This window comes from Hakea prostrata, chromosome 2 (genome assembly GCF_041222555.1).
Source record: "Hakea prostrata isolate BN-2017 chromosome 2, UWA_Hpros_2, whole genome shotgun sequence".
In the NCBI taxonomy this organism is placed as follows: Eukaryota; Viridiplantae; Streptophyta; class Magnoliopsida; order Proteales; family Proteaceae; genus Hakea; species Hakea prostrata.
This window is the reverse complement of record NC_142601.1, coordinates 18,834,730-18,937,106: the sequence shown is the minus strand read 5'-3', so window position 1 is coordinate 18,937,106 and position 102,377 is coordinate 18,834,730. Positions and strand designations below refer to the sequence as shown.

The window sequence follows — 102,377 nt, the reverse complement described above, 5'->3', positions numbered from 1 at the left end:
TTTTTTTTTTTTTTGGTAAACAAGTAAAAGCAATTTCAAGGAATCAAATATGAGGGTATCTCTTAATAATTAGTATAGATGCTAGAACATTGATCCCATAAAAATAAAATAAGCGCTAACTTGTGTAGGCAGCTTACATGTACTTATGCAAATTGCCACTCTTTTGCTTTCTTCCAAATATTTGCATCTTTCTACCAAGACCTACATGCATAGTCCCATTGACAGCAAAGGTAGCTTCACTGAATTAAGAACAGCCATATAAAACGAAATAAACCAACTCAATTTTAATTAGATGAAATGCTAGAAGCTGCTAGCTACTACCCCGCTTCTACAAGATGAATGTCAATGTACCCACAAGGCATTGGCAAGAGAGTGCAGTTACTCTTGCTTGAAGATAAATTTTAGTGATCACTACACTTGGAGAAGATAAAAGAGCGAATTTAGCAATAACTCATTGGGAGAGACAGATAATAACATAAAAAACAGCTCTCAGATGCAAGATAGGAAAGATTAACTCACAAACCATCATGGCAGCAATTCTTCTACTCCCTAATGGTGCTATCACCATTTAAAAAGTTGTAACAACAATGGAGGAAATAGTGATCTCAATATTCGTACCTGCCAACATTCACAGGAATAGTGGGTCAAAACCCTTAGATTTCCAATGAAATCCAAACCACAAGAATAGAGATATCTTAGCCAACAATGTTTCGAACCTCACCAACATTGCAGATTGGGCTGATTAATGACATCGACTGCTTATCTATTGCAATTGCAGAGACTGCTTGAAAGATCAAAACAAAGTGATGAAAGACAATTGCCCGCCCGCTCTCGCTACAAATCACTGGATGCTTCACAAATTTCTGATCACAGACATGACGAACTACTTGAACTACAGCTGCAGCATATTCTTCAAGTCTATAACCCACTGAGAGATTCACATGATATGTGCCATGTCTTCGCTTCTTGAGAGGAGGAGATGGAGAGAGATCCAAAGAGATTGAGAGATATTGAGAGAAATCGACAGAAATTAAATCTTCCCAATTTGTCGTGAGAGGAGATTGAGAGAGACTAAAACACGATCAACATAGGTATATTATATTCTAGGTAAAGAAAACAATAAATATCTTTTACTTCCTTTTCTAAGAATTGATTAGTGGTTTAAAATGATGGTTTTCTTTTCTTTTTTTTTGGAAAAAGGTAGCTTGTATTAAGACAAAAAAGTAAAATGATGGTTATTACTTCAATTGTCAAAATTTCTTTCTTGATTGACATTGAAAAAATATATCTTTTCTTTTTTAAGAAATTTTTTTCTTGATTTGATTATATGTATTTAAATAAAAAGAAAAATATAAAGGGTACCAACGGGAAAAGAAAGATTGAGAGAGAAATTAAGAGAGATCGAGAGGGATTCAGAGAGAGATTTAGAGAGAGTTCGAGAGGGAGAGGGATATAGAGAGCGACAGACTTTGAGAGAGATTGAGAGAGAGGTCGTCAAAGAGATTTAGAGAGAGTGGTGATTTAGAGAGAGATTCAGAGAGAGTTCGAGAGGGAGAGGATACAGAGAGCGACAGACTTTGAGAGAGATTGAAAAAGGTCGAGAGATAAATCGAGAGAGAAATTAAAGAGGGATTAAAATTAATGATAAATTAATAATAATTTATGACTAAAATGTCTAAATTATCCTTATAAAAATAAGTAAAGAAATAAAAAATAGTACAACATTATTGGTTTTTAGAAAAATTCTAAGGATAGAAAAGGACAGAAAAGGATTTGCGAAAAAAGTAGAGTACATGCTTTTATTATAGTAGTATGATATATATATATATATATATATATATATATATATATCCTATTCTTTGACTACTTGTGAGCCCATACATTTTTTCAATTACAAAAAAGTAAAATAAAATAAAAATCCTAACTAATCTCAATCATAGATCAAAATTGGATTATTTATTTCTAAGATATTTTAGAGTTGGCCTATAATCGCATCTCTAGCCCATCATGCTTCAAATCAGGCCCATTTTCGCACTTGAGAATTTGAACGGACCTCTTGATGCGTAAAATTGCTTGTTTCATACCCAAAACTCCAACTATTTGCTCAAATCCTGAAAAATCTTAAAATCTGCAAAAACAACATAAAACCCAAGGTAACTCCACTCTAAGTGTGTGTTTGTTTTATGCCCTAAGATTTCACACATAAATGTTTCAACAAAATCCTCGCATATTTCATCTCTATGGCAGCCATGACTCTCCTTGTGCACCATTTCCGCCTCTTCTAGTGCATCACATCTGTTATCCTCATGATCCACCATCCCACAATAAACACAGTAGGATGGTAATCGTTCTTCCCTTAGGCGTATAGTAGTGTTGCTCTAGGTCCTTTGTAGGTTCGTTTGAGATTTGAGTGGTTGTCGAACAGGTAGAGAAACTCAGACTTGAAATCAGACCTACTCACCAAATTGGATGCCCAACATATTCATGGCTTATGGGATTCCTAGATTTTTTCCCCCAACTGTAATGCAAGTTCTTGTTTTTCTATGTCTTAAGGCACATCATGAAGCTGCTCCCTTATATCGAAATAGGAGAAGTTCCATTTTTCTTCTCTATTCCATCACTCCAGAATGAGTAAGTTTCCTCCCACTGTCCATGGGCTCTCCTCAAGGACGTTCTTCAAGTCTTTCTCATGGTGGAAGTAGAAAAGATATATATTCTCAACATAGGGGCTAACTTTGACTCTGCCTTTGGTATTCCATCTATTATACAATCCTTTTAGAACAACTTGAACACGATGACGTTTACCTTCAAGGATCTTTCTAGCTAAAGTTTTTTAGGAGTGAAGATAATCTGCTTCTCTAATTCTTCACCAACAACGAATGTATCCATGCTCGGTCTTTGGATATTTGAGGAAGAGGCCATTTCAATGTTGACAAAGGTTTGTGACTAGAGATGTCCAAAAATTGCAGGACTGCCAAATGGTGGTTTGAAATTTGTGAGACACAGGAATAGGGAAATGTAACTGGTTGCCAAAGGTAGATTGGGTAAGGGTTGCGGTGTTTGGCAAGGGTTATGATGATGGATGGTGGGTGTGGGGAGTAGGTTTTGGGGAGTTGGTTCAGGGAAGGTGTGAGATGTAAGGAATGGTAGAGTGGGTTTTGGTTATAGGTATTCTGGTGAAATGCAAGGTATAACGGAGATGAACACTCAGTAAGAGAAGAGAAACACTCTCAAAGAGAGAAAGCGTGCAACATATTTGTATTTAGTTGGGCTAATTCATAACCTTGGGAATAGCATCCCCTATCTTGGGTTCTCCTAGTCACCCAATGCACAATGGAGAGGATCCCAGTCCATCTTGGATTTGGCTTCCTCTTCTATGATTGAGCGATGTGTGGTGCCGGATGCTAAGGGTGTCAAATGAGATGGTTCGTACACATTTTGGTCCTAAAGGACTCAAGACCAAGACCATCCCATTGACTAATGGTCCCAAAACAAGGATTAACTCCTGTTTATTAGTGGATGGCCAGAATCCGATTCTTTAAAAGTTTTAAGTACTCAATATCTAAGAATATCAACTATATATAATATGAAATACTTTTTTTTTGGGGTAGGAACTATATATGAAATACCAAAGTATAAAAATATAAAAATAACTTATGTTAGGATAAAATATGTTGATCCCTAGTCTGACTAGTGAACCGGTGTATGAACCATTCACTTGGGGGCTCAATTTAAGCAGTACCCATGGGCCAACCATGAGTGAAGGCACTGAAGACATCGTGACCATAGACTATGTTCAGGCTGGTTGCTTATCTAGCCACTAACGAACCTGTGTGCCCAAGGACGTGGGTGACTATCGGCGTCTTTGCATCGCATCAGTTTTGCTATCTAACAACCCACACTATCAATCCCCTAAAACACATATTTGGTGCAAGTGCCATCATGTCACATCCATCACTCCACTCGTGAAATCTCATTTAGTGTGACCAATCCGATGGAGAATTGGTGACAATTAGGATGCATTAAATGCGTTTGCCCTTAGTTTGGGTATAAATTCCCCAACCAATTTTATGCAGCAGTGCACATTTCTCACTCTCAAATTCCTTTTGACTCTCCATTTGACTTTGCTTGCATCTAACTTCCTAAGAGCCGTTTTGCAACCAACCTTTTTCTGAGGGTCGATAGGACATGGGAGCCTCAGCTCATGCATTAGTTTATCGAAATCACCCCTATTATCTGTCACACCCCACCTGCCGGTATCAGTTACGCCCAACAATTCGCGGGATCGATCAGTCGCAGGATCCACGGTCTTACCATCAATAATAATAAATGCAAGAAATAGATAATCAATAGCAAAAGCAAGTTCAAATAATTAATTAAAAATGGACTACAGGAGTCCAAATACTCCAAAGAATGAATCAAATAAATTAAGTTTAAAAAATTATCGAGTTCAGCGGAAGCAAAATAAACAACTAAATCAGTTTATTTCCAGTAGCTTTTTATAAAGCTAAAATCTGCTTTTCTAAATTAGCCAAAAAGGGAGTTCTCCAGTTCTTCTCCAAGGACTACTCAAAATGTTTGGCAATTTGCCTTCTTCTGCCGTCAATGGGTGCTGTAAGCGCACTCCAAGCATCCACAAGAGGCTTCATGGAATACATCTCTGTCTCCCACTGACGGTACCACGTCTTCTTCAAAGATGATGTTGAACTCATGCGGAACTTCTCCTGATTCCGTCGCACTACCAACTGTGCAATATATAGTAACATGCAAAGAAAGGAATGAGTTATGATGAACTCAGTAAGGATAACACATTTCGCATACATCTGACAACATATACAGATAAACATAAATGAAATGAATGGTATGTAAGAATATGAATGCAAGTCTTTAGACAGTTGACATGCTTTAAGATATAAAACCTGCCCTCCTCTGGGTAGGTCTAGTCACTCTGATCCCTCACAGACTAGTTACCTCTTTTGGGATCCTGGGTAAAGGGGTTTAGTCCTCATCAATCAACTATGGCTGAGGGTTAAGTCAACACTCTCTTACTACAACCATTGGCATAAGTACTGGCGTATGTTGGGGTTTCTAATCCAATTCAAAGTCATACAATAACATACTACATGAAGTCCAGATACTTCCCCTATGGCACCAACCAACTTGGTTCCGTATCCTTCTCTACCTAGGAATGAGAACCCTCACAGACTGGCTACCGTTGTTGGACTCCATTCCCTAACCCTATGGTCATCCACATATTGTTGGGGCAGATGCTCTTATGACCCCTCATGACTCCATGGCCGCTCCTTGGATGTCCATGAGCCCAAACGCTAACATATGCAACCCTACCATTGTATGATCAACAGTGGACCACTGAGTCTCCGCACGGACTGATTACCGCTATAGGATGAAACGGAGTCACATCACTATTATCACGAGTCATTTGGTTTCAATTCCCCTACCGAAAGAGTAGTAGCATGTAAGGGTACCTAGCCATGCAATCTAGACTCCCTAGATATGTCATCCAGTAGTCATAATAGTGCTAGGAGAATCAGTGAGCATGTGTCCCATACCACAGCCCTCTAATATCCCAAGCAATGGATACCCTTCCATCACAACTACATCACATCATCCATCATTATATCATAACCATTCAATCTATATCACAATGTAATAAAGTATATAAAAACATCATATACAACATACATTCAACATTAAGTCAATGACTTATACTACTACAGCATGTTACATGAACAATGGTGAGTGTAAGAAATATACCATTTATCATATGGTATGTCATTATATATAAATAAGAAAGTGTGTCCTTACTCATAAATATGTAAAAGCTTACTAGAACGTAATTAAACTTCACCCACAACACTTCCAGCAAACTCAAAGAACACCTAAACATAAGGTTGCAAGAATATATAGAAGACATGAGTCAAAACAGAGCAAAAACAAACTTCACAGAGCTACTATGACCCAACCGGTTGCTTGGGCTAGTCGGTTGGGTCGACTGGCCCAAGCGACCGCCCATGTTACTGACAGTCTGTAAGTCCAAAATTTTGACTTTCAATCATCCAATTTTAATCCGATTTCGGGATGATTTAAGTCCAAATTTCATTCTTAAGAAGTCTATAATAAATGTGCGAATCAGCAACCTAAAATTCTAAAGATTCATAATTCAATTCATCTCCTTTGATTAGATCCTCCTTTATTCAAATGCAAAGATCTATTTTTGAATAGGATCTTCTCAAAATCATTGATAGGGAATAGAACTAATACAATTTAGTCACTACCAACAAAAAGGAAATAGATTTACACTATTCCAAAAGATGAGGGAAGAGAATGGAGTGAGTGAAGATCACTTACCTCTTCAAGATTCGCAAAACAGACGGGGGATTGGTTCTACTTCGCAATCCACGCTTCTCACACCTTCCAGCACGTGTTCTCTGCCTCCTAACCGTCCAAAACAGCAATCCTGAGTAAAATAATGAGTAAAAAGGTCGGGGTTTGCAATATATAGGGAACAGGGGGGAAATTAGGGCAAAACCACGCAAGCTAACTTGGTGGTCGCTTGGGGCGATTGATTGGCCAATCAACCGCCTTAAGCAACAGCCCCCTAGTACTTTTCAGTACTTGGGTGCTTTGCTCAAGGGGTTGATCCCCAATTCCAACGTAACCCTATACAACATGCGGGGGAGGTCTTACCTTCAATCCAGACATCCTCAAACACCTCTTAACTCTGACTAAAAATTCACTTTCCTAGTAAGGTAGGTTCTTCATCAAGAGAATCCAAATCCATGGCTCAGGATATGGATCATGGACTTCAATCCGGATATTCCACAACTTATTCTGACTTGAACTTCGGGTTATCGGTCCTACAATACGGATTCCGGGTTAGAAATACAGGGGTTGTTACACTATCCCACTTCCATCTATTCAAAAGGCAAGCAACCCTTAAAAAAAATTTTAAAAAAAAGAGGCAAAATTCGAGCTCTTCAACTATATTTATGCTGCCCTAAAGTAGATAGCCCTGAGAGCCTCACTCATAAGTCGCCAAGTGTTGGGAATAAACCCATATACGCAGCGGATTAAACACAAAACAACACACAACACACAGTGTTTACTTGGTTCGGTCAAATGACCTACATCCAAGGGTGAGTCCAGCGGACTCGAATAAATACACAACTAATATCAGTGTTAAGTTGGGTACAACAAGGAACTCTCTACAGCTAATACAACAACTCAGAGATGAAACTCTCAAGAGATCCAAGAGAACTCATGGCATAACAAGAACATAAGCCATAAAACGATCTCACTTGATTCCTACACCATCGACGAGTCAACGAGCACTAGAAGGCCCAGCTGGTACCCTATCTGGCATACCCGAGTGTGTGATCCACAGCCCAAAGATCAGTATCGAGGAGATCAACCTCCCACATTTACAATAATATAATCAATAACAAGATTAAATCAATGTTAAACTACATTAAGTGAAAGATCAAGATAAGATTCAAAAGAATAAATAATATAATCAGAATGCGGAAAAATGATACCAATAGAATAATCAAATGTAGAGTGTTGTAGCAGAAAATCACTCTACAGTTACAGCGGAAAAGTAGATCGAAACTAAAAAAGAAAGATTACAATCGATTCCCAAAATAAAAGGAATAGAAAAGAAGTAATCAAAACTAAACTAATGTTTCTTCAAGTCTGTAGAGAACACTTCTAAAAGTAAAGGCCTCCATATCCAGATACCGTTGCACCAGCACATGAGTACGACTAATCTTGGTACAATATTCCGTCACCATGATATTCTTCACCGTCGTAGTCACCGTAGCCAGCACCTTAGGTGTAGTATGAGTCATCTGGGGCAAACTTATATGCTACACCGTCATAGTCATCAACACCTATAGATAGATCTAACAAAAATGTTTGCAAAAAAGAGTGAGTTGAAAAGAACTCAGCAAGGCAGTTTATTCCATAATAACACAGTAAAGCATGATAGCAGAATATAAAGGATGCAAGATGATATGAAACAGACAATGCATGTATGATTCTAACTTTATGTATGGTGGTCTCTATTGGCAGACATGCTTTAAGTCATAACACCATACTCCTCTGGGTAGGTCTCAAATCACTCTCCCTCAACCATCTCGGTATCTTGGGTTCTCCGGTGGTAATTGGGTCATGCATCCCTCTCGGACATTCCATGGTTGGGGTTTAGGTCACCGCTCTCTCAGATCACCATTGGTCTGAGTATTGGTGCATGTCAAGGTTAAACTTAGCCCAATGCAAGTCTTCTACTTAGTTATATCAAGTCAAAGTTAAATACTTCCATTCCTCGCCTCTCGCGATCCTGTCCGGTATCCTTCTCACTAGAGTCAGCGTATCCTATGGCTACAACCAACTCAGACTACGGACTCATCAACCCTATTGGTCATCCACAAATAGTAAACGAGAAGCTCTCATGTCCTCTTACGGGTTGGTTACCGGTCTTGAGTGCCTATGAGCCCAAGTTTACTACTACAACCCTATCAATGAATGACCCCCACGATGTGATTCATGTCCTCTCACGGGTTGGTTACCGGTCTTGAGCGCCCACAAATCCCCATTGCTGCCACTGGTTACTCGGTCTCAATACCCTTCCGAATCAGGTCTGATATAACATGGACATCCTACACACACTGCTAGACAAGCCCTAGGTATGTCAACCAATAATCCAGGAAAGAGTCAAGGGGCGCCATAGGAAATGTCTCATACCACTTCCACTGATGTCCAAAAGGACATTCCCCTTTCCCAAATTATACTTAAGCAATCACATTCCCAAATCAATTATTCACATACACAACTGATAATTCAATACATAGAAAGATAATCACTCATACATGATTAATTTAATAAAAGAATTACATGAACAAGACCTACTGTAATTACAGTACTTACAATAGTAATGAAATTATAAAGAATTATAAAAATAGTAGTAAGATCATGCAAATACGATCATAAACAATAGATCATGCATCTCAGGTTATTAGGGAATTAACCATCCTTACCTTAATTAATCTCGAAGAATTTTAGAGGAACAAAGATGATAGGTCCAAGGTTAGCAAATAAACCCTAAACAATCATAGTTCAATCATTAGGAACAAACCCTTGAAGATTGGAAGTCAAACGGATCGAAACAGACCAACAAAACAACTATTGTCAACTTGGGTCGATTGGTCCAGTCGACCCAATGAACAGTACAAAGCAGAAATCTGAATTTTGATCGAAAACTCATCTTCTGGGATTCAAAACACTCTGAAATTTAAGGGAACTTCTAGAACAGTAATCTAAGATTAACTAGCATATATTAGACATCAACATTGATCAAGAGAATGGAATTCTAAATTAATCAAAAGCTAGGTTTTCAGAGAAAACAGTCTGTGAATTTTACGAAGAGGCTAGAGAGAATGAGAATTCACTCTAGAAGAATAACAACAGTAGATCATAGTTAGAAACTAACATAAGAATGGATATAACATACTTTAGAAAACAAAACACTAGAATGATCACACATCCATGAAGATTTCACAAGATCTCTTCTTAAAATCAATTGTGTAGATCATAGAAGCATTGGAGTGAATGGAGATTCACTCACAACTACTGAGATTGAAGAAGAGGTGTTTGCAAGAGTACAAAACCATATTCATAATCACAAAGATGAGAAGCAATCAATAGAAGAGTAGATCAATGCATATTACGAGTGATTACAATACCTTAATGAAGAATGATCGCCTAAAGACTTGAGAATTCACAAAGGATCTTCTACAATACCAAAGAGAGGGCTTGAGAGAGGTTTCCCATGTTCTTCAGAGGCTTTAGAATCAAGTGTGGCTGAAAACCACGTAGTCCCATTAAATAGATCATCAAAACCCTAAAATCAGGCTTTTCACAATTAAGCCCCTGTGATTGTGGGTCGATTGGCCCATCTGATAGCAAGCAGTTGACCCAGTCTGATAGCAAGCCCAGATCAGGGAATTGAAGCACCAAACCTTAAGATTTTCAATGGGGCTTCTCCCAACTCAACAAGTAACTGACCTAGCATTGAGGGATGCCTTCAAGCCATGTCCAACTAGGCTTCAAGTCCATCAACCAAGCTCTTCATCTTCAAGGTGCAGTTTCTTCTTCACTCTGACAAGGTTTCCAAGTATGGAACTCCATCATCAATCTCCATGGGTTCTGGATCAAACACCATGTCATCCATTGAGATGGCCCATAATTGCCTTCTACCTTCACTTCGGGTCTTCAGACCTACAAACAAATGGGTTTTCCAAGTTTGGGTTAGGGCTGGATTTCACACCAGCCGAAGAGCAAGAAGCCTTCAAACAACCGAGATATTCACCATGAGAATACCTCAAACCAGAGGCAACAACAAGAGAGAAGAATCGCACCATGTAGAGAGTAGAGCATGAACCCAAGAGAGATCAAACAATATGAAACCCTAAACCCTCTTTTGGGGGCTCATTATTACAGCAAATGAAAAGACTAAAAATCCCCTCAAGACATGCTAAACATAACTGTTGAAAACATGACATTACAACAATAACACATATCTCTAATAAGAGAAAATAACATAAATGCCCCTGCTCTAGAGATACTCCAACATCCTCCACCTTGACAATGATTTTGGATGTGCATAATTACCTGAATCACAATGAACTCAAAATATATATATATATATATATATATATATATATATATATAAACAACAAGCACCTTTAACATGTTCAATGCAGTTTTGAGTTGTTAACAGGTACTACTTTAGTCAAAATATCAGCAAAATGGATAGCTAAATCAATCTTAACAATCTTGACTAAACCTTTGGAGATAATATCCCTAATAAAGTGCAACCTCACATTCACATGTTTAGTATGTTCATGAAACATGTTATTCTTGGAGATACAAATAGCACTTTGAGAATCACAATGTATACATGAACATTTATCACCAAAATCAAGTTCTTCAAGGATACCCTTAAGCCAAATAGCTTCCTTAACAGCTTCACACAAGGCAATATACTCAGCCTCAGTGGTAGAAAAAGCAACCACATGTTGAAGAGAAGACTTCCAACGAATCAAGTTTCCACCAATGGTAAACACATAACCAGTTAAAGACCTTATTTTATCAAGATCAGCAACAAAATCAGAGTCACAATATCCAACAATATTCAGCTTATCACCACAAGCATTATCATATAAAAGTTTGTAACTAACTGAACTTTGCAAGTATATTAAAATCTACAAAACAACAGTCCAATGAGCATCACTAGGACGACTCATAAACCTACAAACCAGCCCAACAACATAGGCTAAATCAGGTCTAGAACAGACCATAGCTACACAAGTGAACCAACACAAGTTTGATAAGGCATTTCAGTTACAACAACATCAAGACAACATTTCAACTTGAAATGTGCACCCAAAGGAGTATCAACAACTCACAATTTGCACTTCCAAAGTTAGTAGTCAATTTATGCAAGTAACCTACTTGAGACAAAGTAAGTAAGCCATTAAATCTATCTCTAAATATGTCAATACCAAGAATCTTCCTTGCAGCCCTTAAATCCTTCATTTCAAACTCAGATTTAAGAACATTCTTCAACTTACAAATCTGAAATTTATCTTTGCAAGTAATAAGCATATCATTAACATATAACAAGAGATAAATAAAAGCATGACTTTGAATTCACAATAGTACACACAATGATCATAGTAGTTTCTTTTTAACTTATTCTTAAGCATAAAAGCATCAAATCTCTTGTACCATTGTCATGGAGACTATTTCAACCCTTACAAAGATCTCAACAACAAACAAACCTTTCCTTCATCTCCTTTTCTTACAAAACCCTTAGGTTGGCTTATGAAAATTTGTTCCTCAAGTCTACCATTCAAGAACGCAATCTTGACATCCATGTGTTCCAACTCAAGATCAAATATAGCAACAAGAGACAAGAGAACCCGAATTAAGGTATTTCTAACTACAGGTGAAAACACCCCATTATAATCAATACCTTAAGTTTGGGAATAACCTTTAGCTACTAACCTAGTCTTAAACCTAGGTTTTTCAATTCTAGGAATTCCAAACTTAAGCTTATAAACCCACTTACAGCCAATGACTTTATTACCCTTGGGTCTATCTACAAGCTTCCAAGTCTCATTCTTAGCTAAAGAGTCCATCTCTTCTTCCATGGTAGCTAACCACTTATTTCTATCAGGGCTATATGGGGCTTCTTTAAAGGTTCTTGGTTCACTTATTTCTAACTGATCAACAACACTAAAGGCAAAAGAAACCAAGTTTGAACCTGAAACTATACTTTCACTCATATTAGCAAACCTAGAAGGCTTTCTAATCTCTCTAGCCCTATCCCTAGCCAAGAGATAATTATCTAGAGGTCCTTCTTCACCAACATCTTGTTTAACATCCAAAGACCCACTAGGAGAATCCAAATCAATAGGAATCAATAAGATCAGGGGTATCAAGATCCACACTAGGCCTATTCTCAAACTCCACCTCAATAAGATTTCCATCAAGGTCTTGGGTAATAGGTTCTCTATTAGAGGTCCTAGGTTTAATAAACTCTAGTTCATTAAACCTGACATCTCTACTCACAATCACTTTCTTGCTTTCAAGACACCACAACCTATAACCCTTAACTCCATGAGGATAACCTAAAAACAAACACTTTCTACCCTTAGGCTCCAACTTTCCCTTACTTTGGTAGACATAAGCTACACACCAAAAGGTTTTAAAACACTACAATCCCAACCAACTTTAGACCACTTACTTTTAGGAGTTTCAAAGTCTATAGAAGAACTTGGAGATCTATTAATGACAAAACAGGTTGTACTAGCAATCTCGGCCCAAAACCTCATACCTAGGATAGACTCAATGAGCATACACCTCACTTTATCCATGATGGTTCTATTCATTCTTTCAGCTACTCCATTTTGTTGGGGATTATAGGTGCAAGTTCTATGTCTAGTAATGCCATATACTTTACAAAAATTAAGAAACTTTCATTACAAAACTCAAGTTCATTATCAATTCTAAGTTTCTTTACTTTTTTATCAGTTTGATTTTCAATCATCACTTTCCATTCAAGAAACTTATCAAATACAACAAATTTATCTTTGGGGAAATATAACCACACTTTCCAAGAGTAATCATCAATAATAGACAAGAAGTATTGTGCACCTGAGAGGGATGGGGGAACATTGGCAGAGCCCCACAAATCAGAATGTATATATTCAAGCACATGAGAGGTCTTATAAGTTATAAGTAGAATGTAAAAACTTAGTTTTATGAAGCATACCCATGGCCCATATGTCACAAAACTTTAAATTTCAGATTTATTTAGTTTCAAGTGATCATTTCTACAAAAATAACCTAGGCCTTTGCTACTTATATGATCTAGTCTTTTATGCCACAACTCCACCTCACTTAGCTCTTTACTAGCAATAGAGGCAGCACAAAAAATCTCATTCCTATTGAGAAAATAAAGTCCATTCCTCAATTCAACAGTCAAGATCACATCATTTCCCCTCAAAACTCTAAGGCAATCATCCCTAAAATAGTAATGACACCCCTTTGAGTCAAATGGACTTAAAGATAACAAAGTCCTTCTTAAACCAGGGACAAGTCTAACTTGCTCTAGGTCCCTCACTTTCCCATCATCTAACTTAAGCCTTATAGAACCTATTCCCTCAACTTCACATGCTTGGTCATTTCCCATAAGGACCTTACCACCCTTGATGGACCTAAAGGTCACAAACACTCTCTTCTAGGAGTCATGGAAATTACACCCCGAGTCAAGGATACAATTCTCTAGGTTAGAATTAAGGGAAACAACTAGTGCATCGCTAGTAACATTAGCCACATTAGTAGCTTCACTTCTCTCATCACTACTCTCCTTTTGTTTTCTCAATCTTTTCCAATAGTTATTCCTAATATGCCCCTCTTTCTTACAATAATAACACACTTTGCCTTTTGCTTTATTGTTATTATTCTGATTATTGTTATTGAGGTGGTTATTAATATTATTACTCTTACCCACAAACTTCTTCTTTTCTCATTTAAGAACTTCTTATTTTCAAAGTTATTCTTAATTTCAGAATTCCCAAATAACTCCTCACCATTAGCCTTACCTTTCTTTTCAGATTTCACTTCTATATTCCTAATCTTAAGAGCTTCCATCACATCACCAAGAGTCACAAATTCTCTACCATATTTAATAGCATTCTTTACACTAGCATGAGATTCAAGTAAAGAATTTAATAACAGGACAGCAAGAGTGTTATCAGATAGTTCTTCATTAAGATCAACTAAATCACATGAAATTTTATAAAAGTCTTCCATATTATCAAATAAAGAGAAGGATCCGTTTTGAAACTAAACAGTTATTCCTTTAATAAGGTGATGCTAGGTAAGGATGGGGTCATGTACAATTCCTCAAGTTTAGTCCATACCTAATCAGCTTCAGTACAATCCCTTATTCTTCTTATAACATTATTTCACAAATGTAAAATCAAGGTACTATAGCACAACTCCATCATATCATCCTTTTCATCATTAGTCATAGAAGATGGGAGTTTACCAATATCTTTCAAAGCCTTATGGTAGTGCTTTTGCACTAAAATTGCATGCATTCTATTTCTCCAAACAACAAAGTCACATTTTCCTTCATATTTATCAAGCTTATATCAGGCAGAAGCCATGACAAAGAAATAAAACAAAGAAACAAATAAGAATGCAATTTCAGTGACAATTAGAGCAAGTAATTTTAATATCAAGTACTGAGTCAGCTTAAGAATAACAGCTCAGAAGTTTCTTTATACACAAAGTACTATTATATGTAACAACAGGCCAACACAATATCATAATCAAGTGAAACATGTTTTAAAATACCTGAATTTATAAACAGAAGCTATAAATAACAAAAACCCCCAAATTATATAAGCAATCCTTAATAGCCGAATATGGGTAGCCACAAGAACAGATAGGTTTGATTAGATTCAAACCAAGAAATACAAGAATGATGCAACAATCAAGCAACACAAGCTATTTTGTCAAGGTTTTAATGTCAAAACCTAAATGAAGCATCAATTTCAGAAAACCCTAACCGAATTAGGTAAGCAAGAATTGGAGATTTTTCATAGCATCATATAAATAAGATATGGGGAGGATAATAGAGACAATAGATACATAAACTTAACCAAGAACATATCAATTGGGAAAACAAACCATATTAGTTGTAGTCAGCCAAGGACCGAGACAGCTTTGATACCAATATGTTGGGAATAAACCCAAATGCTCAGAGGATAAAACACAAAACAACACACAACACACAGAGTTTACTTGGTTCAGTCAAATGACCTTCATCCAAGGGTAAGTCCAAAGGACTCGAGATAAATGCACAACTAATATCAACATTAAGTTGGGTACAACAAGGAACTCTCTACAACTAATACAACAACTCAGAGATGAAACTCTCAAGAGATCCAAGAGAACTCATGGCATAACAAGAACAAAAGCCATGAAATGATCTCAACTGATTTGTACACTACCGATGAGTCAACGAGCACTAGAAGGCCCAACCGAAGACCAAGAAGCCTTCAAACAACCGAGAGATTCACCACAAGACTACCTCAAACCAGAGGCAGCAGCAAAAGAGAAGAATCACAGCACGTAGAGAGCAGAGCACGAACCCAAGAGAGATCAAACAATAAGAAACCTTAAACCCTCTTTTGGGGGTTTATTATTATAGCAAATGAAAAGACTAAAGAGCCCCTCAAGACACGCTAAACATTACACATATCTCCAATAAAAGAAAATAACATAAATGCCCCTGCTCTAGAGATGAATAACACTAGGGTGCGGAGTCACACGAATGAGGAAAAGTCGTTATTTGCTGGAATAGAGATGTGAACTAATTTAGCATCAGAGGAAGCACATTGATCCTAGTGGTCAGTTCCCTTTTCTTGTTTCTTGACTCAGATAAAAACCTACTCAAGGTCAGGTTTGCTTACGATTCAACTGATTGGATTTGGTAGCAACAACTTCCTCGATTAAAACCTAATATTTATCATACAAATTCAAATATCTAATTATCCAAATAAATATCTACCATATCTCAAATGAAGTTTAAAACTCTAATTATAAGCAACTCCATGTTTGTGTCAGTCCATGTGCTACACAATTAGGTGTATTAGCTTGATTGCTGCCATCCAAATTTAAACTTGTTAACAAGGCTCACCATCTATATAGTACTTACTAGATATCAGTGGTGGAGCCACATTGTGGCCGGGGGCGGATTTTTAAAAAATTTGATTAATGATATAATTTTTCCTTATTTCTCTCACTTCACATGTGAAATACCACTATTTGCCCTCCCCCCAAATTAAAAATAAAAGTTTAAGATAAAGCTGATGGGTATAGATGTCATTCTTAATCATTATCTGATGGTTACCATCAAACCCTAGTTTTAAGGAATAAAAGTTAAATCTTAATTAAAAACTAACTCACGATTCATGAATTTCTTCATTTTTTTTGTGTTTGACCCGCGTACCTGGCTGTGGTGGGTGAGTCTCCCAGCGGGGATTTTTTGCATCCACAAAGATTCGATACGGGAACCTTACTTAAGCGAACCAAGCTGCTTACCACTTGGACCAACCCCCGTTGGTGAATTTCTTCATATTTATTCTCTCATATTTTCATTCCTATTTATTCTCTCCTGAATCTCCTTTTATTTCCTATTTTTTCTCTTCTTTTTTTCTCCTTTTTTTTTTTTTTTTTTTTTATTTTTTATTATCTCACTTGTCTCACAAAACATTAGAGTAGTTAGTAAGCATTGGAGTTTTCCTAAATCTTCTCCATAGTTATCAGGTATTCACTCTCTCATTCTCAAATTATTCCTCTCTCTCTCTCTCTTAGGATTTTTCTAGTATTATCTTCAAAAAACATAATTGAATTTTTTTTAATTTTTTTTTATTTCGTTGTTCTTTCTTTCTTATAAAATTTCGATTATACTAATAGTCATTTAAATCTCGTTAGAATTCAGCCATTGATTTTATCAGATCTAATCATAATTATTTGATTTTTTTATTCTCTTAAACTCTTTCCTAAAATTTCAATTTCTATTAATAGAAATTTAAATCTTGTTTAGAATTTCAGCCATCAATTTTATTAGATCTATTTGTAATCATTTACTTTTGTTTTTGAATCCCCAAACATTCAATTCCTACTAATAGCAATTTAAATTCTAAATTTCATTAGTTCAATGTTTAGAATTTCAACCATTAATATTATTAGATTTAATTATAATCATTGAATTTTTACTTTTTTTTACTTAATTTACGGAAATTGACTGTTTATCTCATATTTAGTAAATAGATTTCATTACCAAAAATAAATAATAGACTTCAAATCTATATTTTTTTTTTTCCAACAATTTCTCCCACAATTTCTTTCCCACCTTTTTCTTTCATGATTTTTTAAAAGTTTTTTCCCACAATTTTAGCCCCTATGCATTATTTCAATATATTTTTTATAATTTACTTATAATTGGTGTTATCTATATTTTAGTCCTCTTATTTATTTACCTAAATTTTTAATGTGGACCCCACATCCAAATGTAATTTAGGGCTCCTAAGGTTATTGTGGGCCCCCCCCCTTCTTGAGTCTCAGAGATTTCAAAAATTTAGAGATTTCAAATCTACAGACTTCAAATCTCTAGAGTTATGGTTCGTAAAATTAACTGTTTGGTTAGTTTGAATTTTTGAAATGAAATTTCTAGATTTATCCTAAAAAAATATTTATTGAATTATGGTTCAAATCTTTAACTCTTTGATAGTATGGGTGAAATCTCTGGATTTCACCTCATAGCCATAAATCTACAGATTCACGTTTTTAGTGTAAAAATGTGAATCTCTAAATTTCATGAATCTAGGGATTCACACAACCAAACAGGTAAAAATCTCCCATTTGTGAATCCAGAGATTTGAAATCTCTGGATTCGCTTAACCAAACAGGCCCTAAAATAATTCAGAGGGTGGCATGCAGAATGGGTCCCACATTGGCCCACATAATATGTATGGTGAAAAGACATTAGTGCTTGTCCGATGGAGAGGTGATCCAAACTCACTATTCAACCCCCCCCCCCCAATATTCATCCTGGCTCCGCCCCTTCTAGATATGTTTCTAGCACAATGAACTTCCATTCCCTTGCACCTTCAATGTGTTAAAGATACTATGTCTAAGGAAGTCTTGGGTTCGAACCTCCATATCTCCCCACCTTCCCCTCTCTCTCCCCATCCCTAAGGCCTTGAGTTCTTGTGATTGGTTTGATGATGACAAAAAATTTAAGTGTAATTTTCATCTCCACCCCCTGAGGTTTGGTGTATACTATTTTTAGTCCATAAAAACTGAAACTTTGGATCTGTCTCCCTTGCGGTATGAAAAAAAACCAATTTAAAGACAAATTATCACTTTTATAATTGTCCTTATTCCTATTTTAAATTTGAGTTTTTTACATAATACACACCCCCACTCATGACACCCCTTTTTGTCCAAAATTTATAGATAGGTCCTAGAATTCAAATAAAATTTTGAAATATAACCAAAATGCCCTTATATGTTAAAATGACTCATATGCCCCTTAGTGTAAGCCCTATTTTCAAAGTTGAATCTTTGACAAAGATGGGTGAAGGAATTTCCCTTTCACCTATTTTCTTCATCGGTTAAGCTAAGCAAATGGGAGAGGACCTCACGGGGAATCACCCACCATCGCCACTGGGGAAAGAAAAGAAAAGAGAAGCCTACCTTCACTTCACTGAGGTTCTGTTTAATCTGAATTTCACAAGGTGGCTATTCCTAAGCAAGAAATAGCTCTTTTGCTGTTCTTTTAAGATCCAACCACTCGGCATGGTTTTGATAACCTGATATCTTGCAAATGTTCTGAATCTTAACTTGACATTAAGAGAGAGAACAGGGATGCATTGTAATTAGAAACTCTAGATTTCAAGAGGGTTTTCGAATTAGGGGTTCCCTAAAGTTGCGACTTTATCTTTTGGTTTCTAGTCTGATCCTCAAAGTCTCAAGTGACCTCTAATGAGTTTTCCCATGATATTTTTCCTAGGAAAAATGTCCTCCCAAGTATTTCTTGCCCCTAACCACCGCCAAAGCACCTCATTGCTTCCTAAGCTGTTAAGAAATCTATACCTTATAGCAGCGGAATAAACAAGAAGATACAATCAAAATTAAAGACACAAGGATTTTACTTGGTTCGGTCTGAAAGACTTACATCCAAGGATGAGTACAGAGACTTAGCAAGCATTGCACTAATCAGATATCAAAGAAGGTTACAGATCTATTTGCTACCCAACGTGTGCTCACAAGACACGAACCAAGAGAGAGACAACACAGTATTAGAACAACCACACTTGGTAAACAATATACAATATCTCCTCTCTTCAAGGCAAACCAAACAACAACAACAACAACAACAACAACAACAACAACAACAATAAGCCTTGTCCCAACTAAATGGGGTCGGCTAAATGGATTCTTGCCCTCCAATCAGTTCTGTTCGAGGCCATGCTAGATACAAGGCCTAAGGTATACATATCCTTTCTCACCACTTCTCCTAAGGTTATTTTAGGTCTACCCCTAGCTCCTCTAATTCCTTCAATATAGATTAAATCTGTAACAACCCCCGTATTTCTAACCTGAGATCCGTATTTCAGGTCTGAGAACCCGAAGGTCTAGTCAGGTAAGCTTGTGGAGTGTCTTGATAGCAGTCCATGATCCATACCCTGAACCCATGGATCTGGATCCTTTGTCTGAAGAGCTTGCCTTGCTTGGTAGTTGGTCTTCTGGAAGACAAGTGTTGTTCGAAGATGTCCGGAATGAAGGTAAGATCTCCCCCCATCTCTTCTTTAGGGCTAGGTTGTAATTGGATATCAACCCCCGAGCAAAAGCACCCTTGTATTGAAAATTACATGGAGGCGGTTGCTAGTGGCGGTCGATCAAACCAAGCGACCGCTTGGAGCGACCGCCCGGTCTGTTTTCGGAGTTTTTGCCCTATTTTGCCCCCTGACTTCTATAAAAGGTAACCCTCGTCAAAGTAACGAATATTTTATTCATGGTTGCTAATTTTGGAGGTTAGACGACTATGGGGAAGTTCCGAAAGTGGATCTGAAGTGCTAGCAGTGATCTGGAGACCAGTCCTTCCCTTTTTCTGGCTTTCTAAAGTGAGGTAATGGATTCACCCTTCATCCTTTATCTCCTTTGTCTTTTAATTTTGTGTTAACCCATCCCCTCATCATGTTGGTTTCTCTTTTTGATCAATTGTAACTCTCTTTCCAATCTACTTGAGGTGATTCATCCGAAAACGAAACCCTGCTTTCGTGAAAGGGATAATCCAGTCAAGGGGAGAGTTCTGGGTAACCCAATGATGGTAATTGTTAGGATTTCCCTCACCCTTTGGCTTTGGGAGTATTAGATTTGAGACTTAGGCCATGATCACTCGAAATCCGGATTGAAAACGGGTGATCAGAAGCCTGAGTTTCAGATTGAAACTCTCTGTTTTGGGGGAATCACTAGTGGCGGTCGCTCAACTTAAGCGACCAGCTGGTAAACAGTGACCAAATGACTTTTGGTTATGATTCACTTTGATTCAATTAACTCATATAATATTGTAACACTGTGTTTAGGTATACTCTGTTTGAAAAGAAAGTCTTGTAATAGTTAACGGATCTCTTTTTACGGACAAATTACTTATATGTAGGTAAGGACATTCAATCCTATCTTTTGAATAGACTTGAACATGCTAGTCCAGTGTCAGTTAGAATTAGTATTTCTTTATATATATTGTTGTAGTCATGTTTTATATACTAATCTTGTTATACTACTGCTGTTTGTCTTGATTACATATATACTTTGTTGATTATGAATGTTATGTATTGTTAACGATTAGTATATGGTTCTGATAGATGAGGTATTCCTTTGGGATATCTTAGCTTGGGATATCAGAAGGCTGTGGAATGGGACACATGCCTATTGATGTCTCCAGCACTGTCATGACTGTTTGATGACATTCTTAGGTAGAGTCTAGAAGTGCATGGCTAGGTACCCCACATGCTACTACCCTTTCGGTAGGGGGATTGAAACCGAGTGACCCGTGATGATGTGATGTGACATTGGTCCACTGTTAGTCATGTAAATGGTAGGGTTGCATATGTTAGGGTTGGGCTCATGGACGTCCAAGGAACGGACCGGGTGTCGTGAGGAGTCATGAGAGCATCCGCCCTAATAATATGTGGATGACCATAGGGTTAAGGAGTGGAGTCCAACAGCGGTAGCCAGTCCGTGAGGATTCTCTCTCCTAGGTTGCGAAGGATACTAAACCGAGTTGGTTGGTGCCATAGGGGATGTATCTGGACTTCATGTAACCAGTATGACCTTGCATTGGATTAGAAACCCCGACATGCGCCAGTACTCATTACCAATGGTCGTGGTAAGAGAGTGTTGGCATAACCCCAGCCATGGAAATGAGAGCCAGGTGAGGACTTTCCCTTTTTCCCAGGATCCCTACAGAGGTAACTAGTCCTTGCCAGATCAGAGCAACTAGACCTACCCAGAGGAGGGCTGGTGTATATCTTAAAGCATGTCAACTATTAGAGACCTGCATAGTTAGAAATCATAGTATCATTCATACTTTGCATTCATTCATATTATTTGTGCATTTTGGCATTGTTGGATAATTGATGGGAATTATGATTGTTTCTTACTGAGTTCTCTAGAACTCACTCCTTTATTTTGTATATGTTTATTAGCCTGCACAGAAGAAGGAATTGTACAGGAAGATGGACTGGTTTCCTATGAAGGAACCATCCCGTATGAAGAGGATGTGGCACCGTCAGTGGGAAATGGAGATAGCCTGTGCGGGAGCTCCTGTGGGTGCATGGAGTGCGCTTATCGCACCTATTGATGGTCAGAGACGAAAAGTGGTTAGACAGTTCGCCCAGCGAAGGGAGAAGAAATGGAGGACACCCTATCTTGAGATTCATGAAAAACACTATTTAACCTTAGAAAAGGAAACTGGAAAGAAATTGATATAACTCTTTTGTTTACTTCCGCTGAACTCGTATTCATTTTTATTTATTATTGTTATTGGAGTATTTGGACTCTTGTAATTCTTTAATTCATTTATTGAACATTTATTGCTCTTGATTATCTTTATTTGTATTTAATATTGTTGATAGACTAAAACCGTGGATCCAATGATGGATCACTCCCACGAGTTGTATTTAATATTGTTGATAGACTAAAACCGTGGATCCTATGAGACAAAGCTTTACATAATTTGGAGCGTACTCTACGCTTTACAAAATGATAGGAAATGAACATGTGTTGAATAAAAACTACAATAAACATATCTAAACCCTAAGTCAGTATTGAATCAAAATGGATCAAAGTCTAAGTCTATCTACTGTTGTGGTGGAGGTGGTGGTGCTAGTCTCATCTGGCGGAGCATATCAAGGCACTCTACTATCTGGCCCCTCATCTCTACCTGCCCCTGCTCGAACTGGTCCATCTGAGTGAACAAACCTCTAGCCCAAGGTGGTGCGACCTCCGAAGTATCCTGAGCCCCGGATGTGCCTCCTATCTCGAACTGAGAAGGTGGTGGCGAGTCTGCATGATCCTCATCATCAGCCTCTACATCCATGTCCTCCGGCTCAGCTGGCATCTCTAGTGAGTTTGATCCGCCCAGTAAGTGCATCTGAGCGACCAATCTGTGACCTATCATGTAGCCATGCCCAACCGGAATAGCCTCCTCGCCCTCTAGGTCAACCCCGAAGTGCTCGAAGATCCGTGTCAGAAGTCGCCCGTATACAAGGTTCGCTCCCCTCGGATATGCCACTCGATAGATCATGGCATTCTGGACTATGTAAGCCAAGTCTATCTGGTAGCGGGTGTACACAGAGAAGGTCATCATAGCTTGCATGAGTGAAATCTCACTCTGATGACCTACCTTAGGCAGCAGGTTCCGTCCTATGATCCTGCATGAGGGAAGCAGCTCGATCACTAACTCTACCCCGCTGCACTCCCGCGGGAAAATGCTCGAGTAGACGAGAGCTCTCTCCTCCCAGTGGATGACATCGTCTGACTCAGCCCCCGGCTCAAACCATCTCCTGTCGTTGTGGATGTATGGCACGTCAAGGATGTGAGCCAGCTCCTCTATGGTGAAGTGAATGTCTGTAGTCTTCACCCGGCTCTCTATCACCAGCCTAGTGTCATGCTCTCCCACCCTCTCTCTGTGGAAGGTCAGGTTGCTGTAGAATAACCTAACTAGCTTCGGATAGGCATCCTTGTTTAAGAACAAGGTAACTCTCCAGCCCACTGCTGCAAATCTACTCTCGATCTAGAACTGCTCGACCTCTGAAGTCACTACCGGTCGACCATACTCGATCTGGCGCTGACTGAAGTGGACGAAGTACAGCTTCTATGCCTCCGGTGACCTGAAGTAGTCTGGATGGACTGGGTCATGTGAGTCACCTCTACCTGGACCACAACCTCGGCCGCGAATCGGTACTCTCCTACCTCCGAGGGCAGCCATCTAGTGAGAAAATCTGTTTTTAGGCGAAAAAAGATGCAAAATGAGAGTCATGAGATGTCCAATAATTAACTGTTAGCGTAAAAATGCATAGTGAACAGTAAATCTATGCCTAGACATGTTATGGGAAGTAAAAAAAACATTTTGCACCAAAGAAAACCTAGAAATAGTTGCACATTGTAGTTTCTTACATGCAAACCACGAAAATGAAGGGTTTTGTGAGAAGATTACCTGTGTAGTGTTGAGATACCTGTCGTAAACACTAGAACTGAGCCTCCCCATGTTGAAATTCCTTCTACTGGCTGAAAATCCTCCGCGTGCACCACAAGTAGTCTCTATTCAGGATGTGATGAATATTTTGGGAAACATGATGCATCAGCAACAGGATCAGACTACCACTATGATGCAAGGTTTTGCGACTACTCAACAGAATGCCCAGGCAGATCTTAACCCTAATGGAGCTAGTACTTCTACAGCTAGTACTTTTTTGGACGGTTTTGCCCCTGGTTCGCATGCAAGGTTGATGGAGCATTTCTTGAAGCTTTAGATTCCTGCTTTTACTGGTTTTTCGTCGGATACATTGTTTCCTAACAAGTGGATCCGAGAGATGGAAAAAGCTTTTCTCAACCTCCGTTGCAATGAAGCTCAGAAGATTCTATGTGCAGAACAAAGACTGCAGCATGAAGCTGATGCATGGTGGAATGCTACCAGACCTATTTTGGAAGCTTCGCACCCGGTTCTTACTTGGGAAACTTTCAAGGATGCATTTTTCAAGAATTAGTTTCCTGAGTCTGATAGAGATGCTAAAGAAGCTAAGTTTATGGCACTCACACAAGGACCTAGTACTGGTTCGGAGTACCAGAAGAAGTTTGAAGAATTGTTTTACTTTGCCCTGGCCATTTTCAAAGGTGATCGTGAGAAGGCAAAGAAGTTCTTCAAAGGTTTGAGGCCGTCACTGAAGACTTACCTGGCGATTCATCCGATTGTGGATTATGATTAAGATGGTACAGAATGCAAAGAAGGTAGAAGATAATGAGAGAGAGAATTATCTGCTCTAGCGTTCTGTTGCGAACAGGAATCATTTGGTGGACCGTAACCGGAGATTCTCTTGGCCTGGTCCTTATTCTGCCCCTTCGTTTCAACCTAGAGGAGCTAGTTCCAATTTTAGCTCTGCCTCAAGCTATGGTTCTAGTAGTGCGCCGGTTTGTCCTATTGCAGGTAGTCAGGGTACTGGACCGATCTATGCTAACCCCCGTCCAGTGGTTGATAACCAGAGACTTGCATATCCTTCTTCAGCAGCTCCTGTGAGTGGTAGGGATTTGATCTGCCTTAACTGTGGAAAGCCGGGTCATTATTCTCGTAACTGCACTCAGAAGCCGAATCCTCAGGTGTCAGCTTTGAAGTCTACTTCGAATGTTCCCTCTGGAAAAGTGTTCAATGTGGTTGGTTCAGAATCTGAGACAGATCATGATGTTGTGACAAGTATTATTTTGCTTATCATCTACCTCTACTTTCGTATTATTTGATACTAGTGCATCTCATTCATTCATAGCATCTTCTTTTGTGAGTCGTATTCCTGTTACACTTGCGAAGTTGGAAAGAGGACTAGTTATTAGTACTCCTACCAGATCTATTGTTAGATTAGATGAAGTGGTTGAATCTTGTTCCGTTGTTATTGCTGGTAGAACCCTAGAAGCCCATTTGATCAAGTTGGATATGTCTGATTTTGATGTGATACTTGGAATGGATTGGTTATCTAAGTACGGCGCAGTTATCCTTTGCTCGGAAAGGAAGGTACTATTTCATCCTAAGGATGATAGTCCGTTTGAGTATCAAGGTAGTCAAGGGAAGTTGAGCAAGAAGATTGTGGCTGCGACTGTGAAAGTCAGGTAGTGGACTAAGGATGTTGGACTTCTTTCCTCTTCTGTGGATGTCTCGGAAGGTGTGAAACAGTTGTCTGATATCGAAGTTGTCAGGGACTTTCCTAATGTTTACCCTAATGATTTATCTGGTTTGCCTCCAGAGAGGGAGTTAGAGTTTTCAATTGATCTAATTCCTGGAGCAGCTTCCATGTCTAAAGCTCCGTATCGGATGGCTCCGACTGAGTTGAAGGAACTCCAAACTCAGTTAAATGATTTGTCAAGCAAAGGGTTTATTCAATCCAGTGTTTCGCCTTGGGGAGCCCCGGTGTTGTTCGTGAAGAAGAAGGACGGTAGTATGCGAATGTGCATAGACTATCGAGAATTGAACAAGTTGACGATTAAAAATAAATATCCTCTTCCTAGGATCGACGACTTTTTTGATCAGTTGAAAGGTGCCTCTGTGTTCTCGAAGATCGATCTAAGATCTGGGTATCATCAGTTAAGAGTGAAGTCCAGTGATGTCTGCAGGACCACATTTAGGACTAGATATGGGCATTATGAATTTCGAGTTATGCCTTTTGGTCTTACTAATGCACCGGCATCATTCATAGATCTGATGAACCGAGTATTTCAGGATGTCTTAGATAAGTTTATCATTGTATTTATTGATGACATTCTGATTTATTCAAAGAGTGAAGAAGAACATGTTGTGCATTTGAGTTTTGCTCTGCAGCGTTTGAGAGAGAAGAAGTTGTTTGCCAAGTTCAGTAAATGTGACTTTTGGTTACCTAAAGTTATGTTCTTAGGTCACATTGTTTCAGTTGACGGTATTAAGGTTGACCCTGCAAAGGTTCAAGCTGTTGCCGATTGGGACCAACCTAAGTCAATCACTGAGATTCGAAGTTTTCTTGGTATGGCGGGATATTATAGGCGCTTCATTGAGAATTTCTCTAGACTCTCAGCACCTATGACGAAGCTTACTAGAAAAGGAATCAAGTTTGAGTGGAATGAAGCTTGTGAAAAGAGTTTCCAAGAACTCAAGAAAAGGTTGACTAACGCTCCTGTGTTGACAATACCAGATGACTCTGGAGGTTTGATAGTGTATACCGATGCCTCTAAAGTTGGTTTGGGTTGTGTTCTGATGCAACATGGGAAGGTTGTAGCTTATGCTTCTAAGCAGTTGAAGAACTACGAGCATAAATATCCTACTCATGACTTGGAATTGGCAGCTGTGGTTTTTGCTCTGAAGATCTGGCGTCACTATCTTTATGGTGAAAAGATATCGATTTTCACTGACCACAAGAGTCTCAAGTATTTCTTTACTCAAAAGGAGTTGAATATGAGACAGAGAAGATGGCTAGAACTGGTGAAGGATTATGATTGTGATATTCAATATCATCCAGGAAAAGCTAATGTGGTTGCTGATGCTTTGAGTAGAAAGAGTAATCGAGGAAGTGTAGTGCTGACATCTCTCAGTAAGCCCTTATTGTTCTCCATTGTTAGATTTGGACTTGAGATTTTGTTAGATGGTTCCGGTGCTATTTTGGCAGCTGTGTCGGTTCGACCAAGTTTGAGAGACCGAATTGTTGCTCTGCAGTTGACTGATCCGGAATTGAAGAAGAAGATTGACTTGATCATTTCGAAGACTAAGGACGTGGAAGATTTCTCCCTAGCCTTTGATGGTGCTCTTGTTTTTACAGAAAGAGTTTGTGTTCCTGCTGTTGAAGACCTCAGAAATGAAATCTTGACTGATGCTCATCAGTCCATCTTTACTATTAACCCGGAAGTGTGAAGATGTACCATGATATGAAATGATACTTTTGGTGGACTGGCATGAAGAATGATGTGGAAGACTTCATTGCTAAGTGTGGAACTTGTCAACGTGTGAAAGCTGTCCGGCAGCCTTCGTCCGGCCTTTTGCAACCTCTTCCAGTACCTAGTTGGAAGTGGGAAGATATTGCTATGGACTTTGTCACAGGTCTACCCCGATCTAGCAAAGGGAATGACTCAGTGTGGGTGGTAGTGGATCGATTAACCAAATCCGCACACTTCACTTCGATGAAGATCGCCTATTCTATGGACAAGTTGGCCCGACTTTATGTTGATAATGTGGTGAGACTACATGGTGTTCCTGTTAGCATTGTGTCAGATAGAGACCCGAGGTTTACTTCGCGTTTCTGGAATAGTCTGCAAAAAGCTCTGGGTACTCAGCTGAATTTGAGTACTGCTCATCATCCTCAAACCGATGGCCAATCGGAAAGGACCATACAAATTTTGGAAGATATGCTTAGAGCATGTGTCATAGATATGAGTGGTAATTGGGATGACCACCTAGCTTTGGTGGAGTTTTCTTACAATAACAGTTATCAGTCTACTATTGGAATGGCCTCGTTTAAAGCTCTGTATGGAAAGACTTGTAGAACTCCTCTGTATTGGGATGAAGTTGGGGAAAGGTGTGTTCTTGGCCCTGATCTAATCGAAACCACCGGTACCATGGTGGATATGATTAGAGAAAGGATCAAAACTGCTCAGTCTCGACAGAAGTCTTATGCGGATAAAAGAAGGTCTGACCTTGAGTTTCAAGTTGGAGAGCGTGCGTTTTTGAAAGTTTCGCCGATGAAGGGAGTCATGCGTTTTAATATCAAAGGAAAGCTCAGCCCTAGGTATATTGGTCCCTTTGACATTATTGAAAAAGTTGGACCAGTAGCTTATCGGTTGGCTCAGCCTCCGTCTCTTGCTGGTGTGCATGATGTTTTCCATGTGTCTATGCTAAGGCAATGCTTGGCAAGCGCAGAGCAGTTGCTCCAGCACGAATCGGAAGGTTTGAGTGCGGATTTGACGTATGATGAAGAACCGGATGAGATTTTGGATCGGAAGGATAAGCAGTTGAGAAATCAGACTATACCTTTGGTGAAGATCAAATGGAAGAATCATTCATTTGAGGAAGCATCTTGGGAGAAAGAAGATGAGATGCGGTCCAAGTATCCTCACCTTTTGGGACCTTCAGGTACGTTGTAATTTCGGGGACGAAATTTCTTTTAAGGAGGGAGGGATGTAACAACCCCCGTATTTCTAACCCGAGATCTGTATTTCAAGTCCGAGAACCCGAAGGTCTAGTCGGGTAAGCTTGTGGAGTGTCCAGATAGAAGTCCATGATCCATACCCTGAACCCATGGATCTGGATCCTTTGTCTGAAGAGCCTGCCTTGCTTGGTAGTTGATCTTCTAGAGGACAAGTGTTGTTCGGAGATGTCCGGAATGAAGGTAAAATCTCCCCCATCTCTTCTTTAGGGCTAGGTTGTACTTGGATATCAACCCCCTAGCAAAAGCACCCTTGTATGGAAAATTACATGGAGGCGGTTGCTAGTGGCGGTCAATCAAACCAAGCGACCGCCTGGAGCGACCGCCCGGTCTGTTTTCGGAGTTTTTGCCCTATTTTGCCCCCTGACTTCTATAAAAGGTAACCCTCGTCCAAGTAACAAATATTTTATTCATGGTTGCTAATTTTGGAGGTTAGACGGATACGGGGAAGTTCCAAAAGTGGATCTGAAGTGCTGGCAGTGATCTGGAGATCAGTCCTTCCCTTTTTCTGGCTTTCTGAAGTGAGGTAATGGATTCACCCTTCATCCTTTATCTCCTTTGTCTTTTAATTTTGTGTTAACCCATCCCCTCATCATGGTGGTTACCCTTTTTGATCAATTGTAACTCTCTTTCCAATCTACTTGAGGTGATTCATCCAAAAACGAAACCCTGCTTTCATGAAAGGGATAATCCAGTCAAGGGGAGAGTTCTGGGTAACCCAATGGTGGTAATTGTTAGGATTTCCCTCACCCTTTGGCTTTGGGAGTATTAGATTTGAGACTTAGGCCATGATCACTCGAAATCCGGATTGAAAACGGGTGATCAGAAGCCTGAGTTTCGGATTGAAACTCTCTGTTTTTGGGGAATCACTAGTGGCGGTCGCTCAACTTAAGCGACCAGCACGAGCGACCGGCTGGTAAACAGTGACCAAATGACTTTTGGTTCTGATTCACTTTGATTCAATTAACTCATATAATATTGTAACACTGTGTTTAGGTATACTCTATTTGAAAAGAAAGTCTTGTAATAGTTAACGGATCTCTTTTTACAGACAGTTTACTTATATGCAGGTAAGGACATTCAATCCTATCTTTTGAATAGACTTGAACATGCTAGTCCAGTGTCTGTTAGAATTAGTATTTCTTTATATATATTGTTGTAGTCATGTTTTATATACTAATCTTGTTGTACTGTTGTTGTTTGTCTTGATTACATATATACTTTGTTGATTATGAATGTTATGTATTGTTAACGATTAGTATATGGTTCTGATAGATGAGGTATTCCTTTGGGATATCTTAGCTTGGGATATCAGAAGGCTGTGGAATGGGACACATGCCTATTGATGTCTCCAGCACTATCATGACTGTTTGATGACATTCTTAGGTAGAGTCTAGAAGTGCATGGCTAGGTACCCCACATGCTACTACCCTTTCGGTAGGGGGATTGAAACCGAGTGACCCGTGATGATAGTGATGTGACGTTGGTCCACTGTTAGTCATGTAAATGGTAGGGTTGCATATGTTAGGGTTGGGCTCATGGACGTCCAAGGAACGGACCGGGTGTCATGAGGAGTCATGAGAGCATCCGCCCTAATAATATGTGGATGACCATAGGGTTAAGGAGTGGAGTCCAACAGCGGTAGCCAGTCCGTGAGGATTCTCTCTCCTAGGTTGCGAAGGATACTAAACCGAGTTGGTTGGTGCCATAGGGGATGTATCTGGACTTCATGTAACCAGTATGACCTTGCATTGGATTAGAAACCCCGACATGCGCCAGTACTCATTACCAATGGTTGTGGTAAGAGAGTGTTGACATAACCCCAGCCATGGAAATGAGAGCCAGGTGTGGACTTTCCCTTTTTCCCAAGATCCCTACAGAGGTAACTAGTCCTTGTCGGATCAGAGCGACTAGACCTACCCAGAGGAGGGCTAGTGTATATCTTAAAGCATGTCAACTGTTTGAGACCTGCCTAGTTAGAAATCATAGTATCATTCATACTTTGCATTCATTCATATTATTTGTGCATTTTGGCATTGTTGGATAATTGATGGGAATTATGATTGTTTCTTACTGAGTTCTCTAGAACTCACTCCTTTATTTTGTATATGTTTATTAGCCTGCACAGAAGAAGGAATTGTACAGGAAGATGGACTGGTTTCCTATGAAGGAACCATCCCGTATGAAGACTATGTGGCACCGTCAGTGGGAAATGGAGATAGCCTGTGCGGGAGCTCCTGCGGGTGCATGGAGTGCGCTTATCGCACCTATTGATGGTCAGAGAGGAAAAGTGGTTAGACAGTTCGCCCAGCGAAGGGAGAAGAACTAGAGGACACCCTATCTTGAGATTCATGAAAAACACTATTTAACCTTAGAAAAGGAAACTGGAAAGAAATTGATATAACTCTTTTGTTTACTTCCGCTGAACTCGTATTCATTTTTATTTATTATTGTTAGTGGAGTATTTGGACTCCTATAATTCTTTAATTCATTTATTGAACATTTATTGCTCTTGATTATCTTTATTTGTATTTAATATTGTTGATAGACTAAAACCGTGGATCCTTTGACGGATCACTCCCTCAGGTTGTCGGGCGGTTAACCGAGACCGGCGAGTGGGGTGTGACAATATCACTTCTCCATATAGATTCATTTATATGTCTCCGTTGAACATGGCCATGCCACCTCAAATGACTTTCTCTAAGCTTATCACTTATGGGAGCAACTCCCAGACCAACTCTAATATGATCATTTATTTTCTTATCCATCCTAGTTTTACCACGCACTCATCCATCTTAGCATCCTCATTATTGCTACACCTTGAGTTTATCTATATGATTCTTTTTAACAACCCAACACTCTGCACCGTACATCATAGCTGGTCGAACAACGGTCCTATAAAATTTTCCTTTAAGCTTTAATGGAATACGCTGATCACGTAAGACCCCAAACGCACCTCTCCACTTCCTCCACCCTATTTTAATTCCTCGGGAAACCTCATCCTCTAAATCACCTCTTTTACTTATGATTGAACCTAGGTATCTAAAACAATTACTTTGAGAAATCTCTTTATCGTTAAGTATCACCACCTCATCATCTACCCGATCATGACTAAAGTTACAAACTAGATATTCTGTCTTTGATCTACTAAGTTTAAAGCCTTTTGATTCCAAAGTTACTCTCCATGATTCTAATTTGGTATTAATCCCACTTGGGTCTCATCATTCAACACAATATCATCCGCAAAAAGCATACACCAGGGGACCTCATCTTGAATGTCCTTGGTTGATTCATCCATTACCAGTGCAAATAGATATGGGCTTAAAGTTGACACTTGATGTAGTCCAACTGTTATCGGGAATTTATTACTTTGTCCCCCCACTGTTCTAACACTAGTCACCGAACCATCATACATATCCTTAACTATATCTATATATTTACTTGCAACACTTCTTTTCTCTAGTACTTGCCAATTTAACGCTCTAGGGACTCTATCATAAGCTTTTTCTAGGTCAATAAATACCATATGAAGGTCTTTCCTACATTCTCTATACCTTTCCATAAGTCTCCTAATTAGGTAAATACCCTCCGTTGTAGATCTTCCCGGCATAAACCCAAATTGGTTATCCGTAATTGTAGTTAAGTGTCTCAAACGAGTTTCAATGATTCTCTCCCATAATTTCATCGTATGGCTCATCAATTTAATGCCCCTATAGTTATTACAACTTTGAATATCTCCTTTATTTTTGTAAATTGGAACCACGACGCTTTTCCTCCATTCATCTGACATTTTCCCTGTGCTCATAATCTTATTAAACAACTTTGTCAACCAAACTAGTCCATGGGTTCCTAAGCTCTTCCATACTTCAATTGGGATTTCATCGGGACCTTGTGTCTTGCCGAATTTCATCCTCCTTAAAGCTTCTTTTACTTCGGACATCGAAATTCTACATATATAAGTTCGGACATTGGTGCCTTGGTGAAAGGTTTAATCGTCCGAATCATAAGTGCTTGAAGAATGCTTATTTAGTAAACTAGAGAAATAGGTTTCCCATCTTTTCTTAATGTCCTCCTCACAAACTAATATTTTACCATCTCCATTTTGAATACATCTAACATGGTTAAGATCTCTACTCTTCCTATCCCTCATCTTAGCTATCTTATAAATAGATTTTTCCCCTTCCTTTGTGCCCAACTTATTGTATAACTCTTCATACTTCTTTTCCCTTGCTTTTCCCGCAATTTTCTTAGCTTCATTTCTATCCAACATATACCTTTGAAGATCCTCAACATCCTTAGTTCTTTCCCATGTCTTAAAACTAGCTTTTTTATTCCTAATGGAAGCTTGAACCTCCCTATCCCACCACCATATATCTCTATAAGAATGGAACTTTCCTTTTGATTCACTTAGGACATCTTTAGCCACCTTCTTAATACACATACCCATCTCATTCCACATTGCATTGGTATCCCCTTTAAAATTCCATTTTCCTTGTTTGACTACTTCATTAACGAAGGATTTTGAGCATTTTCCTTTCAAATTCCACCATCTTATGCTGGGATAGTTTACCTTGGACATTTTATGTATTATTGGGACTAAGCACATATCCAAGACCACAAGTCTATGTTATGCATTTAAGCTTTCCCCCGGTATCACCTTGCAATCCTTGCTCAACAATATATCAGTCCTTCTAGTTAGGAAGAAATATATTTGGCTTCTATGCTATCCACTTTTGAAGGTAAATGCTCATCTCTCTTTTTAAAGTAAGTATTTATAATAGATAGATCAAAAACAGTAGCAAAATCTAAAATTGAAATCCCCTCCTCATTCCTTTCTCCAAAACCATATCCTCCATGTACACTTTCATATCCTCTTTAATCTTTTCCAATATGTCCATTTAAATCGCCTCCTATGATAATCTTTTCTCCTTGACGAATTCCTTGCATTAATCCATCCATATTTTCCCAAAATTCTAGCTTTAGACTTTCATCTAATCCTACTTAAGGTGCATATGCACAAATTATATTTACGAACTCTTTCTCCATTACAAGCTTGATAGCAATAATCCTATCACCCACTCTTTTAACATCCACCACATCATTTTTTAAATCTTTATCCACTATTATACCCACTCCATTTTTATTTGTTTTATCCCCAGTATACCAAAGTTTGAAGTCATCCAACTCTTTGGCTTTTTTACCCTTCCATCTAGTCTTTTGAATGCAAGCTACATTAATCCTTCTTCTCCTCATAACATCTATTAATTCTAAGCTCCTACTAGTTAAAGATCCTATGTTCCAAGATGCCAAACTAATCCTACGTTTATGGACTAGCTTCTTTACCTGCACTCGTCCACGGCGCGGGAACTCTTGCCTATCTATCACCGCGTCCAAGCGCCAATGTGACGCGTCGCTTACAGGGGACGCCCTAGCTAACCCTTGCCCACTTATCACTACACCCGGGCCATAGTGTAGCGTGTCGCTTCTTTTGTCGGGGAACGCCTTAGCATAGCTTTTATCATATAAGGTCGAATCCATGAAAAAAGGTTTGGCTACAGTTTTTCCGATGCCAGCTGCCGACCTGACGCACCAACCCTCCTCCTTTACCCAGGCTTGGGACCAGCAGCAAGACACTGGCGGAGTTTCTCTTCAAGGCAAATCGAGACCACCAAAACCAGCAGTAACTCCACGCCTTAGAAGCTCTTAAGCTTCATCAACATCACGCTAGAACACCTCATGAAGCAGCAGCAGCAACAGAGCACCTTCACCAGAGCTGAACCAGCTCTAACTCATGAATAGTAGAGGGAATGAGAATGATCGAATATCTGAAACCCTAAGGCCCAAAAAAACAATATATACAAGCCACCTAAATGACCTTAACCTTACATTAAAATACATAAGACTCTCATATCCCTTACATGTGTGAAAAGACCATAAAGACCCTAAACACATTACAACATAAGCTTTACTGGATTTTCTACTATTGTTGTTTTATTAATCTTAAAATTCCACTCTTCCAATTGAATATTTCTATAGGTTTTTGCTAGTCATGGTTATAACATTATGGTCCCTACTGGTTTAAGCATGACATAATTGCGGCAATGTAGTGATCCACACAATTTTCTCTGTTCTAGAGATAGAGAGTGAGCAAGAAAAATGGATGGAATTTCATACCAATGATTTCTGAAGGTGAAGATACGGGGATTCGAGCTTTGGAAGATGGAAGCTAGCATTGCAAATGCCCTTTGCCATGTGATGATAACAGAGGTTCCCACAATCGCAATCGACCTGGTTGAGATCGACTAGAACTCATCAACGCTTAATGATGAGTTCATTGCCACTGTCTTGGTTTCATTTCTCTTACTAGTGGTCGTGCCATGGGCATGCAATTCTCTTGTGATTGAGAAATCTGTGATGGTGACGATCAATGTGAATATTGCTCGGTTGAGTTCCATCTCCATGCTTGCTATGACTTAGACCAAACCCTCCATGTAACCAGCCCTGAGCATTTTTTTCCCCGAGTGGTGGTGGTGGTGAGTGATTTGCGGCAAGGTGCTAAATCTTCCATTTGCTCAACTCAAGGTGGGTGACAGGGAAATACCTTCACCTATGTTTGTCTAAGGTTCAATTTTAAAAATAAGATTTAAATTAAAGAGTATTTAGATCATTTTAACATATAAGGGTATTTTGGTCGTATAATAAAATTTATTTGAATTTTAAGACTGATACGGAGAAATTATGATCGACCGGGTTCATACCTGGTCCGACCCTCGACCCCGGTCGAGACAGAGGGAACCGACTTGCTCCCAGCGAACCGGATCCAGAAGATGGCTTGCTGAAGAAGAAAGCTTATTCAGCTACAAGCGTGCCCTAATCCTACTTATGGATTAGGGTAATTACCCTAATGATGGCAGACTCGAATTAATGGCTGCGGATAATCATTATCGAAGGGATAATCATCACATAACCTAAAGGTTATCTCAGGAGTCCTCTACTAGTCCAAACTAGTAGAAGTCTATTGCTCAACGGATCTAACTGTTAAGATCCAACGACTACCCGAAGAAGGCTCAAGTGCATCCAATGAAGGAGATTCGAAGGTACACTCTATATAAACCTCACTACCATACGAGGTGAGGAGATCGAAAAGACACAATCTAAGACTCAGGTTCAGATACATACTGATAGACTTAAACTATCAGCGCTCTGCTATCTAGATCACCTTTCCCAGTTCTTCATTCCTTAGCTCTGTGCCTTCTAGCAGAGCCGTTTGTGATTAAGTTCATCAACCGACTTAGCCTTCGGAGGTGGACTCCCGACCCCGGTCGGGCCACATCCGACACTTTCGTTTTGCGAGGTCATCACGAGGAGATCTAAGGGCTAAGCAGATTTTGGACGCATCATTTGGCGCCGTCTGTGGGAAACGACTTGAAAAGCCATGGTGACTAGATCAGCAGCCGCTGCACAGCGCAATTCCGGTGTTCAGATCCCTGGAGCGAATAATCCAGATATTCCCCAGGGAAGCCAAAATCCTATCGAAGGTAGATGGTGGCCGGGGAGGACGTAATCCTCCTCTCCGATACACTCCAAGATCAATTGGATCAGGTAAAGATTCAACTCTTGGAGGTGAGCCAAGCACTCCGCATGCTCACCAGACGAGTGGTTTTACCACAAGAACCTGATCAACGCGATTTAGGGAGACGTGCATTGCCACGTGATCAGAGATTGGTTGAAGACCGGAATATCGGTCAGAATTTTCGTGAAGGAGACCGAGGACCTAGGAGGATTGATGATCAACCTAGGCGAGACGATTGGTTCGACAGACCGCAAGAGAGTACAACTGATTCAAATACAAGGTTGGATACAGGGGTAAGTAAGAACTCACTCACCCACTGTCAAAAGAACCGTTCGTGATGATCGAGCAGTTCGCGACGAGCGGAATGCTCGGGAAGGACGGGCTGTTCGTGATGATCGAGTAGCACGGGATGATCGTGTTAATCGAGGTCATGATCATATTGCTGAAGATCACCCGACCCAGATTGGTCAGGAATTGGCCAACATCAATGAGAAATTAGGGCAGTTGGCTAAGGGAAGAATAACTGAGGATATTTACTCAGTCATTCGGAAGACTCCCTTTGCCGATCCAATTGCGGGATATCCGTTTCCCCATAACTTCCGTTTGCCTACCTTTTCAACATTCGATGGCTCCGGAGATCCAACAGCTCACATCGGCTATTACCAACAGACCATGGCAGTTTCAGGTAATTATGATGAAATTTTATGCGGGGTTTTTGGTTCATCTCTAACTAGGAGCAGCACAAAGTGGTTTTCAAACCTCCCCTCGTGAAGGATCGTAAACTTTGATGAATTGGCGCGCAAATTCATAGGGCGATTCCGCAGTGGAATACGAGTCAAGAAAACGGAAGAAACCTTGTTTACTGTCAGACAAGGAAAGAACGAATCAATCAGAGAGTTTCTGAAAAGATTCAACAAAGTAATGATGGAGATAGAAAATTTGGATGAGCAAGTTGCCAAAACTGCTCTATTCACGGGACTCACTAATCGGAAACTCCTGGAGTTATTACTACGGGATATGCCTGCGACTTATGCTTTGAGTTGGTACGAGAGATGCCGAAGCAAGGCTGAAGTCATGGAGATTCTAGACGCGCGCCAAGGAGATAATAAAGTCTCCAATAAGGAACAGAAGGCTCTGAGAGCGAAAGCGAAGCCAAAGAAAAATGTCCGTGATCGGGTTGGAAAATCTCAGGCTTGGCGCCAAAGGTCCCCCGGTAAAAGTGACTACACTCCATTGAATGTTCCTCGGGCTGATATTTTAAATATCATCAAAAGAAAAAATATTTTGAAGTGGCCGCCTAAAATTCTTTTGAAACCCGGAGAGCGGCGGGATCGAGAAAAGTATTGCCGATTCCACAAGGACTATGGTCATTATACTAATGACTGTCGTCATCCGAAAGCTGATATTGAGAGATTAATATCTCGGGGACATCTGTCCGGTTTTGTTAGCAGAAGGAGGGAGGAGCCACGTGAGCCACTTGAGCCACGTACGGCTGCTCCTAAAAGGGATCGTTCGGTTAGTTCGGAACGATCAAGGGAGGCCCCGAAGTCTAAGAAGGGCAAGGAGGTGATTGAAGCTACTCGGTCACCGATCCTTACCATCTTCGGGGGACCAGAGCCCGAATCACTCCGGAGTCCGAAAACAAAATCCAAATTTGTTGGAACCGGAGAGACGCGAAGCAGAAGAAGCTGAATGGTGAAGATTCTATCACCTTTAGCGAGGAGGACGAAAGAGATGTTTGTTTACCTCATGATGATGCCATAGTCATCAAGGTAGAGATTGCACATCGGGAAGTGCATAGAGTCTTGGTTGATACGAGTCTGCAGGTGACCTAATTTCTTAAAAAGTGTATCAAAAATTGAAGGTGGATCGGGACTTGATGAAACCTTCATCCACACATCTATATGGTTTTGCGGGGTCATCTGCGGTGGCGGAAGGATCGGTCCGGTTGGACTTATCTATTGGAAGTTTTCCTAAGGAAACAACCGTCCGAATCAATTTTTTGGTGGTTCGGGAACTGCCAGCTTATAATATGATCCTCGGGCGACCATCTTTATCCAAGATAGGTGCTATTGTTTCGACAAAGCACCTGAAGATAAAATTCCCGACTGATATGGGAATTGGTCAAGTCTCCTCGACCAGGAAGATCTCTCGGCAGTGTTATGTTGCCTATTTAAAAGACAAGGAGGGCCCGAGGAAGGTAACAGCCCTACCTATAGAAGTTTGAGACGATCGGGAAGAGGCAGAGATGCAAAGACCCGAACCAGTGGAGAAGCTGGAACAAATCCAGCTGTGTACCGAGGATGAGAAAAAGATTACTTATATCGGTTCTGAACAGCTGGAGGAATTTAAAGATAAGTTGAAGTTATTTCTTCAACAGAATAAAGATGTATTTGCATGGTTTGCTGAGGACATGCCAGGAATCGATCGGGCCGTCGCAGAGCACAAACTCTGGATAGATCCTAAGGCGAAACCAGTGATACAGAAAAGGAGAAATTTCTCCATTGAAAAATATGAAGCCGTTCGTAGCGAAGTTGAAAAACTCAAGAATTCTGGTTTCATAGAACCAATTGAATGCCCAACTTGGTTGGCCAACGTGGTAATGGTAAAAAAGGCGAATGGGAAGTGGAGGATGTGTACAGACTACACAGATCTTAACAAGGCTTGCCCTAAAGATTGCTATCCGTTGCCTCGGATTGACCTCTTGATAGATGCGACTGCAGGATATGAAACTTTAAGTTTCATGGATGCCTACTCAGGGTATAATCAGATCCTTATGAATAAGGAGGATGAGAAGTTTACGGCTTTCATGACTGATCGTGAAAGCTATTATTATAAGGTCATGCCTTTTGGCCTGAAGAACGCAGGAGCAACATATCAGAGGGCCGTCAACAAGATCTTCAAAGAGCTGATAGGAAAGAATGTTGAAGCTTATGTTGACGACATGCTAGTGAAAAGCTTTACAAAAGCAAATCATATTGCGGATTTGACTGAGGTATTCTCAGTACTGCGACAATATCAAATGAAGCTAAACCCAGAAAAGTGTGCCTTTGGAGTCTCCTCGGGCAAATTTTTGGGCTTCATGGTATCACAGAGGGGAATTGAGGCTAATCCTGCCAAAATACAAGCTCTGGTTGATATGGAGGCTCCCAAAACTGTTCGTGATGTGCAATGTTTAACAGGGAGAGTTGCTGCTTTGAATCGATTCATCTCCAAGTCTGGAGAAAAATGTTTGCCTTTCTTCAAGGCACTTAAAGACTTGAAGGGCAGCAAGGAAGCAAAATGGATTGAAGAGTGCCAGAAAGCTTTCGAGGAGTTAAAAGAAGCACTTGGACAACCACCGATCTTGTCCAGACCAGAGAAGGGGGAAATATTACAGCTATATCTAGCGACGTCCCTTTCAGCGGTCAATGCGGTACTTGTTCGTGAAAAAGATAAAAAACAGTGGCCGATTTATTATGTAAGCCACGTGCTGCTAGATGCGGAGACAAGATATTCGCAGATTGAGAAGCAGGCTCTGGCTCTCATGATGGCCGCCAGAAAACTAAGGCCATATTTTCAGGCTCACCCAATTGAGGTATTTACAACTTTTCCTCTTAGTAAAGTTCTTAATAAACCTGATTTGTCTGGAAGGATGGTGGCCTGGTCAATTGAACTCAGTGAGTTCCAAGTGAGCTTTAAGCCCAAAACTGCAATCAAGGCTCAGGCATTAGCCGATTTTGTAGTAGAAACTACTGCACCGGTAGAACCCACTATCGAGGATCCCATTATACCAACCACTTGGGAGGTATATGTGGATGGTTCGAGTAATAAAGATGGAGCAGGAGCTGGAATTCTATTAAAAAGTCCAGCAGGATTTATTATTCGATATGCTTTGAGATTTGCATTTGAAGCAAGTAATAACGAAGCGGAATATGAGGCTCTGATAGCTGGACTTCGGTTGTCAAAAGCATTGTCTATTGCAGATGTTACTATTTATAGTGACTCTCAACTTATAGTCAACCAAGTCCAGGGGGAGTATGGTATTAAAGAACCACGCTTGCGAAATATCAAGAGATAGTGCGGGCATTTCAAAACCAATTTCGAAATTTGAAGATATCTCGGATTTCGAGGAATGAAAATTCGATGGCGATGAGCTATCCCGACTAGCCAATGCCAAAGAAAAGAATCTAGACCCTTCGGTCTATATTGAAGAGATAACTTTTCCAAGTTATCATGAGAAAGAAATTTCTTATATTGAAGCGAACGTTCTTTGGATGGATCCGATAATCGAGTATCTGAGAGATGATAAATTACTTGAGGATCCGAAAGAGGCAAAGTTGATCAAGATTCGATCAGCTAGATTTGTCATTCAAAATGGGAGACTATACAAAAGATCTTATTCTGGACCCCTTATGAGATGTATAGGCCCCAAAGGAGCAAAATCAGCTTTGGCTGAAGTTCATGAAGGAATTTGTGGAGCTCACATGGGTGGACGAGCCCTGGCTCACAAAATTCTGAGACTTGGGTTATATTGGCCTAAGGTCCAAGAGGCTGCTATGGAATATGTTCGTCGGTGTGGTAACTGTCAAATTCACGCTACAGTATCGAAGCGCCCGGCGGAAACCATGACTTCAATTCTAGATCCCATTCCCTTTGCGATGTGGGGAATTGATATCATGGGCAAATTCACCAAGGCGTCAGGCGGACGGGAATATCTGATAGTAGCAATTGATTACTTCACAAAATGGGTTGAAGCCAGTGCACTGGCAGCAATTACTGAGAAAAAAGTGGAGAAATTCGTGCTTGAATCAATCATATATCACTTTGGGATTCCAAAGATTATCGTCATTGACCATGGTACTCAGTTCGACTATCCGCAATTTGAGCAATTTTGCGGAACATATATGATCGAGCATCGTATGTCCTCAGTGGCATACCCCCAGAGCAATGGACAGGTAGAGGTTACTAACCGAACGCTCTTTGGAAGGAATAAAGAGAAGACTCGAAGGCGACAAAGCTTCTTGGGTCGAAGAACTTCATAATGTACTGTGGGCCTATAGAACTACGGTTCGAACACCCACAGGAGAAACTCCATTCAGGTTGGCATATGGATCCAAAGCATTGGCACCAATGGAGATAACGGCGGGGACATTACGGGATCGTGAGTTCGAGGAAAAAGCAAATGAACAAGGACTGCTTGATAGTCTTGATCTGTTGGATGAAGTTCGGGCAAAAGCAATAGCACGAACTCAACATTATCAAAGAAGGATAGCGTCTCATTATAATACTCGAGTGAAGAATCGTCGGTACTTAGCCGGAGATTTGGTGTTGAGAAACACCCTAGCTTCCGACCCACGTCACCAAAGAAAATTGGACCCTTCCTGGGAAGGACCTTATATGGTTGTAAAACCGGTCGGTTCAGGAGCTTACAGGCTGAAGAACATCAACACCAAGAAAGAGTTGGATCGTTCGTGGAATGCTAGGCATCTCAAAAAGTTTTATCCTTGATGATGATTTCAATTTTGTTCGCGATGTAATCATTTTCAACTCAATCAATGCAATTTTTGGCTTTCAACAAACTATCTTTTGATTGGGGGGCATCATACACCACATTCAAGAACAAGATCCAACTATAAGGCATCGAATGAAAATTCGTGTGGGTCCTTCAACACTTATGGAATTTTTTCGAACTTTCTTAAGTCGAGGCATCGGATGAAAATCCGAGTGAGTTCCTTTTGCAAGGCGTCGGTTTAAAACCCGAGTAAGTTCCTTCAAGACTTATTGAATTTTTGAATTATCCTTAAGTAAAGGCATCGGTTTAAAACCCGAGTGAGTTCCTTCTCAGACTTATTGTATTTCTCCGGAAATCCTTAAGTAAAGGCATCGGTTTAAAACCCGAGTGAGTTCCTTCTCAGACTTATTGTATTTCTCCGGAAATCCTTAAGTAAAGGCATCGGTTTAAAACCCGAGTGAGTTCCTTCTCAGACTTGTTGTATTTCTCCGGAAATCTTTAAGTACAGGCATTGTTTCAAACAACTAAGACCTAATTCAACAGCGATTCAAATGGCTAGCAAAGTTCAAGATGAAGTTAATTTCTTATTTCTTCAAAAGATCGAAAGAGGCTAGTATCAAAACAATTACAAGAGCTGGATACAATCTTCGGTCAAAAAAGAAAGTCATCATCAGTGACTGTTAAGAAGTTATACAAGATCGACACGACTTTGCTAGAATAAACATATGAGTCAACCATTGGTGTGGATTCAAGGAAAAGAAGAGGAGAAATGAGGATTACGGGAAATGTTTCGGTATGCATAAAATCCTCCGCAATTTCATACTCTTTGTCCAGCTTGTCCAGGAGAAGTATGGTCCTCGACCAAACTTGCATTCAAGACGAGCTCGTCATAATTGACTTCTTCCAGGGGAGAATAAACGGAGAATCTTCCGGATAATGCATAATATTTGGATCGGAAGGTGGAGGATCAATCTTATCTTTGGTCCGATCGGGAGGAGGAATACCCAGGTCGGTAAATACTTCAGGATGGCAAACAGCACTGTAGGGAGTCGTATCAAAATGAGGATCCTTCCTTAATATTGATTCCCATACTTCGTTCTCACCATCCCGGAACGCCTACAAGTTATAAGCATTTAGCATATCAACAAAGGGCTTACTGTGTAAATACTTGAAGACGCAGGCTCTGCGAACATTAGTTGGAAGGGATTCGGGCAAAGGAACGACAGCTTGCCTTTGAGGTAATGTCTCAAATCCTTTGGCTCCTGACTTTCCAATTGTTCGCTCCAGTCACCGGATCTTCTCCCTGGCATCATCCAAGTCCGACTGAAGATGACCGATCATCGAATTCTTTTCTCCTGCCACCTCCCAAGCTAGTTTCCGAAGGCGAGCAATCTCAGCATCTTTAGCTTCAGAGATTTCCCGAAGCCTAGAAACTTCATTGCTCAACCTACTGAGCCTAGAAACTGCTTCCACTTGGTTGTGGAAGTTACCAGTAAGACTCCAGCAAACAACTTCCGAGTTAAAAAGGAGTAGAAGAGTAATTTTTCAGAATCGAAAGATAATGAAGAAAGACTTACATCACCGGTGACTTCGTAAAGACTTCATCCGGAAGTTTGGAAAGAAGCTGCGCTCTCAGAAGTCATTCGAGCAGCAGTACACCATTCCAACGCTCTGTCAAACTCGTTTGACACTAATTCAAGCGAAGGATGAGAAGGATGAGCTACATCAAGAGAAGGATGAGCTGCATCACTTGTCACCCGACGGCGCTTCCTGGTGGCAAAATCCTCCAACTCGGAAGGAGAGGAGGAGGATGCCAAACAAGCACTAGAATTGGAAATAGGAGCAGCGCCTGCTGGGACCACACCTTCATCAGACGCCAACATAGTTGCCTCAGATGCCCGAAGAGTCTCCTTCGGGGGTGCACCAACAGTCTCACCAGCAGGGGCGTCGGCAGCGCCATCAACAACGGAGTGATCAAGATCTTCCTCGGAAAAGACGAGCGATCACTTCGGGCAAAAGAGGCGTACGGGCGGCATCAATAGAAACTATGGGAATCTGACTTGAAGATTCACCAACAGCAGTCGCCTTACGCTTGGAGGATTCACTAGCTGAAACCACCTCACTGGCCCCAACCACCGCCGACGGAACGATTTTCTTGCTAGATTTCGCTCTGATAAAGTTCGGGTTGATCTTGGGAGCCACTATGCAAAAACAAAAGCCGTATCAGTACAGAAAACCAACAACGACAAAAAAGAGGGAAAACCCTAGTTCTCTATCACTTTTGAAAAACCCGATTAAATAAACCCCAAGTATTACTGCTCTGCCGTTTACTCAAGGGGGGAAGTGGGGAAAGAGATGAGTAATCAAAAACAAAAACTCACTTGTTCAGAAGTTGATAGAGCTGTTGTTGGAGTACGAGGAATACGGGAGCGAGCGAAAGGACGGAATGTCGCTTGAGCACTTTAGAAAATCTAACTTGCGAGATAGCGGGATAGATGGAGAGTACCCACGAAGGCTTTAAATAGCCTCAGGTATTAAGACGACGGTTGAAGGCTAAGGACAACCAACGACCCAGATCGAAATCCGCAGAAAGCAAGATCAACGGTCGGAGGGATGCCACATGGAAACATGTGGAAACGAGCACCTGATGCAGAGATACCTCCAATCGTCGCACTGCCATTATAATAATGGATGTATTTCCGATTCATTGGAAACGAGGAATGGTATACAAAAGCAAGAAAACGTTTGAACTTCGCGAAGGGAGACGTGTGGACTTTGCAATAAATGAAGTAGTGGGGAAGATTAATGCATCTTTCCGAAACGCATCTTCACAATATTTCTACAAGATTATTATTCGGCGAGGAATGTAAACTTAAGTGATAAGTTTTATCATTTATACTTTGATATTCAAGGTAAGATTTCGGCGGGAGACGGGGAAATGGAAAGGCCAACATGAAAAAGAAATGTCTATTCATTAATAAGAGGGTAAATCTTTACAATAAAAGATAACTCCCTAAGCCTCTTCTTCATTGTTGCCGAGGGACCCCGGTCGGGAGGACTTTTCTCGGGATCTTGAGAAGAGCCTTCCTCAAGAATGGCATCGGCTGAGTCCTCTCGGCGCAACTTGAGCTCGGCTTGTGATTTCTCCTCCGGAGCGCCGGCTTGTCGCCGGTATGCCTCATATTGGGGTCGGTGGAAAAGGATCATCTTCTTCCCAAGCCCGGTCTGGGAGATCCATGCCAACTTTCCCGAAGACCTCTTTATGGCACACCTCACGAAGGGAGCGGTATCGAGGAAGGGATTGATGCGAGAATTCGCTCCCAAACGTCGTTCTGCCCCAAGCGATAAGCTTGAATGTTGTAGGCACCTAGCAGCTCGGAGAAAGGTACGCTGTTCATGTACTTCCGAACACACTCCTTCCGAAGCTCTGGCTTTATATGCTCGGGCTTGCTAGGGATCGCCAACTTCAGATATTCTTCGTTCTCCCTACACCGGAATTCAAGCCTGTCACCAAACAACGTGGCAGCTGCTTTTTGCTTCCTGGCCTTGCGCTCGGCAGCAGCGGCACGAATCTTCGAAGCATCGAGGGCTTCCTTGAGGGAGATCATTTCTTCCTCATGCTTTTTCTGCAGCTCCTCAGCAGCTGCAGTCAGCCGGTCTATTTCAGAATTGGCCTTGGCCAAATTCTCTTCACAGGTTTGCAGCAAGGAGCTGGTGTGACCAACCCGGCTCAATGCTTCCATGTGTTGATAAAAGCTCAACGCAGCATTCCTGGGAAGGCGGAAAATATCAGAAGAAGTCATAAGAAATTATGAAAAAAATAAGTAAGCAAGAAGACTGGTACCTTGTGGATTGACTAACAAGGGAAATGTCATCCAGGGCTTCAAATTCCTGGCGGTCAGAAGGAGCAAGACTGAGAGAGCTCCACTCTGCAGCTTTCTCAGGATCCCGAGTCACCCTGTCGGTCAACTTCAAGGTCCACTGGGGGGTGAAGACCTCCTCACAATCCGTTGAAGCTTTGGATTTTTTATGGGAGGAAGCATCAATTGTGTCATGCCTCCTTTTGGTTCGGGCGGAGGAAGAGACATTAGACCTCTCCACCATCGGCTTCTTCCCTTTACCCGAAGCATCAGCCACGGGCTTGATATTCCTAATACCCCAATAAGAGGGGTCGGGAGAGGGAACAGAAGCCTCTTGATCTATGGTCAAGGCTCTGGGTGATTGTTGCTCGGCTGTCACAACGGCCCTAGCGGCCTTCACTCGCAGGTCAGGGTTCATTCTTGGAAGCACTGCAAAGAAGAATGACGAGAGTCAGAATTAAAGACATATCACTTCAGTAAAATTAAAGGATGGTGGTTAGAAGCTCACAATGAGCCAAGCCCTAGTACTGAAGAATGGAGTTATACTCCACTTCAAGTCCATGTATCTCTTGATACCATGGAATGGATTTGATCTTCCTGACGGCCGCCTCGTCTTCTCTAGATAAGGGAAGGCCTCGGTTATTCTCGGAAGAAGAAGTACACCTCCTCCAGGCGGTTGGGAAGTTAAGATCTGATGGAGGAGCTCGACAGAAAAAGTATCGTTCGCGCCATCTTTTGTGGTTAGAAGGGCAAGTTCCTTTAACAAGGATGCTACCCCTCCAATCAAGTTCAGCCTTATTGCGTTTGGACAGAAAAACCCATCCGGGAGGATGGGGAGATAGAAAGAACATGAAAATGTACAAAGAGAGAAAGAGATGGCGTAATGCCAAGTTCAAAACACAAACCCAAGAAGCCGACGATGAGACGCCAGCTATTGGGAATGAGCATTCCGGGACAAATGTCCCAATGATTCAGAACTGCGGAGAACAAAGGATTAAAAAAGGGAAAGCGAACCCTGCTTTCCAGTGCATCTACATACAGAGAAAATTCACCCGAGAGGGTTGAATCAACCCTCTCATCAGGGTGGGGAGCCCTAACCTGATAAGAGGAAGGAAAATCAAAATCTTGGATGGCTGAAAGAAGGGTTTCCTCATTATAAATGGAGGGAACAGAGCCAGGTCCACCATCGGACCTGGAAGTTTGAGGCTGCCTAGAAGACTCGATAATCTTGGAAGATCCAGACTCGAGGAGGGCAGGAGGAGTTTCGGTTTTTCTTTCTAAACCTTTTTGAGAAACTTCAGCAAACTCACGCCAGAGGACAGTTAGGGTTTTGTTATCACTATCCGACTGTTCGGGAACAGGAGAAGCAAAAGCCTCACTGCTATTACCAACACTGGGTACCAAAGAAGCCCCGTTGTTTGTGAATTTTTAAAAGTAACCGCAAGCGCACGGTATCGTGTAGCTAACGGGTCGATCTCAGGGAGATATGCCACTTAGAATTTGAACTTCTTAATAGTAATGCGAGAATGGAATGATTCAATTTTTTTGTTAACTAATTAACTAAACTAAACGATCCTAATCTATATATCTAATGCAATCGAATTGAAACGAAAAATAAATTAAACACAATCAATGCATAAATAAAAGACAGGAAAAAAAATGCGAACAATAAAAAAGCAATAAACAAAGAAATAAACAAAGCAATAAAAGGAAAAGGAAATAGTTAAAATGCAAATGCAACACCACCCGTCACTAGAAGCAGAGGCACGACTGTAGGCTTGCTCCGGTTATGTGGTCCGAGATAATGAATGAATAGGCAGAAAGTAAATAACAAAGCAATAAACAAAGCAATAAAAAGAAAAGGAAATAGCTAAAATGCGGATGCAACACCACCCGTCACCGGGCGGGGCCCTGTAGGCTTGCTCCGGTTATGTGGTCCGAGATGATGAATGAATAGGCAAAAAGTAAATAACAAAGCAATTAAAGGAAAATGAAGCCTTAACCAAAGAGAGGCACGACTGTAGGCATCTCTGATCAAGGATCCAGGGGAAGAGAGAACAATACGAAGTAAATCCTAAATTAAGAATATGGAGGGGTAGATAGAAGCGGGAATGGAGGGAGGAGATAAGATTAATAAAGAAAGTTACTTACTTGCGAATTGAACAAACGATTCGAATCTCAACCAACCCTAACAACCAGATCTAGATCTAGAATGATCTAAATCTACAATTGCTAGACCCGGAGAAAACGATCTAAAAAATTGAAACTTGAACTTGAAGCTTGAACTTGAATTGCATTACATAAAAAGATTAAACTTAAAACATTGAATCTAGAAATTTAAATCTCACTAATGCAAGCAAAGAAAACTAGAGAAAACCTTAATAAACTAAAGAGAGAAGAAAGAATGCTTCTACTAAGCTCTAGAACATGTTCTCCTTTGATGGAATATGATCTCCTTTTATAGAGTTTACATGAGATATGAAGCACGGCTGAATTTGAATAAAACTCAGGGTTTCTATCTGACTCAGCCAATTAGGGTAATGACGTAGTAATCGCGCCGACTTAGAGAGATCAGATGCATAATTCCACCGTTGGATTTGAGGTTTAAGTAGTCGTGAAGCTCTCCTCCAAAAATCAGCACGATCGGACATTGGATGACCATTCGATGAAGGGTTTGATCGAAACTGGACAGAGGCATTCAAAAACGGGAGCAAAAACTTGTTTATGAATTTTTAAAAGTAACCGCAAGCGCACGGTATCGTGTAGCTAACGGGTCGATCTCGAGGAGATATGCCACTTATAATTCAACTTCTTAATAGTAATGCGAGAGTGGAATGATTCAATTTTTGTTAACTAATTAACTAAACTAAACGATCCTAATCTATACGTCTAATGCAATCGAATTGAAACGAACAATAAATTAAACACAATCAATGCATAAATAAAAGACAGGAAAATGCAGATGCAACACCACCCGTCACCGGCGGGCCGCGTAGGCTTGCTCCGGTTATGTGGTCCGAGATTATGAATGAATAGACGAAGTAAATAATGAAAGTAAATAACAAAGCAATAAACAAAGCAATAAAAGGAAAAGGAAATAACTAAAATGCGGATGCAACACCACCCGTCACCGTAGCGGAGGCACGCCGTAGGCTTGCTCCGGTTTGTGGTCCGAGATTATGAATGAATAGGCAGAACAATAAATAATGCTGAAAGTAAATCCTAAATTAAGAATATGGAGGGGTAGATAGAAGCGGGAATGGAGGGAGGAGAGAAGATTAATAAAGAAAAATTACTTACTTGAGAATTGAACAAATGATTCGAATCTCAACCAACCCTAACAACCAGATCTAGATCTAGAATGATCTAAATCTGCAATTGCTAGACCCAGAGAAAAACGAATCTAAAAACTTGAAACTTGAACTTGAACTTGAATTGCATTACATAAAAATTAAATCTAAACATTGAATCTAGAAATTTAAAATCTCACAACTGCAAGCAAAGAAAACTAGAGAAAACCTTAATAAACTAAAGAGAGAAGAAAGAATGCTTCTACTAAGCTCTAGAACATGTTCTCCTTTGATGGAATATGATCTCCTTTTATAGAGTTTACATGAGATATGAAGCACGGCTGAATTTGAATAAAACTCAGGGTTTCTACCTGACTCAGCCAATTAGGGTTTTGACATAGTAATTGCGCCGACTTAGAGAGATCAGATGCATAATTCCACCATTGGATTTGAGATTTAAGTAGTCGTGAAGCTCTCCTCCAAAAATCAGCACGATCGGACATCAGATGACCATTCGATGAAGGGTTTGATCGAAACTGGACAGAGGCATTCAAAAACGGGATTTTTCCTCTTTTTCTTTCTAAATATAATTCTTTTTCCTCTTTTTCTTTCTTTAATTAAATCCAAGATAGGAAATAAGATATTGAGGTATGCAAGGACTCTTTTCCATTTGGACTCTCTCAATAATATCTCTGTAGATTTGATTTAAAATCTCGGTGTAGATCGATTTGCCTTCTTTATCTCTTCAATATTTCAGAGTTGGCCCATAATCACACATCTCTAGCCCATCATGCTCCAGATCAGGCCCATTTTTGCATTTGAGAATTTGAATGAACTTCTTGACGTGTAAAATAGCATGATTCAAGCCCAAAACTCCAAATATTTGCTTAAATCTTGAAAAGTCCTAAAATCGCCAAGGTTACGCTCTAAGTGTATAAAATGCATGCTTTATGCCCTAAGATTTCACACATAAATGTGCTCATCACCCGTCGTCCGCCATTACTTGTTTCAGTAAACTACAAAAAGAAAAAGACCAGTAAACTTACTGATTTAGTGAGGCAGAAGCTTGAGAGCAAGAAGGCGCGAAGCAGACAACAAAGGTTCAAATTCCAAATAGGAAGAATGAAACCTACGAAGACAACGAACTGCTTTTAAAACCCCCGCACGAGTGTTCGGGAATCTGAACGATCGAGATTGATTCAAAATCAACGATCAAGATTGAAAGACGTTTTGAAAGTTTAAACTCACGAATCCGAAATAAGCGTTCGGAAACCGTCGCTTGGATGACGTGAGCCACAACAGATCGACTGCAAGGAGACACGTGGCCTTACACTCACAAGGCTCGAGGAAAAGTGACCACCGCATTAAATGTGATATGACATTTAATGAAGCACGCAGAGATTATCGCCTGACGAAGAACCCAGTTAAAAACCAAGCCCTCGAGATCGACCGAACGCTTGGTCTGGGGGGCTCGTGATACGGAGAAATTATGATCAGATCGGGTTCATACCTGGTCCGACCCTCGACCCCGGTCGAGACAGAGGGAACCGACTCGCTCCCGAGCGAACCGGATCCAGAAGATGGCTTGCTGAAGAAGAAAGCTTATTCAACTACAAGCGTGCCCTAATCCTACTTATGGATTAGGGTAATTACCCTAATGATGGCAGACTCGAATTAACGGCTGCGGATAATCATTATCGAAGGGATAATCATCACATAACCTAAAGGTTATCTCAGGAGTCCTCTACTAGTCCAAACTAGTAGAAGTCTATTGCTCAACGGATCTAACTGTTAAGATCCAACGACTACCCGAAGAAGGCTCAAGTGCATCCAACGAAGGAGATTCGAAGGTACACTCTATATAAACCTCACTACCATACGAGGTGAGGAGATCGAAAAGACACAATCTGAGACTCAGGTTCAGATACATACTGATAAACTTAAACTATTAGCGCTCTGCTATCTAGATCACCTTTCCCAGTTCTTCATTCCTTAGCTCTGTGCTTCTAGCAGAGCCGTTTGTGATTAAGTTCATCAACTGACTTAGCCTTCGGAGGTGGACTCCCGACCCCAGCGGTCAGGCCACATCTGACGCTTTCGTTTTGCAAGTCATCACGAGGAGATCTAAGGGCTGAGCAGATTTTGGACGCATCAAAGACTTATCTATATTTTTTGGACAAATAGGTGTCATGAGTTTTGTGGCAAAGTGGGGGAAGTATGTAAAAAAACTCAAATAAAAAAATATGAATAAGCGCAATTTGGTCATAAGAGTTATAATTTGTCCTTAAATTAATTTTTTTCATATCACGTGAAAAGTTTCATGCTTTCTGGACTGAAAATGATATAGACCAAATCCTAGGGGAGTTAGATGCAAAGTCTCATGTATTTTAGACTGAAAATGATATAGAAAAAACTTCAGGGTCCATCTAAAAATTACCCAAAATTTAATGGTGCTTGTACTTATTTCGGACATATAGCAAAAAAAGATATCCATGTGTAAATCCATGTGTGTGTCATTTCCTGCGGTCGATAGTCTTGAGAACTGTGAATTTATCCCAAAACCAAAGACCTTAGTATCGAAACGGCGAAGGAATTCGAACTTCCTGGGCCTTTTGTGTTCAAAAGCCAACACGCAACTACTGTGGATTAACCGCTGGAGAGAAACTTAAAGTGCGAAGAAGAATGCTTTCAAACGCAGTGGTAGCACCTCCTTCCCTGTAAGCAAACACCTCTTTCTCTCTATGTAGCATGTATTCACTCTCCATCCATTTATCTTCAACTCTGTAAAGATTTTTGCTAGCTTAGCGTCGACAGCCACAAGTCTTACAAAATTGTTAATTTGCATCGGAACTTCGGAAGTCAAAAAATTCTTTGAAAATTACTGATATGTTTTTAAAATTTGGATTCTTTCGAGAATTTAGATGCAGTTTCCTAGGTAGTTTAGGACTGGGTTATCTTCCCTTGTCTTTAGTTCTGCTTTCATTCACTTGCAGCAAAATTAACTATGTTGCAGTTTGGAGTTCTCATAATTCTAGCTGCGCATGTACAGTGAATTAATGTCCTTTTTCACTTTATTTACTTTTGCAGATGCCCTGTTCATTCTCAGTTGCCTAATAAATTGCCATTCCCTTATAATCCTAAATTTGAGCTCATGGGAGGTTAGTGCCCTTCATGTATGAAGAAAATTTAATTTTATGCACTTTTGTTCTTGACTTGAAGCAAGGTTTTGCTTCTTTGGCTTTTAAAAAGAAAATTGTATCTATAGTGGGTCGAAAGAGTATTAAGGAAATGATATTGTTATATAAGCAATTGTGTAAGTTTGTTTATGTAGTTTTAAGTATTGGGTGAGAGCTAGCTATAAACTTGAATTTTTGTGGGTGGTTATTAGTATAGTGGTTGGACTTATCGTGGGAGTGGGATACACAGTTGTACGCTAGTTATCTTTGGTTTGAATTTGTTGCGTGTAGATCTGCCGACCTGCAAGATAACATGCCGACCTTGGTAGGTTGGGGTCTGCCTCCAACAATCAAGTCAGTATTTCACACAACGGGGAGAAGGAGACTTTGAGTAGTTGCAGAGCCTCAAGAGGAACGAATAGCTTAGTTGGAATCAATTACCTTAGCCTTGCGTAGGTCTAGGGTTTATATAGTCTACCTAGAGCAGTGGTAGTGGTTGGATACGATTGGCTTGCTTGTTCCTTTCTCAATTGTCCAATCTGCATCAGGCAGATAGATTCCTCCTGGGTTGCGGAGTTCAGGTCCATGCCGTGTTGGAGACTTGTCCTAGTCATCCACGATTTTCCTCTGACGAGGGCTGTTACGCAGGCCGTTCATTGGGATGAGTGTGGCGCAATCCTGGCAGTTAGTTGTGGATGCTAGGTTGTCTTGGTTGGGCTGGTCAGGACCAGGTCGGTCTCCTGTGAACCCTTCTGGTCAACCTAGGTCGGGCAGACCGGTCCTAGCAGAATTCCTATTTAACTGCAAGTAGACATAACAGAAAGATAGATAGGAAACTTATTAATTAATCCTTGATTTTATCTTGAGATAGATCGGCTGCCTCCCACTAGTGCCAAGACATTCAGTGGCTTCATCTGTAAAGCCCGAAAAGATGTATCTCCCACTATCTATCTCTTATTATTCTAAACGTTTACTTATTTTTTTCCACCGTGTTCTTCACAGGTGTCATATATTTGCAAATCTAAAGAAATTCTTGGTTTCATACTATTGAATATTCATACACGAATTATTCACATGGTATTCCAACTTTCTTCCTAGTATAGAACCTAATTGTGCATTGTAAATCCTATTTAAGACCATGAAGTAATAGCTTTGCAACTTCAAAGTTTCTAAGACTTTGAGGAACTCTCATATACGGTGATGTAGCCCTTTATTGAAGGGATCATTTAGGCCCAGTTAACCAGATCTTCATTAAACTGGCAAATTTGAGTAGTTCAAACTCAATGTGGGGCCCACTTGAGGGTTAGGTTAGGGTTAATTGTGCAGTTATGTTAATTGATGTGGAGGACAATATGTGCTGAAATGGAAATAGCTCCCATAAACGGTACCAAACAGAGCCAAAGATGATTTCTTAGGTAAAAATCAAAAGGAAAAATCATGCCAAACACGGCCTCAGAACAATATTAGGACTATTCCAACTGACTTGAGTAACAACCTAAAACATGTCTAACTAATCGGCCTAACAACATAATAACTAGTTTAACTCAAACAATGCTAGGTATCCCTGATGAACTTCTAACTGACATAACTAATTCAATACCCATTTTTGTACTCAAAACTCATGTACCCATATTTTAGGTCCAATAAGTTGCCGATTACAAATCTAGACCCAAGGGACTTGGTCCATAGCCTATCTAACCGACCCTAGGTTTATTCTAAGGAAAATAAGCCCAACTTGGTGCTGTGTCTGCATCACCTCCTCCATGGTTTGGACTGAAAGCAAGAAACTGAGAACAAGATAGTACCATCTCTTCTGCTTCTGTTTGGTGTTGGTCATGTCAGGTGATAGTGCTTCTATTGGATTCTCTTCTTGTTCCTTGTTTTCCTCTGTTTTCTTTCCTTTCCTCCCCATTTCCCCTTTTTCCTCATTTTTCCTTCTTTTACCCCTATTTTCTATTTGGGTATGTTGAACAACATGATAACATTCGCTTAAAAGTTCAAGAGGTATCTAGACTGACTTGACAACCAAGTAAATGATTCAGTTGCACAAAAGCATCTTGTATAATAAGCTTAATTGATAGACTACTGTGTTTTGACAGTTTGAGGTACTGAGGACTTCTTCTGTACTGATGACTTCTTCTTCATCCTATTGTCATTTTGTTTTTTTTTCAGTTGATTCTTTTTGTAAATCTTGGAGGAAATTTTGATACATACCGATACTCCATACAGTGGAACAAATTGATGCAGATCCAGCAGCAAGGAGGCTTTCCCCCTTAAAATGAGCCTAGGATGGACTTAGAGAGGTTATGGGCCTTTATTCATCCCATAGGTTTAAATTGTAATGCGCCTCATCTAGGGGTCAAAACCTTGAGTTCATAGCTATCTTACTAATTTGTTCAACTTTAATAATGCCGCTTTAATGTAATTCTGCTCCAACTTAAGTTATAAAAGCATTAAGCATAATAGTCTTTTCTTATGTTTTTATTTCAGTTTTAAGCATCCAAATCATAAGTTTATTGAGTCCTAAGTCTACCAGGTTTCTTTTAGCAGTTTCATTCCTGTATCTTTTGTGAGTTGCAAGGATGATTAGCCATCTATATACCCCCTCAAGGGTAGAATAAAATGGACTGAATCTTAGTAGAGAATTGATTTATTTAGTGAGATTGGAAGCTGGTCAGAGAGTTCTTGTTCCTTGAGACTGCTGTGCAGTTCCCACCATTGATTAGGAAGCAGGTTAGAGGTCTAAACGCCTCCACCAGTAGTTTGCTGGACAATGTTCTACAGATTCACCAAGCAGGTCAGTGAGCTTGTCAGGGAACTCCCATCCCTAACCCACCCAAGGTCAGTGACTTTCTTTGATTTAGGAGAACCCCGCCAACCCTGCAACTTTCTGCAGATTTTCCTTATAAATATAAGCTAGGTGTTTTTGAAAGTTCTCTACTTGACCCATCTAACTGTTTGATCACTCTCATCTTTTAACCATATCGCCCCTTCCATGACTGCAGCAACCCCTCCACTTTCCAGCCACATCAGATTACTAAAACAGTAGTTTCTGGTCTTCTTTTGAATTTTCGGCTTACCTAGGCACCCAAAATTCAAAGTCATGTCTGTGCATCTATCTTCCAGATTTGTCCATAACTTGGAGCTCCAACCCCATAATACCATTCACTATATTCACTCCAAGTTGCAGCTCATGATCTGGCATAAAACCACATTCACAGAGTCCTACTTCAACTTAAATACCTCCCAAAGTTTAGTAGTACTCCAAGTCAGCCCAAACTTACATCACTCCATCCCTAAGGCCTGTACATCATTATCCTAAAGCCATTACACCATCCGAGCCTTCAAAACCCTAAAACAGCCACTACTTTGGGACCAAGTTCTGGTTTTATTAAGATCTCTGCAGAATTTGGTCCTTGGTTGATCCTCAATCCAAGGCTACATCTCAAAATCTTTATGAAATTTATCATATGCTACATGGCCTTGTTCTCCATGTCCTACCAAGTCATGGGTCTTCTTTGTACAAGTGTAATCTTTGCTACCTCCCGTATATTCACATTCTAGATACTATTTTAATTGGACAAAACTTTGTTGTTTCCTTCCATGTTCTGCCCCCTCATAAATTTCCCATATTTGTTATTCTCCTTGTTGTTATTAGACTAAAGGTCTCTGAGTGGCTCTCATCAATCTCCTTCACCTCTCTTCTTTCTCTTTGGTATCCTGGCTATAAGCTGTCCCTTCGTGTGCTATTCTCATGCCCAAAGAATGGTACCAGAACACCCCTGCATTAGAGAATTAAACCAGCGATTAGACTGCTTGAAAACCTATTGTTAGTTTAGTTCAGAGATTCTCTTCCACATTAGTTGTTGTTTTAAGGAAAACACCGAAGCAATCGAGAATGTTATCCATTTTGAATCCTTTTACCCAAAATTTCACATTGAAAGAGATTCAGGCTATTTGGATATCTCACTTGAACCATGTCTGGCTTCAATTTCTACCTCTTACATTGGCTGGTGGTTGGTTGAAGACAACCTTCAACTCCTCTTGCCGCAATATAAATTCTATCGTTAATCCATTGTTTCTAGTATTTCCTTTATTCTGTTTTACTCCTAATCTATCCCTGAATACTGAATCTTAATACCTTTTACATCCTTTTTCCTTTGCCTACCAATTAGAATCATTAGACCCTTTGAATATCTGATTACCTTCTAGTGCTTGAACTTTTGTTGGATTTGGGTAGCCTATGGTTTTGTGATCTGGGTTGTGCACCAGTGAATCTTATGGTTTCTCTGTTACCCCCTTAATCGTTATCGTGGGAATCTTAGATTGTTTGTTCGTTATCATGAAACATCAAGTTGAGATGAGCTTTTTTGTCTCAATTGTCAAGTTTACGTTCATGAAATGTCATAGGATGAAACTTTGCAGTGAAACTGTTGGGGGCAGCAAAAGCTTCTAGCTCAGTTGCTTGTGTTTTGAAGTATTGTATGTGAATCTCAATGTACCATTTTATCATTTTATTTTTTTTTTTTCTTTTCTCTTTTTCTTCCAAGAGATAGAATATTGATAGTAAATGTATCATCCTAATTTTTTTCTTTCCCCTGCAGCAAGAAGAAAACAAAAGGTTTCTCCATTAAAGGCTAGCCTTTGGGATTCTATCAGATCTGGGTAAATGCAAATATGGGTCACAAAGCCTGTTTGAAATGGAAAAGTCACAGTTTTTGTAGAAGATGTGATGTGTTGACCTTGAGAATTGCTATATAATCACTGGAGTTTTTGAGGAGAATGTGAATGAGGAATTTTCTTTGCTAAACAAGTTGTGGATTTCCGAGTGGTTGCAAATTGCATCAGAAAAACCATGAGATTCTTGTTTAAAAAGAATGTCACCCCCTTCAATTCCACATTTGCTTTCCTTCACAAAGAAAGAATAAGGAATCTTCAATCATTTTTGTTGATCTTCTTATAGGGAAATACTTTACCTTAGACTGTAGCAATAGCCATAACAAAAGCAATTTTACTGGTCTTCTTCATTCCCGTGTTACTTGATAGTGACATAAATTACTTGTGCGTAGATTTTTGAAGAATAATGCAACACAAGTTATTGAACCACCACCAACAATCCCAGAAGAAGAAGAACCTTTGCCTCAAGAGATTCTTCTACTTGAAAGGGCAGAACCAGATGGGACAATTGAACAAGTAATCTTTTCTTCGGGGGCAGAAATCGATGTTTATGATCTCCAAGCCTTATGTGACAAGGTGATTTGATTTGGCACACTGATAATCTCTAAATTTTTATCACAAATTCAAAGGTTAGTTGGCAAATTTAACATAAGATACAAATAACTACTGAAGAAACATGTATATGTTTAACCAAAGATCCAACAAGAATGTTTATATTACTATGGATCCCCTAGGTGCATTACTGTTTCTACATGTAAGTTTGTAATTTCTTAATGTCGAACAATCTTCTTTCTGAATGTAAGGTCCTCAAAACTAATTATTTTCCCTTATTCAAGGATTATTTTCATTTGTAATGCCCTTTATGTAAACCTTAATTTTAGGATAACAGCTTAGTTCTTTTCTTATTCTTTACCTTTTTATTTTGCCTTTCCTTTGATCTAAATAAGAATTTTAATGAAAAGACTGGTCCCCCAAAAAGTTAGTCATACAATAAAGTAGACTACATTGCTGCTCTTGTATTGCCAGTTTGTGTGAGCTAATGCTATTTGGGCTGTCGGTGGAACATAATTTTGTCTATTTTAATAGGTTGGCTGGCCTCGTAGACCGTTATCAAAAGTAGCTGCTGCTCTGAAAAACAGTTACATTGTTGCAACTTTGCATTCCATCAGAAAATCACCAGAGACAGGTAATTATTGAGTAATGAGTAGATTTGTCTCTACTTTATTTTGGGCTAAAATTGATGCTCACTGATCCTTGTAAGACACTTTTAGCTTTGATCAATTTAAATAACTGATGAACATCTTAGTGTATTTGGAGAAGTTATTTGACAGAGGGGAATGATCAGAAGGAGCTTATTGGTATGGCCCGTGCTACATCAGATCATGCTTTCAATGCTACTATATGGGATGTCATTGTTGATCCTTGCTATCAGGTATCATTTGGGACTTGGACTTGGAGATAGACAACCTTGATAGTGTTGCACATGAAAAGGTTTTCAGATGCTGCTTAATAATCCATGAAAATGATCACATCTTTACACAGTATGATATGGGATATTTATCCAGTGAATAATATTGATAAGACATTAAGTTAGAATGATTCTTGTAAATTGTGAGGTTAATAGACAATGATGACCAGCACACCAATAAGGTGTTCAGTGTCAAATAAACCTGATCAGATGAATGAACCTATACCCCAAAAACTCTTGAGTATGACTTGCTTCACAGCTAAATATAATTAGGTTTCTGCAAATTCAAGTTGTGTTTTGGTTTTGGAATTGGATACTCAAAAAGTAGTAGAAGTATATCTGATGTAGTCCCAAAAGGATGAGGACCAACAAACCATGATCCCTGGATGATCAGCAGGGTAAATGGGTTTCAAGAGCTCTGATCATTTGATTCTGTTGTGGCTTAGGGTATTAGGGCTTCTCGTATGGGTGTACAGAGGCTGACTTGGGGTCATAGGCCTAGAGTTTAGAAGGTCTGAACCTTTATTATTCTCAGCTTCAGATCTAATACTTTAGGGTTAGGGCTTGGTGGTTTAGGAGTTAGGACATCAAGGTTTTAGGGTTTTTAAGGGGGTGAACAGGGCTGAAGTGGGGTTCGAGTGTTGTTGGTTGTAGGGGGATTGTGGAACTGCAAGGATAGAGTATTCTAATGGAGAGTTTGAGAGATATGAGAGTTAGGGCTATTGGGAAGAAAGGCAGGCTGAATGGGGTAGGGGATGAAGAAGCAACAGTATAAGTTGGAGGATGATGAGTGGAACAAAAGCTGATGGGTTACTTACCTGTATCCAAGTCTAGTAAGGAGCTACAATGGAGATAGGGTAACGGAGACAGATCCAAACCTCTGCCGAAGGAATAATCCCTTAAGTTGAAACCGTAATTGCTTGCTTGACACCTTGTTCAATGCTGCAACAAACTCTTATTAGTTGTATTCTCGAAACTGTGATTTGTTACAAGCATAGGCTATCTATATATAGCTTTAAAAATGACTCCTAGCAGTACTTAACAACCAATTAGAATACGATTTTGGTAGAATCGCCTGAATTGATCAGTGTGATCTCAAGCCCTTTATTTATAATAAAGCAAAAAGAACACTATTACATAAATACCCTTACTTGGGTAACAAGAAATAGAAAATTACATGAACAAAAACTCTACTAGAGTTGAACTCCCAGTAGAATTCAACCAACAACTTCTACTTCTAATCTTAGAAGACTGCTTATCTCAACCTAGAAGGACTCAAATAATAATTTAAAACCAGAATTGAACTTCTAAGAAATTCCTAAGTACAAGCATATGCCCAGCTGGGCTTGAGTAAGACTGCTATAATTGCCGAACTGCCCCTGAAGTCAAACTTTGCTTCTTATGCTGCTGGGCAGCAAGCCTAGGGCTTCCTTCGGGTTTTGGTACTCCTCCTGGGGTGGGTCTGGCGACCAACGTCAAAATTCTTCCACCAGAATTACTGAAATAGCTGTTGTTATTGGGGCAGGCTCCTGGAAATTATTTTCTGGGAATAGGCTTTGTTCTTGACTTCCGACTCAAGTATCTCAATTTGTTGACCTACAGATCAGCCAACTACATTGCTGATTAGCTAAATGCAGTTTCCAGGAGTGCTAGTAATTAGGGGTGTAAACGGACTGGATTCGGATCGGATAGTGGTATATCCATATCCGCATCCTATTATATTCGGACGGATTCGGATAATATCCTATTGGTTTTCGGACGGATTTTGTCGGATTCGGATGATAACCAGATAGTTATTTTCTTAAGTAGATTCTTGTAAATGGGCATGAATATAGATTGACTACAAGTTTTCGACTACCTATTTACATATTTACATTTTTATTTGTGAGGGCTAGGTTTGAAATTTAAGAATTTAACAATTTTGGTAGCTATTTTAGTAGAAAATCTAGAAAAATAGTCACAAATCATTGGTAAAATTTATAAAAATAAGAATAATAAATCTCAATAAGTAACTTAATCGGATAATTTATCGGATGGATAATAATCGGTAAGAAAGGGGTATACCATATCCGCATCCTATTAATAATCGGACGGATTCGGATACCCCCAAACGGATGCGGATGCGGATTCGGAAGCGAATTTCGGTTATCCATTTACACCCCTACTAGTAATCAGTTTTCAATCCTATGCATTCAAGTCCTCCTATTGTTTGTCTGACGATCTCTCTGATCACTTTATTTAGATATTGGTAGTGATGGGTGGAATTTTTAGTAAACGATTCTCCTTTTTCCCTTAAAAATCAAACCTTGCTTTTTAAAACTTGGAAGAGTCGCATGCTCATTTTAAAATATAGTAGTGGACAATTCATTTCTTGAGTCAAGGATTTGCATATTCTTACTTTCAGTGTCCACGTTGAGTATTTGAGAATGATTGCCCTCATTCCTGCTAGTTATTTGTAATTACTGCAAACATTCTTCTTTAGTTTCTTCTTTTTATATATATTAAAAAGAAATGGAGAGAAAGAAAGAAAGAAAGAAAAATGAAACTATATTTTTTGCAAATGCCCCTAGTGACCAGTGCAGCAAGTGATTAGTGGTATGTTACTCTGAAGTCAGACTTAAATGTTACTGTCCTGAAAATGTCTTTCGACTTTCAGGGACAGGGCCTTGGAAAGGCCCTTGTTGAGCAACTAATAAGAGCGCTACTACAGAGGGATATTGGTAATATAACTTTGTTTGCAGACAGTCAAGGTATGATTGCTAAATCTAATATTTCACAATTGAGTTTATTTGGTCAATGTAACCATTCAGATTTGCCTATTGTATGGTGACAATGTGCGACAAACTTGTGTCATGTAAACTAAATGCTTGTAACGGAATCTTTCAATTGTTTCCTTATCCTGTTGTAAAGAGTGTCCCAAATGTTTTCCAACACAACAGGCCCTACAGTTTTTTGCTTTAAATGTGTTCTAGCTACTTCTTTTCTTCTTCTTTTTTAGTTTTATTTTTATGTTTGACATAATCTGTCCTTTCTATCATTGCAGTTGTTGATTTCTATAGGAATCTGGGGTTTGAAACTGACCCAGAAGGCATTAAGGGCATGTTCTGGTATCCAAGGTACTAGCTGCTTTCTGATGGTTGCCAAAAATTTGGCAGTGCTTTGTCAGAGCAGGTCATCTTTGGGTCTTTGTGGATTTGGGATTTGCCTGGAAATAGGTATCTCAGTGTTATTAACAGATTAAATTTCTTACCTTGATGTAATTATATAGCTTTGTAACCAAGATGGTTATATTGAATTAAGCACTTGGCACTTGCAATTTGCCACAGCTTCTTACTTTGGTGCCATGCCCTAGAGATAAGTGAAGTAATTAGTAAGACAAAGAGGTTGAAAGTCACAGCTTTAAGGCTAAGAGTCAGAAAGATCACCATTTTTGCAAATTATCTATAACCAGAGCAAAACAAAGGAAATATCTTACAGGAGCGTCATCTTCTCTAAGCGAAAAGGAATTATTCAGAGATCTGAAAAACCAGCTATATTTCTGATTCCCAGATCTCCCTTTGAATCATTCATGCATTTTGATTTTCAGTTCTTTGAACTTGTCTTTTCATCTTTTCTCCTTCTGAATCAAACTCTCCAAGAAAATCTATTTGTTATAGTGACGATTTTAGGTCAAAGTCGATCATCACAATTTCTTCTTTGGTGACATCATATAATTCTGTTTTAAGAATCAAATTTAACAAATGTCCATTATGCTAGACACATCTTGTAGTTCATCTGCTATCAGACACTTAAATCCGGGTTTTGTTTGTAAAAGCATATAAGAAAGACAGATAAGGGTTTAGTGTTTAAGTGCGGATCATCAAGTCTGAAAAAGCCAAGGGATTGGGGTTCATTTGGAAAAGAAATTTTATTCAGTTGTCACTAGTCGGGCAAATTATTGGCTGTCCAACTTCTCAAAATTATAACTTTTTGTCACCAATATTAAAAAACACACCGTTGAGTTTTCAAATACCCTGATTGTTTGTTTTCAAATTGAATGGTCAAGGACCCTTGGGTACCTTAGCACTTGAAAAATCACAATCATGCTTCCTCAAACAATGTTCAGGGAAGAACTTACTATCAAATGGATTTAATCAAGGAGAGTCATAAGCTATTACTCAAACAATGTTGGCACCTGTTAGAATACTGATCTTTATTGGGGTATTTTCTGCCAACTCACTTTCCGTTCTCAAGTCTGAGATTGATGGGATTCAGGATTTGGCATTGCTCGGTTTCCAACTTCTCGAAATTCCAAATTCTCTCACAAAAAATGGAAGATTGACAATATACCTTCTTCTATGGGACCCGTTCGTCATCTTACTAGAGTTAAGTACATAAAGTGGTGTGGTGGTGCTTTTTTTATAAAGTTGAAAGTTGAAACTACATCCAAGATATAAATTTTTTTTTTTTATGTTTTTTTTTATGCAGATTACTCACAAATAGCATCCCAATTAACTCAATGGTTGGAAAATGGAGCTCAGCCCCTACTACCTGCCCAGTTTGTAGAAAGAATGATGAAACTCTTACCCTTTGGCATGTCTTTTTGGGTTGTTGTGATTTTTCAAAACACATTCTAGCTGCAGGTGATTCTATCTTAAGACAAAACCCAATGCTAAACTGGTTCTTCTCTACTCTTGCAATCCACCAAAGAAATCAGTTTGCACATCAAACCAAAACCCCCAAACCTGAAACCTGAGGAAGTTTTAAATACTATTAATTTCTGGGTTTCGGCATTGCATTTAGAACCGCCTGGTTTGTTATCACAAAACACACAAGATCATAATACAGGTATATTCTCCTTCCTTGCCCATCTACTCTATTTAAAAAAAACTAACAGTCTTGATGGTTGAAGGGATTCAATCATGAGTCCAGATCAGCTCCCCCAACGGGTTTTTAACCACACAAAACAGTGGGGCCCACAGTGAAAAACACTTTTTGGAAAGAAAAAAATTAAAATTTCATCCGTGGGCCCCACTGTTTTGTGTGGTCGGGAACCCGTCGGAGAGCACTCTGTGCTACCCCGACGGGGTGAGGATCCAGATTCTTCAACCACTTGGGTTGACAAGCTAGAGATGGGTCGTTATTTTGGTCCATGACAAGAAACTTGTATATAGTAGGGTGGACACCTGCCTTTTTACTCAAAGGATGCAGCGATTCTAAAAGGCATTGCAGTTGGGATTCAACAAACAAAATCTGAGCACTATGCAATTCAACATCTATGGATTAACGCGATAAACTTGGTGGAGATGCTTCCAATTTCATCATAGGATCTAAATGTGTCAATTGTGTACTGAAACCGTTTAACCGTACCGAACCGCATCATCTAATACCGTACAATACCACACCGTTCAAGTCAAGAATTTTAACCCAACTTAAGTAGATGCCATGAAAAATGCTTTTTAAAAAAATTAAGTGAGAAAAAATCAATCTTCAACTCTTTTCTTTGTGAGGTCACCTTAGTGGACAGATTTTTAAGTTTCATTAAGCTTTATATCCTCGCAATCACACTCCTTTGTTACTCATTTTGGTCACAACAAGCCAGTCCTTAAGGACTCCTAATTGGATCTTGTGAAATGATGACAAATGTTAATATCCATCATAAAACTTAGGAAAATGAATAATCAAATCAAAAAACAGCTCAGCCAGCCTTACTGAACCAATAACTTCTGCCATCGAGATCAATTTTCATTAATTCTTACTTTGGTGTTCCCTTCACAACAAAATAGGCAATAGAACAATTTTTCTAATCTGAAACTATAATTTTCATTCACATTTGGTTTATAAACTAACTTTTTAACTCGAAAATACCACTTCCGAAATGCAGGCATAAAAAAAAATTGCTTGCATATATGCGCATTTCCAACACAAAAGCTCCATCTTCATGGCTTTTATTGCAACAGTACCAGGAGCACCAATGTGAGTGATGGATCCTTCAACATTAAAACAAAAGAAAAAGATCAGAATAGTAGAAACTGGATCACATTAATCTGGATAGAAATCCAAGCCACAAGAAAATGAGTGGCATAATTAACTTACTCAAGGACCTGAAGAAGTTCCTGCTTATAGAAATTCAAATGCCACTACAACTTTAGTTCCTGCAAATAAATCTATCAGTTTATATTGTTTGGGTATTGGTTTGTCTCAGGAGCTGAATCTCTTTCTGCGTCATTGGATTCTTTTTGAAGAGCCAAAGGGCTAGGAAATTTAACAACTGGGATGTTGTTTCCAGGATGTGCTTGCATCTGTTTGTCCCCATCAGAAGTTTTAGCCCGAAATTCAGTCAAGGGAAGTATACTGCTAACTCTGTCGATGGAGAAAGCAGACATGCTTGTGCTCGAAAGAGTTTTCTGTACTACCATCTGTTCTTTTGGTGTTTTGAAGCCTTCAATGGTGTCAAAACTTGGACCTGAAGATTCAACATGAATGTTACCAAGACTTTGGCCCTTTAACAGAACAAGGCATTGAATTAGACAAGACTTCGGAAAATATACTCGGCCTTATACAAAATACTTAACTCATTTGGTCTAATATCTCCCCTTCCCCTCCAAAAGAAATCCCAGAAAAAAGTTGGGCACATGTCAAGAATAATGATTATGATGAAATAAGGATTGCAATGCTAATCTAGTCATGGCTCTTCAGAGATTATGGGGCCAACACTACCATAGACGAAGAAGAGAGTAGCCAACTGAGAGTACATTATGTGTTAGCACTAGTGTGTATGCTTGGGTAGTAATTCCATACAAATCATTCTGTTAATTGCAGCATCAGGTTTTCTTTAATCTTTCTTTCTTTCTTTTTCCTTTTTTTTTTTTTTTGGGGGGGGGGGGGGGGGGGTGGGGTTGGGATTAATGCAGCAGTACTATTGGTATTAGATGCCTCTCAAATCTCCAGTGTTGGAATCTCTGCCCATATTTGTAAACAGATACAGTTCCATTCTGGAATATCCAGGTAGTAAGGATTGGGGGGGGGGGGGGGGGGGGGGGCAATCTTGGCTAAAAGAACAAGCTTCATAAAGGAAAAAACCTGACCATGAGATTTTATACTGATGCTACATAAAGAGTGAAAATTTTCCATTGAAACATTTAAACCAAGTCAAATCACTAAAAAACAGTCTTCAACCTGTCTCAAACTATCCATAAAACAAACAAAAAATCAACTGAAAAATTCCATATATCGGTAAACTGTGAAATGTTTTCTCTACAATGGCACTAACATTTCTTGTTCACATCTTTTAAGGAAGACCTTTGAACTCCGTTCTTTTCATCTTTCTGTAAAAATGTACACATCTTTTTCTACTTAAATATTGTTGGCAACATTAATGTGAACATGCGAAATGCTACATGACAGAAATAAGGCATGAACAAGTTAAAATGTTGCCAAGGTTCTAGATTACCTCCAGATGCTGGGAGATACGGAAGACCTAAATTTCTCTCCAAAGGTAGTGAGTTTCCATCTCCATCGAGACAAGAGGAACAAGAAGTGGTTTCAGCCATTTCCTTGCTCGGGGTAAAGCTTTTAACATTTTGAGACTGGAAAGATGTTCAGGCAAAAGATCAGACAAAGACTGGGGATATGGGGACCAATTAAGTACATTATGACAAAATGATTATTGGAAGAAACAAAATTAAACTGAATCAATGGCATTCTATAGAACAGGAAAATCAATTTCTATGAAACTTGATGCACTGGACATACAAGGGCCTAGCACATGAGGAACACAATAGGAAAAATATACAAAACAATGACACTGCCCTTTTTTATATTTGACCATGTCATAGATCTGCCGAAGTCAACGTCATATATGTGTTGCCACTTATGTTTTAGCCAAGACATTGGTCTATCATATTTATCTCTTCTTCTTCTTCAAGTCTTATACATGCCTTCAAAAACATACATACCTGATACAGCTTTCAAAGCATCTATATCTGCAATTCTATATAAGATTGATGGTGTTATCACCCACTCTATTGGAATCAGAAGGAAAGCTTTGCATTCCAAAGTTCCAATTTAAGACTTCATCGAAACTGAAATTTTTATAATGGATTCTCTTTACATGACCATGGTGTAGTTTTCTTTGCTTGTTGCTTCCTTCCTTCAGTAAGAATTCCAATCACTTCTCACAGAAAATGATGCAGCACAGCCTTGGACCAACCCGAATTGAGAACCAGTTGATACTTGGGATTTTCTTTTATTTTTTATTGGAAAAATTATGTAAGCGAATTATTTAATTTGGTTAGGATAAATAGGAATTGTTTTAGTGGGTTCTAAAGTGCTAAAACTTACGAGAGTCGTAGTATAGTTGTTTTATCGTAAAGATCAGTACTCTGAAATATTCATTAATCTCGACAAATCAAAACGGAGTAGAAAAGACTGAATTAAGTTCATGTGTATGCCCTCTCTTCCTCCACCCCACCCCACCCCCCACACCCCCAAAAAAAATGACAAACCAGAACCTCTACTAAGGTTCAGCCGCAGGTCAGAAAACGAGGGTAAAGAGTTGAAGAAGAAGAACAAGAAGAAAAGAGAAGAGAATGAGGAGAAGAAAGGGGGCAAAGACAGTCTGCAGTAACCTGCGTCTCTACCCTCTAATGCTTTATTTATAATTGAAGAGTACAGTACTACTAACTTACTAATTCAGAGTACATTCCAAAAATAAACACTGACTTTCTGAGACCCTAAAAAGGGTCCCCAAAAAAGGAAACATAATATGAAACTCAAGCTACTGGGAAATTAGTAACTTCCAATTTTGTAGAGCACCCAAACTTTCCAATTCTGTAACAACTTGTTCTCCAAGGCAGCACTTTCTAATTATGTGACAGCTTGCACTCCAAGCCTCCACGACTTGCTCTCCAAGCTTCCAAGTATCTATCGCAATGCCCCCCCGAGCAGTCCTTTACTTCTAATGCAATATATTCTCTCTTCTGACTCTTCTCAGGTTCCTGCTCCCCCACACCCCCCCCCCCCCCCCCCAAAAAAAAAAAAAAGATCTTTCTCTTCTCTTTTCCTTCTTCTTCACCAATTTTTTGGCCCCATTACAGAGTATATGTACAAGTATACAACCAGCAAGTCAAATTGACCTAACAACTTGCATCAGCTTTGGGAACAAATTTCAATGGATTCCACAAAATCAAAGTGCCTGCAACACTTTTCACTGATCCCTCCTTGCAGGAATGTTATGTGATCTAAGTTGCATATAAAGGAGCAGTCTCAATCTCTTCCTCATCCAATACCTACTTAGTAGTTAGAACTCTATCTTTAGCTTCCTGCAAATGATCAAGCCAGACCTGAGTCAATTTTAGGAACCAGAGGTCCCTGTACCTCCACAACTAGGTCCCAGCAAGCAGCAAAACCATTACTAAAACATCTAGAATTACATAATGGATCCCAAAGAAATACCATTTCAGTTATTTGCAAAGCTGCAGGAGATACTTACGGTTAACAATATTAGAAGTTCCTTAACTTGAGGAACTTAATTCCTAAAGGTTTCAAACCAGCTCTGTTTCCCTCACCTTTTAATCTTTTTTCAAAAGTTAATTCACGGTACCTTCTTCCCATGGAAATTCATGACACAAAGCACAAAATGAATATATATAAACTTGAAATTATTTACTTTCTAGATAATGTATCAAAGCATTTCTAAGCATACTTCAGATATTGCTTAAACACAGCTAATTAGAAAATAAACTAATGTATTTTAATACAATGAGAAATTATGTCATCACAATGGATTGAAAGTCAACTTATAAATACAAAGTCTCAAAGCACACAAAACATAACCAAGCCTCAACTTAGAAGAATCTATTTTCAATATTCTGGATGCAGTACCCATTTTAACAATTGTCAGAACTAATGCTTAGTCATATGACTAATAATGCATGCAATTCTAACACTGATACAACCAGCAGAATATATTAACAAAACTTGCATACAATAATATCAAGGCAATTTGTAACTAGTAACAAAGGGAATAACACCAATTTATGCAACTGCAGTAACACCTAGAAACTTCCTCGTGAGGGTTTATAACTCTGCTGAAGCAATCCAGTTGAAAACACAACAAATCAAATATCATGAAATAATATGACAAGAGCAGAACACTACCTCCCAACTTATTTGCATATGAGGAGAAGGTGAAGTTTGTAGGATATCAGGGTTTTTAAGAAGAGTGTTTCCCCTGAGTAGAGAGTACAGGGAGCATGCATTATGATACAGTACAGTAAGTAATTCCGAAAGAAAGTAACCTACTTCACAATCTGTCAAACAAGGAATGGAAACTCACAGATATTTGTTTCTGAGAGCACTTGGTTTTGCAACGTTTATTTTCAACCCTTCTGTATCCCCAGTCTCCTGAATCAATCTGTAACTTTCTTTACTCTTAATGAATTCACTACTTTGGGACCGTAGTAACAACGACTCAACACATCCATTATTCAAGCAAGAAGGATCATTTTCTATAACAAGTGAGCTTGCTTCAGACTCCTCCCTGGTGAAAAATATTGAAGGCTTCAGTAGGACACCCCCCAGACCTATCTCAGCAGAAAACCTTGAATCATCCTTTTCAAAAATGAGCACCTCTTCCGAAAATGTAGTAAGAGAGGATGGTTCTAGCTCCTGTAGAATATCAACAAGGTTTCGTCTGAGCTTCTCAACAGGTGATGGACTGTGATGTCTAGTCCTTGATCTCTTTTTTGAAGGAATATAGGGATCCCATAAATTGAACTGGACTGAACCTGGAATGATTTGGATAAAACAAATCAAAGCTTATAAGTCATTTCATTGAGAGATGAAACATAAACATGCTATTGATTTCTCAGTCATTTTATTGAGAGATGAAACATAAACATGCTATTGATTTCTCGGAACTGGAACATGTAATGTTAACTCCATTTGGAAATTCCAAACCTTCAAAATGATGGAAGACAGCAGCAGAATAACTAAGATCAGTTGAATAAGTTCAGCTAGGTTATAGGACTCTAATCTATGACCCAAGGAGAAGGAAGGATTTGAAAATTGATATATCTTAAAACTTCTTAAGAGCAAATAATAGAAAATAATTGAGAAAATTACTCAATGAAACATATGTACCAAGACTGAAAGAAATTGAGAAAAAAGAAGAATGACGAAGAGAAAAAAGCAGCCTGTCACAAGCAATAAGGAAAGCCTGCGATTGAGAGTATTGAGTTAGATCTCCCAACTGTAAGTCATAGATTTATATTTGAAATACATTAAGAACCCCTGCCCCTACAAGAAGTTAAATTTTGAAATAAACCTAATCTAACAACTAAGAGACATTCACAGAACTGCCCTTGCAGTCGCCACTAGGACTTGGTCCTAGCAATGGCAAACTTCAACACTACCCCTCAGGGTAGAGCATACAAATCAAGGACACCAGCTTGGAAAAACAAGAACATATGTAAAAATAAATAAATAAAAGCTTGTAGCAACAGTAGATGCCGAAAGAATTTCACCCAATAGATAACCAACGGCAACGTAAGTAAATAATCTTCATGTCGAACGAACCATCCAACAATAAGAATAATAGGTGGAGATAAAGATGATCAATATCCATAAGTACAGCAGCAACAATAATATCTAAGGCACAATCCAATTAATGCCAGTAGTGATGTGAACATGGTGAACCCCCTAGCCAAAACCCTAAGTGGAGCCCACTAGATGGCTCCAAGAAGCCTCCTTGAGCTGCCTAAACCCCCTAGTAGGGCGCTTAGGGCATTTTCAGACCTGTTTTATTGCTGGAATTAATTCCAGAATTATCCCTACAGTTCTATTTGGGTGTTACTTCTTGATTGGAGTTGAGTTTGAGTTGGTTAAGTTGTGGATAAGATAAGACTCTTGGACAAAGAGGATTCTTATTCTTCAGGAGTTTTCTTTTGAGTAGAGTTTGTTGAGTTAGTTATTGGGTGCTCAGTTATTTTAATCTCTAGTACATGTGCCATTAGAATTTTAATTAAAATACATTTCAGGCATATGTTTATTAGAGTTTGAGATAACTTATTATTTTCTGCATGTGTCTTTCTTATATTCAAATTCAAGAGTCTAGATTACGTGGTAGGAACCTAGTTTGTTAAGGAATCCCACATAGTGTAAGAGCTCTTAGTAGGCTATAAATAAGCCTATTGTTTCTTTGTAATGTTAAGTCTGATTATTAAATAAAATTGATCGAGTTGAGGATCATGGTTTCCTAGTTGAGAGGGCCATGGTTGAGTAAAAGTTTTATTCAAAGGATCAGCACCTCTACCATCTATTCAGCTTATTCTTCTTCATTCCAGCATTTATAAGCATTCAAGCAAGCTTCCATGAGGGTTCCAGCAAAAGCCAAGTAAGTACAGTGGCCCCCACCCTAATCCCCTGCCTCCTTCCTCTATTGCAAGCCACCCCCAACCCTCCTCTGCCTTGTGGCACCAAAGAAGACCAACCTCACTCCATTGCGTCCTCTCTCTCCCCCTTCCCCTTCATTCTGAGAGAGCCCTAGCCCCACCCTCACCCTCTCCTACCCCTGCAAGGTGCCTCCTGCCCCTCCCCTGGTCCGTGCAACTTCTCCCACCCCCTGCCCCTGCTGCCACACCTGAATAGCAGCATCCCCAGCCCCCACCCCCACGACAACCACATTCCCTCCCCTACCCTCCCACAATACTGTTAGACCCCTCCGCCACTCTGCCCCTGCCCTACAACCCCTCCCCTCTCCCTGCCAACCCTCTCTCTCTTTCTTGCGAAAACAGAAAAGAAAAATGAAGAAAGAAAAGAAAAGAAGAAAGAAAAATAGAAAAGAAAAAAGAAAAGAAAGAAAGAATGAGTTCAAGAAAGATTTTCAAGATCCATCCTTCCCATATAGATCATTCCCTAATTTTCCCTCAACCCATATCCATCTTTTCCCTAATCCAAAAATTATTAGTTTCTTTTTATCAATCTTAAGGAATAATAATTGCCCTTCCTCTTTGTTTTTCATTACACCCCATAGGAATTTGATAAAAGCCAACCATCTAATTTGGGAGCTTCCCATATAATTTTGGATTAAACCTGTCCACCCCATAATAGTCTTCAAATCACCCTTGGTTCTTTAGATCATTCCATTAATTTACTGGAAGATTCTAGGCTATCTTCTCAAGAAACCCTAACCCTAGAATTGGATTTACATCAAGTAGTAGGGAGGAATCTCCAGAAGAAAAAAAAAGGTAAAATGTGCATCTCCAATGTCATCAAAAGTAGGTAAAAAGTAAAGTTCTAATGTCCATACAAGTGCTTTTCGCAAGATGGCAAGTAGTAGATAGTAGGTGGTAATTCTACCAGTCAACAGCGGAAATAAAGCCTCAACCAAAGGTCTCTACTATTCAAATATCATATTATGAATTGAATAGGTAGTATAGGTTACTGCAGACCAAGTAGTTAGGTAAAAGGGCAGTATGGGTTACTATGGACCAAGTAAGGTAAATGACAGTATAGATTACTGCAGACCACGTAGGTAGGTAAAAGATAGTATTGGCTTCCACAGACCAAGTAGGTGGATAAAAGTGACCAAAGTGGCAAGCAAGTATGTAAAAGTGACCGAGTAGGTAAGTATTGTTGTAGAATACAATCTTAGTATAAAAGTCCCCAATCTCCCTGTCACGTCTAGCAATACACGTGGATTAATAAGGACAACCAACTACCAACATCTCAAAGTCTACATTGAGGAACTACTTTATGTCATGGAACTTGGTACAAGAACTTTTAATCATTACATACGAAAATTCTGAACCACCAATAATAACTCAAACAAGACAGTATCAATAGTGGGACTCATAACATAACAGTCTCAATCATTTTTTTCTGCTCTCTATTTCTTTTGAACTCTGCTCTTCTCCTCTTCGATCAACTCCGGAAACCACATGTATTTATATGCAGTTCCCTCATCGCCTTCTCTAATTCCTCTTCTCCCTAAACACTCAGCTTTGTTTACTCTCACACACTTAATTCTTCTGTTTCTCCTAATCATTTCACCTTCCCCTTCCTTCTCAAATTCCTCACCGACTCAGGTTCCTCAATCAAGGCCAATAAATTCATTCCCAGATCCTCAAATTAGGTCATCTCAATGATATTTACAATATATTCATTCCCAAATCTTTTTTTTTTCTTTTTTTTTTCTTTTTTTTAGGCAAAGTAAATCATAGATCTTTTTCTCTTTTGGTCCCAAAGTAAGTCAAAGATTGCATTGCAGAACACTCATGCAAAGTAAGAGTACAACATGTTTAAATGGTTGCTAATGTTATTATGCCTCTCATAGCAGGTTGTAAAAGACCTTATGCTTAATATGATTTTTTTTTTCATGAATAAATAATTGAACTAATGCAAGAGAAACAAACATACAAAAGACGGTCTTTTAAGAGGAAGATCGAAAAGAAAGGTTAAGTTCCTAGGAGACAACAATAAGCCTGTTCCTTGGGATATCAACAATCAGGAGGAGGGGAGAAGCAACAAGCCTAAATGAAACATCAAAATAGATGGCATTCCAAATCATATCTTTCGAGCGGGATTTGGAAGTCCATCTCCGAAGATTCCATTCCCACCAAAGATGATTTACAGCAGCATTGAACACAAGCTTACCAACCCAATCAAAAATGGAGGAGCCTGTAAAGTTTCTCAAAATCCAAGACCACTCACTAGCAAAACCAAAAGCTCATTATGATTTTGCCATTGAATAAAATCAGCTTTTACCGCCTCTATTTTCTGAGGGATTCAACCTTGGTGAGATGATAAGGTTGGCTAGTTGGAGCTTAGTTCCAAGTGAGTAAGTGGGTTCAAATATTTATTCTCTTCCTTCATTCTTCTAGTTTAGTTGTGCTTGATTCAAGTTAGTAGTTCCTACTTTTTGTTTGAAATTTCTGGTAATCATTATGTATATCTTAGTTCTCAATCATATTTTATATTTGGACATTGAACCGCATTCTAGACCATGACAAGGAGTTCACTAGAAAGCAAATATAACTGATTATAAGCCTAACATCAAGTTCAGGCATTTTTAGCACCATGAACCCTTTTGCCTATAGACCATAATTTTGAGCCCCTTCCAAACCCCTCCTTCCCCACCCAAAGAGAATAGAAGGGGGAAAGGGAAAGAAAAAAAAAAAAAAAAAAAAAGAAGGACCCTATAAACCAATCTAGGCTAACCTAAAAATCAAACAATGAATTTTGTCACATTTGAATGACAAAACTTCACGTTTGTTATTGTAATTAGCCATGGAGCTATTCTATTCTATACCTACACTTTTTGTATATTAAGATTTAAGGTAACCATCTAGTTTACTCAAACATGGTATCGGTTGCTTGGGTCTGACCCTGGTTCATTTTTCTTATTCTGGTTCAAAGAACTGACTCTTCTTGACTCTTCTTAGTTCCTCGAGATCTGCATTCCTTTTTCTTCTTGATTACACACAGTTTCTCCTTGGTTCTTTTTCTTTTTCTTGCTGCGTTTTCAGATGAAGGTCAGCGTTTTCAGATGAGATTTAAGGATTTTCTTCTGTTTTAAATTTTGTTTCTCAGATCCGTTCTTCAGTGATGTTTCTTCTAGTTCTGCTTCTCAAATCAGCGTTTCTGATTTTGAGGTTTGTGCTTTGCGTTTCAAGATCTGGTTTCAGCATTTCTGGTTTCAAGATCTGGTGTGGTTCTGTGGTTTCAAGATCTGATTTCAGCGTTCCCATAGCTCTGAGATTCACGCTCTCTTTTCGTTGTGTAATTTGTCAAGATTTGTGATTCATGGCTTCTGATTCTTCTACCTCTGATGTGCATTTTCTAGATTCGTCTTCTTCACACTCATTTTCGAATGTCCACCATTAGTTGTTTGTCAAGCTTTCTGGAGAGAATTATTTGATATGGCATTCTCAATTTCTCCCATTGTTAAACACCACTGGTTTCATGTCTCTTGTTGATGGAATGACTCCTCGTCCTGATCCATTTCTTGACTCTGACTTTGCATCTCCAAGACCAAATCCTGCTTTCTTTACTTGGCATAAACAAGATAAACTATTGTTGAGTTTGCTTCTTTCCTCCCTCACTGACTCTATTCATTCACAAGTGGTTGGTCTAAAGACTTCTTTTGAGGTATGGAATGCGTTGATTGCCACCTATGCTTCTTCCTCTCAAGCAAGAGTGATGCAGCTCCGGCTTCAATTACATAACGTAAAGAAGGGAGCCAATTCCATGAATGAATACCTTCTGAAGGTCAAGAAAATTTCAGATGCTTTGGCTCTTGCATCTGGTCCTGTTTCTAAGTCTAAACTGGTGTTGTTTATTCTTGGAGCCTTAGGACCTGAGTACCAATCGTTTCTTACTTCAATTACGACTCGTGATGCTCCTATTAAGCTTCCTGATCTTCACGGTTTGCTGTTCTGTGAAGAAATCCGATCTACTTCTGTGTTACAAGGTCTAACTAACATCATAGCACATGTAGCAAATGTTTATGTTTCTCCATCTCAATCTTCTTCTCGGCCAAATTTTTTCAGAATTTTGTTCCATCTCGCTGTGCTGGTCGTAAATCAGGCCGATTTGCTGGTAGAGGAGGTTGTGGCGGTGGGCGATTCTCTCTCTCTTGTCAGATTTGTGATCGACCAGGCCACACAACTAAAAATTGTTATTAATTTTCAAGGTTTGTTAGGTCTAATTAATGGTTTGCTGCACCTTCTTCATCTTCTATTGGTCATTATCGGATGCCTCAGGCTCATTTTGTCAATGCCTCAACTAGTGCTTCTCACTAGTTACCTGACTCGAGTGCTTCACATCATATTACTCCAAACTTGGGTGTCATAAGCTCTCTAGCTGAGTACATTGGAAATAAACAAGTTCAAATCGGCAATGGAACAAGTATATCAATTCATCATGTTAGTAATTCCAAAATTTCAATTTCCAATTCTCCATTTCAATTGTCTAACATCTTACATGTTCCCTCTACTTCATATAATCTTTTATTTGTGAGTAAATTCACATATGATAATCCTGTATTTTTTTGAATTTCATGATACTTGTTTTCCTATCAAGGATTGCTCCTCGGGGAATATCCTGGTGACCGGGTGATGAGGACATCAGTGAGCAGTTCCGAGTTTACCGGCGACGCCGACATAGAGATCATCCCACGACTGCATCTATGTGGATGGATGATGAGTTCGGAGGTTATCGGATTGATAGGATCCTATGGCTCGATGAGAAACACTACTCATAAGCAGTTTGTCATGTTATTTTCCTTAGTCTTAGTGGGTTGGGTAGTAGTTTACTATTGAAATATTTTAATTTCATGTTTGAGTCTTTATGGGCTGGGCCTAAAGTCTATTTTGGCCCAATTTTGAATTATTTTGGGTTTGGGTTATATTTAAAACTTAAGTTGGGGTTATTTTGGGAATTAAACATGTAGGGTTGTGAGGGATCAATTTTTTTATTTAAACCTTGTATGGAATTCGTTTTTGGGCAAATGAATTAAAGAATTAGAAAAGAAGCTCACGCTGCTCTCTCTCTCTCTCTCTCTCTCTCTCTCTCTCTCTCTCCCGGCGGAACTAACTCTTCCCCCTCTCCCCAGCCAGGATCAGCAGGTAACATTATCTCTCCCTAAATATTTATTATTTATTCTTTGGCAGTAGTTTTGTTTAAAACAAAAACTTCCTTAGACTCTTTACATTGTTAATTGTTGAATTCCTTGTTAGAAATCTGATATTGATTAGGATAGCTCTATTTTATTTAAGTTTCTTAATATCCTTGCATTCAATTTAGTGTTATGGTGCCAAGATCCCCATCCCCTTGTTTCCCTATTGATTCTTGTTTAGTTGTGTTTACCAGTAGGACTTATTGTGTTTATTTCTCTACTTTAGCTATCTTACATGCATGATTAATCAGAATTCAAGTGCTGCAAATTCCTTTCTTTACTATCTGTCAATAATAGATGTTCAATTCTAAAAGTCTAGTAGCCCACTTTGTAGGTCCCCTAGTTTCTAGGGTTTCTCCTACATCAATTCTAGTATCAGAGCATGGTTTAGAGTGTTAGTACTGCTGGACTTTTAGGTTTCGGGTTGTTAGAATTGTTGGTTTTTAGTTTAGGTGTCTTTAGGTCAGACCGTGTATGGTAGTAACCCGAAGTGGAAACGAGTATTCCAATATGACTGGTTCATCGAGTGCCCAATTGACCCCTGACCAATTGACTCAGCTGCTCCAATAAAATGGAGATCTTAAAGGCCATTCAAACAACTCAAGAGGAGTTAAATAATCAAAAGGCAACATAGGCAGCTCAAGCCACCACCATTCAGGCCATAGAATGTAATATTTGGACCCTTGCAACACGATTTACAGCCATAGAGGGACAGCAAGGGCAACAAAGACATAATGCTCAAGCCACTGGACCTAGGAATGAAAACTACCAAGTGGACCTCCAAAACTTTGACCACCGCTTCGAGGATCTTGATAGAATTGGGGATAATTTCCAAGGTAATGGACAAGGTAAAGGTAGAGGTCGTGGAGCACGTGGACATCTTGGTCCTATGCATCATGCAACCTATGAGCATGACAATGCTCTTGACACCCATGATAGAGGGTTCGATATTAGGAGGATAGTCAAGGTAGAGGCCCCATCTTATGATGGCTAAATAAATGCGAAAGTCTTACTAGCTTGGATTAGACAAATGGACAGGTACTTTGATTTTTATAATATGTCGGAAGAGGTTCGCTTTAGGTTTGCTAAGATTAAGCTTACCAGGGCTGCCCAAGATTTTTGGACAGAATTAGAGTACCAAGAGAACAATCTAGGACTTGAGCTAGTGACCACTTGGGTTGAGATACAAGAAAGGCTTAAAAAGGAGTTCTTACCTATCACCTTTAGGCTGAACTTGTTGAACGAAATGAACACCCTAAAGCAAGGGAAATTAACTGTGACTGAGTACATGGCCAAATTCAATGAACTTAAGATTAGAAGCCGTACTCATAAGGATGTTGAGCAAATACTTTCTAGGTTTATTACTGGACTTAACTCAGATATCCAGTCACGACTTGCACCCCACTTAGTGCAAGATGTCCCTCAAGCCTGTAGGATTGCTCTAGAACTTGAGACGTCCATGAAGACCTTTCCTCAAAAGAAGAGCTTTCAGCCTGGAGAACCTAGTTTCCGAAGGTCTACCCCTAACACTACCAATTTCCAAAGACCCCCTATTAATCCACAACACCCAATTGATAACAAGGGTAAAGGCATTTTGGGAACTCCCCCCATGAAACCTGGCCAACTCCACTGTTTCCAATGCCAAGGATTTGGACATGTTGCTAGGAAATGCCCCAATAGAAACCTTTATGTTGGAGGGCAAGACCATGTGGATTTAGATTAGGATGATGATCAAGAGCCAGAGTATGAAGACCATAGACCAGATGAGGACATATCTGATGAGGATCTCGATATGGTATATGGGTCTAAGCTTGGAGTTGTGTGTTGTATGGTATCACAACCCAAAGATACTGATGATTGGCAATGGACTAATATTTTTATTACCTACACTTGCCATCAAGATAAGAATTATCGAGTCGCCATAGATAGTGGTAGTTGCATGAATGTAGTTGCTCAAGGTGTTGTTTCCAGAATGGGGCTCAAACAAGAGGCTCACCCCAAACCGTACAAGGTTGCTTGGGTCGATCAGTCTACTATCCCTGTAACCCTTAGGCGTCTAGTTCCCCTACATTTTTCTTGTTATGAGGACAGAGTGTGGCGTGATGTCCTAGAGATGGATGTTGCTCACATCATTCTAGGGAGACCATGGTTATATGATAGGGAGTCACTACCTATGGGAAATCTAACATCTGTATCTTTGAATATAAAGGGAAAAAGATTCGATTGACCCCTAGCGCCCCAAAAGAGTTTAAGGTTGTCGAGCATAAAGGCAGTACTATCAAACAAACTTGCTCTAAAACACTTGGCATACTAAATCAGCAAGAATTTGAAGTTGAGTGTAAAGAGTCAGGAGTTGTTTATGCTCTAGTTGCCTCGCAAAGTAATCCAGATACACATCACACCTCAAACAAATTTGCTAATGTTCCAAGAAAAGTGCAACCCTTATTAGAGGAGTTTCGACAGTCGGTTTCGAGGACCTACCAAATGAATTACCACCTATGCGTGATGTCCAGCACGTAATTGATTTAGTCCCGGGGTCCTCATTGCCAAACTTGCCCCATTATCACATGAATCCCAAAGAACACGTTGAGTTGAAGCAGCCAGTAGATGAATTGCTTCAAGGGATTCATTAAGGAGAGTCTTAGCCCTTGTGCAGTACCTACCCTACTCACGCCAAACAAGGATGGTACTTGGCATATTTGTGTAGATAGCCGAGCCATTAATAAAATCACCATTAAGTATAGGTTTCCCATACCTAGGCTTGATGACATGCTAGATATGATGGCTGGTTCATTAATCTTTTCCAAGATTGATCTTAAAAGCGGGTACCACTAGATTAGGGTTAGACCTAGGGATGAATGGAAGACGGCCTTTAAGACAAAGGATGGCCTATTTGGTCTGGGAGTTGCTTCCATAAGTGATAAGCTTAGAGAAAGTCGTTTGAGGTGGCACGGCCACATTCAACGGAGACCTATAAATGCTCCTGTTCGGAGAAGTGATATAATCCATATTGAAGGAATTAGAAGAGCTAGGGGTAGACCTAAGATAACCTTAGGAGAAGTGGTGAGAAAGGATATGTATAGCTTAGGCCTTGTATCTAGCATGGCCTCGAACAGAATTGATTGGAGGGCAAGAATCCATGTAGCCGACCCTATTTAGTTGGGACAAGGCTTATTGTTGTTGTTGATGGCCTCTTTGAATGGTTAGTTATGCCTTTTGGCTTGACTAACGCACCTAGCACGTTTATGAGAATAATGAATCAGGTGCTACAACCATTCAATGGCAAATATTTAGTGGTTTACTTTGATGACATCCTCAACTATAGTAACATCCCGTCTTCCTACTTAGATCACTTGCGTCAAGTTTTCCAAGTGCTTCAACGAGAAAAGTTGTATGCCAATCTCAAGAAGTGCACGTTCATGAGTGATCAAGTCATTTTCTTAGGATTTATTGTGTCAACCCAAGGAGTATCTGCTGATTCTGAGAAAGTGAGAGCCATTGTTGAGTGGCCAGACCCCATGGCCAGAACCCAGTGGCGAAGCCACTAAGGGACCGGGGGGGGCCATGCCCCCCCCCGGATTTTTTAAGTTTATTATAATTCCATTAATGTTTGTATTTTTTATGTTAATTTCCTTCATTTTTCCACTTTTTTCTCTTTTCACATGTGAAATATCACTATTTGGCCCCCCTCCCAATATTGAGAACAATTTTTAAAGGTAAAATAATGGGTATAAATGTCATCCCTAGTTAAAAACTAACTCCTCAATCCCTATTTATTCTCCCCTATCTTCTCTCTCACGTCTTTTCTTCCTATTTATTTTCTTCTCTTTCTATAACGTTGGGTTAAAGAAAAATTTTGAAAAAAAAATATTATTAGATATTCAAAATGTCATTTCTAATTAGAAACTAACTCCTCAATCCCTATTTATTCTCTCATATCTTCTCTCTCCTCTTTTCTTCTTATTTATTTTCTTCCGTTCCTTTTTTTTCTATTTTTTTGGGTTGAATTCTTTTTTCCTATTTATTCTTCCCTTTCTATAAGCGTGGGTTAAGGAAATTTTGGGAAAAAATCTTCTCCACAATTAGGTATTCTTTCTCTTTCTCATTTTATTTATTGTTTTTTTTTTTCTCATTTTGTTGCTATTCTTTATTTGATTTTATATTCTTTTTTTTTTTTTTATTCTACAATTTTTGTTATTTGATTTTATATTGTGAATAAAATGTCTATAATTAATAAAGTAACTAACTACCATTGGTTTACATCTCTAATGTTAAAAAAATTTGGTTTGCATCTGACTTTTAAGGGTTGAAGTCATGTGTATTCTTTTTGTAATGATGCTTTAATTTACTTATATCTTGTTGAAAAAAAGTATCACTATTAATAATTTACCTATTTTTGTCAAATATGTGTGGGCCCCACAAAATATATGTGGGTTTATTCCTTAATATAATAAAATAATTCATAGGTGAGACCTCCAATGGATCTTATTAGAGCCCACACAATATGTGTGGCAAAAAAGCATTAGTGTTTCTCCAATCTAGACTTCTATTTTTCGCCCCCCCCCCCAATATTGAATCCTGGCTCCGCCCCTGCCAGAACCGACTAACATCCATGAGGTGCGAAGCTTCCATGGCTTAGCCACCTTTTATAAGAAGTTTATCTACTAGTTTAGTACCATTATGTCTCCTATTATAGATTGCATGAAGAAAAAAAAAAAGAGTTTCAATGGACTAAAAGTGCTGGGAAGGCTTTTAAAGAGATTAAGAAGTTGATGATGGAGCCTCCAGTCCTGTGCCTTCCAGACTTCTTTAAAGTCTTTGAAGTTAATTGTGATGCATCTGGCATTGGGATAGGTGGTGTCCTTAGTCAAGAAGGACATCATGTTGCATACTTTAGTGAGAAGCTTAATGAAGCCAAGCAATGCTATTCCACTTATGACAAAGAGTTGCGGCATTATCTTTACTGTAAGAATTTGTGTTACATTCTAATCACCAGGCCCTAAAATACTTGAGTCCCAAAAAAAGCTAAATCAAAGGCATGCCAAGTGGGTTGAATTTTTACAAGAGTACACCTTTGTACTCAAACATCGACCTGGTGTTGAAAATACTGCTGCTGATGCATTAAGCCAAGTTAATATGTACTTCGCCACACAAATGCTACAAGTCGGGCCAATGTGCTACTTCAAACAATGAATGTTGAGGTTATAGGATTTGAGCAAATCAAGGGCCAATACCCCACTTGCCCTGATTTTAGTGAGGTATTCACTTCCCTCAGTGGAGATCCTCCTATTAGCCGCTTAGATTACCTTCTAAGAGATGGTTTCCTTTTTAAAGGAACCAAACTAAACTATGCATTCCCAGGACCTTACTTCAAGATTTCCTGATCTGGGAATTGCATGCTGGGGGAGTTGCTGGTCACTTTGGTTGAGATAAGACGATTAGCTTAGTAGAGGATCGATTTTATTGGCCAGGACTCAAAAGAGACGTTGCTAGGGTAATGAGTCAATGTAAGACATGTCAGACTACTAAGCAACAGAAACAGAACACAAGGTTGTATACTCCCTTGCCTGTACCACATGCTCCGTGGCAAGACCTTAGTATGGAGTTTATGCTTGGCCTTCCTAGGACTTTGAGAGGTCATGATTCCATATTTGTAGTAGTAGACCGTTTCTCAAAGATGGCTCATTTCATTCCCTGTTCTAAGACATGCGATGCATCAATTGTGGCTAAATCTTCCATAAGGTCGTCAAGTACCATCGGTTGCCTAATACCATAGTGTCCAATATGGATGTTAAGTTCACTAGTCACTTTTGGCGGACTCTATGGAGGATGATGGGAACCAAACTCCGTTTCTCTTTTGCATTTCACCCCCAAACCGATGGTTAGACCGAGATTGTTAATAGAAGTCTAGGGAACTTATTGCGTTGCCTTATAGGAGAGTACCTTACCAGTTGGGATCGGGTCCTTACCCAAGCCAAGTTTGCCTATAATAGCTCTAAGAACCGAACCACTGGTCTATCACCTTTTGAGATTTGCCTAGGATACAAGCCCAAGGCTCCTATAGACCTTATTCCAGCTGTGTCCAGCTCTAGGACTTCCCCATCAACTAAGTCTTTTACACAGCACATATCTGATTTACATGCAAGTATAAAACAACGAATAGCACTAAGTAATGATCAATATAAGTCCAAAGCTGATGTGCATCGACGACTGCAAGAGTTTCAAGAAGGAGATATGGTGATGGTTAGGATCAGACCACAACGTTTCACTAAAGGTAAAGCAAGCAAGCTACATGCTCGTAGTGTAGGGCCATTTAAGATTCTGAAACAGGAGCTAATGCCTATGTTCTTAATCTGCCAACTAACATGGGGATCAACAATATTTTCAATGTGGAGGACCTTGTCCCCTTCCATGGCACTCCTACTACTGCATCTTTCTGATGACCTTGACACCCTTCCCTTTGTTTTTGATGACCCTGATGGTAAGACCCCTTCACTCCTTACTACTTCAGTACCACCTATGCCTAAATTTCACAACGAGTTTGAGACAGTTGAAGAGATCCTTGATGAAAGAGTTACAACTACAAAAGAGGGAGGTTACAGAGAATTCCTAGTTAAGTGACGAGGACATCCTGAGATCGACAGCACTTGAATCACGATGGCAGAGCTACAACGACTTGACCAAGACATGCTAGAGTACTACCAGAGCCTTTATTCACCGAAGGTGAATTCTTCAAAGTCGGGGAGAGTTGATGAGGACATCAGTGAGCAATTCCGAGTTTACCGGCGATGCCGACGTAGAGATAATCCTACGATATCATCTATGTGGATGGATGATGAGTTCGGAGGTTATCGGATTGCTAGGATCCTATGGTTCGATGAGAAACACTGCTCATTAGCAGTTTGTCATGTTATTTTCCTTAGTCTTAGTGGATTGGGTAGTAGTTTACTATTGAAATATTTTAATTTCATATTTGAGTCTTTATAGGTTGGGCCTAGAGTCTATTTTGGCCCAATTTTGAATTATTTTGGGTTTGAGTTATATTTACAACTTAAGTTGGGGTTATTTTGGGAATTAAACATGTAGGGTTGTGAGGGATCAATTTTTTTATTTAAACCTTGTATGGAATTCGTTTTTGGGAAGCAATGATTGAATGAAAGAATTAGAAAAGAAGCTCATGCTGCTCTCTCTCTCTCTCTCTCTCTCTCTCTCTCTCTCTCCTAGCGGAACTAACTCTTCCCCCTCTCTCCATCCAGGATCAGCAGGTAACATTATCTCTCCCTAAATATTTATTATTTATTCTTTGGCAATAGTTTTGTTTAAAACAAAAACTTCCTAAGACTCCCTTTGCATTGTTAATTGTTGAATTCCTTGTTAGAAATCTGATATTGTTTAGGACAGCTCTATTTTCTTTAAGTTTCTTAATATCCTTGCATTCAATTTAGTGTTATGGTGTCAAGATCCCCATCCCCTTGTTTCCCTATTGATTCTTGTTTAGTTGTGTTTACCAGTAGGACTTATTGTGTTTATTTCTCTACTTTAGCTATCTTACATGCATGATTAATCAGAATTCAAGTGCTGCAAATTCCTTTCTTACTATCTGTCAAGAATAGGTGTTCAATTCTAAGAGTCTAGTAACCCACTTTGTAGGTCCCCTAGTTTTTAGGGTTTCTCCTACATCACTGGGCCCCTTAAAAATGGTGTGTACCAGCTTCCTGTGGACAACTCTTTTGCTGCTGCTTCTTTTGCTTCTGCTTTTACTGTTGTTAAAGCTTCTCATGATGTATGGCATATGCGTTTAAGGCATGCTAATACAGCTATTGTTAGTAGAGTTTTATCTCAGTTTAATCTTCCTTCTGTTGGTGTTAAATCAATTTGTATGTGCACCTTGTTGATATGGAAATTCTTATAAACTACCATTTCTTTCATGTACTAAACATACAAATGGACCTCTTCAACTTGTATTTTCTGATTTGTGGGGTCCTGCCCATAAGGTTTCTAATGATCGCCATCGATTTATATTTCATTTGTGGATCACTTCACTAGATCTACATGGTTGTCTTCAATTTCTTCCAAATTTCAGGCTTTGCAAGTTTTTCAAATGTCTAAACTCTTTGGTGAGAAACAATTTTCTACTCCCATTCTTGCCTTACAATCTGATTGGGGAGGAGAGTATCGCACTTTTTCTACATTCCTTGAGAGTTGTGGGATTTCTCATCGTTTGTCTTGTCCACATACATTTGAACAGAATGGTAGGGTTGAACGAAAACATCATCAAATTGTTGAAATGGGTTTGTCTTTGCTTGCTCACTCTGGTATGCCTATGTGTTTTTCGGTGGATACATTCTCTACTACTGTTTTTATTCTTAATAGGCTACCAACTACAGCTTTGAATTTTGCCTCTCCTTTTTCCTGTTTGTTAAACGCCGTCCTGACTATACTTTTCTTAGGACATTTGGCTGCTGTTGTTACCCATTGTTGAGGCTGTTCCATAAACATAAATTAGACTTTCGTTCAGATCCTTGTGTGTTTATTGGATATAGAACACGCCATCATGGGTATTGGTGCTTGCAACCCTTTACTGGGAAGATATTTGTATCTCATCATGTAGTCTTTGATGAGATTTTGTTTCCCTTCCGATCTGCTTCTTTGGTTCCTACCTCTCCATCTCCATATTCTCAAGCTTTTCCTTTATTATTACCAACTACATTGTCTACCAATTTTGGTGTTCAAAAGACAGGTTCCACGGAGGTATTGGATGATTGTTCGGGCGTTAGCATTGATGCACCCACTGATGCACTTATTGATGTCCCTCCTGATTCAGCTACTGCTCTCCCTGATAGTTCCCAAAGCATCAATCAAAGCGTTCATTTGGGTTCTCTTCTGGGTCCAACTACTGCTGTTCCTAATGCTGCAACTGCTGGTGCTCCTATTCCAGATTCAAATATTATTTCTACAACACAAAAATTGACTCATTTGGTGCTGTACCTAATAAGGACTGTGGACTGTTTGATTCAGCTGGGTGTTTAAATCATTTACATGAGCCATTAGTTTCTATGGATTTAAGTAACATTAATGGGCCTGCTACTAGTGTTTTAAATGGGCCTCCTGCAAATATCTCAACTCAAATTACCCATCTTGGCAAAAGGGGATTTCAATGGTAACATTTTTAGTAAAACTCAATTACATGGGCAGACTATACATGGGCAGCATTTCACTCAGCTGTCTTTACCTCCTACACATGATCTAGTGACAATCATATGTCACTCTCTCTCTCCAACGAGTTGCCACTCAACTCAGTGAGTCAATCTACTCATAATATTTTTCCTAGATCTCATCTAATGGTGACTCAATCTCAAGATGGGACCTGTATCCCAAAAATTTAGAGCTTCTATGCCACTAGATACCCACTTCTTTTGGCTCTCTTAGCTGTTGGATCTTTCGATTTTGAGCTTACTTGCTATAGTCAAGCTTTTAAATTTCCCATATGGCGGCATGCAAGGACAATGAGTTTAATGCTCTCCTTGCCAACAAGACTTGGATTCTCATACCCTCACCCTTAAATAGAAGGGTTATTGGTTGCAAGTGGTTATTTTCGCATCAAAAGGAAGTCAGATGGGACCATTGAGCATCACAAAGCTTGTTTAGTTGCCAAGGGCTACACACAGGAACATGGGTTAAATTATGATGAGACCTTTAGTCTTGTTATCAAACCCACAACTATTCGTGTCATACTGACCTCAGCTGTCTCCAAACACTGGCAATCTCAAAGAGGATGTGTATATGCACCAACCACCTGGTTATGTTGATACTCGGTATCCCTCCTATGTATGCAAACTACAGATATCTCTTTATGGGCTCAAGAAACTAAGCAAGCACACAGAGCATGGTTTCTCATTTTAGCTCTTATCTTCACTCTTGAGATTGCAGGATATAAGATTGACTCATCTCTTTTCATTCGTCATCACTCATCTGAGCCTCTTTATGTGTTGATATATGTTGATGATATTTTGGTCACGGGACCCTCTTCACCAGCCATTGACTCCTTATTACACTCTCTCTTCGGAGATCGCTCTTCAGGATTTGGGCCATGCGCGGTTTTTCTTATGTGTTGAGATGATTCCTATGCCCACTGGTATTCTTCTCTCTCAACAGAAGTATATCTATAGTCTCTTGGATAAAGCCGGAGTGACTAATGTCAAACCAATCTCCACCCGATGATGTCTACTCTCCATTTATCATGTTCAGGTGGCAAACCCTTATTGGATGCCACTCTTTATTGAAATCTTGTTGGCGAGCTCCAACATGTAATACTTACAAGGCCTGATATTGCATTTTTTGTTAACAAATAATGTCAAATCCTCTCCTCTCCCACCGAGGATCATTTGATTGCCTTGAAGAGGTTGTTTCAGTATCTCAAGGGTACTATTCTTTTTGGCTTACGTATTACTCCATCATCCACCTTATCTCTAGAGGCTTACTCTGATGCAGACTGGGCAGGCTGTCCTGATGATCGTAAGTCTCATGGTGGTTATCTTATCTTTTTGGGATCTAGTTTGGTGTCTTGGCAATCTCGAAAGCAGACTATTGTTGCTTGATCCAGTACTGAGAGTGAATATTGTGCTCTTGCCCTTGCCACCATTAAGTTGACTTGGGTTCAATCACTTTCTTCTGAGTTAGGCATCTCATTAATCTCTTCACCTGTTCTCTAGTGTGAAAATATTGGGGTGACCTACCTCTCTGTGAGTCCGGTTTTTCATGCCAGGACGAAGCATATAGAGATTGATTTTCACATCGTTTGTGATCTTGTGGCCAAGAAGGAGTTATTGGTTCAGTATATTTCCACATCTGATCAGCTAGCAGATATATTGACAAAGAGTCTCTCCCCTCCTCGATTCTCTTTGAGGGAGGGTATTAGGGAATAGAGAATGTTATTGTAGTTAGCCGTGGAGCTATTCTATTTTGTACCTAGACTTTTTGTATATATATATTATGATGGACATGTATTAAGGTTATTATCTAGTTTACTCAAACAATGTTTCATGTATTGTTTTACATATACAAAAATTAAACAAGCAGAATCCATAATCATAAAAAAAAAGGCTTTGTAATGTGAACCAACTCAACTTGAAAGAGAGAAACTAACTATGTTAAAAAAATAGAGGGGTAACTTGGGTATGTAAGAATATCAAGGGAGAAGCAGAGGTGAGAGTTTGGATTTTTGGGGGAGCCAGATGTGAAAGATTGAGTTAGGAAGTTTTTAGTAAATAGAGTCAAAATATAGGGGAGTGCAAAATTTGGTCTAAAAAGTAATAATAATAAACCTTTCAAATACATAATAAGCCTTAACATAAAGGACATAAAAAATGTTGTGCTTTGGTATTGCTGACTATTTTTAAGGTGCATAACAGCCTTTAGAAAAGACTTCAGTAATAACCAAGGTTCTGATCTAGTTTCAAGGGCAAGAAATATCAGATCTAGTTTTGAGGTTTTGATCCTGGGTCTCCATGGGTTGAAACCCAGGATCCAAACTAGATTCAAACTTGGATCTTGGGTTCATTTAGGCCAGACCTGAAACCAAGATAACTCAGAATTTAGCTTCAAGGTAATAATTACGTGAAGTATCATTAGTGCCATGAAGGTATGATATACCCAGTAACAACAAATCCTAAAATGTAATGCTGTATCAACAAAAATATCAGTAATAGAGTCATCTAACGTTAAAGAACTATCCAGGTATGATAGTCAGTCAAGAATCATAAAACAGAAACGGTTTAAAGATAACCTGAGATCTCATTCCCCTCTGTGCTACCTAACTGAACACAGCTCTCAGAGCAGGATATTGCAGACTCTGAACTAGATCTATTGCTTGTATCATCTTCAAGACCTGGTGGACACAGATCATATGCTACAAAGTTGTCTTGCCTTTTGATTTCTGCTGCACCATTGGCTTTGATATCTATATTTTTTGTCATTGTCTTTGACGGTACATCCCATTCTTGAGTGTAATCGGACTCTTCAGTATCAAAAGGTTGGAAAGAACGTGCATGTAGAGGGGTATAGTTTTCAAGTGTGCCTTTTGTCCTCCATCTTGATCCACAGGCATTGCACAACACTGGCTTTTCTGGTGGTCCATTCCTCCAAAGTGGAGTGCCTATGCAATTGTACCATGCATCAGCATTTGATTATTAAGAAAATAAGGAGGTGCATTTCAAGGAGAGAAATTGTTCATCACATGTTAATCAAGGAAATTCATGATGGTGAAGTAAATTGGCAGTTCAGAACTGGGTAGAATTATCAGACTGTACTGATTATAGTTGATTAGAAGGGGAAAGCGTATCTATTAAAAAGTATGAGGAATCTAAAGAAAAAGAAAAGACGAAAACACAACAAGAAAACAAAAACAAACAAACAAAGTAGAGCAAAAACCTAGACAAGTACTAGGACTAAAAATAAATTATAGCTTCAACATGTAAATATTAATCTAAAACTTAAAAGTAGTTCATCAGATTGTTCACAAGATCTTTTTAATAAGACGATTCATAAGCAAATTTTAGTTTGTTGCTCCTTCTTGCAGTGGCCTGGTTAATGTCAGAAATGGAGCTTAACAATAATTAATTGCATGAAATAGAGTCAAAAGAGAAGGAAAAAGAAAATACTAAGCATACCCACTGCACAAGTCTCCTGTCACTGCCAGGCTTGGGGAGGGTCATATTGTACCCAGCCTTTACCCTGCTTTGTGGATAGGCTATCTCCCAAGTTGAAAAGAAGACATTGTTGAAGTAAATAAAAGTGTGAGCACACACTTATCTAGGAATATTCAAAGCAAAAGGAAGCCTATGGTATTCAACCCAGACAAAACAGAAGAGACTCAAGAGACCATGGGCTACCAAATTGATACTACTCCAATGTTTCGGTTAGAAAAAAAAACTCTCAGCAGTTCTTTTTCTTGACATTCTCAAGACTTCTATTCAATATATTAAGTAATAATATTTTCATCCTACTACAAAGTTTAACTTAAAGTAATGTTGCCAAGATGTTCACCACAAACTCGTAATGGACCTCTAATGGTGACATAATATCAAGGAGATTATAAAAGAGCAGACTGAAAAGAACAAAACAATTATGCAATGGATGATTATATTCAGCTGTAAGCAGACAACTATAGTATGAATTTGTTGATCTAACATCTTTTATATCGCTAGATGGAGCAGCAACAAAAGAGGACTATTGTAGAGTAGTGAAATCAAAAGCCTAAAAAACATCACCTCTCTTGTCTACCCTCAATTTCACATGCAAAATTCTTCCATTAAGCAATTTTTCAGAAGGGAGAACAGTGCATGGCTGCTAACTTAACTTTCACCCCAACTTGACCATAAGGCACACTTGGCTGTCTAGCTGTCTTATTATGCTCTGGGATTTTAGTCACTACGCAGTAAGTATTTTTGGGTGCACCTCTTACATCAGTTAAGACATGGTGAACTATAAGGGTTAGCCACCATGGAAAGAATATCTAACTCTAGATGGCCTGTCAAATGAAGTAACCTTCATGCCTCTACATGTTGAAATGAAACATTCAACTCATTAACTGCCAATGATTTTTCATGTACAATGTCAAATAACTTCTCCACCAACAGAACATTCAAACAATAAAATTAACAACAGGATATAACTTAAGTCAGAATTTGGGGTGAAAATATACAGTATCACATCCAAGGAGCAAAGAACAAAACAAAATGTCTTACAACATTATAAAATGTGAGAATTCAACAAAAAATTCTGTCTTTCCAATCAAACAAACTACTACATAACCCAAGCCTAGAGGGGCGGAAAAAAAAAGTGAGAAGTGAAGTACAAAGTACAAACTAAATTGTTTAGACAAATCCATTTTAGTTGGCATCCAGAAGCAAGGAAGAAACAGAGCATTCAACAAGTAGACCGGAGAAATAAACTTACTTGTAATACCACAGTGACAACAAGGCCCTTGTTTGCCCATGCAAGTTTTGTTATCCTCAAGATTAAAACCCACCCCCAACGAATTTCAGTTGTTCCTTTTCTTTTAGCTTCTGTATTTGTATGTCAGCATCTTTTTAGGTTTTCCATTTTTTTTTTTTTTTTATTACTTTTGTTTTGTTGGGGGCGTTTCTCCCTGTTCTTCACAATACTTTGTGGTGAGGAAGAAGATTGAGGAGCATTTTATATGCAAAGGCGAGAGACAGATTACTCAGTGCCATTTACGGATGAGGAAGTGAAAGAGGATCAGAAAATCAGAGACAGAAGAGGATAAATTGATGACATGAAGAATGAACAAAGATGGCGTCTGGGTTGTGTCTCCCAATATCTGGTAATTTTATTGGTGGAACGATTCATGCTCCACCATTAAACCCCTTCTTTGAAAAACTCACTCCATCATTGCTTTCATGCTTTCTTTCTTTTCAGTCATTCGTCGTTACTTCGTAGGATTTTCGAAATTTCTCTGAAAATCTGCGGATTTCCAAATACAGCCATTGAGGAATATCTTTCCAGAGGGCCAATGGGTGAAGCACACCATCCTAGGCTCATTTGGTATTTACTGTCACCCAACCTGTCATAGTTTTGAAGTCTACTCAAAAGGAAAAATGTGTCCCATTGACAGAATAAAAGTCCTTCTAACCAAAAAAAAAGAAGAAAAAAAAAAGAAGGGAATCCTCCCAAATGCAAAAAGAGTACAATTATTCTCTTCACTAATAGAAGATCTGGACTTAATCAATGAAGTTAATAATCACCATATAAATGAGGGATTGGTTGTAAAATATAATGAATACCCAATTTAACTAAGAAAATCCAGATAAATACACTTGTATCTATTAGACGTCTTCGTATTTGGTCATAAAAGGTTTCGTAGTGAATCACATGCGATCTAGATTGATCAAGAATAGCCTTGTTTTTTGGAACAACATTGGATCACTATTAGAAAAGATTTTGTTACCAAGGCAAAAGATTGTTGTTTGGTTATGTAACTCGCGCATTAGCCTAAGGGCCAATGAGACCAAGTCCAAGGGCATCAACATTGATGAGATTTTTCATTTTAGAAGGAGTTAAGTGGTTATTTCACATGCTCTTTTGTCTAGGAATTGGACAATTCAACTAACCAATGTTCATTTTCTTTTTGAAATTTTCAAACACACCCCTTAGGTTACCCTTTAAAATTAAGGGAAATGTTCAGCGCCACCCCCGAGGTATCCAATTATTAGTTAGAACCCCTATTACTAACATTGTTAATCTTAGTTGGTTTTTAGCCCCTCAAACCTCCCCCCCCCCCCCCAATCCACCATGTTTGTCAATAGTGGATTAGTAGAGCGGTTAAAAGCCCAACTTCCCACGGGGAGGTCCTGGGTTCGCATCCATCCGGCGGCACCTATATTAGTAGTATTCCCCCCACCTTTATATGTAAACTCTTCGGATTCAAAAAATAATAATAATAAATAAATAAATAATAAACCACCACCACCTTCAACCTGGTAGAAATGTAAAAAACTGAAACAAATAAAAATAGAAAGACCAATATGGGAAATGTAAAAGAAGAAAGAATCACACATCAAAGCTAATATGTATTATCATCTTTCTTTTTAATCCTCTTTTCCTATTTCTGACGTTCATCGTTGCCTTGAACCCTAGTTGTTTCATTGGTACTACCCAATGCAGGTTGTTTTCATTTGCTTTTGTCAAAGATAAAATGTGAAATCCCCTAAGATCCCAACCCAAAAACTATATTATAGGTCTCGAGGACTCGAAACACGAGTAGAAGACAGTTGTGGGCCATCCAAATACAAATTGTTGGATCAAAACCTGAACCAATGGAATTGGATGGCGGAGATGATGAATCTAGAGTTTTACTAAGTTTAGGAAGAAGATCTGACACAAGCGTTGATAGTTTGAGGAAATGGATTAGGAGATTTGCAATCGGTGCATTTGAAAGGTACCCAAAATCAGGTAAGACCCTCCTGATGTGTGTGCTAAGTGGTATAGTTGTAACAACCCCCGTATTTCTAACCCGGGATCCGTATTGCAGGTCCGAGAACCCGAAGGACTAGCCTGGTTAATTTGTGGAGTGTCCGGATAGAAGTCCATGATCTATACTTTGAACCCATGGATCTGGATTCTCTTGATGAAGAACCTACCTTGCTTGGAAGTTGGATCTCTGGAAGGCAAGTGGTGTCTGGAGATGTCCGGAATGAAGGTAAGACCTCCCTCATGTGTTGATTAAGGTTAGGTTGTATTTGGATTTCAACCCCCTGAGCAAAACACCCTTGTATAGCAATATACTAGGGGGTGGTTGCTAGTGGCGGTTGATTAGACCAAGCGACCGCCTGGTTCTGGTTGAGGGGTTTTGTCCTATTTTGCCCCCAGACTTCTATAAATAGCAACCCTCACACACTTGACGAATATTATATTCAGGATTGCTATTTTTGGTGGTTAGGCGGCAGTAGAGACGTGCTGGAAGGTGAGAAAAGTGTTGTTGGTTATCTGGAAGCTTTTCCCTCTTTTTCTTACTGATCTGGTTGAGGTAAGTGAATCTCCATTAACTCAGTCTCCTTGTTCAGTTTTTAAATAGAGTAGATTTGTTTTCTTCTTTGGTTGTTCATGATCCTCTCATTATAGTACCTCCCTTTTTAGTGCTCTTGATGAGATCATGTCCGAAAATGAAACCCTACTTTCATGAAAAGGATGAATCTAATCAAGGGGAGGATTTTGGGTGACCAATTTGCGTTAATTGTTAGGTTTCGTGTTGCCCCTTGGCTGCAGGTGTCTTAGGTTCGATTCGGATTGAGATCATCCCAAAATTGGATTGAAATTGGATGATCAAAAGCCTGAGTTTCAAATTGAAAGCACACTGTTTTTGGGGCGGTTGCTCAAGGCGGTCGCTTAAGCCAAGCGACCGACTGGTTTCCAGAGAGCATATGACTTTTGCTTTTTGTCCCATTTGATTCATTTGACTTATATATTATTGTAACCCTGTTTATAGGTGTTGTCACACCCCACCCAGCCAGATCTGGCCATACCCGAATACCCGTGGGGGTGATACATCGCAGGACCTAGGTTCAGTGATAATTCCATACAACACAAGATATAGCATAATTAAAAGGACAAGAATAATCAAGTTCAAGTATTAAAACCCAAAATCCAAAATATCAATTACAATCATCCAAGGTTTAGAATCCAAAGTCATAAACATCAAAGTTTAAAAGAAAAGTCCATAGTTTGATCGTAGCAAAAGCCTCTAAAGAAGGTTCTAATGGAAATCAACTCCATAAGAACAATCCAGACAGGAGCATGACGCATCATGTGCATCCACCTCTTCCCCGATCACGCTCTCATGGAAATCTCCCACCGAAGGATCCTCCATAGGTGTGGGGTCCTCATAACCTATAGAGAAGTCTAAAATATACCCAAATAAAGGAGTGAGTTCATAGAACTCAGTGAGGTTAACTAGCATCCATGTCATGCATTCATCCATCATTTCCACATCATAAATATAAGATAAGCATGTTGTAACACCCCCCATATTTCTAACCCGAGATTCGTATTCCAGGTCCGAGAACCCAAAGGTCTAGTCGGGTGAACTTGTGGAGTATCCGGATTGAAGCCCATGATCAATACCCAGGACCCATGGATCTGGATCCTTTTTCTGAAGAGCCTGCCTTGGCTGGAGCTTGTAATTTGGAAGTCATGTGTTGTTCAGAGATGTCCGGAATGAAGGTAAGATCTCCCCCATCTCTTATTTAGGGCTAGGTTGGCCTTGGGTATCAAGCCCCTAGTAAAAGCACCCTTGTATGGCAAATTACATGGGGGCGGTTACTAGTGGCGGTCACTCAACCTAAGTGACCGGCCCAAGCGACCGCCCAGTCTGTTTTCGGGGATTTTGCCCTATTTTGCCCTCCTGACTTCTATAAAAGGCAACTTCAGTCTAATTAACGAATACTTTATTCGTGGTTGCTTATTTGGGAGGTTAGACGGCTGCGGGGAAGATCCGAAAGAGTCTCTGGAGTACTGACAGTAACTTGGAAGATCAGTTCTTTCCTTCTCTGACTCTCTGGCGTGAGGTATTGAATTAACCCTTCGTTCTTTACTCTCTTTGTCCGTTAAATTAGTTTTACCCTTTTTCCCTCGTCTTTGTGATTACCCCCTTGGATATTTTAACTCTCTTTTTAATCTACTTGAGATGGAATAACCGTAAACGGAACCCTTGTTTCGTGAGATGGTTAATCCAATCAAGGGGAGGGTTATGGGTAATCTATTGATAAAAATGGTTAATTTTCTCTCACCCTTTTGGCTTAGGGAGTGTTTAATTCGAGACTTAGGTCAAGATTACTCGAAATCCGGATTGAAATTGAGTAATCAGAAGCCTGAGTTTCGGATTGAAACTCACTGTTTTTGGGGCGGTCACTAGTGGCGGTCGCTCAACCTAAGCGATCGGCCCAAGCGACCGGCTGGTAAACAGTGATCAATTGGATTTTGGTTCTGATTCAAATTGATTCATGTGACTTATATATTCTAATAACCCTGTGTTTAGGTGTTTACTGTTTGAAAGAAAAGTCTACTAATAGTTACTGGATTCCATTTTACAGACATTCCAATTATATGCAAGTAAGGACAGTCTATCTTATCTATCTACATATACTTGAACATGTTAATCTAATAGTTGTTAGTCTTAATTTCTATTGTTATATGCAGCTGTAATTGTATTTAATTCTAATATACTACTGTTGTTTGCCTTGATTTCATAATTACCTGGTGAATTGTGAATGTTATATGATTATGGTAATTGGTATATGGTTATGATAGTTGGGGTGTTCCTTTTGGAATATCTTGGCTGGTGATATCAGAAGGTTGTGGAATGGGACACATGCCTGCTGATACCTTCAGCACTATCATGATTAATTGATGACATTATTAGGATGAGTCTAGATTGCATGGCTAGGTACCCCACATGCTACTACCCTTTCGGTAGGGGGATTGAAACCGAGTGACCCGTGATGACAATGATGTGACTTGGTGGTCCACTGTTAGTCATATAAATGGTAGGGTTGCATATGTTAGGGTTGGGCTCATGGATGTCCAAGGACCGGACCGGGTGTCGTGAGGAATCATGAGAGCATCCGCCCCAATAATATGTGGATGACCATAGGGTTAAGGAGTGGAGTCCAACAGAGGTAGCCAGTCCGTGAGGATTCTTACTCCTAGGTTGCGAAGGATACTGAACCGAGTTGGTTGGTGCCATAGGGGATGTATCTGGACTTCATGTAGACATGTAACCATTATGACCTTGCATTGGATTAGAAACCCCGACATGCGCCAGTACTCATTACCAATGGTCGAGGTGAGAGAGTGTGGACTTAACCCCTAACCATGGTTTGTGAGCCAGGTGTGGACTTTCCCTTTTTCCTGGGATCCCTACAGAGGTAACCAGTCCTTGCCGGATCAGAGTGATGAGACTTACCCAGAGGAGGGCTGGTGTTTATTCTTAAAGCATGTCAACTGTTAGAGACTTGCATAGTTAGAAATCATAGCATCATTCATATTTTGCATTCATTCATATTACTGTTGTATCATGGCATTATTGGATGATGGATGAGATATATGATTGTTTCTTACTGAGTTCTTTAGAACTCTTTCCTTTATTCTTTGTATGTTTATAGCCTGCACAGAAGAGGGATTTATATCTGAAGATGGGCTGGTTTCCTATGAAGGAACCATCCCGTTTGAAGAAGATGTGGCACCGCCAGTGGGAGATGGAAATAGCATGTGCGGGAGTTCCTGCGGGTGCATGGAGTGCGCTTATCGCACCGGTTGATGGTCAGAGGCGAAAGGTGGTCAGGCAGTTCGCACAAAGACTGGAGAAGAATTGGAGGACCCCTTACCTTATTAAACTGGAGTCTAAGTTCATTGACTTAGAAAAGCAAACTGGAAAAAACTGATTTAAACACTTTTGAATTATTCCGCTGCCCTCATTTTTGTTTTATTCCTTTATTCTTTATTTATTTCCTTTGATATTGGAGTATTTTGGACTCCTGTAATCCATTTAATTCAGTTATTGAATATTCTTTGCTCTTGATTATCTGTATTTGTTTTAAATATTGTTGATAGACTAAAACCTTGGATCTTGTGACGGATCGCACCCACGGGTTGTCGGGCGAGTAACCGAGACCGACGGGTGGGGTGTGACACATGTGATTAACAATATAGCCAAAATGATGTATGATTATGATATGATGTTCCTAACTCTATCATGCAGTCTCTATGGTAGACATGCTTTAAGTATAAACACCAATCTCCTTTGGGCAGTCTCAGTCACTCTCCCTCAACAAGAGACGTCTATTGGGTTCTCCGCGATTTTTGGGTAAAGTTCTGTCAATCCGTGGTTGGGTTATAGGTCATCACTCTCTCACATCACCATTTGGTATGAGATTTGGCGCGTGTCAATGATAATCCTAGCCCAGTGCAAGGTCATACGGTCTTGTACTACATATGGCCCGGATATCTCCCCTCATGCCTAGCGCCCTTTTGGTTTGATACCTTCCCACCTATGAATGGAATCCTCAATGGGAGGCATCTGTTGGACCCCATTCCTTAACCCAGTGGTTGTCCACATATAATATATAGGATGCTCTCCATGTCCTCTCACGAATTGGTTACCGATCTTGAGCGCCCAGGAGCCCTTATATATTATATGCAACTCTACCTCTCTATGATGATAGTGGGCCTGTTCAACATCCAGGACCCAGCCACTAGCATCATGGGTTAACCGGCTTCAATACCCCTACCGGAAGGGTAGTAGTACTCATAGGGAATCCTAGCCCAACACTTCTAGACACCTATCATTTATGCAATTTACATATAGATACCATGACCTGAGGTCACTAGGGTAATGAGCGAACCCACAACCCCAGTTGACAAGATCAGTTAAGAAGAATAATCACATTCTACATCATCCATCACATATGTTCTCATATCGTATACACATCATCAATATAAAGTTTCGAATAAAGAATAACATTCAACATCAAGCTTACCTTCCATTCGCGCAAAGTCACATACAAGCATATATTGGTAGATAACAATTTAGAGAGATTCGTATCACTAATAAAGTCCAAAATTACAACATTTAATAATACACAACATGGTTAGTCAATCCTCACCTTTCAATTCGGTTTCCTTCTTAAATTCACAAATTTCAGTTCACGAGAATCGGCGATTAACTCACAAAAATTCATAATCACACAAGAAGATTAATAGACACATATTAGAAATCATATGGGTTTCAAAAGAGTCCCTAATAGTACCCAACAAAACCCAGTCTGACGATTATGTTCAAACCTGCCGTTTTAGACCTAGTTTCGGCGAAAATTCAATATTTCGTTATCGATTCGAAGTCGAATCGAAACAAAACTTTGGGAATGCCTAATTGGCAGCAATAGGGTTCTAATGGTACCTTCAATTTGATCTAATTCCATCTCAATCAAAAAGCCCCAAATTTTGGCTCTCGCGAGTGCTCCCGGGTGAGTCTAAGAGCCAAAATGCAAAATCGTTTGCAACGATTCGCACAAACCACTCACAAACAAAAGGGAAACATAAATGAAACTATTTGCAAGCATTCAAAACACCTATCATATTACAACTACTCAAATTCAATATTTATTGCGAAGAACTACTCCTAAAACTAAGCCCAAAGAAGAGGGATTGATGAATCTTACCTTTCCTAATGATTCCGCAAAGATCCGGGTGCTGGCACGCTTCCAAATGGTTAGGAACCTTCCTCTCCCTTGGTTTCTCCTTCTCCTTGAGCCTCAACCTCGTACTAGCAACATAAAATGCGAGTATGAGTGAAAGAGAGCTTAAAAATAGGGTTTTAAAGGGTAAAACCCGATTCTGGCCCCGAACTGGCCGGGGGCGGTTGACCAGCCGTTCAACCAGCCCAATCGACCGGCCCTTGTTGAAGGGTCAAACAAAGTCCAAATTGGGAGATCTTTGGCTTGCTAGAAAGGTCTTTCAAAGATCTAATGATGGGTGAAAATACCTCGTCATTTGGATTTTCCATCATCGTTTTACAGACATGCCAATATCGCCCTTTAAAACCTTCATGACTAAACTTCTCTCTTCTCTTAAATTCTATAAGAGGTGTCAAGTCATCACTAGGGTCATCCATTTGCATTGGGTCCACTCCCGAACCTTCGGGCTCGACTCGAATGGCCCACAATTGTTGTCGACTCAAGGCTTGGGTTCACGGTCCTGAAAACATACATGGGTTAACGGGTTAGAAATTCGGGGGATTTCATAGGTGTCCTCTGTTTCTAGTAAAAGTTTTATAATTGTTTCTGGTTTGCACTTTAGAGGACTTCTACTTATTCACAAGTAAGGACATACAATCTTATCTTTATGTAATGACTTGAACATGCTAGTCCAGTGTCTTTCATTACTGTTATTTAATTATACATGATGCTGTAACTGTGTATAGCATGTTGATCCTATCATATACTTGCTATTTGTATTGTCTTTACATATACTGTATTGATTATGAATGTGATATGATGACAGTTGATGTATTGCGGTTCTGATGGAAAAGGTATTCCATTGGGATATCTTGGCTTGAGATATTAGAGAGTTGTGGTATGGGACACATGCTCGCTGATGTCTCTAGCACTGTCATAACTACTGGATGATATACCTAGGTAGAGTCTAGAGTTGCATGGCTAGGGACCCCACATACTACTACCCTTTCGGTAGGGGAATTGAAGTTGGATGACCTGTGACGATGGTGATGTGACTCTGTTTCATCCTACAATGGTAACCAGTCCGTGTAGAGACTCAGTGGTCCACTGTTGTTCATACAATGGTAGGGTTGGGCTCATGGACGTCCAAGGAGTGGACCAGGTGTCGTGAGGAGTCATGAGAGCTTTCCACCGCAACAATATGTGGATGACCATAGGGTTAGGGAGTGGAGTCCAATAGCGGTAGCCAGTCCGTTGTGAATGATACTGAACCGAGTTGATTGGTGCCATAGGGGATGTATCTGGACTTCATATAGTATGTCACCATTATGACTTGCATTGGATTAGAAACCCCGACGTACGCCAGTACTCATGCCAATGGTCCTGGTGAGAGAGTGTTGACTTAACCCCAAGCATGGTTTAAGAGCCAAGTGTGGACTTACCCTTTTACCCAGGATCCCTATAGAGGTAGCCAATCCTTGCCGGATCAGAGTGACTAGACCTACCCAGAGGAGGGCTGGTGTATTACTTAAAGCATGTCAACTGTTAGAGACTCGCATAGTTAGATCTTAGTGGCATTCATATTTTTGCACTTCATACATATCATAAATGCATTTTTTATGATGATGACATATGGATGAGAATTATGTTGTTCTTACTAAGTTCGTCATAACTCATTCCTTTATTTTCTATGTATTATTAGCCTGTACAAATGGAGGATATGCGCCAGCAAATGGATTGGTATCCCATGAAGGAGCCTTCTCACATGAAGAGGATGTGGCATCGACAATGGGAGATGGAGATAGCCTGTGCGGGAGCTCTTGCGAGTGCATGGAGTGCGCCTATAACACCCATTGATGGGTGTAGGAGATAAGTTGCCAGACATTTTGCTGACCGTCTAGAGAAGAACTGGAGAACCCCTTTTCTAGCTTTAGAAAAAGAAACCGGAAAGAAACTTATATTTAGTAATTTTAAATTGCTTCTGCTGAACTCACTATTTATTTTGATCATTTATTCTTTCTTTGATTATTTATTGGAGTATTTGGACTCCTGTAATCTGTTTATTTAATTATTGAAACTTATTCTTGCTCATGATTATCTTTACTTGCATTTATTATTATTGATAGGTAAGACCGTGGATCCTGTGACGGTTCACTCCCACGGGTTGTCGGGCAGGTAACTGAGACCGACGGGTGGGGTGTGACAGAGGTGGTATTAGAGCCATGGTTTTACGAAGTTAATAATAGTTAATACAAGTGTTAGATGAGCAATCTGAGTCATAGATCCAGAAGTGACTCAAAAGAACTAGAGTGAATAATAGGAAAATCTTTCATTAGAAACAAATTAACAAAGTAAATGAATTTTCTTCTTTTGCATAACTTACTATAAGTAAAGTGAAATATATTCTACATTATAAATATCAAGTAAGTGCATAAGAAACAATAATAAAAATGCAACAAGCATAATTGTACTTCATTAATAAGAAGGAGCTTTACATAATTTGGAGCGTACTCTACGCTTTACAAAAAGGTAGGGAATAAACATGCGCTGAATAAAAACTACAATAAATATATCTAAATCCTAATGTCAATATGTACTGAGTCAAAAAGGATAAAAGCCTAAGTCTAACTACTGTTGTGGTGGTGGTGGTGGTGGTGCTAGCCTCATCTGGCGGAGTATGTCAAGGCACTCTGCTATCTGGCCCCTCATCTCTACCTGCCCTTGCTCGAAGTGATCCATCCGAGTGAACAGACCCCTAGCCCAAGGTGGTGCGACCTCTGAAGAATCTTGAGTCCCAGATGTACCCCCTGCCTCGAACTGAGATGGTGGTGGTGAGTATGCATGAACATCATCATCAGCCTCTACATCCATATCCTCCAACTCGTCTAGCATCTCTGGTGAAATTTGGTCCGCCCAGTAAGTGCATCTGAGCGACCAATATGTAACCTATCGTACCCCATGACCGACCGGAATAGCCTCCTCTCCCTCAAAGTCGACCCCGAAGTGCTCAAAGATCCGAGTTAGAAGCCTCTCGCCCTGGATGTGTCACTTGATAGATCATGGCATTTTGTATAATGTACGCCAAGTCTATCTGGTAGCAAGTGTACACAGAGAAGGTCATTAGGGCTTGCATGAGGGAAATCTCACTCTGATGTCCTGCCTTAGGCAGCAGGTTTCATGCAATGATCCGTGAGATGACTCGGCATGAGGGAATTAGCTCAGTCACCGACTCTACCCCGCTGCACTCCCCTATGCAAATGCCTAAGTAGATGAGAGCCCTCTCCTCCAAGTGGATGACATCATCAAACTCTGCCCCCACTCGAACCATTTCCTATCGCTGTGGATGTATGGAATGTCGAGGATGTGAGCTAGCTCCTCAATGGTGAAGCGAATGTCTATGGTCTTCAGCCGACTCTCTATGACAAGCCTAGTATCATTCTCTCCCACTAGCTCATCATGGAAGGTCAAGTTGCTGTAGAACAACTTGACTAGTTTCGGATAGGTGGATTCGTTCAGAAACAGTGTACCTCTCCAACCTACCGCTGCGGACATATCCTCTATCTGGAACTGCTCTAACTCCGAAGTCACCATCGGTTGTCCTAACTCGATCTGGCGATGAAGATGAAGTGTGGTAGAGTAGTCTACATTGGTGGAGACACAATAAGCCCCAGATGTTTTAATTACATCAAGAGTGAGCTAAGGACCACTAATAGTGTTCTAATTGTAGGATCTGTGATTAGTTATGCCTGTTGATGTACCAAATAGGGTAATTATGCTTATGAACTAAGGCTTGAGGATTTAAGACCTCAAAATTCAATTCAATCCTGAGCAGCAATGCAAGCCAATCAATTGCCAATCGACGGGTTGGCCTCCTAGTCAATCAACCGACTGCTGCTATAAGGAGGAATTGATGTCTAAGACAGAGGGGAAACTTAGGCAAGCATACTAACACATGAATATTAGTTTTAGAGATAGATATAGTGTGTGAGTGAGGAATTTTTCGGGTGGGCACTCCAATTCAAGCAAGTTTAGTCCTAAATCAAGGTAAAGAGATTGGATGCTAAATCTTAAGATGATGTTATATTTCCCTATTTTAGTGATAGGTGACTATACATTCTAATATTTGTTGACATGGGTTACCAAAAAAAAAAAATTTGTTGACATGTCATACATTTCATTTGTGTATTAAGCTTGGGGGTGGAATTGATATTTATGTTATACTCTTGACTCTTGAGGCTCACATTCATTTCCTTTTATTTATTTATATTCAGTAGGTGGGTCACTAACTCAATATGAGATTATGTGAATATCTGTGGTGATAAATGGCATATGTGAGGTGATAGTACGGGGTTGGCATTGGTCTTGGCATATGCATAATGCATCATCATATCATGCTTTTACATGCATTATTGGTTAGTTCATTTCGAAAAGTGTTACCACCATACCAATAGCGTCACACCCCACCCAGCCGATATCAGACTTACCTGAATACCCATGGATGTGATCCATCACCACAAGATCTAGGTTTACGGCTAATTCATAACCACACATGCATAATAGAAAAATCAATAGAGCAAAAGAGAAATAAGGATATCAAAGTATAATTGTTATTACAATCATCCGAATGATAATCAGAGTTAAGGTTAAAGTCAAAGTCAAATAGCGAATGTCTAAAGAGTTATCAACGAAATGTTTAAAGTGTATTTAGTTTAATCCCTCAATTTCCCAGATTAGGGTATTGCAGTCCCAATCAAAATCCATCATGTTTCTAAAGAAAATCAAACGGTGATTAAAAGGTTTGAACACCATATGAGCACTCCGAGCATGGACACG

The 102,377-nt window shown here is 39.5% G+C and overlaps 2 protein-coding genes across 2 annotated transcripts; one reads left to right on the top strand and one right to left on the bottom strand.

The window, feature by feature from the left end:
* Positions 1-51,324: 51,324 nt before the first annotated feature.
* Positions 51,325-61,891, top strand: NSI (nuclear shuttle interacting). Its single transcript, XM_089144380.1, has 8 exons — positions 51,325-51,532; positions 51,903-51,973; positions 56,596-56,656; positions 57,061-57,244; positions 57,755-57,854; positions 58,000-58,100; positions 60,793-60,886; positions 61,180-61,891. Exons 1-8 carry the CDS (start codon positions 51,498-51,500, stop codon positions 61,257-61,259), a joined length of 726 nt encoding a protein of 241 aa, XP_089000506.1. The 5' UTR covers positions 51,325-51,497; the 3' UTR covers positions 61,260-61,891.
* A 3,576-nt stretch (positions 61,892-65,467) lies between these two features.
* Positions 65,468-90,350, bottom strand: LOC149023953 (GATA transcription factor 26-like). The gene is made up of 6 exons (XM_089143385.1): positions 89,752-90,350; positions 87,581-87,949; positions 68,455-68,905; positions 68,277-68,349; positions 65,569-65,704; positions 65,468-65,511 (listed from the first exon to the last, which is right to left on the bottom strand). Exons 1-6 carry the CDS (start codon positions 89,789-89,791, stop codon positions 65,468-65,470), a joined length of 1,113 nt encoding a protein of 370 aa, XP_088999511.1. The 5' UTR covers positions 89,792-90,350.
* Positions 90,351-102,377: the final 12,027 nt, after the last annotated feature.

Coding starts and splice junctions, on each gene's coding strand:
- LOC149023953 (XM_089143385.1), bottom strand. CDS start 89,791: ATGGGCAAACAAGGGCCTTGTTGTCACTGTGGTATTACAA. Junction 65,705..68,276: donor ATATGCAAATAAGTTGGGAG/GTAGTGTTCTGC, acceptor ACATCTTTCCAG/TCTCAAAATGTTAAAAGCTT. Junction 65,512..65,568: donor GTATCTCCCAGCATCTGGAG/GTAATCTAGAAC, acceptor TCTGTCATGTAG/CATTTCGCATGTTCACATTA.
- NSI (XM_089144380.1), top strand. CDS start 51,498: ATGCTTTCAAACGCAGTGGTAGCACCTCCTTCCCT. Junction 51,533..51,902: donor GTGGTAGCACCTCCTTCCCT/GTAAGCAAACAC, acceptor TTACTTTTGCAG/ATGCCCTGTTCATTCTCAGT. Junction 57,855..57,999: donor CAGAAAATCACCAGAGACAG/GTAATTATTGAG, acceptor GTTATTTGACAG/AGGGGAATGATCAGAAGGAG.